We start from the raw sequence: 121,896 nt of genomic DNA, 5'->3' as shown, positions 1-121,896 counted from the left end.
TAAAAATAAATGTGCAACAACAAAATAAATTGTTATGACACACAAAAAATTTTTAATAAAAAGAAGAATAGTTAAATGAAATTTTCTCGATTGTTTTCAATGTTGTTTGGTATAAAGGCTCTAAATCGTAGCTTCAAAATAATCTAATTTCGTATATTTTAAATTTACGTTATTTGTGGTGAGTAACCACATATAACGTTCAGGTGTATTCAATCAATAAATGGAAAATATTAAGAGAGCAATACAAATTTCTACTTGAATTTTAGTTTAATTTCTTCTTAACGTAGTTTATAATCTAAGCCATATTTAACTGATATTATTGGAATATTACTTAATGTAAAATTTGAGGTTTAATTTAATATAATTGACAATTTATTGCTAAGCATTTGGACTACCATACATCCAATATTATTCAAGATTCTTGGATATAATAAAGATATATCTACAAATGGAAAATTACAATTATGGAACTGGATAAATTATATAGAAAATAACTTTGAAATCGAATAAAATTTTTGTAAGGATTGTATACTTCGTTCACAATTACATTTAACAGCAGCTTGAAATAAAAGATTTACAACGTTCATAATACATTATTTTAATTCAAGAGCAAAATAGTTCTATCTACATTCAAAATATATTTCGCATAAGTTAATAGTTATTAAAATTGTAAATCATTTTAGCAAATTCGGACCTAGAACCACATAAAATTAAAATTATTTTTCCACAAGAATGCGTATTTGATTTATAAGAACTGGAAATTATTTTGCAACGGCAAATCAAATTATAATATTGCTGGCATAACAATTACAATCGCAAGCATCATAATAATTTCTAATATTTATCAGAATATCATAATTATAAAATCTTCAATAATATGGGCGAGAAATAACATAATATGAACGTATTTATTTAGTGTTGGTATACACTTAGTATTATTTTGTATTCTATATTACTCTCATCCTTATACATACAATAATGAGCCTATTAACCATTTTTTATCACTGATAATCCACTTGTTTCAATATTCCTCTTAGGAATCCTCTCAAAAAAAATTTTTTTTTTCATTTATTCTTTTTTATTTTTCTTATACTGATATTTACACAGAAAAAAAAAAACGAAATATGTAGTTGAAAAACAAAGACAGCAGAAAAAGAAAAAAAGGCAGCACATGCAAAAACATTAGAAAAATATTAAAAAAAAAAGGATATTTAAAAGGATATTGGATATATATATATATATATATATATATATATATATCAATGTATCGTATTTATGATAATGTGATGGCAGCTTCTGATATTATCATCGAAGCTGTCATTTGATAATATTATTATTATGTTGTAATGTGATGAAAACGAAAAGGAATACAAAAGAAGTCCTTTTTAAAAATAAAAAAAAAAAAATAATTCAACAAAAGAAAGAAGACAATATGAGAACAGCAGAATACAAAACGCACAATAAAAAAAAAAAAAAAAAAAACAACAATGATAATAAGAGTAAAGTGACATAATATTGAAGTGTAATGGAATGAATACTGTAGAAGTAAAGTCGGTTGTGGAGAAAATATGTTAAAAAATTCGCAAAAAAATTGAGAAATCGCAAGAAAATGGATTAGGAGGAGAGGATGAGGGAGAGGGAAAAAAGAATCATATAAAATTTAATGTTTAATGTCGCTCGCTTCTCTTTATTGTTTTTCTTATTTTCTTTTTTTTTTTTTTTTATTCAGTATGTGTGAGCAATTTTAGCTTTAGTCAATTTTAGTGTTATTCTTAAAAGATATTTAGATTTAAGCTTTGTAAATCCAGTCTTTCTCTCTCATCTGTTATTGTTTTCATTCTTCTTTATTTCATTTATGTATTTGCTCTTTATTTTTTTTTCTTTCCTCTCTAAGAACTTAAAATATTCTTGTATTGAGTTATCAAAATATAATCACTATGACTTTGTTAAGTTTTTACTATAGTATATACAAAAGTTACAAAGGCAAACATAAGAAAAAGAAAAAGAAGAAAAGGAATAAAACAAATAATGTAACAAGGACATTTTTTTTTTTCAAAAAAAAAAAAATAACAGATTAGTTGAGTATATTTACTTAAACAAATACTGAAATAATAATATCATTATATACATATATGTAAATGTATACTATTGAAATATGTGTGTATATATATGTAATGTTTAAGAAAGAAAACAGCGAAGAATTATAATAGAATTAAAAAGAAAACAAAATATTGACATTAATAGCGTTAGCACGAATAGACAATCCTGTTCTGACAATATTTAGTCAGAGTTATTTTTCTATTCAAACAGAATTTAGATAATATAATAATAAATGTATAATTTGAAAATAATAGCTAATTTGAAATGAGATAGAGGAAGACAGAGAAAGAATGACTGAAAAAGAAAAGAAGTAGAGAGAGAGAGAGAGAGAGAGAGAAAGAAGAAAAAGGATGTTTTTCTTGATATGAAATTTTTTTTTTCCTGTAAAATTTATGGAAGTTAGCTAATTTAAAAGAATTTAAATATTTTCAATATTTTAGAGGGTTTTTGTTCCTTTTATTAAAGAATTTAATAATTTTGTATTATAAATTTGAAAGAACTTAATTTTTTTTTATGAAAAACCTTGAAATTAGCTGTTCCTTCGTGGAATATTGTAAAGATAGTGGATATTGTATTGTAAACTAACCCATATAAATATGTTAAAAATAAATTAATAAATTTAAAACTGTTATACATTTGAAATGAAAATTAAGAGTCTTATAGTTTCTTTAAAAGGAAGACAGTATTTACATTTAAAATAAAGAATCTTTGCTGTCAATATGGATAAGATTTAGAGCTTTATCCGGTAGAGATTTTTATCCTTAACAAGTTCTGATTTAAGTAAATCATTTACTATGGTTTGCATCGTGTTTTAAATGTTACACCTATTTTATATTGTCTGTTTATTTGGACTAGCCAACAAATTTTCAAGTTTTTAAATTCATTTACGCTTGTTAAATTCATTTTTAGACAATATTATACTGCCTATAGTTTAAGAATCTGAAAATTTAACTGCTATATTTTTGTAATTCACAAAATAAAGAAATAATATGCTTTTTCTAACACAATTTTAATTTCAATATTAATAAAAAAATTTCTAATGTGACTATTTTCTGTGTTCCTTTATTCTTCGAACAGTCCTTTATCAATTATTTTTATTCTATGTTATAATTGCAACCTATTATAATTTTGAATAATTTTGATAATGAACTTGAACACTTAATGTTAATAAAATCTTATGTGTTATCAATTTTTTTTTATATCAAAATGTAATGTACTCGTATAACGAGAGTCATAATAATTCAATTCAAGAGTCAATTAATTTGTTAGCGAACTGAGTTAGTCAGCAATACAAAGCTATTCAGATAGAACCGTATACAATGACATGAAAAGAAGGAAATTTTTGACAATATTTTCGAATTTTATTTCTTTGTGATCCTTATCCGTTTTTATATTAAATTTGCTATTTAACTGTAAGCTTATACGAAATATTCATTATTCTGTAAATTAATATCGCCGTATTGTTAGTTACTCTTTTAGTTATTATTATTGAATATTTTTTTTGAACAATATTTACTAAGCGGTTCGAATACAATTGATCAAACATCATAGGTTTATTAATTTAATTTTAACTGAAGGCTACATTTAAATAATTCAATTTAGTACCTATACCTTGTGTTCTATTATATGATTATTTAATCTAATTAAAAAAGCTCGAGTTCAGTAATTTGTGAAGCTTTATAATTGCATTATCAGTATATTACAAATTCGCCTAATTAAAACTGGTCCAATTTATGACTGTTTTTTTTTCAGTAGGGATGACAGAGGCCATTAGGCCCTTATTACGTCAATCCATAGTATTTTTTGTGATTAATTTATGGCTTAATTTTTTAAATATTTAAAGGATAGTTGTAAAAATCATGCAAGTGAGTGCTTCACAAAGATTGGTGGTGTGTTGCTGTAGAAACTATAAAATAAAAGCAACTTTTATTTTAAATATTCTGCTGAATGCTTAAAGACAATATTGCTAATTTTTGCAAAAACACTTTCAAAAGTTTAATTTTTTTTTTTGGTTTTCAGTTTTTTTTCTATTTTAAATTTTAAATCTAATGCAATTAATTTTTATTATTTAATATAATTAATATCTAAAATGGTTTCAGTTATTTAGTAAATTTTACACATGAATTACCAATTTATTATTGCAAACTTAAATTTCATATAAAAATTTTTGTAATTTAAAATGACAGAAATTGTTAAATGAAAGCAGTATTAAAATACACAATTACAATTTATAATAAAAGTGATATTAAATTTTATAAAAATTTATTCGATTTGTGAATTTGAGTTTTATGTTTTTAGCCTAATGAATATTTTGTAATACAAATCAAATTTTATAGCTACCACATCAATTATCATAGCTGTATTAATTGAGGAGCAAGGATAAAGGTCTATAAGTATTCTATTATTGTAACCTAAAATTCGCTAAAATTTATTATAATATTAAATTTAAGATAAAAACACCAATTAGTATTATTATTATTTAAAAAATTATTTTAAATTTTTGACATTGTTATGCCCATAGGACACAATTGAATATTCATGCCAATATTAAGGCGATTTTTGTAGAATATAAGAAATTCAAAATAAGTTACTCATTAATTCCAACTCATAAATTTTGTACTGTAATATTACAAGTGGTCATTGAGAATAGGAGCTTCAAAACTCTAAGGTATATTATAATAAAAAGAAAGATTCTCTCTATATCCAGTTTATTAAAATGAACAGAATTATTGACAGTAAAACCAAAAGTTCCACTCAAACGAATATTAACAAAATAAGAGAATATCAAAAATATTCATATTATTAATGTTTTCCCCTGATACCCAGTACCATTTAATTTTCTTTTAGAATTAATTAAGGGGTAAACGAAATGGATAAAATTGAGTAATATCAAAAATAAATTCTTACAACAATTTATAAAAATTGCTCTATTAATACTGGTAAACTGAAAGAAAATGAGTGAATTTAAAATTACAAAATCGAATTGAAATTTAAATATGTACATAGGCCCGTTATATACATGTCTTATTTGTACATACAAATGTATAAATGTAGAAATTGCCCAAATTTTTACTATGTGTAGCCTAGCGAATATTTAAAGTACCTTTTAATATTTAATTTTTTTTCCATCAGTTTCTCGGTTTTTTCTTTTTTTGATTTCAAATAAAATGAATAATGCGCTTAAAATAGTAACAAATTTTTCAATTACGTTAATTGGGTATTTTAACTACTTATAGTTTTCATTCTCTATTATTTAATTTTTTTTTTCATTTCATTGTTTTTGGAATTTTTAAAAGCTTTTATTAATTAATTTTTCGACTTTCTTTTTATTTCTGAATTTTGTTAATTTTTTTTGTTTTTTTTTTTTTATTTAAAATCCTCTTACTGGCCCCATAATTAAATAAATAAAAAAAAAAATTTGGAACGTTTTCAATTAATTTAATAAATTTAGAAAAGACAAAAATAAATTTTTTTCAATAAATTTTTGGCAGAAAAAAAAATGAAATTTAAAAATTACTGCAAGCCATCAACAAAAATTTTTTATATTAAATGGACAAAAAATATTAAATTCGCTATAAAATAATATCTGTCACATTTTTTTTTTTATTATTTTTTAGGTATTTGCTTTGTAATTTAATTAAAGTATTTTATGCCAGTATTTAACCCAGTTTACTTACAGGTTAACTTGGACAAAGTGATTAAAAATAAAGTTGACTAAATTTGTGTGCCTACAATAAATAATTGAGGGGGAAAGGCCCTTTTATGAAATACGAATCGAAAGCTATAAAACTGCGGCTTAAAAAAATTTATAACCGACTAGTACCCAGTACGTGTAATTTACTATTATAAAGGAAACTTGCTTTAAATTTTTCTTGCCAATATTCTTATAATTGAATACAATTTAAAAAATCTGATATTGTCAGAATATGACCAGGCGAAATATGTATTGTCTAAAAAATTACTTGTTTATATTTCTTTCAAATTTCGAAGATGTTAGTCAATTATTTCCGGTTACAAACAGAACTGTAGTCAGTTACTTCCGGAAACCAACCGAACTGAAATATTAAACTTTAATAAATTTCGCCAAATAGTTTCTTAAATATGGTCAACGTAATGTAAAATTGAACTCTAACGCAAATTCTGTTTTCGAGATCTAAGATATCCAAAAAAAAATAGTGAATTCGTGACATTGCTTAAGTAAGCTCACATAATAAAATTTCTTTAAAATCGACAGAGTAACATCTTGCTAAAAATAATTTATTTACGCCATCTTACGACGGAGAAGGACGTCCATACCGTGCGAAATTGGGAAATTCGACGTGAAAAATTGGGAAATTTTAAAAATATTCTTAAAATTAATTAAGAAAAAAAAAAATTTTTAATGAAATATTTGCGAATATTAATTTGGTACATGAAAATTCAAAAGTTTCAAAATATTTATTGGGATTAATAACAACAAGTTTTTATTGAAGAAAAAAATTCCGATAAATTTTTCCCATTAATTCTTTAATAATAAAATGAAAAAAAAAAAACGTTTAGCAAAAAAATCAGCTCCTGGCCTAAATGTGTTTTTAATTTTAATTTATTTAACATTCTTTTTTAGCACTTTTCCAAAAATTTTTTTGAAAAAAGTGCTTATTAGTTTCACTCTGTCCGTCCGTCCGTCCGTCCGTCCGTCCGTCCGTCCGTCCGTCCGTCCGTCCGTGGACACTTTTTTTGTTTACAAAACTTCTACACCTTTGAAGATAGAAAGCTGAAATTTAACTCGTACATAGATCTTCACTAGAAACTTATTTCCGTAGAACAAAATTTTTACCTATCTCCCCCCCTCTAGAAGTTATACCCCCCCAAAACCCTAGAAATGGCCCTTTTTAAATATTTGTTGCAATGAAACCATAAGCATTTTTGAAATTTTGCAAACGCAGAAAGGCAGTTGCTTGCTTCCCCTTGCGCGGTGTGCTATAGTTAAACTTTAGAAAAACAAAATGGCCGTTCAAATTTACCGTTATCTAAAGTCCTTTTTTTCCAAATTTTTGATGTCGTTTTTCTTCTAGACCCCAGACTGCAGAAGCTTGAAATTTTAGGAGCTTTTAGATATTAACAAATAGTTCATTTTGTTAGAAGAAAATTTTTTTCCATCTCCACCCCCTCTCAAATTATCACCTCTTGAAATTCGTAAAATTTGAATTTTTGACACCTTATATTTCCGAAACCGCAAGCTTTTCCAAATTTTTATAAACGCAAAAAGCTAACGGTAAATTCCATGAAATTAAAAAATATAATTATTTTTCTTAACTCACACAATTAACCCTTAAAATCGAGCATTGTGTTAACCCCTTTTTATATTAATTTTTGCTTTATTTCAAAGACTGCATATATGCGTCATCCTAAAGAATGAAAATAATTTTAATAGTGTGATAGGTATACATAGACTGTATTTAAAAGCAGCATTTTCTCTTGTTGAAGGGAAAAGTGCTACAATACAAACCATTGGTTTGACCCAACTTTATTTTTTACTTATTTTACATTTTCGGTAAACAAAAATATGAAGAATTTAAATAAAATTAAAATTCAATTTATTTCAAATTTCTCATATTTTTTGTAATTTTTTTTTATGTCTGTTGCTTCTCGATATTGGGAAAAAAACAAATTTTTTGTTGAAAAAATTTTTATTAGACAAAAAAGATTTTCACGTAACATAAAAAAGGATGGAAAATATTTCGATATGTTTTAATGGTAAACAAAATTGCAACGGTAAAAAATATTAGTAAAATTAATACTTGAAAATTAATAATAAAAAAAAAATATTAAAGATAAATTGCCATAAAGAAAAAAAAATTATTTCTGGCTGATTTTTTTTAACCTGCAAATTATCTACTGATTTTCATCAGAATTTTTGTTTTTGAAGCATGGCAGCAAAAATGACGCTATGCCAATTTACCTGCTACCTCGTATAAATGAGTTTAACTAGATTTCATAATTAAAAACTGAAAGTTAAATCCTATGGAAAATTTCCCGTGCAGCATTAAAAATATTTGAGTATCAGAATTTTTTTGTATTTGAAAATGGTCATTTCTTTTAATTTGCTTTAATTAGAAAATTTTATTTCAAAACCTTTGGAAATTTTAGAGAAACTAACAACAAATTGCAAGACATTGCTGAAATAAGTTCTTGAATTTGTTAATTGCAATTATGTAGATTACCTTAATAATTCTAATGTGTTTTTGATTTTTAACAATTTTTTTTTTTTGCATTTTTAAGAACAAAATTTTTGAATTCTTTTCAAGGTTTTGAAATTAAATTTTAGGTTTTGTAATAAATTAATATGAAATGTTGAAATTCCATTTAAATTTGCACTATTTTTAAAACAATTCGGAAATTTCAGTAAGCCATTTAGCATTAGAGAAGTAAAGCAAGCGGGTATTTTTAAGAGAGCATTTCTGATTGTCAACAAATTCAATTCAAAAGTACTAGCAATTTAGATTTTAGCAACTACTATAATAGATTTTTCAATAATTTTAAATATTTTAAGTTGGAATTTTGCATAATTTTCATTAAAATATTATTTAAAATTTTCTTTATTGAAATTGTAGACGTAAAATTAATGAAGTCACGCAAAAAAAATTAATATTACCATTGTCCTTAAAAATAGTTTTACTTCAATTTCCGTTTTATGAAATTCATCACTTACCTGAAAAGAAACAAAAAATAAATATTTTAATTAATATCATATTAGCATTAAGTCACTAATTTTAAATTGAATAATAATTAAACAATTGAAAATCAAATTTTATAGAAAAATTTTTTAAATAATCCAAACATGTGTTTAAATTAATCCCAACCAAAAAGTACTCGAGTTCACAATAATGTTAAAGAAAAATTCTCATTTTTAAATTAAAACTAAACATTATGTGCTATGTGTTTGTATATTCTCAACTTAATCTCCTCAAAACTTTTTTATTTTCTCTTATTTAAATATTAAGAGATTTTCAACATTTCAATTTAATTTGCTTGCAGACAGACAAAAATTATGTTCTTGTCAGTTTTTTTAGTTTTTATTATTTTTTTTTTTTAAATATCTCGGTACAAATTGAATTTAAACATTTTATGGATATTAAATTGAAAAATTTTATTGATAATATTAAATATTTCTGAGAAAAAAAAACCAAAAATCATAATACATGATTATGTTATATAAGTTATACTGATTATGGTATAAGAGATCAAGGACTCTCAATACATGATTTTATGTAGAATATAACAGTCAAGGTGATGTAGTATGAAATTAAACTGAAAATTGAATGAGTTTATACATATACGGATATATGTTTACAAAATCTTCGCATTAACAGATTTTAAATAAAATTTAGAACAGTAAGAGTGGAGTATATACATTAAAATCCTTTCGGGACGATTTTCTACTAGTGTTTTGTAAAAATTTGAGTGAAATAAATTATAATGACATGAATGTATTTAAAAATTTTTAAATAATTTTTTTTAATAAATAATGAATTTCTAAAAACATTTTGGTGAGAGGAATTCTAACCACATATGGTGAATGAGGAAATTTCTCCATTTCCATAAATCCCAACAAAATATATAGTGAATACACAGAGTTGTGATTTATAATATTTCTAAAATCTTGGGTGAAAATAAAAGATGTATACGACGCAATTTTTGGTATACATACAAATTTTTATTTACATCCACATTACACAGTATATGTACAGTGAATGACGACATAAGTGTTATACAGAATATTATACAAAATTTAGGAGTACAGAAAGAACAAATATGTTTCACAAATGAGCCGCTCAGCACATTAGTGGTCTATACAACATTTTTACAAAAATGAGTTATTATGTTCAATAGAGCTGTAATGGTCTGAAAAGTTGTTCTATATTTTCAATTATACTTAGTTTAGTCCTCTTTTTGATCTATTTTGACATAAGTTCATTTTTGCCTTTTAAAAATATTCTTAAAAAATAACTATTTAAATATTTCTATCGCAATTCACTTGAAATGTGATTTTTGAAAGAAAGCCACTAATGTGTTGAACGCCTCAAATGTAGGTAGACATAAAATTAACAATTTAGATATTACAAAACAAAGATGGTCGCATTTGCTACATCTTTAAAATCAAAATTAAGAATTTTCCTTTTATAAATAAAATTCTTAAAAATTTTTCTTCATTTTTTATTATTTTTTTTGCATTTCATGTAATAAATTATATTTTATATACATTTTACTCATATTATATATTTTACTTATGTCATAATGTAATAACTTATGTATCACAAAGATATCAGACGAGAAATTTCATTTAAGTATTTGAAATGTTCAAAAATATCTTGGTACTTTTTAGAATTTAAAAATTTATAATGGCTTTCATACAAGTATATATAATATATAGGTACTTGTGTTATACAAATATATTTCAATCGATATTTATTGTGGGAATGTTTATAATCTTTAGTAGTTTAATAAAAGATCAGTGAAGGAAAAAAAAAATGTATAGAAGCACAAATTTCATAAATGAAGAAAAAATTAATGGAAAAGTTAAGTGCTTTACTGGTTTTTGCTTACATATTTCGTCTTCATTTTCTTGATAAATTTATTCTAATATACAAAATACAGTAATCCTTTGCTTATAATACGGTTTTGAAGGCTGAAAATAATTTACGACTACAAACAAAATGACTCAAAGTGAGGTTTATACATTATGTAACTTTAACGTTATGTAACCTAATTTTTATGTAACAAAAATTTTATTCTAACAAATGTGGCTTGTTTATAAATAAAATAGATTTTTAGCGAGATTTGAAGGCCTCTACATGAAGAAATGATTTCGAGTTTTTTATTTCGATGTTACTTTATCCGAGGGATTACTGTACTGGAACATATAATATTACAATTAACACATTAGGTAGTATAATTTAAGAATATTAAGATTTCCAAACAGAAGAAAATCGTGCTTGGGTACCAGTTCTTATTACCCATAATCTGGGGTCGAAAACTTTAAGTTAATACACTAAGATTTACCGTAATTAAAAAAATATATTTAATTAAGTTTGTATAAGTTGGTCAAAAATTTGAATTTCATAATTGAATGTGCCTCTGTTGTACGCTTTATGTCATATCATTGCCTATGTAAAATAATAATAATTTAATTTTAAGTACGATAATGACTAATTCAAAAAATTCTTCAATGGTTGATAATTTTTTCGAAATATAATTTTTTTTTTAGGTATATGAAAAGAAAACTCCCTTTTTATTCGGAATACTTTCAGAGGTACCGTATTTCATTTTAAGTTCTCTTAAAATTTATTATAAATACTCTCTATAATGAGATCATATCAATCTATTAATGGGATAAAAAATTTTATTTTGGGATAGCTACCTTAAAAAATTGATTTGTAATATAAAATTGCATACTTTTAGGGGTACTATAAATTCAATTTTATTTCGAGTACATAATGTCATTTATACCTGAATATATATATATGTAAGATAAAAATATTGATATATCAATATAATTTCTGACAAGGAGATGAAAACATTAAATTAAAAATGAAATCCTTAATGTATATATGTATGTATATAGAAGAATATTATATAAAAAAAAGCAGAAAAACAAGCCATAATAAAAACACTTTATTCTATTTATATTGGTGTTATAAATGATCTAGGGACTTGGACTATCCTCTTTATTTGTAATACGTATATAAACAAGCACAAATTATCCGTCCTCACATATACATTGGCATATAGAGCAACTATATACTATGAAATATTTTTTAAGGTCTTCATTACGGTGTGAAGTATATTTGAGGTCAAGAATATTATCTAGAAAATTTTTTTTAATTTTTTAAAAAAAAAAATTTGAATTATTTCTTTATTTATATATATAAGTATATTATTATAATTTAAGTGTGAGTATTGTGAATGTAAGAGTAAATTAATAAGAAATTTATTGATTATTTATTATTTGTACATAAAAACACATACAGAGCTTTCAAAAACACATTTCGAACAAGAGACTTCAAAATTAATTTTATTGAATTTAATGTAGATAATTATATGTGTACACTACACATACATGGGTACATGTAACTAACCATATTGTATATGTATGAGATAGGAAAAAATTAATAAAATGTTCAGTAGCGTCCTACTAAATTTTACTCTATAATAGATTTATTATTTCAATATTGTTCTTATTCTTAGAAAATCCTGATAAAACATATAGTAGACTTGTTGGTCTTGCTAATTATTATTATACTTACTTTCGGAAAGTTGATGATATAAAAGAATTACGTTTTTATAATATTAAGCAGTAAATTAAATTTATATTAGAAACCTTGAATTTAAGATTGAAATATTTTAATAAATTTTTTTTAAGCGATTATTCCCGTATATTTTACTTATACGCCTTCTAATTGCGACAAAGATTACATTTAAATAGTATGATTCGTGCTCAATATTTTCTTAAATTAAAACTCTCCTGCGTTTTAATCTTTCATCAGTGGCAAAATTTAATGTCTAATTAATTAATGTTAACTTTGCTTATATTATTGCCCCCATTAATGGGGGGTTTAATTGTGTCTTCTTTAAACAAAACTAATATGAATTAATAACGATTCACAGACGGAGCAATAAAATTTTTTATAGGAATTTGAAGATTTAATTTTGGAATAAATTAAAAATCTTCTCTACAATTTAATTTATTTTTCCTAGATTATATACAAGTATTCTCATATATCCCTTTAATTTTAATAATAATTGAAGTATCCTGTAAAATAAAACTTTTAAAAATTCAGAAATCAAAAATCATTTAGTTTTCATAACGCAATTTCAATAATTTTAAGTACTTTTAAACCGCATCTTTACAAACAAATTACAAATATTTGGAAAAAATTTAGGGTAACCTGTGTATATATACATATACGAGTATGTATGTCTATATGTGGCGTACAAACCTTAAAATATTTTTGAATTTTAAAAAATCTTAAATATGGTAAAAAACATTTCATTCTCATTTATTTGCTATTAATGTTTTTTTTTTTCTCCATTTATTGGTAAATTTTAACATCTTTTCCGAATTTAAATTTGATTTTTGAAATTGACGCAAATTTAATTTTTTAAGAGATTATAGGAATAAGAGTAAAAATAATTTTGAAAAATTTTAAAACTGAGGACAATATAGATTTATTGAAATGTGATCAATTCTTAAAATAGTAAGATTAAGTCGCAATTTAGGTTTTGTTTCCAATTTCTTGTAATAAAGCAAATTTTTATTTAAATTTTCTTATAGTAGAATACCAATATTGAAGATATTCAGCCGAAATTGCACCAATTTTTACATAACTGGCATTATCTCCAATTTTATCTTCTAAAATTCAAATATTTTCATGGCATACCTAAGGAGGATTTGTGGCTTTTAACCATTAGAATTGTTTAGCAATAAAATTTGTTAGGAAAATAGTTTTATTTTGTTAATTTTAAGCTATTTTTTCCAAAAAACTTTAAAAAGAAGGGCTTAATAGTTTCACTCGGTCAGTCCGTTTGCCCGTGGAAATGTTTACAAAAGTTCTATGCCTTTCAAAATAGAAAGCTGAAGTTTCATACGTACATAGATCTTTGATGGAAACTTATTTCTGTTGAAGAAAATGTTTAACTATCTTCCCCCTCCCCTTTCTCTAAAAGTTATAACCCCTCCAAAGTCGTAAAAATGCCATTTTTTAAGTAATTATTTTAACAAAACCTGAAACATTTTTCAAATTTTGCAATAGTAAAAAAATAGTGGCATGTTTCTTCTACCTTGGCATACCATATTTGAACTTTAAAAAATCAAAATTTTAGTTAAAATTTACCGTTACCTAATAAAATACGTTTATTCAAAATTTTTGATATTGTTTTTCTTGTAGACCACTACCTAAAGGAGTCTACAATTTTAGCAACTTTTGGATACTAATAAATTTTGTTGGAAGAAAATTTATTCTACATCCACCCCATCTGAAGTTATCAACTCAAAAAATTTTGTAAAATTCTAATTTTTGGTACTTAATTTTTCTGAAACTGAAAAGTTTTTTTAAATTTCTATAAACGCAGCAAGCTAGCAGGAAATTCAAAATATTTGGAGCATAACCCATTAAATTTAAGCCAATTTCAATGTTTTTTACCTCATCCCAAATGTATGCAATATTTTTGAATTTTTTTTGTATGTGGAAGGAAGTAATTTTAATAGTACATAGCTAGATTGTTTTTAAAAGCAGTATTTTAAATTGTGAAAGAGAAAAGTGCCATATTACAAGCCATTGGTTTGACCCATCTTCATTCCATTTCTTATCATTCTAAAGGATTTTTAACATTATTTACTTTAAAGATCATTTTCCAAGTACAATAAATTAAATTATAAAAAAATTTAAAATTTTGTTTATTTCTTAAATACTTTTAATATAATTTGTATCTATATGGGTAGAGCTAATAGAGGAGTACCGTTTTACATTTAGAAACCGAATAAATAATATGAAAAAGAGAAACTATTAAGTAAATTCCTGACAAAAAAGTGTACTTGTGTAATTTAAATTAGAAGTACTTTAAAGTAATAATAAATCAAAATAATGAGGAAAAGTTAATCCAGTTAAAAAAAGGGTAAACAACGAAAAAAGGATATTTTTGAAAGAAAGAACAAAAAACAGAAAAAATAAAGATGAAAACAAGTTCTGTTTTTACTTAAAAAATTTTTGTAAAGTTAAAAAAAAAGATTTTTTATTAAAACCACTTAAAAAAAATGCTTTTCCCCATTTTCCTTTTTATTTTAGTTTTCTTTCTAAAGTGTATTATAATTTCATTAAAGTAGAGAGAAAATTGAGGTCCTTAAAATTTTTTTTTTTTTTTCGAATAAATCTTTCAAATGTAAGCAAAGTAGATCAGGTTCTGTTTTTCTTTATTTTTTTGATTTTTAGTTCTTAAAAATAATTGTAAAGTACTTGTAAAGGTTTTTATAAGCAATTCTATGAAATAACTGCAAAATAACTGGGTAAATAACTGTTAATTGTTTATGAATTCTAAGAAGGATCCACAAATTATTTATTTTTTTGTTTATCCTTGTTTTTGGTAATTTCATATTTGGCCCAAATTGGAAAATCCTGATTTTTTATTTTTCTAATTTGATTATTTTAGATTTGTTGTTTCCTTTTTGAAAAATAAATTTTTAATGATAGGCATAACAAATTGATTATTACCGTAAAATTTATTGTGTATATTGGGACAAAATGTTATATTATAGGAATATTCAACTCTATATATATAAATCATTCTAATTTTGAAGTAATTTACTGCATTTAATAATTAACATCAATTAAATTAATTATCATAATATTATTATTATTAAATAATTTGTTTTCCATAGCTATACTAAAGCTATACTAAAAATAGCTGATGTTCTAGTAAAATTTTATTGAATTGATTGGAAATATTATAAGTATACTTATTATCGGAAATGTAACTTGTTAAATCAGTTAAAATTGAGGAAATGGCAGCTAAAATTTAGGAAATATTTAAAAAAATTTAAAATTTATTCAGTTGTTAAGATTAAAACGAATCCATATTTCAAAATTTCAGAAGCTTTTCAAATCAAATTGCAAAAGAATGTTCGACTGTGGATATAGAACAGAAATGATTTTGGTTTACAAAGAATTTAAATGTACTTAAGAAGTAACTTCTACTATTCTGATTGAAATTTTGTATAAAATACTTGAATTTTTTTTTTGGAGACCTTGGCGAAATCATAAAACAAACACTTTAAATATTGTTAAATAGTTTACAATTTAGAACAATTCCAGAAAATTTTCAAAATTTTTACTTTGCTCTAGTTTTAGTTAATGAGTCCTTTAAGTATGAAAAAGTTATTTGATTTTTCTAAAAAAAAATTTTACTAAGTTTTTTTTATTAACGCGCATCAGACTGCAAAAATTGCCATTTTTTACTATGCTACTTGAGTTTAAATTCTAAAACTTTTCCTATTTTATTCTCTTAATTTTTACTTCCAAATGAATTTTTCCATATGCAATTAATTGAATTTAGAATAAAATTAACAAATTTTAAATGAATTTTAGAGAGTGAATATTTTAGAAGAATGGTTTTAAATTTAAACTCCAGCACATTTCGAAATTTAAAATTTTTACAAAAATTTCTTCATGTCACTGCAGAACAAATGGATGACATAACCTCATCAAATTGAGCCCGGACCAGTGACTTCCCGCTTTCTAGACGGACGCTCTACCAACTATAGATACATGAAAAAATTACTAGAAAATTTTTCTTCACATTGCTTTATACAGTAATCTACGTGACTATCAAATATTGTTTACATGAGATGGTATATGCAATCTTGCCTATTGCTATAATCAGATTTCTAATTACCAACATAACGTGCATCTTCGAGGTGTTTGAATTCAAATGAAATTTTGTATATGACCCATTACAATCTAATACTGGTTTTGATTTTATACTAGATCCATCTAAAAAATTATTTTGAATTTATTTTTTAAATATTTTATGGGACAAGCTTTAATCCAAAACTTCACTGTTTTCTAAGTGAATTTTAATTTTTTCAAATTTTTATAACCAATGTGGTCAAATATTTTAATATTGGAAATCTTGAAATTTTAAAATTTTCATTGCAATTAATTTGAAAGCAATTTAATAACATTAAAAGTATTTAAGTTATTTAAATGAAATTAAAGATATTAAATTTTAATTATTATAGACAGATTTTTCTTAAATTATTATACATAAGATTTAGAGGATTTTATATTTTCAATAAATTAAATAGTAATTAAATAAATAAGTACCATTTATATTTCAATTGTAATTAATTTCAAAATAATTTAAATAATGAAAATGTAATATGAGACGATAAATTCATTGAATAACAAAATTAAATTTAAGGGTCAAATTTTGTATTAAATGGTCATTAATCTTTTGTTTGTCCTTTTTTTTTCTTTTTTTTTTGGGTAAAACATTAATATGATGTAATTAGCTACTGTTGTTCACAATGATTATAGTAATTAAAATTCTTAAGTATTTATTTGAATCGATTATAATTATTAATAAAAATTGTTTAAAAAGTGAACATTAAGACATCATTTAATAAAATTTATGTTATGCCTTTAAGATCGTATTTAATAATTATTATATAATTTGAATTCATTAAATTTTTTTTTTTAATTTTATTGTTTCTACTACTAAGTGAATTTGATGCTCTTTAATTGGAAAATGTTGGAATTATTGAAATTTAACATAATTTCATATTTGAAATTTGAAAAAAATTTGTTTTGTTTCAGCTTTAATCGCTGTATCAGTTAATATTATATTACAGAATATTCCTATACAGGTTACTACAAAGGAGCCACATATTATACAGATTACCTAGAGAATTGAAAATTGCAAAATTATGTACAAAATAGGCTTTCTGTATGGTTTCAAATTAACTTTTAGCTATAATCTTAAAATTTTAATTTCATCTTCAGTCCTTCGAAGGAAATCCAACAGCAAGAGTCACGCTATAAGGATTTTTATAAAACTTTTTCATAATATTTAAATTTGAAAAGTTTTTTTTATCCAAAAGAACAACGCATTTCTATTGTTGAACAATATTTTGAAAATAAAGAAAGTTTTTCGAACAAAATCATTTTCAGTGATCAAACAAATTTTCATCTTGATGGCTTTATTAATCGAGAAAAATATCGCATTTGGAATTCAGAAATTCTACAAGTGATTTTTGAGATACAAAATGCATCCGAAACGTACCACTTTTTCGTGCAGATTTTATGTTGAATGCATCATCGGACTATTATCCTTCGAAAATGCAGCTGCTCAGACAACGGTTATTTTCCATAACAATCCAGTTTTTTTTTGTGCCAAAATTGCAAGATATGGATGAGGACGGCATGTGGTTTACAAACTATTCCTTTTCTTTATTGTTAATTTAAAATCCCGACACAATATTTTAAATTCCGTTAATGCTTAAGAGTGGGTAACATTCCCGAATAACAATGATTAAAACAATATTAAAATTAAAATCTAAATTAATTTTCATTGTGTAGTTAAGGTCTTCTTTTCTAAAATTTCAATAAAATTTAAATAAATAATACTCATCTTGCATTTAAAATAGAATTTTTTCCAAAAAGCCACAAAATTTATAGAAAAAACTTATCATAACTTAATAAGGATGCGAAAATTTTCTATGAGAGCATTTGTATGAGAATGAAATTTTTTATAATTTTAAGTAGCTATGTGTGTAATTGTACAATTTGTATGTGCAAGTTATAAAAAATATTTTCATTTTTCTATTCGTTTTACCAACTTTTAAATCACAAACTCTTAAATAAAATTTTGAAAAAATTTTTAACATTTAATTTAACCAGGAACTTTTTTCTGTTTGATTTTTTTTTCTTCTTATTTCTTATATTTTAATATCCAATTTTATAAATGAAAAAAAAAGAAATAGGAAAATTCATAATAGTACAATAATTTATAATTTTCATTTTGGTTATAATATTTTAGATCCTTTTCGTTTTTTTTTTTTATAACAGTTCACATATTAAAGTTTTCATTTAATAATTTTTTTGTGTTGCTTCTTCTTCTTCTTCTTATAATATAATAGGAAAAACATTAAGAAAGGAAGAAAAAATTATAATGAAAAAATGAAGAAAATACAATATGGAAAACTTTATCCTTATGCTATTTTTATGCTCAATATAGAAAAGGAAACTTTATTTTTCTTAGTATATTTTTTTTTGCTCCTTTTTCTCTGTATTTTTTTTTTTTAAATAACTCAATCATGGAGAATGGGTGGTCCTTTATCTTAATATGTGTCTTATGGTCGGACATTTATAGCTTGTAAAGTAATAATTTATTTTAATAAAATAGCAAAAAACAAAAAGAAAAAAAATTAAAATATGAACATAAAAGGAAAACTTATAGAAAATTAAGTTTTTCATTTTCTAACACCATTCCATGTAATAACATAAGAGTTATAGTATTTTAAATGTTTTTTTTGTAACAAAAGGATGTATGAATACATACATACACATAATGTACACAAATATAATGTGTACATTTTATGTAATAATTTAATATTTATTAAAAATAATAATAGTAATGGTCTATAATATTAAAAAGAAAAAAAAAAAAAGAAATATGGTTTATTTGATTTCAAAAATTACTGAAAATTTTATAAAGTATAGTTGGTCTTACATACTTTTAGGTATATATTCATAATAACAGTAAAAGAATTAGAGTATATTGAATATAATTCTGAAAAATATTTAAATTATTAATAATATTGTAAATAAATTTCAATTTATATCCTCGGAACATTGTGTTTATAGCTTTAAATTGCAGAGTCATGCTAAATGTATGGAACAATAGTGAATTTGTCATATAATTAAATATATTTGCTAAAAATAATTTTTCAAACCAATATTTTGAGAATCTATTAAAAAAAACCATTTTTGAAATTATTAAAAATATTAAAATTATTTAGTAAGCTATTCTGAATTATTGCATATTTTTAGGGTGAATATTTATTAATTAAATTACAAAATATGAGAGCAGTTTGATAAATACGTAATTGAAGAAAAAACAAGAGCACCATTGTCTTGGAGAAAAACCAAGAGCATCAGATTTTCATTTATTATTCTGTTTTAATTTATAATTACATTATTTCCAGCAACATTAGGGAAATGTTCAGAGAAGTAATTTTTATTTTTATTAAAAATTGGATTAAAACTAAAACGTAGTCAAAAGGAGTTATATAGATTTTCCATTGAATTTGCTCAATTAAATTTACACTATTGTATTTCTACCCATTTTTCATTTCACTCTAAATAGATTTGGTCTGCAAACGAATTTTTTATTTATATTTAAAGAAATTATTTTTGAATTATGAAATCATTAATGTCACAAAGAATTTTCTGCGCAGCCAGCCATGATATATTGTAGTACTCCCATATCGCACTTACATTACTCCGGTTCCAAATAAATTTCTGAATAAAACCCCACCTAAACCCTCTTCAGCCTCCAGAGCAGGATAGTCACACAGAATATGTATCACCGTTTCCTCATCACCCCCAAAAAAACCTACACAAAAGACAGTACGATTTGCCCAGTTTGTATAAGTGATATTTCACCAGGAAAATGTCACACATTACTATTTCGATGAATTACAGAAATCATTGTGTTAACACTTCCAATTCTAAAGAATTCAAATTTTATATTAGAATTTTATCACTTCGTATAAAGAATCTTGTACGAAAGAGAAAATTTTTAAATTTTGATTACAATAACCGCACCACTAATGTACTATTTTAGCCTCATATCCCAATTTTATTATTTGTATTGAATATTTTATTATGTAAATTTTAAAAACATAAGTAAATTAGTTGTTATTTTAGTCGAAAAACTTTTAAAAATAAATTTTTTTATTACCCAAGAAAAAAAACTACTTTTAACTTTTATAACATTATGAAAAAGTTTGACATAAATAAATTCTAATCATTTACTTTTTAATAATAATAGTTTACTTGTACTATATACTTATATAGTTATAAAATTTTCATAAAATTATTTAAATAAAATCTTTAACTTTTAATTTTCTAACATTAAAAATAATGAAAAAATCATAAAATTTAAAAAATTTTATCTCCTTTTTGTCTCTTTTTGTGATTTTGTTGAAAAATGGTAATATGAAAAATTTTTCCAATAAAAATATTATTTTAAAAATATCAAAATAAAAAAACATAATAAAAAATGTTGTTGCTTTGTATAAAAAAAAAATAATATGCAGTCCTGTAAATCACAATCAGGCAGGATATTGGGTAAGATAATTTTTATATTTTCAAAAATAAAAAACAAAATATTTTATTTTTGATAAAAATTTTTAACTTGTCTCTCTCTCTCTCTCTCCCTCTTTCCAGAGATATTTGTATATGTATATATTATATGTGTATGAATTTTTGTATATTTTTTATTATGGTATTGTATGGAAAAAATTATTCATAGCCAATAATAGGAAACAAAATAAAAAGTGTAGGTAGGGCCACATAAAAAACCAAATTTTTTTATTTTCTGTTATTTTGTTACTCTTTTAAGTCAAATTTTATATAAAAACCAATAAATTTTCTGGTTCATAAAATATTGGAAAAATTTATTTGCCAAAAAAATGAAAAGAGAAAAAATTAGGTTTTTGAGGTTTCAATTCTCATTTTCTAAAAAAAAAAAAAAACGTTTTTCTTTCCTATTTTATTTTATTGCCATATTTTTTATTTTATTTTATAATGTTTTACAAATTTACACAAAATATCACAAAAAAAAACAACAACTCAAAGTTTTGGGCAAAAAAAAAAATTTTTTTTTTTCTTATAGAGAAATTAGAAAGGAAATAACTCTCTTATCACATTCTTTTTCATTTTTTTTCTTTTCTGATATTTAAATAATAAAAAAAAAATAAAAAAAAACCAATAAAATTTTTGATATGAAGCAATAAATTATTTAACAATTGATGATTTTTCAAAAAGAAAAAAAAAAAAAAATAGAGTTGACCGTGTCAACTCTATTGTACGAATTTGTGACACCCGTAAGAATTTGTTATCCTATGTGGGAGTAAATATGCCATAGCTCACTATGGGACAGACTATGATTTTAAGTTGTCGTATTATTATATTAATTTATGCAAAATTTCAGTACTGTAATTTCAATATTTTCTAAGATATGACCAAACTACTATTGAAGTTGTATTTCAGCTACCAGAAGGAGTCAAGCAATTTCAACAAATTTTATCAAACACATTGGCTCTACCAATATATTTTGTGTAAAATTTCAATACCATAGCTTTTAAAGTTTCTGAGATAGTTTTGAAGTTGTATGTCATGTATCAGAAACACTGGCCCTACTAACATATTTACTTGTGTGGAATTTCAATACAACATCTTTTATAGTTTTTGAGATATTGAGAAAAAAAAATTTAGGCTATGACAGCTAAACGAATCAGTTGGTCGATCATGCCCAATTTAAATAAGATTCTGGCATTTACTATAATAAATTATTTGTGAAAATTTGGTAAACTTAGCTCAATTAGTTCTTAAGTTATCTTATTAATGGAAAAGACGGACGGATAGACAAAGCTAAATCGACTCAAAATTCGATACTGATCAAAAACATATACTTGAGTCAATATCTCGAACCATTATTTTTTAGCATTACAAACAGTAAGGTAAATTTAGTTGTTATACCCGTACCAACGAACATAAGTTGGTACGGGTATAAATACGTCAATGTCCTTATACATTCCATGTTATGTTAACATACAATATATATTTATGGTAATATTTAAAACTTGGAATGTACGTTTTAAGAATAATGTTATAAAAAAGATTTACAAAAAAAAATTTATTTAATAAAAATTATATTGATAATATTGCTTCAATATTGTTTTTTTTTTTATATATAAATAATATTTTACTTCATATTTTAAAGGAAGAATATCAAAAATTAAATTATTACAATTCTTAATTTGATTCAATAATATCATAGGAATAAATTTAAAATAAACTCTAATAATAATATTGACAATGTTGTATATATGAAAATATTTATAAAATTAAAAGAGAGTGAAAAAGAGTTTTTATATCATATTCATACAAAGACTGTTGAGAATAAGCATGATAGCGTATTCACACAACATGATTACATGATACAAAAACATACTCGTATCTTGAAGAGAGATTCATGTTATAAATATATTATACAAATTGAGTAACAAATTCATAATGAGTGAAAAATATATCTTTGTATATATAAAATAAAAATACGATAGTAATGAGTTATACTAAAACACATCAGATGTATAACAAATAACATAAATTAATGTAAACAAAATAACCTATTCTCCATTGAAGTAATCACAGTATTTTACTTATTCTCATTTTACTGTCATATTTCACTAGAGAATGGTAAATAATATTAGATTTTGAAAATTTTTAATTAAAAATTTCAGTAGAACTTTTACATTTTAAATCGTTCTAATCTATTATAAAAATATTTAAATTTAGAATCATTTTAAAGGTATTATAAGTAAAATTTTAATTGAATTACAATATATTTTAGACATTTACTATAATATTAAGGTTTCCATTGAAATTCAAAGAAAACATTCATTGAAAAATAACTTTTAATTTTCTTATTAAATTATTGTATTTGAAAAATTTAAATGTTAATAACAAATAACAAAATACGTAAACAAATTTATTGTTATTTAAGAGAAAACGTGTGGGTGAAATATTTAAAAATGCGTAGATGTTAATTTTATGGAATTTTCTTTTAATAAAATTATGCTTGTAAATCGTATGCGCGATATTTATCAAATTTTAAAGTAAATTTATTCAATATGTTTATAAAGTTCCTTCATTCGATTTTCTAAAAAAAACTCCGGTTTCAAAATTAAATATTTGCGAAAAATTCTTTCGTTTCGATTTATTATAAGCCAGATTTTCTTTTCATGAAAATTAATATGAAATTTCTACAATATAAATTTTATTAATGTATAAATATTGTACGTATTTTATACATTTCAGATAAATTAATACCAATACGTGGAATTTAAATCTAAATTAATATTTGGAAAATTCAAATAATTGTTATACAAAACCAAAACTATCTAAGATTTAATAACGTACTTTAAATATTTTATATTTATTTTGAAGCAACCACATTTTTAACAGCTAATACTGTAATATTTTAGCTTTACAAAAAAAAGATTTTGCATTTTATTGAAATTAATGTTCGAATTTCAAATAAATTAAAAATTATATTATAATTATTATAAACAATATTATTTTCGTAGAATAATTAATTATTTTTTGGATTTTGCTATTTTGTTATATAAATTTTCTTTATTAAGCCATTTGATAAATCTAAATATTTCTGCATGTAAATATCTCAAATTTGTCTGTTATTTCATGTAAATTTGGCCCAAAAATAACTATTCAATTAAAAAAATAATTTTGTAATTTTAGGATGGATTATGCGTTATGTAAATTATATTGCTGTATATTGCTTTATATTTTCAAATTTATTAAATGTGAATTCGAGGTTAAATAAATTTTCGAATATTCTTATATGTTGAAATCTGATGGAATGACAATTGAGAATAAAATTCATGATTTCAAAGTTATTGCTCTTTATTATATTTCTATACAGGAATTAAATATGAAAATATTGTAGAAATTCAATTTATTTTTAATTAATTCCTCTTAATTATTATCAATTAGAAAAATAATACTTTTATATTAAATTCAGATCAATATTACATACGTCCACTGTTATACTTCTGTGTTGTCACCTATTTTATATAATCAACGATTTGCTCATGACAGTAAAATTGTGTTAAAAACATGTAAGCATAAGTAAGAGTATATTGTTAAAACACAAGTTAAAATAACGCTGACGTAAGAGAAAAACCAGGGTTTAAAGCAAAAGAGAATGGAAGTGAAAAGAGAATTTGAAAACTTTAATTAAAACTTGCATGAATTTTGAAAACTATTGGCATCAACAATAATTCTGAGTTTTTGATTTCTATTTTTGTTTTCTTAAACCTCAAAATAACTAAGATCCTTTCAAAGTTTTACAATTACAATTTGTTTTTTTTTATAAATAATTACACAATATGTATACAATATTTATGTATGTACAAAATAAAAATTATCATTCTCGCACAAAATGTATTTGCAAGGATTGCACTGATATTTTCGCGCTTCTTAGCACTTTTCCAAAAATTTTTTGAAAAAAAGTGCTTATTAGTTTCACTCTGTCCGTCCGTCCGTCCGTCTGCCCGTGTGTCTGTTTACAAAACTTCTACATCCTTGAAGATAGAAAGCTGAAATTTCATAGGTACATAGATCTTTACTAGAAACTTATTTTCGTAGAACAAAATTTTTACCTATCTCCCCCCCCTTTAGAAGTTATATCCCCCCAAAACCCTAAAAATGGCCTTTTTTAACTATTTGTTGCAATAAAACCATAAGCATTTTTGAAATTTTGCAAACGCATAAAGGCAGCAGCTTGCTTCCCCTGGCGCGATATACTATTGTTAAACTTTAGAAAAACAAAATGGCCGTTCAAATATACCGTTATCTAAAGTCCTTTTTTTCCAATTTTTTGATTTCGTTTTGCTTCCAAACCCCAGCTTGTAGAAGCTTGAAATTTTAGGGGTTTTTAGACATTAACAAATAGTTCATTTCGTTAGAAGAAATTTTTTTTCCATCTCCTCCCCCACTCAAGTTATCGCCTCTTGAAATTTGTAAAATTTGAATTTTTGATACCTTATATTTCCGAAACCGCAAGCTTTTTCAAATTTCCACAAACACAAAAAGCTAACGATAAATTCCATGACATTAAAAAATATAATTATTTTTCTTAACTCACACAATTAACTCTAAAATCGAGCATTATGTTAACCCCTCTTTATATTAATTTTTACTTTATTTCAAAGACTGCATGTATGCATCATCCTAAATATATGCAATCCTAGAAATAGCTATATAAATATGTATATGAATGAAAATAATAATAGTGTGATAGCTATACATAGACTGTATTTAAAAGCAGAATTTTCACTTGCTGAAGGGAAAAGTGCTACAATACAAACCATTGGTTTGACCCAACTTTATTTTTAAAACAAACTCAGAAATATTTCAATAATATTTAATAAGTTCGAATGAAATCTTTGATTTTTAGAAAAAGCACTTTCGCTTGAAACATTTTATGTTAATAACAATATTGATTTATCTGACCTGGTGATAAAATAGATTTTATTTAAAATATGATTTGTCTTGTCCGCGGACTAGATCAAAAATTCAGACTAGTACTAACATAAGAATTGAATGAGACACCCAATGATGTCTACAATAAAACATTGTCTCTTAGTTTTTATTATAGAAATTTTTTCCCATAGAGAATTATAGTTGTGATCCTAGACTATGGGATTGAAATATTGTTATTTTGCTGTAACAGATTGAAGAAAACTTTGTGATTTCAACACAATAAGTTCCTGAAGAATCTTACACTTAAGATTTTTAATAAAGCATTTTATATTAACAGGGATTATTGAAGGCTTCTGTTCTACAAAATTATATCTTTCTATTTTAAATGGTGTACAATTCTGATGAATGAACGTACGAATATACTTAAAGAGTAATGAACAAGTTTGTATATTGTTAACATTTTCAGTTCCAAACATTTGCAATATGCAAATGAAAACTTATTTATTTTTGTTGTTCATGTGTGTTTCTGTATGCGATTTACTATTTTTGAACTAAAGTAATATTGACGTTGGAATAATATATGTTATACATTCTTATACACATACACGCAGGTACACATTTTATACATATACGTTAAAATATATGAAGGACACATTTATTTTGTATATGGTATGTTGTGTGTTAGCATAGAAATGATTAAATTGTACTGATAAAATAAAATAAATTTACAATTTTAATTTTTTAATATTTTTTTTTTTTGTTTTTTAATTTTTTGCAATATTAAGATAAAAATTTATATATGTACAGTACGATTTCATCTGAATGACAATTAAAAATATATATATCTTGTTTTTTTTTTTTTGCTTTAAAGAGATATTTATACATAGTCATATGTAAATGCAAAAATAAATTAACATTATTCAAAATATGTATGTAATATTATTATCAACGTATTCTTACATATAACGTGTTTGAAACATTTCTCTACATATTTAATATTGCACTGTGTATGATGCCAACAGTAAATTCCAAATTTCATTATAAAGAATAAATTGTTTGCCTTACAGTTTAGGTAAATAGCTAGATGTAGCTAGATTAATTACAAAAAATTTGAAATGTTTACAAAATATCAGTAACAGATTTTAAATTGTTATGTCGACTTAATAGAAGTTTTAGAAATTTTAATGAAATTATTCGAAAAATAACACTAGAATTAATAATAATTTTAATACAAGCGTAGTCATTTAATTTAGAAAATGTAAACCAGTTGAGTATAATGTGAAAGATTCAAAAGCATGACGTTAAGGCTTGACATTAGGAGCAATTAAGATCAAATCACCAGGAGTAATCAAGATCATCGGATGCGTAATGTTAGCTCTTATACTAGGAGTAATAATATTAAGATTAAATATTTTTGTTAGCAGAATAGACAAGAACTAAAAATAAAATTTTTACAGGAAATTTAAACTGTCTTATTTTCTATTAAATACTCTATTAAATGCTATGTTAAAATTGGCTTTAATGGGGCTTGCCACATACAAAATTAGGTAGAACAAGTGATTCCAAGGTTTAAAAACAAATATTTTATTTTTCTCTTATATTTTTATAACAAAAAAATGTTCGAAGTTGAATAGCATAGTTTTGTTTTGTTTACATCTAAATTTATAAATTTTCCAGTGTAACTCAAATTCATAAGGTCCGGTAAACATAAAATATTTTTCAGCCAAAACTGAAATTCAATTGCTCTTGATTCGTTTTCTGAACTAATTTTTTCCATTATCACTTTGTGAATATATTATGAGAATATCGACTACTAATTGCAATACTCTCTATCACAGATCTGATTACAGTTCAGCCATACTACTTGTGGCAACAAGGCAACGCACACAAAACCGAAATGTTGTAAACCTTACAATTAATTTAAATTTTATGAATAAAATTCTGACAAAATCACAATAAACAAGAGTTGCACTGTATACGAATATTATCGTAATATTTAAAACCATTTTGGAGGGGAAAAAAAAATATTCATAATAATATTGAAAATTTTTTTTTATTCATGTTTCATAAAAAAAAACAAGAAAAAATAATAAAATACAATAATGATAAATAAATAGCATTTTCGCACCATGTACCGGAAAAGTGACAGGAAGTAAAATGGAAACACAAACATAATGCTGGCCATTTCCTATAACATAAATTTTACTGCAAAACCGTATTTACATTTTAGTTAAAAAAATAAAATAAAAAAAGAAAATCAAAAATAAAAGGGACAAAATTCCGTTATTCGACCGACCAATTTTATTTTTCATTCTTGTTTTTTTTCTCTCTCTCTCTCTCTACCCGCTACTGTCCCCTCTTATACTCATACAATTATTATTATCTACTTTTACATACACAGTAATGTTTGGCCATAACGCCTTAATAACAGCCTTATCTGATCACTTATTTTATGAATGCATTTTGTTGTACAGTAACAGTGAATATTGTCAAGGTAGTTGTTGTTGAAAGTTAGTTATTGTTGTAGTTGTAAAATTTTTCGTGTACAAGAATATTTTTATACTTGTTGTTGTAATTTTTCTGTTTTGGGTATGTTTGGTGTTATGATTTTAGTCTTTTTTGTCAATGTTGTAATATTTTTTTTTGATTCATAGGTAATGAAAATTAATTTAAGAATAAAAGTTGAAAGAAAAGAAGAAAGAGGGTTAATGTGGTGGAGTACAAAGTAAATGCAAGAGAGATAAAGAAATAAACGACATTTTGCAGTTGTTATTTGCGTTTTTTGTTTCTTTTTTTGTGCACCCTTTTCCTATTTTTGCCTTAATTTCATATTCATTTTTTGGTCATCATTGCGTGTAAATCAACATAACGAGTGAAATTTATGGGTGAATAAAAAAAAAATGGAAATGAACATTTGCATTTTTGTAAAATAATTTTTGTTTTTTATAGATTACATGTTTAATAATTTCATAAAAAAAAAATATTGGAAATAAAAGGAAGAAAAAACATTCTTCAGTGAAATTTCTTCCTTAAAATAATTTTTTATTGTAAGGCAAGTAAAGGAAGTTTATGACGATTTTAAAGAACAACTTTGCTATCTGAAAGTGTTCTATGAGCTATTTCAATTCTATTCCTGAATTATATGCAATCTGCATGCTACAGTTAACTGGTTTACTGATTGCAAAAGAAATGCATATGTGTGTTATTTCAAAATTTATGAAGGAATTCAAAAGGAATGAATAAATATAAAAGCTAGTTGGATCTAGTTTAACATTGATTTAAGTTTGATTTTCTTAGTTGTTTTCTAAATTAAATTGATAATTTCCAGAATTAATTAATCCTATAAAGAGTGTAGTTCTAAATACGAAAACAGTTTAAATTTAATGATATTGAAGTTTACAAGATAAGAGTGAGTAATGCAAAATAAAAATTTAAGAAATGGAATTTTTACTTTCCAATTTTTTTAATCTCAGTTGATCTCCAAATCTGATCTATAAATGTAAACGCTTTTAGTGTGCCTAAATATTATAATTTCGAGCAATATTTCATAATAATGAAACAAAATTTTCACTAAGTAAGTTAAAAGTAGGTAATGTTACACAAAAGTATCAGAAAATTTCTATTGTTCAAGGATTTTGGGATAACATTACTAGGAACCTTAAAACGGAATTTTTAAAAGCATGAAATTTTAGCATGGAAAAATATTTTAGCAAATTGTTTAAAATCTATATGTTTTTTTCTTGAATTTTTAACAGTTCACTGTATAATATTTGATTATTCCTTTATGTATAACACGATGTAAATTTTTCTACTTACTTTTGCTCCTGTTAAATGATATTTAAAAGAGTTTTTTAAAAAACAAGCAAAATTGAGGTAGGAATATTTTGAATCTGCCATATTGTTGAAACAGCATTATCAAAAATGATTATTTTTAAAGTTATTCCAAATTCATTTTAATACACATAGTAAAAAATGCAATAGGAAATCAAGAGAATTATCAAATTTCAAATATATTACACGTTTTAATAAAAATAAATTTTAACTAAATCTAAATTCAATGAAGTTTACTCTTAAATTTTTTTAAGAAATTACGCGTTCATTCAGGCTTGAGACTCCTCAATATTCTAATATTCATTGTTCTCACAATATTCGTTCTAAATAGCTATGTAAATTATAATTTCAATTCCAAACTTGAATCCTGGTACTGAAAATTGTTCCGGATATTTATATGATACATAAATTTTATATATTTAACATCTTAATTTGACACACTAAACTGAATTGTTTTACAATTTTTATGCTCTCCTCTAAAATTTAAACTGTTTATATAACATGCCCATGAAGTATCTAATATGAATTCATACAATTATAACAAATTACGAGTACAAGTGAATTTCGAAATAGCAGAAAATTTTTGTATTATCTCTTAAAATTCTCTTGATTTAATTTTAAAAAAATAGAGAATTTCAAGAACATTTTTACTCGAGAGCATTGTAATGTTCTCATTATATTTTATCAACAAGAAATTATATGAGAGAATCGGAAATATTTTAACTGCTTTATTAAAGTAAATCAAACATTGTATCAAAAACACTGTTGTAATTCTTGTTTTTCATTTTATTTATAATCAAATTTATTATTCAATCTGCATAATTGCATCACGTTCTATTGTTGTACTTCCTTTTTTTATATTTTTGCTTTAACATTATATTCCTTTTTGATCCTTTTTGTTTTCCCGAAAGGAATAAATACAAATTTTTAGTTTTTTTTTTTTTTAATTTTTGTTGTTGTTATTTCGCTTGTTTCTAAGCTACAGAATACTTATACAGAGGTATAATTTTATTTTTAAACGGTTTACCTATTTGCCTGCTTCAAATTTACTATGGGAAATTTTATGTAGCTATAGAGAATGAATGATGTGTTAGATTTGATAGTTATTGTAGAGTGTAGTCTAAAATTTCTAAATACTTTATTTTTCTTTTCTTTTTGGTTTCTGATTTATTTTTGTTGTATTTTCAATCGAAGTGTGGCAGTAACATGAAATATGCAAATGTAAAAATTTTGCAGTAAAATTGTTATATTTTTTTTTCTTATTATTTTTTTTTTTTGCATTTTTTTGAGGGTTTTCTTTCAAAGTAGTGAATCTCTGTACATTGAATATTTTGTATGTTTTTCAACAATTTAGATGATATGTTGTAATTGCTTTTTCATTAATAAGATGAAAAATCCAAATGAAAATTTGACTTTAAGTTTCAATTGGAGCTTTCCTTTTTCGATAATTTTTGTTTATTAAAGATTACTTTTTCATTTGCATATTTCCAGGATTATTCATTCTTGGATATTTTTTTTTCCCTGTTGGGGGCCTTAGGCACTTCTCACGTCAGCCCACAGGATCTTTTGTGATAAAATTAAAAAATTATTTCTCCAATTAAAAAAATTCACAAAACTCACTGAAATTGCAGATAAATTCATTTCCTTGGATCTGAATGTTTGGCTTGAACTTTAAACGAACATTGAGTTTAATGGGCAATATAACAATTGTAATACTGACCAAGTCAGAACGTGTTCATGTAAGAATACCTAAAAAGTGAGATAGAAGCCAAATTTTCAAATAATATTCAGAGTTTTCGTTTGTATCTTATGGTAGGGTCCCAATCATTTTCTACTTTTTCTCTTTCGTTTAATTTCATTTTATGGAAATTTATTCCAACATTTAATATTGAATTTTGCAGAATTTTCTATTTATTTTCTTTTTTTATTTTTCTTCATTTTTCCTTTATATTTTTTTTTGGTTTTTAATTATTTAGGAGTTTTTTGACATTTTCAGGTTTTATATTTCCAGTTTTTTTTTTTTTTTGTATGTCGACTTCTCTATTTTAATTCATACAGTTTAGAAGTGAAACTAATTTGAATTTTTAATATATACAAGGAAGAATTAAATAGAGTAGTTTAATTAGAAAATTTTTCAATTTAGAGATTATTTTAATTTATTAAATAAATTTAGAAAAATATTTGTATTCGGTTTTTATGGGTTTTAAAGTAAACTTAAAGTGGTGTCACATAGATAAAAATGGTGGAAAACGTTAGATCTTTACGAAATTAAAATGGATAATTGATATTTTTAAATATAATTGTAAGATTAAATATGTTTGTGTATTTCTTTTACGGTATTGTCATAAGTTTAAAGCAAATATGAGGAAAACTATTAAGATAAAACAATTGAATTCTAGATAAACAAAATTTTGTTTGGAATTATCAGCGTTATCTTCCATTAATATTTAATTTAAAAGTTTTGCACTATTGCGCTTAACAGATTTGCTGTTATGTATTCTAACTATATTCAAATAAATATTATTTGATGAAATTGCTTTACAAAAGGCATAGAGGTTGGAAAACGAAAAAAATTTAAAATGTAAACAAACTTTTAATGAGCTACTTAGTCTTATTCTATAATATGGTCTCTCGGAATTCAAAAATTTTTAATGAAATACAACAAAATCCATTGTACTTTGATACTAGTACGATCATAACAATGAAAATTTTTCATATCGAATCGCTCTCCCTAATTCATAATTTTCGAAAAGTGCAAGAAGCACAGTGACATTTAAATTGGAGCTCAATGATTTATTGACACATAAAATTAGCAAATTGAGGAAATTTAGATGACATAAGAGATATAAAACAATTCATCAGCAATTTACTCAAATACTATAGTGATGGTGATAATTTTCCAATGGAACTTTATTCATAAAAATCTGAACCGGATATTGCAAATTTCAATTCTTGAAAAAAAAATTAATTTTTAATAATAATATTATTCTTATTTCTTAACTTTTGCTATTTTTTGTATCGAAATTTTGAAAATTTTATAAATTTTTGAGGATTGAGAAAAATTATAAAATTTTGTCATAATTTTCTAAGAAAAATCAATATTTTCCTTTAGATTTTTTGAAATATTAAGTAAGAAATTTTTTTCCAGAATTTTAACTTGTTCAAAGAAAAAGGGAACCGTTCCACAAATGTTTAAAAATTTATTTTATATTTCACTGTAACTCAATTTTCTTAGAATTTTCGAGAAAAAATAAACATTTTCCATTTTGCAAAAAATTGGAATTTTCGCAAATTTCAAAAGTAAAATAAGAAATTTCAATTTAAAAATCAAAATATATCGAAGATCTCAACATAGACTTATCAAATTATTTATAATAATATAACAAAATCATTTTTAATTGTTGTTACACCCTTGGAAATTTTATTAAAATGCTTTCACTGTTACAACAGTTAAAAGTGCGTTCGAGCAATTATTTACAAAATAATATCAACTTTTATAAGAATATGGCGATATTATTACAGAATTCTTTTATTTTAAATGTTTTCGTTCCTCGTAATTTAATAATTTTTAAATAAATTATGAGGGTATTTATTGTGAAACTAATTAGAGATCAATGATTTGTTCTTTAGCGGATACATAATGATAAAAAATTAAAGGTAATATAATTTTGTTTCTCATTTTCGTTGTGTAAAAATCATTGATATATATTGACCTTTTTTAAACTGAAAGCAAAAATCTGCAAAGAATGCAATAATATTTCAAGAAACAAAATTTTACACTGAAGCAAAAATTTCCTTATCAAAATTTCCTTTAGCACATAAACAATGTGCTTTAATATTTTTTAAATTTTTAGACTGAATTGAAAATTTTTTTCACTAATCTACAAAATTCAAAACCAAACCTAATGTGAAACTTTAATATTTTTATATTTCAATTTAAATGCTTTGTTTTTTTAAATTTTCTCTTAAATACACAAAAAAATAACAGAAAACTTTTATAATTTTAAAAATAAATCTGATCCTTATTCTATGGTGGTATACGGTTCCTTCTTTTCTGAATATTATACATGATATAAGTAAATTGAAATAAATAAATGAAATTATGATGCGTTACGGTACTTAACGATGCATTGTTAAAAACATTTTTAAAAACTTTTCTCCATTTTTACTTTTTTCTTGTATTTTATTTGTTTCCTTGTTACATCGTTTAATTTTTTTTTTTTTTAAATGCGGGATTTCCAAAATATTGTCATTTCAAATTTTTGTGTGTGTACGTACCTACTTGCTATAATCAACTATTTATATACGTATTATTAAGTATACATACGAATATTACAATTGTATATATAACTTATTATAATAACGGGAAGATTTAGGTGAGATTACAGGATACAATAATAAATTGTTGTAAAATGAAAGGAACAGGGAATATTCCGTATATAATATGTGCTCGTATATTTTTGTATGTATTCAAACATATTGTTTTTCTTTTTATTTTTCTTTTATTATGAAAATACAAAAAAAAAAATGAATATTTAAGGATGAAAATCCACTTAAGTTGACAGATTACTGAAATCTAGCTCTGGCATTTATAAGTATATTGTAATACGTATGTGATATTTTTAGTCTACAAAAAAAAAAAATTATAAATTCTTTTTATTTTTCTGGATGAAGAAAGAAAATTGATGATGTTGGATTCTTTTTTGGAAGTGAAATATTTTCTTATTTATTTTTTTTTTTTTTGTTGTTTTCTTGTTTTTCTGTGGAACAAAATGATTTAACAATGAAATGGAAAAAAAAAACTTAAATAAAGAGAATGTTTAAGTATAAGAATTTTCTCTTATGACGGTATATACTGTTGAAATTGAAGAAATTATATTTGGGGAGTGGAAGAGTGATAATATGGGTATATGTGTACTATATAATTAATGAAAGTTTTTTTTTTAAATGAAAAGTTTAAGTAGCCTGTTAAGCTATTATTTTAGTCGTTAAAGATTTATTGAGAATTAAAATTTTCATCAGCTTACAAAAATGTAATTCATATATTGAGGATAGGTATTTGAATACTGTGTGGATGCTGAATGTTTCAGATTTTAAATTATTAACTGAATTTGTTTCATTCTAACATCACCTTTCTATAGATTTCGTTAACAGAAAATATGCTGACAAAATGTTAGTTAATCAAATGGTTAAGGACAGAATTAAAAAAAAAAATTATTTAACGAACAATGTGTTCTAATAATATTTTTATTATCAAAATCAAATCAAAAATTCTCATAAATTATAAAACATGTGATGTGTATTGCATCAATATGATTAAATTGAAGAAAAATATGAAAAATAGAACAATAATAAAATATTAAGAATTAAGAATGACACTTGACTATATTTTGCAGAGAAATATTCCCATTATAAAAGAGAGAGAGAGAGAGAATTTCAATCAAACCATGTTGAAAACGAAGCTGTTATTCTAGTAATAACGTAATTATTATTTAAAAATAAATATTTCAATTGTATAACATTAGTTAACAAGAGATTGAGATATTCCCTCTTTTCTTTTTAAAAAAAGAGAATTATTAATCTAGCATCAGGTACTCATTCTCTTTAAAACGAAATTTTTATCCTATTCAATAATTATAGTGTAAATTAATTTTAATATTTAACAGATTAATGATCTTTGACCGTAATATTATACAGGAAACTTTGTTTACAATATGGTAAAGAATCAATAAAATTTAACAGAATTTCTTACCTTTTAAAAAATATACTTGAATATCAAATCGTTATTTTCTTATAAATGTATATATAATTCATTTACGGATGGCGGAATATTTCTTTCATTAATATTATGAATATATGCTATGCATGTTATTTTTGAATCCATTTGTGTATTTTTTTCAATTTTTTAAAAGTGAATTGATTGTGTATACTCAAATCTTAAAATTAATTCTGTGTGCAAACAATATTGCTATAAATTGAATAAAGATTTAAATTATATAATAAAATAGTGTGTGAGCATAATAAATTGTAATTTATATTATATTATATATTATATTAAATTATATACGTAACGTATAAGAAATTTTATGGTATATTTTATGATATAGATAATATATGCATATGTGCTAGTAAGGATTGTGTTTAAACAAATTAACTTATATACTATGTATGTATAGTTAAAAATGATACCACTAGGTAAACATTATATTCATGCATACGAATCTATATTTTATTAACGTGCTTTATTTGCACATCCATTTTACAGTGATTCTCAAGTATAATCAATTACTTATCTAAAGAGTACCATGCTGGATAATGTTATTAGTTACTAACGCAAAATAATTACTTTTAATTAATAATATTTTTGTAATGCACCGTTTCACAGATCGTTTCAATGTTTCATGCAAGTTTTATGAGAATACGAGCATTGTAGGGTATTTAAAGAATCTCATCATTCTAATTAGTCCAAATTTTTCCCCCTTTTGTATGTAGGAATAGGTAGTAAAACTCTTTGAGAAACAAATCTTAATCTTATATAAAATATTATCAAATTATGCATTATGTATTTTAACAAAATGAATATTTTCAAAAGAAAACCAGCAATAAAAATTGATTGTTTTTACAGATAAAATAACAGAATAATATTTACTTTAAATCACTTCTTGCTTTGCCTCTATATTTTATTTCTTTTACATCAGTACAAGTATTTAATACACACATACAATTTTATAGTTTATAATCTAGAAGATTTTATGCTCAAAATACATTTATGTACACATTAATGTTAATTAAATGAATTCATATTCTTATATAAGTATATACATACAATAAATTGTATAATGTAGAACACACTTTATTATTTTAATATCTCGTTTATTATTATTACTATTTCTCATGTATACATACTATATTTAAATATTTTTGGGAATTATTTTTATAATGCATATATATGTTGATATATTTGTGTATAATTACTTTAAATCTATGAAAGTTGGTATTAAAGTGTCCTCTAAAATATCTATAATATACACATATTTTGTTGTAGGTAAAAATATCAAATTATAGGTAAAATATTATATAAGAATAAAATATTTGGAGCATATAAATTTTAATCAAGAACTATTACATAATTATTTTACATTGTAAATAACAGTTTAGGTATGCATGTATGTATATATATATATATATAAAGGAAGATATAATAAATTCAAATAATAATTTTCTTTAATGTTCAAAGGATATTTACTTTAAAATACAAGACAAGTGGCTATATGTGATTTTAGCAATTTTCCGGAAAATTTGAAAAATTTCACTCAAATAATAAGACAAAAAAAAAATAAAAATTTAAATTTTATTTTAATTTTGTCAATTTAATTTTTATTTGTTTTAAGAAAATTTTTTAAGAATTAAGATCAAATAAAGATATTGCAAGTTTAATTTATAATAAAATATACTATAATAGTTTTAGAATATAAAAAATATCTCTTTAGAATTTGAAGAAATTTTAATTTTATTAATGTATGAATCCGTGAAATTAATTTGAGAATCTGACAATTTTGTTCTAATATTCTCGGTATATTAAAGATAGACCCCTGCTTTAATGCGTTCGACATAAAAAGAATATAGAAATGTTTTCAGATTTTTTTTAAAAATACTTTAATGGGGGTTTTGCGTCAGCAAGATTCTAAAAATATTATATAATTTTAAATATTACAGCGCAAAATATAAAACGTTCCAAAAATTTTCTTATTTTCTTTTTTATTTCATAAAATATTCTCTTATTAAATAAGGAACATTGTTAACGCCAATACAATTTCAAGATAAATTTCCAATTGAGAGATTGATTCCTTGTGAAAAAAATAGCTATTAAGAAACACCTTTTTAATCAAAATATTAACAGAAATGCTATCTAAACTAGTTTTTTTCTAATTTAGAAAAGAATTGGAAATTGTGTTTTTATTCAAAAACTTCCTTAAAAGAATGTAATAATAAATAACTTTTTTGGTAATGAATATTAAGAAAATTTTGAATTTTAAATTAAAAACCCCCCAATCTGATTTCAATATTTCAAGACAATTTAATTTAATTTAATGTATTTAAATAAATATGATAAATTGTTATATACGAAACAACAAATAATTAGTTAATAAAAATTAATTTATATAGAGATATTTACACTCTTATCTATAAATTTTTCAAAATTTTTGTAGAAAATGTGCTCGCGATTTTATATCTTTACCTTTAACAAATAAAATTTAAGAATTACCTTATTTTACAATTCTAAATGTTATGAACTTCAATTCCTATATATACAAGAATAATAATGAAAACATTTTATTTGCTGTTTAAATTTTAATTAAATAATATATATATATATAAATAATATCATTAATATTATTTCAGTTGTAAATATAAATACATACATACATACATAATATATAAATATAATAATTCAATTATCATAAAGATGCTAAAAGAACAACAATAACTTAAACGCATTCAACAGCAAAAATAATATTCACAAGATAGAAATGCATAATATTTTAAAATTTTCTTTAAAATAATTTCATTTACATTTTATTTATAAAATAACGTAAATATATATATAAATATATATATATATATAATATATTTATTTAAATATTTAAAAATTAAGATTTAAAAATAAGGAATTTTGTTAATTAAATTTTTCTCTGTTTTATCAAATATGCACTTGTTATGTGTATATGTATACAGTTATCCTTTCAAAATTTTAATAAAGATTATAAAACAAAAGGAAAGCATACAAAAAAAAAATAAATTAAGATTATCGTTTTGAATTTTTCACTCTACACTCAATATTTTTCTATGGAATTATAAAAATTGCAGTTTCAAAACAATATTGGATTTGTTTTGAGTATAGCTATGAATGAAAATTATTTTGTTTTTGCCATTTTTAAGCATTATTCTAGTGTACCAAGTGAAAACTTTAAACTGGAAATTACTACATATAATATTTGAACAAATTCTTCTCCTTCACGGGCGTGTCAGCAGTATTAAAACGCGCATACAGTAGCTATTCAAGCATCATTTTGACGCTATTTTACTTATTCACTCATTAAATGTGTTTTTGTCTATACCAAATTTTTATGACTTTATTTCAAATCGGCAAATGTTTTTTATTGCTAGTATGGATGGGTTCTAGAAAGGAATGAGTGTCTGAATTGTGAACATTTTTTTATTTCGTTTCTTTAGTAGCATTAAGACAAGAAAATTTTATGAGAACGCCTTGTGATATGCATTTTTTCATTAATTTATAATACTTAAAATAATGTAATTTTTCAAGAATAACACTATTTTAAAACGCCTTACAATATGCAATTTAATACGTTTGAAATTTTACTGAAATTTGTTTCAAATATCTTTGTAATTCAAAAAATTTTTCTAAATACCCGACAACACAGTGAATGCTAGATATTCACAGACAAAAATATTAAAAATTTTAGGTAATTGAAATTCCACTGGAACATCTCAAAAAATAATGGAATAAAAAAAAAAACAAAAATGACGAAATTTTTTCATAATTTTATTACAATGTAAATATTTAGAGATAAAAACTTAAAGAAAAGCTTAAAGTAAACAAAAACGAGATAATATGTAAGATAAAAAGATTATAATAAAAATAAAAAATTCATAATACACAAAATAAATAGAACAAGAAAAGAAAGAATCCTTTTTTTTTTCATTTCTTCCGTTTTCTTAGTTGCAATTTTATACCAGAAAGGTAATTTGTATTTAAACATGATTTTTATACTTAGATAAATTTAAATTGAAGGAAAAGATAAATTTTATAAAAAAATTTATCTTAGATATTTTTTTTTTAAAGAAAAAAAAAATTTTGTGCTGAGATTTAGAGAATACCTACATAAAATTTTAAAAATAAACATGACTAGCGCCATTGGTATTTTGTGAGTTGATTAAAATAAAATATTTGAGTTTTCAAAAATAATTCAAGAGTTTCCATTTTATTTTACTATTATTATATTTTTTATTTGTCCTCTAAATAAATTAAATAAAATTAAAATTGCTAGAATTTTTACTACAAAATGCATTTTCATAAATAACGGAGTTAAATTAAATTATCAGAGGCATTTTCGACTAGCGGAATTCCTTAAAATGCACAAAAATATTTTTAAATTTTAATTTTTTACAAAATTTTAATAATTTTTTCATACAATTTTATTCAATATTTCTTAATTTTTGAATTAATTGTAGTTTTAAGCAGTTTAAATAGCATTTTTTAAAAAATTTACTCCGGAAAGTATGCAATTTTTTATCTAATTTACTTGTTCGTAAATTTTAAATTTTAACAATAGCATTATATTATTTTCGGGATTAAAAGATTCTATATAGAAATCGCTTTTATGTTAACCATCTGTTATGTGATTTATTTAACATTTAACGATATTCAGAGTAAAAAAAAATGAAAACGATACCCGCTTTATTTTAAATTATTAAAATTTAATATAAGGGAAAAACAATTATTTTTATTTAAATAATTTTTGTATTGTTTGCACTCTTACAATTTTATTTAAAGAGCTTTGTGCAGGGGTTAAAATAATTATGAGAAACCACTTGAGCCTATCACATTCTACGTACATGTATGTAGATACCCTGCTTATATTAAATATATATACATACTTCTTATTGTTTAAATATTTTCAAGTAAATGAAGTGGTGGTTTGTGGTGCTGTTCATAACTGTATTACAATCATTGTTTTTTAAAAACATGAAAAAAACAACCGCGATTGTTAAAAAAACCTCTTTAAACGTAACCAAAAACATGTTATCAAAATATTATAAGAGTACATGAATACAATTTTTTGTACTCTTATAATATTTTGAATGAAAGTGTTTTGTTTTTTTTTTTGTGTTAATTGAAATAGGGTAGAAATGTGTAATTATTTTTGTTATTTTGTAAATTGAAAAGAAAATCTTAATGAAGAAGGTGGTAAATTTTTATATGATGAAATTTTTATGCGAAATTACAATATTTAATTTTGTTTTTGTTCTAGTGCTAACGGAAGGACATAGGAGTTGCATGAACCTATCCATAATGAATATATACGTTAATGACCATTGAATTAATGCGAAATTATATTTGCAAACATTAAAAAAAAAACACAAAAATTTTCCTTAATATCACGAGGATATGTATATATATATTTAATTCTTAACTTTGTAGAAGTAGAGGGAACACTTAGGTGAGAAGTCACAATTCTCTAAACACAAAGATTCTTTTATTACTGGTGGATTACTTTTACAATATTGGTGGAAAATATTCACAGTACTAGCGGAAGTTCTTTCAGCTATTTGTCTCCAAGAACTCTTTCGATTAATACTGTCTGAACGAGAATCACCTACTTTAATAATTATAAGTCAATCACTAGCATCACAATAATATTTTTGCTCAAGAATTTAACGCCGCAGCAACAGAAAACTTAAAGAACTTTAAAATAATAAGATTTATTTTGGGTCGTAAAGTTACTGTATCAAGTAATCAACAAAATTAATACGCAAGTAATTCACAATTAGTACACCATTCTTAATAAATCTTTTAACAATTTATTTTTTATTAATCCGCCATTACTTTCAATCTCTTGATTTTAAATGTGGGATTGGTGATCGTTTTTTTAAATCAAGCCATCAATAATATTTTGCTATAGTTCAACTCACTTGTATTAAGCCGATAAAATTTTAATCTTCCATTTAACTTAAAAAATTAAGCTACTCTAATAGAAATTGTGCTTAATTTTTAATATGCTTTTAAGATTTTTTATATCCTTATGCTAAAAAATAAACATTTCCTTCTTTCTCTTCCACTTTAACAAAATCATAAGATTTTTTTTTATTTTTAAATGAATGACTTATTATTTAACTGTCTCAAGCATAATATTCTTTACATGTATATGAGATCCTTTAAATTCCTTCCAGGTAAAAATCCTTAACATATTTCTTTTTCAGATATTTTTATATTTATTATTATATTTTTATTATATACATATATATGCTATGGTTTTTTACTGTTAAATACATTGAAAAAATTTTTAATATGTCGGTATGCATGTTTATGTAATGTGAATATGGGGGAAAAAATACGGTTTGTTTCTGTTATTATGTTTGTTAACTTGCGGCAAAATGCTAACTTTGTTTTTTTTTTTTTGTTACTAGTATTTTCTAGTACTATAATTTCCTGATACAAGTGAAGTTGGTCTTTCTGTATATGTATGTTATTTTCTAAGAAAAAAAAAAAATGTTTGCTATTTTTCCTTGTTTTGTAAAAGTAGAACGGAAGAGGTTTTTGGGGATAGAAAATGTTAAATATATCAGAAAATACAACCATAATAATATTATATTAAAGAATACTTAAGTAAAGAATATAGTTGTAAGTTATTATAGAGTTGAAAATTAATGTTATTGTTGATTTTTTTGTGTTTCAATGAAAATATAGGAAAACGTAAATTTTAAGCTTCATAAATTTTACGCATTAAGTCCTATATGTGTATACCTTATATTTCATATATATTAGTCAATTGTATCAATTATTAGAGACTGTTTAATATTGTCCTATAAAAATATTGATTGGAATTGGTAACATTGTTGTATTTAAGTAGAATGTAGAAATATTTGTACTCGTTTTTATAGAATATCCAAGATTGGTGTATGTAATGAAATGTATTGTAAAAAATAATTGCCATGAAGGCATTTAAAAGTTGCGTGTTCTTAAATTTATATATTATAAGAAATGTTGATATTTTATTAGGTGTTGAAAATAGTTTTTATAAAATGAAATATTGAATAAAAGCGGACTTCCATGTTGGATATGCCTTTATATTTATGCCATTTAATAAAAAATTAAAAATTGTTTGGCAACAAAATCAATTTGAAAAAATTAATATTAATCATAATTCAGAAGGTATTTAAAGAAGTTGTTACAATAATATGTTTAAGACTTCTGTTCGGCAAAGAAAAAATTAAATTAAAAATTTTTCTTTACGATATTAGGCATCCTTGAATAAATTTGGAATATTTTCTTTATTATCCTTGAAACAATATGCTAATTTACTACAAGAAACTTAAGTTTATTTAGGATATAAGGGCTTTTCCTCCAGCTATTCTGGCACAAATATGAAAATAATGCAAAAATATGTTTAATAATATGTCAACTTTCGTAATAAATTATTTAATATGCTCAAATTTATAAAAATTTTTTCGAAAACTGCCAAAATAATATAATATAATATTCCAATTCCAAGAATCAAAATTTTAATAATTCTTATACGTACTCATCCAACTTACACAACTATTATTGGTCATTTATACGGGTACGACTCAGCTTAAGTCAACTCCCAATTAAAATCCATATCAATTTTGCGAATATTCGTATATATCAATATTCAAATAATCAGAAATTAAAATTCATTTTCATATAAGTAACTTTAATATTTCTATACCGAATTCTTTAAAAATTTAAATTTCAATCATACTAATATTACAATACAGTTATACATAATATTATATTTCACCTTTAACTATTATAAATATAAATTTAGAATAAATAATAATATGAACAATAAGGTTAAATTCATGACAATTATCCGCAATATTACCAAATCAAATTCAAAATATAAAACTGTTTGATTATACAATCAAAATGAAATCTATATAAAATTTAAATGAAACTATTTATACATAAAATTGAATATAAAATTCAAAGAATTTCAAAATATATCATGACTTTATATACGTATATACTAATAATCAATTTCGTATATCACTTAATTTTATATCACACTTCAAATTTATAATATTGAGGTGAAAATCATGAGAAGAAATTTTAAGTATTAAAGTGAAATCATTAAGATAAATTCATATGATTATAATTATGTATTGTCTTCTTAAGAATAATACGAGTAGTATATATATATATATGCCATTTATTGTAAACAATACATACATACATTCATTTATATATCAACGATATTTTTAATAATAATAATGCGAAAACCGAATATACAATTGTACAAATAATTTCAAAATATCTAATAAAATTTATCTAAAGGGGATGTTATTCGCGGTAATTACTTTCTTTTACGTTATACATATACATATAAACATGAACAATATAATAATATAATTCTGCAGTGTTATATATGTGTATATAAAAACAATTATTATATATGAATGCACTTTTTCGAGCAATATATATGTGTATATAATACTTAAGGCGAAACTATTAATTTTGATATAACAAAGAAATAAATGGGTTTTGTATAAAGAAATTATTTTATATTATTAAAACGGAATCTTTGACATGAAATCTTTTTATATAGCTAATTTATTATAATAAAGATTATTTTAAGGTTCATATTGTTAAATTTACAATGGTTAAATGAATAAATAATAAAGTTCAATAAAATTAAATATTTATTTTAGTTTGATGGTGTCCAGTAATTTTATATATGCATATACTAAAATATTTGCTTATTTAACTAAAATGTAAAATTAGTGTACGTTGAACAATATTGTTGCATATTAATACTATAACAATCAGGCACGGTTCTGATTTGCTTTTCGCCCTACTCGATTCCCAAAATAGCGCCCTGTTAACATAAAGCAATAATCATAGCAAATTGCATATAATAATCGCGTTCTTGTAACATTGTAATGCAGAATACAGGAATAGTTATAAAATTGAACCCTGGAATTGAATTTTAAACCTTTTATTTTGCAATGTTTGTATATACATAGATATATGTCACTAAGATAATTTCGCTGTAAATAGCAAAAGAAAATTATTTTTGAAAAACACGTAATGAAAAAAATTGGAAAAAATTTTTGTAACTTAAAATTTCACTTCTTTTTTGTAAGCCCCTGCTTTTCGGCGTTCATTGTACATGCTTACTTTGCATACATGATGGATCCGGCGCTGATAACGATATCACTTTAATATAATTATTATTAACTACAAAACAGAGAGTTGACGATCGTATTTATTTTTTTGTTTTGAAAATGTGCTCTAATTTTCATCGGTTATCTCATCTTTCTCATTTTTATTAAAATTACGAACTTGTAAAAAGAGAGAAAAATTTAATTTTATTGGAGTATAGTAATAAAGATGAGATGAAATAAATCGATGCTTCTCTTTATTTTTAGAACAATCCGAATTTTATAAAATATGGCAGCTATTTGAAATTTGTTAAAGAATAAATTCAAGATTTGTTTTTGCTTTGTTAAATAATTATTGGACTGTGTAATTTTTCACTCTCATTAACCTTTCATGAATATTTAAATTTCTTCAATTGTTGTAGTAATTTTACATAATATGAAATCGTTTTTTCCAGTGTATATTGGCACTACCGAAATTTTAATTCTTTAATTTTTAATTGTTTCTAAATCCTAGTTGTATAGTTTCCACTCATAAGAAGGTAAAAGGAACTCCCTAATTTGTTGCATATTAAAGAAATCTAATCATGGTCATTTCCTTTCTTGTTTGCGCTGTAATGCTATTTACAAAATCATTGTAAACCACAATATTTTATTATAAAATTTTTATAGTATTAGTAACACAATTTTCCTTATAATCTTAAAAATTTTAAAAGAACCTACTAAATTTGTTTACTGTTAAAAATATAACTTTTAGTTTATAGTTTTATATTAATTAATATTATTTGCAATAGCGGTAACACAAAATATATAAATTATGCAGTTATGTGAACTATTAATACCAAACTTGTCTAAAATTATATGACATAAAATTTATTACATATTATTATAGTTGTTTTATTTTATGAGTTATAACCACCATTTAATTAGAATTATGGTATATAAAATAATAAGTAAATCAATTTTATAATAATACCACATTATTAGTGGAGCTTAAATTATACCAATATGTGACATTATTATGTAATAAGGTTATTTAAATATTATCTTAGCATATAATATTAATAATATATGTATATGTACATTAGTTTTTAATCTTCATTATAATTTCTGTGTACTTTATTAAATATGAGATAATTATGATAAAATTATTTTAATTATTTTTAAGATTATATTGTAGTTTGTGTAGTTTTGAAAATTTAAGTGCATATTATGATAAAATATTATATTTTTTTGCTTAAAGCAATAAAATTATTTGAATTTATGTTCAATATATTTCGTGATATTATTATAATGCTAACAAATTATATTTAGTTTCATTATTATTAATATTAGCAAAATTTTAAAATTTATATAAATTCGAACAGTTGGCATTGATGATCGAATGTATTCATAACGTAATTATATGAAAATTTTTGAAATAAATATTAATCTTTAAAAATTCTGATTAAATTAAATTCAATAATAAAATAGCCATTTTGGTTTTTAAAAGATTAATTATCATAATTAAAGTTTTTCGCTCCCATCTTTAATTTAAAATCGGATTTTTCATTGAGAATCACTTAATCTTATTTTACATTCTTTATCGTACTTTTCAGTCAATTATCATTTCGAATAAGATTATAATGATTTCAGGCTTAAATTTTCTTGCCCAATCAAATTAAGATTTATGTCATAAATGTAAACTGTAGAGGAATAAGTACTGCACAAGCATAATCTACAAATAATTAAAATCCAATGTTTAACATGCATTTTAGCACAAATTAATTTTAATAATATGAGTTTCATCCTTATTGTATTAATTACATTTATAGCTACAACGTCTACAGTTATAAATTGAAAACAGTACAATAATATGTACCATATAAATACAATTTGTACTACATAATACAATAATATGTTTCATATAATTATAATTTTCATAATTTTTATTAAGATACAAAAAGGACATTTATTTTTTTCTTAATATGAAATTATAAATTTAAATTTATTGATATTAAATTATTGTTATAGTTTGTCTCTGATGTATTTCTAGACCGTGGTGAAATGCGATTATAATATCATTAAAATTTTATAATATATACAATTTGTGCATATTATATTATAAATTATATAATTATAATATATTATATTTTACGATAATATATATTTCAGTTTATTATAATATGCTAATAATATTTACGATATTTTATATATGACATTAAATGCACACATTTATGAAAATTTATTTTTATTATTATGCAAAATATGATTGATAATTATAATTATATATAACTATGTAATAATAATAATAATAATAATCATAATTATTATAATAATAAATAATTATTACTATAATTGAAATCCTATTTATAATAAATTATTCACATATTATAGAGAAAATATTTTTTAATAAATTTTAAAATATTTGAGAAAAATATTTTTTAAAATAAAGATTCCCAAAATGGTACTTTATCATTTATTTTATAATACTCCTTGTATAATTCTGATACACGATTATATTATATAGAAAAATATGTATTTTACGAGGGTCACTATTTATATTTCGGGTCTAGCAATAAAAAACAAACATTTATCATTGGAAATGGTTTTATTGTTTTTCAAAATATTCCCCATGAAGATCAATACACTTTTGCATGCGCTGAAACCAATTTTCGTAGCACTTTTTCCACTCCGATTGAGACACCTCCAAAACATGGTTTTTGAACGCATCGACTGCTTCTTCAGGTGTTGAAAATCGTTGTCCACGCATTTTTTTTTTGATGTGAGGGAATAAGAAGAAGTCTTTGGGTGCTAAATCAGGACTGTACGGCGGATGACCCATCAATTCGACATTTTGAGTGCTCAAATAGTCCATTGTTTCAGCTGATTTGTGAGAGCTTGCATTGTCAAATTTTTTGGGATCCATCGACAACACACCTTTTTCACGGCAAGATGTTCATGCAATATCTTATGTACGCTGGTGGAACTAATGCCCAAGGATGCCTCAATCTCACAGTATGTCACATGCCGGTCCATCATTATCATTCGCGCACAGCATCGATGGTTTCCGGCAAAACGACCGAAATTGGCCGACCTTCACGAAATTCATCCTGGAGCGAACGGCGTCCGAAACCAAACTCTTGGTACCAGCGATTTACAGTGGTTTTTGATGGTGCTTCATCACCAAAAGTCGAAACAAGTTGATCGAGACACTCTTGTCTCGATAATCCGCGCCGAAAATCGTAAAAAATCATCGCACGAAAATTTTCACGGGACAATTCCATTTTTTGACCGAGATGAATTTTTCAAGTCACTGTAAACAAAACAATTCGCGCTCGAATGACAAAACGTTCTGAGTGAAGTTGTCCTAAAAAATGTCAAACTTTCCAATGGAAGTGTCAGATTGCACCTGGCAGCACTAGTATTGCCAGGACCCGAAATATAAATAGTGACCCTCGTACTTCTATAAAAATTATATTTAAATTAATTACACAAATGTTACCTTTTATTGCTATTTTAATAGAAACGTATACATATAAAAAAACCTGTACATATTTAATAGTTTACAATTAATTAATATTTTTTCCTTTTGTTTTTATTTCAAAATTGAATATAATTATTAAATTTTAATATGAAATTGTGGTTTTTTAATTGACCGATTATATTTAATTATTTTTTATACAGGAATTGTTGTAATATTGAAATTTGGTTTCAAAAACATTCATTTTGTCTAGTATAACTTTATCTAATATAAATTTAATAAAGTTATAAAAATAAAGTTCAAGTATTATAAAATATTAATTGTTTTTTTTTCTGTTTCTAACCTCAAATTATTTACTTGAAGAATGGTCGATAAATTAAGGAGTTATTTAAATTTTATGTCTAAATATAAGAATATTTTTTTGAAAATTCGTTTCCGATACTAACATTTTACGGGAACAAAATGGCAATATTTCGTATATATAACAGTTGAAACTTAATATCATTTGTTTGTCATAAAAATAATGCTCCAGAAATAAAATTGTTCAAAAAATAATGTTTTCAGAAAAATTTATTTTGCATATTTTTAGGGGTAATTAATTTTGAAAGTTGAATTGGAGAAAGTTTTATTGAAATAAATTAATTTAGCGTTCTATTGGTAAAGTAGAAATTGATTCGGTATATAGCAATGAATAAATAACAATTTAACAATTAACAATTTTGTTTCTAAAATGATAGAAAAGTTTTCAGTTTTCCATAATTATATAGCTGAAAATTAAGTTTTACGTAAGAGCGTATATTAGACTGCTATTTTAAGTACAGAAGAAAAAAAATATAATCTCCCTTCTGTAAATATTTGTACATTAACAAATGATTACTTTTATTTTGAAAATCTATACTCGTATTTTTATTAACGAAAATAGTATAAATATTAAGGGCACTTTATATAGACAAAAATAGTAAACTCAAATAATATAAAATAAATTAATAGTTAATTTCTTCAATAAATAAAATGGAAATTTTTTTTTTTATAGTAATCTACAATCGGAAAACCATCTACCCAAAAATTACCTATATATAAAAAAAATTAAAGGAAATATTAAAGGAAGTATAAATATTAAGAGTAAAATGAATTAAAATGAAATTCATGTTTACAAAAACGGAAGTACATATTTCACCTGCCTACGTAAAATCCAATATTATACAAAAATTACAATTTAATGTGGTCAACCACAAAAATATGTGTACATTTATTGTTCATTTTTATAAGGATATTTTTAACACTAATCTCTAAAATAAGATATTATATAAATATACTTTAACTTGCTATATTTTTACAATCTTTGAAAAAAAAAAATGAAAATCAGTAAAAATAAAGAAGAAATAAAAATATTTTTACCTTTTCTAATACAATATATTGCTGTTATGTATTTAGTTAAGTATTATATAAAATTAGATGAATATTCGTATAAATATCCTTAAAATTAATACAATTACATAATAGTAAATAACATTTCAATATTATTTCCATTGAAATTCGACCATATTTTTTAATAAAATTTCATTATTTTTAATGTTATAAGGATTACCAAAAAAAAAAATATATATATGTATATTTAGAATTATTTTGAAATAAAACAAAGAAAAACAGAACTATTTATTAAGGATATAAAAGGAATTTTTCATTATTGTTTGCTGAATAAAATATTATACATTGTCTAAATTTAGTAACAAATGAATTTAGTTTGATTAAAATTAGAATTTACGAGTATTTTTATTGTATAATTAACTTAGGCTTAGATATTAGAAATCTGCACTCGTTTTTATAAATAGTTTCGATGAAATTATTACAAAATTAAGTAATAGGAATTCAGAATTACCAATTTTATTAAAAATCTTAAAATAAACGTATTACGCATCTTTTTGTTTTCGTATATGTATAAAGTAAGTAATACAATTTGTTAAGATATGCTCATAGTTTATAATTCATATAAAATAAGCTCTAAAAGCCATATAGCTACAATAATATTTATTGGACGATCCTTACTATTTGTATCAATAATAAATACCTAAAATTTCGGTTAATTTATGTGGAAATGTAACGAAGTTTGGTTGGACAAATCAGTAAGCAAATTTTGTTATAATTATGTGAGATAACAACTGAAATTTCATTCCATTGAAAATTTCTAATATAGGAAATTTCTGATAATAAAATAATAGGCGTAAAGGTTAACATTTTAATTTACAGATTAATTGTACAACAGTATAACAATATTATAAATGCAACTAATATGAAAAGATACTTTTGAAAATTAAAAGTAATGGAAAAGTAAAAATATTAATTATAAGTACACAACAGAAACAGTAGCATAATTTTAAGTAAAACTGTTATAATTATTTACTATATGTGTAGCTATAAATTTCGCAGAGTATGGGCCCTTACAATGTACTAAAAATTGTTTGGAACATAAACATTATATTAATAACACTTGAAGGTTAATAATAATTAAAAAACTAACAGGTTTTTTAACAGGAACTTATAATATTGTGAAAAATTATCGAGTTAAATATTAAATAAATTAAAATCAAATGACTCATTTTTTAAAAACTACTTGTAAAACACTTCTCTCTTTCAATTTCAATTTACATACATTATCTACCTCAAAACTTGCACATTTAAAAAAAATTTTTTTACTACACTATAACATATTCTACTAAAGTTTATTTGCTTTCTTATTTTTAAAAAAATTCATTTTAAATTTGAATTGGACATATGTAGAACTCGTTTGGTAAAATCACATGGTTAATTACATTTTTAGTAAATACGTGTATACTCATACGTTATGTTCATATAAGTTCTATTTAACAAAAATTTGTAAGCCTAAATTGTACTAGTAAATAATATTATGTATATGGCATAATGGTTTTCAAATTTCAATAGACAAATATTCTATGGATATTCAAGAGGTAAATTATTCAAAATTCTTTGGAATTTTTCTGTAAATTTTCAGAAATTTCTATTTAATAATTATAATACTTTCGATTGTGTCAATAATTACTTGTAGAAATTTTTTTCTAATTTCAAAATGTCAATTAATTTTTTCAAAGAATTTTAATATTGGATTTTTTGACAGAAAAAAAATAGCTATTGTAAAAATAGTTTGCTTTTAGGAGCGATATTATATTTTTATTATCCCGCTAGTATCATGGCATTGCATATTTTTAGGATGAAATTATAAATTACTGACTGGTGGCTGGCTAATTCGATATTTATACAGCGTGTCAAAATAATTTACGATTTGGAAACAATCAGTTCTGAAATAATGCAAATATTTAGGACGTCAATATAGGTCATAAATTTTATAGACGGAGAAAGAAAAGATGAAATCTCCGAGTAGTTAAAAAGTTTTTTCACAAATATTGGAATAAAAATATTGCAGTTTTCTGTCAGGAAGAGTATCTTATAACGTATTATTTTAGGTCCGAGAAATTAACAAAAATTTCTTTAATATAACAGATTATTTTACGAAAAAAAAGAAACTATATAGAACTAATTTTAAATTTAAAAATTTTCAACAACATGAGATCATTTTTATTTTCTCACTTCCTCTCTATTCCTCTCTGTTTGTTAAATGAATAATTAAAGATGATGACGCATAATAATGTTTCACATTTCAGTGCTAAAAATTTTCTCATTACAATTTCAAGTTCTACATAATTCATTTCCAATCTAAATTACAATGCAAAACCATTAATACGAGTATTAGAATATTATTCCTATAAATGTTTCATATTATATGTACGTATATGCAGGATAATATTATTGTGGTAATAAAAATGAACATAAATTTTATTGTTGTCTATAAAACGAGTTACTCTAATAACTACCATTCACATATTCATCGTATACGATGTTAATTTTTTGATATATCAAATTGTACATGTAAAAATTTCAAATGATATCAAATGACAAATTTAATCTCTCTAATGTCCTTTGTATAGTGTAATAAAAATTTTGGAAAAACTAAAATAAAAAAATTGAAATGTGATTGTGGGAACTATTGAAATTATATTTTATTTTATCTATATACATTTGTAATAATTTCAATGAAGTTAATATTTTGATATATGACCGTAGTTATAGTGAAACGCATGGAAAAAATTACTAAGTATGTCTTTTTAACTCAATATAATTTTTTTTCTGTACTAGATTTAAATCAGAAAACTTTAAAGGAGGACTTTTAAATTTTACAGAGTAAATTTTTGTAGAATTTTTGTAGAAAATAACTGTACTTATTGAATTTCTACAAAAACTTACATATATGAGAGAAATTTAATGGGCTCAAAAATACCCTGAAAGATGTTTGAAAGATTTGATTCGAACTTGTTTGATAAAGGGTCGATTTAAATTAAATTTTTGAAACATTGAAGTCTTGTGAAATACTTACAACTTTAGCGAGATTTAGTCAAATTTTAATAAACTCAACTCGGTGCTAGCACAAAAATATAAAGAGTGCTGGCGTCACAAAGATGATTCTTAATTACCACTGAAATCAGATTCCCTATCAGTTGTCCTTATTAGATGCATTCATTTATATAACATTTTTTTTCTTTAAACTTTCCAACACCATCAATTTAAAAACACTCAAACAAACAGGACTTTGAATTTTATACAAACATTCATACAATATTTCTTTTTGGGATGCTGTGTTTAATTACTTTGTAAACCTATTTATGAGCTTATATGTATGCTATAACCATATTTTATTTTCATTATAATTTTAGGATAATATGTGTAACACATGTAGCAATTGTGTTGGTGTACACTTAATGAATTACAAATATTGTGGGATAATAAGTAACATATGCATATATTCTAACACACCCATAATGCAAAAATATGCATTAAAAAATTTAGTATCAAGACTCAGTGTTGTATAATATTTTCAGCGTAACGATTTGATTGATCTATATCCATATACAAAGCAATCAGTGCCAATTATAAGATTTACCAGTATCGTCAATTTCATTATCTATTGAATAATGTTATTCTTGATTGCATATTTTAAGTTTTTAACAAAATTTTAAAGAAACTGTAATAGTTAAGTAAGTAATTTTATAACGTTTTATGATAATAAAATAATTTATTCTTGAAGCAATGTTTGAGTATATGGGAAATGTGAAAATACAATTCCTTTAATTTAAAAATTGGGATTTTAAAATTGTGATAATAAAGCATTCAATATAGCATAATTTTGGGTTCGTAGATAAATGGTACAAGCTTTTTATTAAACAATAAATGCAGGTTTTTATAATACCGACAAGTCCATTAATTATTTCAAAATTTCAATTTTCATATTTTTAAAAATTTTAAATTAAAGTACTTACGTTATAATGTAATGTATAAGTCTTGAGTAAAAAATTTTTAAAAAACTTACCTGAAAAGAAAAAGAAGAAAATTAAATTTAAATATTTCAAATATTTTAATTTTTCAAATATAATGAAAACAATACTATTAAAAATTATAAAAATTTAATATCAATTTATACGAATTTAGAGAATTTCCTGGGATATAGTGGAGCAAATAAACCATAAATGCAGCTGGCAAACCTTTGTTAATATATGATATTGCATACACAATTTCATATACGCATAAAAGCATCTCATAAGCTCATGAAACTAAATAAAATAATTCAAAAATTTCTTATTATTACCCATTAGATTATTTATTAATCTTTACTTAAAGGCCTTTATTAAATATGAGATTTTAAATGCAAATAAAACCGAACTATATCAGTTGAACAACTTAAAAGTTCTCATTTTATATCATCTCTTCAATTTCCTAAGCGATACGACAGTGAAAATGTTATCAACACAATTCAATGAGCTTGATAAGAAATTTTTATAGGAGAGAGAGAAAGAAACAGAGAGGCAGTATAAAAAAAAAAAGTATAAATATGTGTAAAAATTCATTTCAACATGCGAATGACTTAAAATATTGGAGAATTTTTAAAGCAATGCTGTAATGTCATAAAATAAGACTGTGATATACTTGCGTTTTTTTTTATAAAAATCTGGGAATTCTCGTTATTTAATTTACAACAGCAATAAAATGTTTAGCACATTACTAGAATGTCTTAATTTTTTCTAAAAAATGATAACATAATTTCAGTTATTTTCGTCATACTAATATTATATTTTTCTCCTGCGTTCTCCATATAATATTTTAAGGACTAAATTTTAATAGCAAGTATTGTCATTCAATTCATTTTATTTTTTCCTATATGTGTATGCAAATAAATCGTTTATTTTATTAAATATCTTCCTTACAACATTATTATTGTTATAAATATTTTCATTTTATGTATCCTTCCCCCCTCTATGATAATATTATAATGTTTATATATGGATATACGGGTATTTGTTAATAAAATAATAAAAAAATAATAAATATCCTTTTATTATCCTTTTAATAACAAAGTTATATCATCATGTTATTATTATTTTTGTTTTTAATTACATACGCTAAAAGTGCGTAAAATAACATAAGTTGTACAAGTATGTTAAACGATTATGTAAATATAGGGTAAAAAATTCCTGTAAACATTTTTGTAAATTTAACGTATTTATTTACATTATGTAAAATTCGTCATCATAATAATAATAAATGCTTCTCTCAAGGCTCTCAGAAACACAAAAAAAAATATTAAGTTAATAATAAATGGTTTCAATTGTTTACATTTAAAGAGCAAAATGTTTAATTAACAGAAGTTAAAATATTGCCATTTAAGTTGCATGTAGTATGCTGGAGTTGAATATGTATAGATGTTTGTGAAATGAAATAAATAATAGATATGAAATAAATTGGAAATCAGTGGATTTATAAAAAATTTAAAATTTTAAGATAACAATGTTCAACTAAACTATTGCTACTTTTTACCTTAAATTTTCATATTTAATTCTTTTAGTGTGATTTTAGGAAATTTCTGTGTGTTGTGAAAACATATGATTTTTGCTTGAATTTAACTACACTATTATCTATGAAAAGCAAGTTAAGTCAATGTCATGGCAGAAGAATAACAAAATTAAAATCAGGATTCGAAAATCAAAATCATAGTAACAATACCACTGTACATATAGTAATGCTATCACAAAAACCTAGTAATGGTATCACTGTATAATTTCGTTATAGATATAATTTACTATTCATGTAAAATTTCTTTACATTATTTATATGCACTTAAAACGTTTCTCCAACTTTTAAAGAATTTCGGTTTTACATAATTTTGTCAAAAGTGCTTACAAAGAAATTTCATATTTCATATCTTAAATATACGATGAAGATCAAAAATTTTAAGGGCATATTCTTCAAAAAATTTTAGAAAAAATCTTTGATAGGTAATTAAGTAAAATTATTATGTAATTTGCATTTGTTGCCTTGTACATATTTTAATGAAATTACTACGATTTACATAAAATTACAAAATTTGCAAATACAAGTACATATTATTAATTTTATTTGCCTTACTTTACTATTTATAATGATGAAGATATATTATAAGATAGCTAGTAAGTTTTTTAATATTTTCCACAAAATTACAATACTACATTTCATTCCTATTATTCTATATTACTTACAATATTGTATTTTATGTATAGGAAGAAGGTTTATTTACTTCACTTATGACAATTCACTTATGAACAAAAAAGTTTTTTATATTGATGCAAAACTCTTATTAGACTGAGTATCATATTATAATTATGTCGAATATTATAATAACATCTTCTACTCATGATAAAATTTTCTGTAGGATGCAAAAAAAAAAAAAAAACAAAAAACCATGACAGTATTTACGAGTGAACACAAAAAAACTGAAACAAACTATATACAAGAGAAAATATAGGTAAAATTGCTATATAACAAAAAAAAAATTCATTTGACATTTTATGTTTATCTCATATAAATAGAGAAAAAAATTATTCTTGAGGGATAGGAACAGTAGAATTACCTCCTCCTCCTACATACAATTATGTAATTGTGCAATTTTATAACAAAAAAAAAACTGAAATTTGCTTGAGTTACGATCACATGGTTAAAATATAGAATCTGAGAATCTCTTAGAATTTCTCTTATATTATTCTCTTATACTCTTCGTATAATATTGTAATTTTGTGAAATTGCTTTAGGTTGATAATGTAAACAAAAACAAAAATGTAGGTCTTCTCAATTTTTTTTTTCTTCTGTTAATATCGTAATTCTTATATGTGTACAGGTAATTATAAAATCAACATGAGAGTATCGTAATTTTTTTTTTCAAAAATGTACCTAGAGCTGCGATCCTACTACCTACTTTTTATAATTTTTAAATTGAGGAAATTTTATATATATATATATATATATTTTATTTTTAACATATTTAAGATGGCATCCATTTGTTTTTTTTAAATATAGTTAATGTGCTATATGCTAGGGGGTACACGTTATACTATATAATAATACGATGATGATGATATGCCTTTAGAGATGATGCCTTCATTATTATAATAAAACGTAAACTAAAGGAAAAATTTTAGTAAAAAGAGGGTAAAAAAAAAATAAGGTAAAAAAGAATATTCTTTGTCCTTTTTTTTTTTAGTATATTTTTCCCTTTTTTCAAAATGTTTATAAGAGTTGTAAATCTAAGTAAATTGAAGGAAAAGGAACTTATGTACATGGATTAAATTAAAAAATGTTATTACTTAATTAAAATGATAACGTATATTATTGTGTATAAATGTAATTTATTATGTGAATATTTGAAAATTTAAAAAAAAAAATGTAGAAAACGGAATTAATCTTTCTTTAAAAAAAAAAATATTTTTTTCTTAAATATATTTTTTATGTTTTATATTGGTTCACATATTTTCCTTGACATAAAAATATTTTAATTTTTACTGTCATTAAAAGTAATTTTTAAGAAATAATTAAAATTTTTCAAATAACATAATTATTTTCTGTAAATAATTACATTTTATGAAATTCTATTTTACAATAAACATTTTCATTAACATGAAATTTTAATAAAAATTGTTACACTTCCTTTAATTTTCAAAAGAAATCCAATGAAATCGTAAATATTTTTTCTTTACATTTTATTAAAGAGATTCCCGCAATAATTAAGTAACTGACCGAGCAAAATTATTTACCTTAATTAAGTATGTAACTGTTATTGAAAATTATCATAATATAATAGATTTCAGTAAGGGTTTAATTAAGTTTAATTAGCAAGGTCTTATCCTAATATCGGAAATCTTAATTTTGCATAAAATTTTAAAAAAAAATCAATGTATTTTAGTGTAAAGAAATGCAGACTTTTCATTGTTCAAAATTATTTAATTTTGTTATACATTTTTGAATATTACATTTTTAGTAGTGTATTAGAGTTTTATTTTACGATAAGGAACTATTAGAAGGATATGCAACTGGAAAAATCCACCCAATTAAGCATAAGCACCAATTCTAATCAGATTTTCTCTTAACATTTTCGAATACTTGGCTAAACATTTTCAAAGATTTTAACAGTTTTGTTCTCATACATTAATTTTATGTAATCATCTGAATGTCTCAACATTTTTAATAATTATCTCTTTAAATATTAAGCCTGATACTTTTTTTAAATTGTTTGAATTTTGTCTCCTTTTTATCTTAAAAAGAGATTTTTTTCTTAAATATTTTAATTTGAAATTTATTTTGTAAATGGAATGGAAAAAAAAAATAATGCACGTATATTTTTACTCTTCTTATACCAATAAAATGGTACAATTTTATATGAGATTTATGGTTTTCAGTAGAGAAACAAAATTTTTTCTTTACCTTACACTTACAACCATTTATGCCATTTTGAACTTTTTATAGACATTTTCCTCTTACACATTTAAATCGTCAATTGATATCCATTAATGAGGTAAAGCTTCGTTAACTAGAAATTTCATTATGCAAATTTTTTACGTGATATTTTTGTTCTGTTTTTCGAATAACATTTTTCGGAGACAAGAGAGACCGGTTTGAAGAGATTTTTACCGACCGTATTGTGTAAACAATAGGTAGGTTATGTGATGGCAACAAATTTTGCATATCGAGTTTTCGGTGGGAACGTACTTCTCCATAGTAGGGAAGTGTAAATAAACTATTTTTAGCAACCTGTCGGTCTGTCGGTCTGTCGGTCTGTCCGTCTGTCGGTCTGTCGGTCTGTCGGTCTGTCGGTCTGTGTGTGCACGCGTGTATCTCAAGTTCGGCTGAACCGATTTTGATGAAATTTTATATGTAAGTTTGTTTCCACCATGGCACGAATCGATCAACTTTTGGTATATATCAGGCCTCGGGAACTGCACTTTTTAGCGGGCCTGTTTTACATTTTTGAACATTTTGAAGAAAATATTCAACCGATTTACTTGAAATTTTATATATAAGCTCAGCTCCACCGTCCGCAAAAACTCGTATGTTTTGGAAGAAATCAGGCATCGGCAACTAGACGTTTACTACGGGCCAAACATACACTTTTGTGTATATAAAGAGAAATAATCAACCGATTTCATTGAAATTTCAAATATGAATTCCTCATATTAAAGCAATGAACATATAACTTTTTTGGAAAGATCAGGGCTCGAGAACTGATTTGCGGGCCGATTTTACATTTTTCACCATATCCACAGAACAAATTGATGGAATTTCTTGAAATTTGATATTTGAGTTCTGGTTGTTACCGAAACTAACTGGCGAGCATTTCAGGGAATTCTGGTAGCACAAAGCGAAACTCTACTAAGAGCCAAATTTACATTTTTCTAAGTATGTTAACTATAAGCTTACTAATGTTCTAAAAATTGGAAAGAAGTATTTAACAGACATTTTTATAATATTCTGTAACACTTTCATTTAACTAGATAATACACAATGCGGTCGGTTATGTGCTGACCACATCAGATTTTTTTTTTTTGAATGACCACTTTATGTGTTTTATTTATACTCGTATTTTGTTTTCTGCCTGGATTTTATTTAAATTAAGGATTCTTTTATATTTGTTTTTGGTTAAGGTAAACTGTCTTGTCATTATTTTTATTATTATTTCAAATATTCGATATTGTTCATTATCTTACACGGTGTAATAATGTTAGAACAGTGTTGTGTTAGAAGTAATATTCTTCAACTAAATATTGGTACAAAGAAATTAGTAAAAAGTATGCGAGTGTTATGTCGCTAATATTACGGAAATTTTTGCAGCAAAAAGGGATATAAACAGATCAACAATAGAAGAGAAGTCTATAATATAAATTAACTCATATTTTGTAATAAATTATTTACTGATTAAAATTATTATGGTAGTATTAAAATAATATGTCATTCTTTCGAAATGGTTTTCTGCGTGTTTGGTGTTTACACATTTTTAAAGGAAATTGCTTAATTGTATCTACGTACGTGACCCAAATTTTTCAAATTTTGTACGAAAATTACGTATATACACAAATTAATGTGAGAATTTTAGCCATACTCTTTGGACTCACATACATAGTACTTTGAAAATCGAGTTCTGCCTTTTTTTTTTTAAATTGTTGTAACACTGCTTATTAAATGACCTGAACAGGATTAAAACAAAAAAATTAAATAAAATAAAAAAACGTGGTATACATTAAATAAGTAACATTGCTAGTACTTAAAAAGCAAAAACAAAAATAAAACAAAAAATAAGATAATGAGAGAGCGTAATGACAAATTGTTATTATTGTCATGAGAAGAACTCTCTGCATAGTCTTCTTCATTTTCTGTTGCTGTTGCTATTGCTATTGCTCTTACAAAAAAAAAAACTTTTTTGTTTTTTATTGATTTCAATTTGTATATTTCAAATTGAGAGAAAAAAAATCAAATGTACTCGTTAAAGCAAAGTTTATTATAAAAAAAAACGAAAAAGAGAAAAATATAAAAAAAATCTGAAAACAACTGAAAAATTTTTCGATATTCTCACAAAAACACGAAACAGAAAATAAAAAAAAACAAAGAGAATAACATTTGAATAAATTTATCGTAAGTTTTTTTTTATTTGCCTCTATTCTCCATTTTTTATTTACATCGAAGGGAACTTATAAAGGACGAAGTTTTGTTTTTTTTTTTATATACGATTAAGTATTGTAAGTATTTATAGGCAGAATATAAATTTTGCCTCCATTTTTTCATTTTTCTAAAAATCTCCTCGATTTTGCTCGATATTCAATGCTTTAATATAATAATGTGTATATAGATGGGAATTCTAGAGAAAAACCATTAATTAATGGTTTGTAATCCAGTATAATAATGCATAAATTATATTGGGATCATTGACATTCGTAGTATTTATTATTTTATTTCATTTATTTTTTATTTTTGGTTTTCTTGGTATTTTTGGTATTTTTGGTGTATCTTATTCTTTGGCATTGAAAATATCATTTATTCAATTCGATTCGATTGCGATTCTATTATTGATATTTTAAGGGAACAAAATATATTATAGGAATCACAAAAGAATTGTGATTAAGATAAAAAAAAAAAGAAGAGAAAAAATAAATAAATCAAATGGAAATCGATTCCAATTTAAAGAGGCGAAAACAAAATGTAAAAAAAAAATCTAAAATCAATTTAATGTTTTGTTCTCCTTCCAACTTCAAATTTCAACTTAAAAACTGTTATAAAAATTAATTTAAAATAAAATTGTGTTAACAATTTGAATTTAAAAGGAACAAAAAAATTTTTTTTAAATAATTTGTGCGTGTGAATAATGGTAATTTTTCATCTGGGTCATGTTAACAAATAATTATTTACATAAAATGGTAATAAATTGAATTGTAATTTTGGTAAGGGGTTTTAGTAGAAGAGAAGACAAAACGATTTTTTTATATAAAAGCTTCCTCACAAAATTTTATGAGAGAAAATAGATTCTAATTACAAATAAGAAAAACAATATTAACTTAAAAATTTTAAGAATATTGAAAAATCTGAAGAACAAAAGTTTTGAAACGAAATGGAGGAAATAATAGTTACTTTAATTTTAAATATTACATAGTCATACCATGGACATAAGGCCCAAGTAACATAACAAACACATTAATCAATTAAATTAATAGGTAGGACTCTAAAAATCATGTAATTTTGTCTAAAAATTTTTTAAATTTAAAATCATTTAAAAAAAAATTTTAGAAATCTTATTTTTTATGCTATTTAAATTTTCACATTCAAATCAGATTTTTGATAACGATAGCGCATTTTACATATTTTCTAAATACAAAAGCCCTTGCAACATAGAAATTCATTTTTAATATTTGTGGAATCGCATTTTTTGCTCTTTATTTTTTTTTATTCATTTCAAACCATTTATTAATAAATTTGTTATATTGAAACTTCAAAGTACAAAAAAAAGAATATCACAATTAAATAAATAAAAAAATTTTAATAAATTTTAAAATTCACTTTGGTAATAAATTTTATTTAGTACAAGTCCTGCCGGCAAAAAAAAAATGAAAACAGGACACAAAATGAATGAAAAAAAGTAATAAAATTTATTAAAATTTATTATCCAAAAATATTGAATATAATATTTTTGACAGTGAAATTACTTTGTATGTACATTATGTAAGCAATAAATCAGAATAACAAAAAAAAATCGAAATTTACAATAATGTTGATGTCAGCAAATCTTTTCAAAATTTTGCGTTAATGCACAATAAAAGTAATATATGAAGAGAGAAACAAAAAATATTCTTTATATATGCTCATACAGTTTCACCATAACAACCGTCACCCACCATAAAATTCATTATTCAAGAGAATTATCCAGTATAGAACAGGATTGTGGTGTGATTTAAAATTTAAATGAAATGTTCAGCAAAGGTATGGGGCCAAAATATTACAAATAACTAGAAACATGTAAAATATAATAAAAATTTTATTAATATGAGTGGCATATAGTTAGATGAACGTATTTTCAATGAAAATTTTTAATTATAAACACTTTATATCTTTAGGTCCTAACAAAATTTTTCTCCACATTCGGTTTTTTGAATTTTTCAAAAGCAAAAATTATTATTATTTGAATCACTTTACAATTCATATTCCAAAATCATTGTATTATATTCTATTTAATTATGATTTTAATATTTTCAAAATAAATTCTTGTTATTGTTATACTGCACTATTATATAAAATAAATCATATATTCCTTTTATAAAATATAATGAACAATAATATTCATAGTACATTTATATTGATTTATTAAATTAATTTATTCATTGCAATACTGCAATAGACACAATATAATATGCATATATTACAATTATTATGTATATAGTTATACATACTCATATAACAGAAAGGACATTAAAATTAAAATTGAATTTTTTTTTTCCAATCTTTTGTTTCATTTATTTTGTATATGAACATTTTATCTGTATATGTGTATGTATAAATGAATTCACACAATATTCCCTATTATTATTAGTTTTGAAATTCAAAATGAATTCGCAATTTAAAATAGAAAAAATAAAATCATAAACAGTCATATACAATAAATTTTAATCGATATATACTCTCATATGTACTCAAAATATTAATGCGACACTATCATATAAATATGATCTGTCATTATTTTTTTTTCGACTATATTTTTATAATTATTATAGAATCTCTCTAGAGAGATTTTATATGGGCAAATGGACGTGGACATAATATTGATATATGTATAGAGAAAATATTAATGTCGTAATATAACAATCTATATTATTTAAATGAAGTGCAGAATTTGAAAAAAAAATAAATGCAATATGAAAAAATTAATTGCAATAGATCATTTGTAAATGCATAAATATTTTAACATTGGGCTAAGAAATATTTGGGAAATTAATGAAGATTGTTTTAGAGAGAACTCATTGTTACATGGAGTTGAACTTTTAAAATTTTTTATTGTGCTTTAATTTGAACTTGGAATTGCTAAAGTCAGATTAATAAAATGTATTAAAATATTTTTTATTGCAATTAACTTAATGAGATTGTTCTCTGCACTGAGAAAGATATTGAAATGAGAATTTCAATTGGAAAATTTGAAAATTTTCCAATGCAAGTTACAAAGATGCTTTGCAAAAACTATTATAATTCCAATCTTATTCAAGTTTCAAGTTTAATAAACAAAAATTTTTCAAATGTCTATTACTGACTTCACAATAAAAATAGAATTTCGCACCCATACAGCATTTCCAATTGTAAATTTTAAGGTTTTCGCTCTCCGAAGTTTTTAATCAGTTTTTATAAAATCAGTTTTTATAAAATCAGTTTTTGAGAACCATTCTGTCGAATACTTAAATTGTTTTCAATATAATTTTATTCAGAAAAAAAATATATTTTTGAGTCTCAGAAAAAATCTCTTCTTGAATTGAGCTACACATAAAATAATAATACGAGTATCAATAACGAACTAGTAAAACGCGTAGCTACAAAGGATAGAAAATATGCAAATAAAAAAATTTTTTAATTATAATTTAAAAACAAATTTACCAGAATATCATATCCTAAATCTCAATTTAATATATTAGAAAAATGTTGCCAAACATTATGCCCTATAACATTTTCTTAAAGTTCAAGGCACACAAATAAATTAAACACATTTATACCCTATACCTAAATATTATTACTCTATAATAATGTAATTACTATACTCTTTATTATATTTAAATTTTATATAATAATAAAAAAAAAAATGTTTAAATATTACATTAAAGGATTTAATTTTTGATTATCTTTAAGGAATAATTTTTTTTTTGAATTAACTTATTCTACATTCTAACGTCATCAACTTTTTGCGGAACAAAATTAATGATAATAAAGAACATATCCTTGTGTATGTTTATAATAAAATGTAAAAAAATATGTAAAATATTAAAAAATAACACAAACGACGGATAAAAAAGAAAGTAAATTAGCGAAAGAACAAGAGAAATAGCAAAAAAAATTAAAGAAGAGAAAAATTTATATAATTTTATTATGCTACACACACATCCTTTACATTTTACTTAATTGTATATTTTTTCCTTCATATTATTGTTAGTAGATTTTCACATTAGCTAATTGGTTATCTTTCAAAGTTTTGTACTATGATCCATTTATTATTTATTCAAATTTATTATACTATGAGTTTTAATTTAATTTTTATTCATTCATATTTTATATACTAAAGTTTCTGTTTTATAAATATTTGCATCTAGATTCAGTCTTCTGTGGTTTCTCAACTAAACCAATTTATCATGGAGATTTTGAAATCAATTTTTTTCCCTTTGTTACAAATAGTATCAATGTAACATAATAACGTAAGTATTTTAGTATTATATAGTATTATAAAGTTTACAAAAAATATTGCATAAATTTAGGGGTTGACAATTTTATTTTCAATTCAGTTTTTTCCAAGATAATATTTATTTTCGGGATTATTATTACACCGTCAAGACCATCGTTCTTATCCTAGGTGTGGTATGTTTATATGTGTTACTATTTTCAACAATTTATTATACATAGGTATTGGTTTTGTTTGAAAATTGCGTTAATTATAGCGAGAATCCGAATAACTTTTAATATTTTCAACACTTAATCATGTGATTAGTCATATTTGACCCATTGTTCTGGATTGTAGTATGTGTGAGACCATTGCAAAAATATTCTGCTACGCAGAAGTAAATACTCTGTAAATTTTAAAGATTGTGTATGTACGTAAGAACGGTCCTCAAAAGCCCTTTTGTTATAATTTTAGTCAATTCAAAATTTTGCGTATAGTAAATTGATCATATTTTGGTTTTGAAAAACTTTGCGAATATGAAAATTGTCTTAGCAAATATAGAATATTCAGGTTTAAAATTAGATATCAAAATTCGCAAAATAATTTTCAATACTTAAAATTAAAATTTTCGTAAGCGTTATGACCTACATTCTGATCATTTCAATTCCATTACAACAGTACTAAATTTGTACGAACTTAATTTTGAAAAACTAATTTTAAATTTATATTTCTTTAATGATTAAAAAAGGCTTAATTAAGAAATGTTTAAAAAAAAAAATTAATTATAAAATTTTTATCACGCTAAAATCTTCGTTTCCCTATCATTTTTTTGTGAAATAAAAGATAAAATTAAAAATAATCATAATAATTACTAATTATGAACCAATAAACACTGACAGAGAATAAAAACGGATAATTCCTTATATTATAATTTTGTTAAAATATAATATTTTTTTTTCTTTATTTTCTTCCGACAAAAATAAAAATAATAAAGGATTTTTCATATCCTTTCTTTCATCATTATAATGTGAAAATTGTACCCCATTTTTACGTTTCTTATACAAAATTTAAAAGTGATGAATTTTATCCAACTCTCAACTCAAAAATATCCACCTCTATATTTAATTTGAACAGTTTGTATATGGGAGAACGGTTAACCAACCTTTCTTTTATCATTTATGACAGGCACAAAAAAAAGGGGTAAAAAAATAAAAGTAACAAAATGGTAGATCTTATGATGAAATGATGATAGAAATGAATTGTTAATGCTACAAAATAAAAAATGAAAATGGGAGATGAAATTTTTGTTTAACATGGCCAGAATTTTTCTATTTCTTTTTAAATTCTAATGTTGATGACACTAAAATAACTCTTTTTAAGGCTCTTTAAGGCTATTTTCATTAGGATTTTGAATAAAAAGGAAAAAAGCGAAAGGGCAAAAAAGAAATTTTTTTGAAATTTAACTCTCATTTTTAACATTAACAATAAAAATATAATAATAATAGCTTTTAATTTTCTCCCTAATGATATTAATTTGACCGGATAAGAAAATAGGGTCAGAAATATTATATAGAAAAAGACGGTGGCAAAGAAAAGCAAAAAAAAAATAAAATAAATATAAAAGTATTAAAAATAATAATTTAAAATAATTTAAAGGATCCGAGAAATTAAAATATAAAGATTATAAAAATGTTTAATTCTAATGAAGAATGAGACACAGGAAAGAAAAGAATAAATGAATTATTCAACGAGGCTCCAATTTACTTATATATCCCTAAATCACTGAACTTTAAACCCACGTTACTAGTCTCATCTATTAATATACAAAAAATTTGAAGAGAATCACGTATTAGAGAATTAATCGTGAGGTTAATGCTACAACTAGATAACTCGAAAATTTTATATTTTTAGATAATTAACCTAGACATCATAAAATCGAATGCTCTTTCATCTGTGACCAGTATCTAAGCTTAAAAGTGTTCTTAAATATCTAAAAATAATAATGCCAAAATTAGATATCTTCATGATAAATTAATTACTAAATTTTGTATCTTTAAAAGTCAATATGTCTAAACCAACAATTGCGAGTTATCTATAGTTGTTGCTTAACCTCACGATTGTTTCTAAAATTTTTTCACTAGAATAAATTATTGTAAGTTGCATAAATTTTATATGTTTTTAAAATGTTATTTTCTATAGAATTATTCAAATGTTACAATCTCTTGTGGTTTCAGTAATAATCCAATTTTTTGTCAGACTTTAATACGTAAAGTCTACTAACTAATGGCTAATAAAGTCTACTAACTAAGTAATTGGCCTCTTGTTGTTACCAACCGCATTGTATACAACAAGGGATGTTATTGTGTTTATGTTTTCATGATGGATTCGAAAATTACTGAATTGAAATTCAAGTGGAATTCTAAATGGCATTCAGTTTGTCTTAGAAGGGGTTTGCAATAAGAAAAAAACTCCCGAAATCCCGAATTTAACCATGAAAATTGTTATAGAATGTAAGGTTTGAAAAAGGTTTGAACAACTTCATATACGTTTATGCATAAAAAATTTAAAAATATCCGAGGAAAACTGCGACATCATTAAGTGCTTTCTCCATAAATGTGCAGTGACAAGAAATCCCTATCAATTTTAAATAAAAAAAAAATGATTTGACTACAGTTCCCACGTTTTCTCAAAACTTTAAAATTCGTTTCAATTCATACTACAAGACAAAAAAGATTATACTTAAATTTTAAATTTGATTAATTCAAAATGAGGTTTTGTAACATACAAGAGATGATTTCTGGTGAACATTTAATTTTTGTTTAATTAAATTGACAATCTGCAGTCGTGTTTTATTCAATTGTAATTCTTTTTGCAACAAACTCCTCCTCGTAATAAATATTTTATGTTTTATGCTCCTTCTACAATCCTATAATACTTAATAGAAATTTATATATGATTTGTGAATTTTTACACACTCATAATTATTATGAAAGTAACAATGACAACACTAAACCTCATGTCACATGTGAACTATCACTTAGTTAAACTTCCGTTGTTACATTAAAACTCTCCTTTTTTTTCTCTTTTTTTTTTTTTGTGTTTAACAAAAAACCTGTATAAAATTATATTTGCATTATTATTGCGGTTGTATCTAACAGTTGACTTTATAATTATTTGCTTTTCATTTAATTTGAATTAGCATGAGTGACCCCATGTCTTTAGATAACTAATTTTATTTTTAATATAATTGTATTTTAGTGCATAATAATAATTTAAGGATTCAAATGACATTAAGAATATTTCTTGCATACTGTGAACAGAATAAAGAGGATTTTTTCTTTTTAGAATTTTAATTATTATCCTTAATTCCTGTGAAAATTGCAATGCTTTTCATATAGTTAGTGGTGACAAATAATTTTTATTTTGTATATAAGTGTACAAATGTATAAAAAATTGTTTGTTTTGTATTTAAGCGGAAAATATTTTTATAATTTAGTTGGTGTTGTCGTAGTTACGTATGTGGTTGGTGTCCATTTCTGAATAGAATTAGATTATAATTCAACTTTAATAGTTATTATGGTTGGTTTTTAAAAATACAATTTAAGTATTTAATTGGGAGTCTGAAATTAAAACAAACAATGGATGTGATAGAGATAAAATGTGGAGGAGAATATTCATTTTCGTTCTCTTAATATCTACGTATATAGTTCTACTTTATTAAGTGGCGTTCTTATCTCTCATTTAACTCAAAATTCATATAACGTACAATATGAACGATATGATTTTAAAGCAATACACTTGTATAATGTGGAATACATAACAAAAAGCAATTAAATTTGATGAACAATTTAAAAATGAATAGAAATTGCTAATATTAAGCATTTGTGTTCGTAAATGACTACAGTGAAGGCAGTAAAATCTATATGATTAATTACAATTAAAAATTAAATATTATGCTTATTGTGGACTATAAAAATGCTAACTATTTCTTTGAATTGTTCAGTGGGTCACAGTTGTCATAGTTTATTCAATTCACATTTGAAATCCTCAAAATTACAAAAACATATAAAGGATTTGACAGAGATATAAAAATTTCGCGATAAATTGCATTGCTGCACAGATGTAAATCGTATAACTTTAAAATGCATAGTATAAAGCAAAGGACTTAAATTAAAATTTAAAATTCATGAATTGTACATGGTTGTGGTAGAGTTGCACATTAATAACCGTATTGTAGATTAATTCAGGTAATAAAAATTTTATGTTAGAACAAAATAATTTTGTAACAATAGTACCAGCGAAAAATTCGTTATAACAAAACTGTTTTACTGCTATATGAAAATCATACTTTTGACAATATAAAGTGGTATTCATCTGATTAGTTTAAATCGTGAATTGTTCACTTCCATGTTATTTGGGACTCATTTTTTTTATAATTTTATAAAAAATATTACGATTGACATTTCCATATCACTTACATGCCCCCTAAAACATTTCTATATAACATTCCAAAAAGATGATTTCCTTTATATTCTTTCAATTCCTACTTAAATATGCAGACAAGTACGTTACATTTTATAATATGCGTTTATAATTTAAAACAGTATTTTTTATGCCTATAAGTAACATACGATATTAACATTATATAAAAATGTATACAATATGTATAACAGAACTATGTCAAAAAGATTTAATCAGCATAGACATCAACCATCAAAATGTCAAATCATATTTTATATTTTGAATTAAAGTGAGGAGAAATAATATTAGCATTAGTAATATTCTACTAAACATAATGTGATTGTACGCACACCCCTTCTTTTATAGTGTGTGTTTGTATAATTTTGTGTTATATTATGTCTTAATATAACGTATATTAAATTTACATAGATCTTTGTATGATAAAAATTAAATCCTCACATATCCTCATTTATGTTTACTCAAAAAAAAAAAAATAAAAAAAATATGCAAGCCATATAATTGAATTAATTTAAAAGGAAAAATGGTTTTTTTTTTTTGGGTTCATTGGTACATATTTGAAATTTCGAAAGCAACATTTGATCCAATTGACCGTGGAACAAAATTTTGTCGGTAAAATTCAAATATTTTAGTCAAATATTCCTAAATGACAGTAATTATGATATTCATTTCAGTAAATAAAAAATGGAATTCGATCTTAATTGTTTACAGGAAAAGAATTGGAAGAGTCGTAATAAAAATCATATACAATTGAGAGAACAAAAGTGCAAGACTGATTAAGAAAAGAAAATTAGAAAATTTATTTGATTTTGGAATAAATAGACTGAAACAAAAGATTATTTGACATTGTTACTATAATTGACATAATTACCAAATTTTATTTATGTAAGGAATTTTAGGTGCTGCGCTTTCCACATTAAAATGGCCCGTGTATTGTATAAATTTGTCAATTAGAATCCGATTTCAAATTAACTTTACAAAAATAACTTCTACACTATAAAAGTTCAGATCAATTTTTAAATTGATTTTCAACCTCATAACATGCTGACTAACATGCTGACATGCTGACTGTAAAACTTATTTTTCACAATAAAAATTTTTCATAGTTTTCTTAGGTTTGATAACAACTCATTTTTAATAAGCTCATTTTAGTCATATTTGTGAAATTAATCTGCATTTAATTTTAAATAACAGTTATAAAATAGTCATTTGTTCCAGGTTTCAAGTCTCTATATAGGCTCTCCAAACGAGACGAAAAAATATTCTAAAAATCAAATTCGATATTTTCAATTTTAAGATTTCAAACATGACCCTAACTTTTAATTTTTCTCCCCCTTTCTTCATTTTTTTTTTATTCACAATATATTCAACTCTTAAAAAGTACATTGTATACAGAATGTTATAGTATACATAATTCTACATACATTGTTTACATTATGTGTACATTACATGTTCTTGATAATAATAAATGTTGCAATTGCTCTCTTCCTTATATTTAATTTTTCTCTTCTTATTTTTGTTTTTTTATTATTTTGTTGCTGTAATTGATGACGACGATGATTGAAATGATACTAGCGATGATGATGATGATGATAAACGTAAAATGATATAAAAAATGATGATGATAAAATCATGTAAATTTACCATCATATGTGTATATATGTAATTTGACAGGTTATGTGATTAAATTAAGGATAACCTAAGATGTAGGATAATAATGCTTATTACATACACTCAAAATTTAACATAAAAGCAAAAATATAACGAAACGAAAAAAAAATATGAAAATAAGGAAAACAATAAAATTTAAATAAAAGTGTACATTAAAAGGATCTGAAAACGTTTCAATATCAGGCTCTTAAATTATTCACAAATCGATGGTTTCGGAAATTTCATCACTTTATTTTTTTTTCCTTCCAGCCTCAAAACAATAATGATTCTGTATAGGTGCGTACTAAAATTATACTTGTGTAGGCATTTGTGAAAACAAAATGTTTATGGCATGAAAAATGTAAAATGACGAGTACATGGTGGAATATTTTTGTATAATGTGGAGGATTATTATTGAAAATTAGATTTTGAGCTTGATAGAATGTTTATAATTGGGGAATTTTGTTTTTTTTTTTTTTTTTTTGTTACTCTTCGGGTATAAATCAAAATTTTTCTAGATGGGTGTTATTACTCGTATTAAGGAAGTTAAATTACAAATATTAGTGTATTTGTGCCTATAGTAATTATATGCATAGCCGAAATTATCTTAAATTGAAAATTTGTCTGCATATGTTCACACAATGAGTATAAAAAATTATATAGATTTAAGGCTTTAAATGGAGAATTTTTTTTTTATTAATAATTTAAAGTGATTATTAAAAAATCTTTTTTTAAGTTCTGTAAATTTTACATTTTCGTAAACAGGAATATAAAAATTTTTAAAATAATTTAAAAATAATAATATTTATTCGAGAAATTTATGAAACTACCTAGTTTTCATATAGAACTTATAAATGGACTATTAGAATATTGCAGTCTTTTAAGGATTAGTACAGGCATCAAACATGTTTCATTGATTCTGTTTGATAAGAATTTGAAAGAGTTTGTCGTCTGATGAAACAGGATTTGCAGATTATTTTTAAAATCAAAAAATTTAAGAACAAAGTTTGATATAAATTAAACTTCACTTAATTTTCATATTTTAAAGTCAGTTAATATTATTCCTACTAATTCTGATAGTATAAATTAATAATAATGCCTCCAACAGCGTGCACAATGCGTTGATTATAACTATTTATTCGCCAATTTTTTCATTGAAAAAAGGAAGTAAGCATGACAGGTACTATCCTTTTTCCTGTACCTTGATACTATTCCGATCGAGCATCCACGAAAATAAACCACCAAATTGCTTTAATTGAAATTCAGAGAAAATTCAACACTTCCACAATTTTGTGAATCTTATTTAAATTTCAAACGGGAAGGAAAAATCTCGTAAAAATTAATATACTTTAGTTTTCGTTGAAATAGAAATATTTTTTTCAATTTTTTTAATTTTCTTAATAAATTTCTATTTTGTAATCCAATTATTAACCAATGCCTTCCATTTCCTATATATATATTTAAAATAATTTATTAAGACACGTATCTGAGTGAAATCTTGAAAAATACTATACATATTTAACAAATATACTCGTAACATTGATTATTATATAATTCAATATATCCGCAATATTATTATTAATCCTTTTAAATAATTAAATTAACATATCGGAAACGCATATTAAAATATTTCTGTATAATATTCTATAATGATTTATCTATTTTAATAATGATTATTATTATTATTATTATAATGTGTAATGAAATTCTCTAAATTGGATTTGCTATTACATAACACGCATTATATACATTTGAATTTTAAATTAGTAAATAATAATAATGACATACCATGAAAATATTATAATATTTATCTATATAAAATTGTATACGAATAATAGTGATTTTATCCTAGATATTAAAATACATACAAAACAAAAAAATAAATGATTTATTGCAATAACTGATAATAATTACATATAATTATGTATTATAGAAAATATAATTTCACCAAATTTTTATTATAATTATATTGCATAAAATATATATATTTATATATTATATAGAGTCTTAAAATAGATTAACGCCTTTTACAATTATATTAGAATTTAGGATAGACATCAAATTATCTATAAATGAAATAAAATTTAATGTACGAGATGTAATACAAGTTGGCCTATATTATAATGATCGTAAATTATTTTATATAGCCTTAAGAAAATATTAAATCCCTTAGGTTTTAGATCTATGTATAATATATAACTACATAATAATCTATTAATATTCCTAAATAAAATAAATTTTGATTAATATTTTCAACTTAAAACTGAATATAAAATATTTATAATGAATAGGTGTTAGAATATGTAATTATAAATGTATTTCAAATCCCACGAACATATTATAATATTATGCATAATGCGTTTAATGTGTCTATGTGTTGAGTGATTGCATATGAGAGCGTAAATTTTTATTAATACATTTTATATAGAAATAAATTATTGTATCCTGTGATTTTTATTGATAATACGAGTATTATGTTAGGTAATCATTTTCATATTTATTTTATTTGCCGGAATTTTCATGTATTTTATGAATATAAATAATTAAATTTTTTTTTGGTTAATTTTTCCGGTATTTTATTTAACATAAATTAGGTTATATATAAAATCAAATGGATTAACCTAATTTCCGGTTTATTTTTAAATTTTTTTTTTTTAGTATAAAATTATGTCTTATATTTTAATTAGAAGTATTTTTAATGTTATATATAATTGCATTTATTTAAATTATTTAAACAGATTAAATATATATCGTAAAATATTATTAAGTGTTTTTTTATACAGTATAATATTCGTGAAAATTTTAATTAAATTTAATTTAATTAAAATTTCCACGAATATTAAATAATGGATTATAAATATTATTTTGCTGCCTTTTGATGATGTGATGACGTAGTACGAAAAATGATGGTGAGTTATCGTAATTCGTCAATATTAATTACGCAATTCCATTGATTTGATCTACGCAATCGACCCCTGTTAATTTGAAAGCTGGATTTAAAATATGAATTTTCCAATTTTAGGACATTTTACCTCTCAAACAAAATTTATACGGTATGATATAGGATCTAATACATTAAGATCACTAAGATGGAAACACTTCAATTTTGATTTTTTATGTTTGTTATTGTACGAGTATAGCTTTTTTGTTATAACATTATATTTGTAATAAGTATATTAACAGAACTGTTTTTAATTGACGCAAACGCATTTTTACAGCAAATGCATTCCTAGTTTTCTAAAATTTCAGATTTTCAACTGAACTTGTTTAAATATTAAACGTGTTCTTCGAATATCATAATAAATTTTTAAAGGCAATAATCTACAACTTTTATTTAATAAATCAAAATAATTACAAAAATTTTTTAAATAAATTGGGAATTTCCAGACATTTTCATGGTATTCATAAAATTTAAAATGGGATATAGGAATTTGAATTAAAAAAATAAAATTATTAACACATTAAGTAAGTATAATGAGGGCTACAAAAAATAGATTTCCTTTGGCGAATTAAAATGTGTTGATTTTATAATTGGAAAAGGGAAAATATTTTTGTTCTATATTTTTATTTATACACTAAAATGATTAACTTTTATTTTTTCAAATGAAAAGTTAAAGACGTGCTAAAATAGCTTGTCAGTCATTTAACTTCAATATCTACCACTCTATTGTTATACTTCTATAATAAAGAACTAAGTGAGAATACAACATTATAAACTAGTACCTATTTTATACAATAAACTTTTCTAAAGATACATATAATAGGCTGCATTTGAAAAAATAACAACTGATGGGGCGCGAAAAGTATTTTGAATAAAAAAATATAGGAGGTAAAATTTTTATTCACAGTTAAGTTTCGGGTATAGTTGTTTGTTATTATTTTCCTGATTTTTTTTTTGTTAAAAAAAAAATAAAAGAAAAACCTAAAATTTTTATATTTTTGTACTCGTTTTGTATTGTATAGTTGCAATTTTAAATGGTGTGAAAAGTTTTTGTTAAAGTTAAAAAAAAATAACATGCTTTAATTTATTTTTGTGTTCGACAGCCGTTTCTGAAAAGTACAAAACTCAAACAAATTGAATGTATCCAAATTCAATTGGCTAAAAATCAGAAAACACAAATATGTAGGCTAAACGTGTTTTATAGTTTTCAAAAACTAAAAAAATACAAGAGAAAACATCTGTTGTCTATACATGAAAGTTTTAACAAAAACGTACATATGTATGTTTCAATTGAAAGTATACATTTTATGTGTACGTGCATGTTAAAGCAATGCTGTATGCTATTATTTCGCAAGTCATAAAATACTACTCATCATAACGTTTTCCGTTATATTTTTTTCTCAACTCAACATTATTCTCTTTATTATTAAATTATGTTTTTTGTTGTTGTTATCGTACTTTAAAGTTTGTCTCAATTTTAAATTATTTTTCATCTCTCTTTCCACTGTTACTAATCTCAAATTCTTAAATAATTTAGAAGAGATTTTTTTTTCAAAATATGGAGAAAATTTTCGTATTAAAATAAATAACGAGGATAATAGAAAATAAACCGGGAGTCGAAAGGATTTTCATAATACCCAAAAGAATTTTTTCAAATTTTTTTTTTATTTTTATTTTGTATATTTTATAAAGGACTTTAGTTCGTCTTTTGTTATACAATAGTAGTGTTATTATAAAAATTATATTGTATAGTTTTGTTTGGTTTAGTAAGGATTTTGGGGGTATCTTTTTTTTTTGTGTATTTGATATTTCAATTTCTGAAGGAGCTGAAACGACTTAAATTATAAAAGATATTTTCAAAGAATAAAGATGATTTTTATTTTATGTGCTACTAAACTAAGCCATAAATTGTATCCAATATAAAAATTATTTATTTTTGCAAAAAATTGTTTTGTTTTATTGAAGAAGATTATTTATCTTTTTATGTGGCTGAACTTGAAATTTTGAAAAATCAGAAAGATCTAAAGGTATTCAAATTAGTTTTGAAATAATTTGATTTATTTTTTTTCCCCCAATTCAATGACTTTTTATAATTATGTAATTAGTATGCTAGACGTCTTAGATCGCCTCTATATATTATAATTATTTTAAGCACAGTGAAATGGTAAACGTTATCTAACTATATTTTTAAATGTAACCTACACATTTTAACCAAAATTCACGTATATTTTATCATAAACTACAGAATTTCATATTTAATTTTTATGATTAAAAAGAATTTTACTTTTTAGAAAGGAGTCCTGGGGACTTATGTAATTTAATTTTGGTATTTTTTGCAGAAATGGAAAAGTAGTACCATGCAAATTGGTTGGTACTACCTTGCTATTTTTCCAAATTCGAAAATCGTTTCACGAAATTCGAATTACATAGTAAGGCTTCTTGTATAACAGTTTTAAGTTTGTATAACAGTTTGTATAACAGTTTGTATAACAGTTTGCTTTATTACGAGTTTTTGTTTAAATTTGAACAAAATTATTTATAGTGTAATTATAGTCAGATAAGATTATATTGAAGTTTACATAAAAATTATAAAAATAAAACCAAACCTTTGTCCAATTTACAATCATAATTTCAAAAATTAATGAAAAAATTGTATAACTAAAAATTTCCCTCTAATAATTTTGTAAATATTAAAATTTCTACAATATAAAGTTGTTCCTAGTTGGTAAATTCAAAAATATTCCGAAAAACTATTGGTATTTTTTTTATACTAAAAGATTAATCTAAAAAAATATTTTAATTCATTCACTTTTATAATTTAAAAAAAAAAATCTTACAAAAGGTACAAAAAAAATTCTGATTATTTGAAAAGAGAAAAAAAAAAAAGGTTGAAATTCGAATACAAAATTTTTATACACCATTGTTCACCTGTTATCCTTTATATCCTTTTCTTTTTTCTTCGTAATTTTAGTAAAATAAAGTTTGTATACAGAATAATGCAATTCACCGTAAAATGAAAAATAGTTGAAAACATTTTTCCTCATTTTTTCTTCTTTTTCTTAAAAAATATTTTCCATAAAAAATTTTTTGTTTTTTTTTTTTGTTTTTTTAGGAATAAATGGAATAAATAGTGCGAAAAAGGGCAAAACTACATATAGAAAATGAAACAAGAAGAAAAACTAGAAAAATTTAAAGAAAAAATTGAAAAAAAAAAAAACAAATTTTTGTAAATAGAAAACGGAGACAAAGTAAGACAACAAATAAAATAAAATCCTTACAATTTAAAGTTGAAAAATTGTGTAAAAAGTTATGATGCTGCTGATCAAAAGACAATAACAGTCAATAGCACATTTTATCTATTTTCAATCGTTTATTGAAAAGTATTCATTTTTCCTCTTTTTTTTTGTATTCTTATTCCTTTTGAATTATAAAAATAGTTAGTTATTATTTATGATATAGTTTACATACTCGTACATACGAGTATATACAATCATTTCATTCAATAATAGTTATTTAGTAGAATGAATTTGAATTGATTATTATTGGTATTTTGTAATCAATAGAATTTTCTATTTTTGGTATGATCTCTTTGGTACAGCAACTATAAACATATTTCATACCTTTATTAAAAAATTTATCCAAAGTCTTTTGAAAATAACTATACTCAAATAAGTTTGATGAAAATAAAAAATGATGAATAAGAATAATAGTACAGCCAATATAAAAGCAATGAAGTAGTTGTAATTACATAGTGAAAGAAAAACGGAAAAAAATTTCTCTTTTATTAAATTGAATGAATATAGAACCGATAAGTAATTAGTTAAGTAATTGATTCCTTAAAATTTTAGAAATCATTTAAATTTTTCAATAATGTGTTACGTATATATATAGATATTTAAGTTTAAGAAATCAAAATTTATTGGTTTAAATGAATTAAAATTTCAATTTGAATATTATAAGCTTTTATAAACTAAGCGTTCTTCCATATACATATTTTATAGGGAAATAAATTCCCTCAAATTCGCTTAAAGTTTCGTCAAATGTGCTTTAAAAGATGAGCGTGATGGTAGTTGTTTTATTATTTTTGTACCTGCTCTACTCCCTTTGGGAGCATAAGACTCCAAGAAACTGTTTTAGGGACCATTCATTTTACTTCTGCCGTTATCATGTTGACCGTGGCTATTTGTTTCCTTATTGTTCTTTGTCATAACAATTACTTGCCTTGCAACTTTTTAAGGTGACCATTTCAATATGTGGCCTATCCTTACCTACATTTTCTTTCTTATTATTTTTGCAGTACCTTCTTGGTATGTGTTATAGTTATTCGTCTGAGCCAGAATATTCAGCAGATGACTCTTCTATTAGTGAATACTAGTATTTTATTGCTATTTTCACTTTTTCCTAGCCATGCTTGAATATCTGCCTATAATCTGCCAAATACCACCTTGGCAAGCTATAACCTATTTTCTATGTCTTCCATTGTTTGTCGATATAATACTGCCGAGACTAATTAATTTGTTCAACATCTTATATTTAGCTGGTATTTATGACGAAGTGGGGAGGGTTTGCTGTGTTCATTTGAAAGTGAATTTTTGTATATATTGATATTATATTCAAGCAGCTTTACTAAATGTATTTTTTTCTGTTATCAAGCCTATACAATTACTAAATTTTACCACATTTTAAGATAATTCATCAAAAATCTAATTAATTTTCTACAGAATTACGAAATAATTACTTAATTTAATGACACTGAATATTAACATTTAAATTTTATCACATAATTTTCAATATTCTCTCCCGAAAATTAAATTACTATTTAATAACATGAAAATTGTAAAATATTAAATAAAATTCATTTCAACATAATTTTTCTCATTAAATTATTAAAAGTTGAAGGTGTTATTTAAGAAGAAAAAAGGACTCGTTTATAAAATATTAAATTCCAGTAACTTTTTGTTCTTTAAATAAATGCAAGACTATTTCTAGGGAAAATTGTGAAACATTAAAATGTTAAAATATTATTTATTAAAAAAAAATATATATAAAATAAACCATGTGAAAATTACAAAAGGTTAAAAGTCATTCGTAATGATCATCAGTTTTACAATCTGGTATACACTTTTAATTTTTTTTTTTAGTTTTTCCCTTTAATAAATTATAAAAAAAAAAATATAAAAAAAACTCATAATTTTCTAAAATAACTTTCTCTTATGCATTTATGGAAAAAAAAGTAGAAATTAAAAGTTTTTCAACTTTTAGCTAATATAAGTTTTATCTTGTAATCTTGCGCTTCTTCTTTTTTTTTATATAGCACCGTAAAAAGAACGTGGTAATTTATTATTACAACCACATACATTTCGCATAATATATAAGAAATATAATATCCTTGAATTACATTGGGTTTTGTAAATATACAAGGTCTTTCGTTTTCGAGACATGAAGCTTGCTATATACAAAGAGGTAAATATTAAATGAATTGGTAATTTTAAAATCAAATACAGACAATAGAATTTGACCAAGACGAAGATGTTAGTCACATAATTCTGACTTTATAATTGTTTATAACCTATTATTATGATTTCTGATAACATACTCGTATTTATATATTAACTTATTCTACTAATAACTTATTCTTAATAACACAATTTCAAATAGAGAGAGTTCAATTAATGTATTTTTAGTATAACCAGGGTCTCAGTGTTGCAGTGTTGCTCGGGTCCAATTACCTCAAGTATATATCCGAGTATTTACTTGGGATGGAGGTAGTGTGAAATAGTGGAAAGGCTATAATAAGTCACGGCTGGCTGCAGTGGTTGGGTCTTCAATAATCTACAATATACTAATATAACCAAAGCAGTGACCAATGCATTAAATATATATATAAAAGAATGGACACAAAGTTTTGAAGTTCAAAATGATAAAATGTTGAATTTCATAAAATTTTTATACTCATTGTTGAAAACATCATAATTTTTGTCTTAGTTTAATATTGAAAGAAATTATTAATATTTTTCATTATTATTATCAAGGTTTATTGGCAATATTTTATAGCACATTTAAAAACATCTAATGATAAATTTAAATAATTTTCACCAGCAAAAAAAATTTTATATTAGTATAAGAGATTTCTCGAGATTGTATAAGCAATATACTTAATTGTACAGGTGCCTTTAATATTGTATATTTCAAGTTTATACAGTTAAGTTTTTATAACGCATCCTTAAAATATGAATACTGTAAAAGCCACATAAAAATCGCGTTTCCATTTTAAAAATCCAAGATGGTAATATTTTGATTTAAAATTTACAACGAAATTTCTTCTTCTTGTTTTTAATTTTGTTAAATAAATATAGTGCAAAATATGAGTTCAAGGATACACAAGGATAAATGCAACAATTTTACTTAATATATGAACAAATATTATATACAATTATTATATTGTAAGTATATATGTATGTAGTATTTCTTGGTTATGTTCACATATCTGTAAATTTAACCAAAAAAAAAAAAATTTTTTTGGAAAATAAAAAACAAATGGAGAAACTTAAAAATTGTTTTTAAAACCTCAGAGAAAAATATGGGGAAGAGAAAGCACAAAAAAAAAAAAAAATCGCCAAAAAAGATAGAAAAGAAAATGTTACAAAAATTTTTTTTTTGTTTTGGTGGAAATTATTATAAAAAAGAAAAACATAACAAAATTAAAATAAAACAAGAAAAAATGAGTGAAAAAAAACTAGGGAGAGCTTCGCTTTATCAGTTTATTGTACGTATAAGTGCAGCAGTTAAAGAATTTTTTTTTATATATTAAAATTGCACACTTTTGTTTTGTACATGTGTTAATTAAAATTTTATACAAGAACAAATCTGGTAAATGAGTTTTCTTTTTTTTTTTGGTACAATAAAAAAAAAGTAATAAGAGTAGAGAATTTTTAGTTTGTTTCCTTTTGTTTTTATAATGTTCTTTAATTTTTAAACCAACGAAACGATAGTAATTAAAGACATATGCTTGGTTTTTCTCTTATTCTATTGTGTATTTTTAAATATATATATGCACATTTATACAATGATCTTTTGATATCAGAGCTCAGTTTATTGCAAGTGTAAAAAATAAAATTATATTATATATACGTATATATTATAGTCAGCGAATTATGTGTTATACATGAATAAATTTTCGAAAATTTTGAATATATTAGAATGAGACTATATGTATAATAGTATTGTGGTGTTTTCTTTAATTCAGTTTAAGTTATAAATATTATGTAAACTTGATTCTTAATAGTAATTATCTTTCAAATAGAAGAATATCTATGAATCAGTATTTTTCCTATTAAAATATGTGAAATGTAAAATTACCTATAAAATGTTGTAGGTACTTATTAAAAATTTATTAAAAATTTCTAGGAATTTTTTTAATTTTAAATTGAAAGTGAATTTTTTATGGAATATATTGCGCTATTGTGATCAGTGTTGCTAGCATAATATGAAGTATAACATGGATTTATTTAATGTACGACGATAGTAATGTGGTGTAATATGTTATATCTTGTATGTTAGCTATTATAACATGATTGACAATATTAAAAAAAATTTACATTTTAATGTTAATTTTATTGGAATATCTAAATTGTATAACAGTAATAATAAAATATAATAAATTTGTTAACAACGATCATTTATATATTTAAGTAGAACAATTATCAATTGCATTAATATACAGAAATGAAAAAAAAACTTTTATAACATCAATAGTTTAAAATAAATATTTTAAAATTTTATTTTATTATAACAGAATTCTTTAATTACGATTTATAAAACACGTTTGCACTGAAATATTCCTAAATCTCTCTAAATCTCTCATAATAATTCTCTCATTTAAAGTTCTCTTATAACATTATTCACTTACTTGCAATATTACAATAAATTACAAAATTACAACAAATATTTTTCGTAATGAGTGACACGAAAATAGAATTAAAAATATTGTAGAGCGGAGACAGCGTTCAATTAATCAACACCTAATTCTTAGAGCATATAACATAATACATATAGGATATTTTCTTCGATGCTCGTGCAAAATCAAGATGCAAATCAATAAAATAATGTTCAATTAAATTCACTGAATCAGAAGAAAAATGAAAGAAAAAATTATATGAAGTATTAAGCACGAGACATGTCGTAAAAGTTATTGGAAAATTAAACCAAAAAAAATCCATTTCAAAAAACTTTTGGGAATAATTAATTGATTTACAAATCCCATAAACGAATATTAATTATAACCAATATTTTTTTTTATAAACAAAAAACTTTTTTGGCTTAGAAGTTTTATGAATTTCGTTGTGAGCGATTCCATTGTAAAATCCAAGTGATAGCATATAGCCAAATTTTTCTTAAACTTTTCCACTGCTCACTTCTCTAAATAAGGTTATAGAATATATAATTCTTGCCCGTAGTGTCATAATTTAATTTGTAGACATTAAATTATGATTTCACATTAAAATTTAAGTAAAGTTTATTATCATCAGAAACACGTGTACAACAAATACTTAAATACCAAAATAGTAAAGGTATTATACGTACAATTCGTATTTAAAAAGCAAAATATGGACCCGGGTGTCTAATCAAATATGAGAGATAGTACAGGGGCATAGTAATGAAATAAAACTTTTGCTTTTCATTTGTTTTTCTTTTACCTTTCTGTTATACCTTTCTGTTAATATTTTTATGTACGTATACATAGGTAAGTAATATCCAACTTTCTTGAAGGAATTACAAAATATTAATGAAAAATGAATTCTAAGAAATATATTATAAGTTTTATAAATTTTATGTTAATCATATTAAATTAGAAAAGCGTGCAAGGAAAAATGCACATGGTATCAAAATGAATTGCAAATATTTCATTAAAACATTTTCAGTTTTTTTGAATACATAATGAAATCCATGTGTTTTCGGTCGAAAACCGAGGGTTGTATTTTCCTGTAATTTTTCCTATCTGTAAATTAAAACAAAGGCGAATTTAAGTTCTGTACGATTTTTTATTATTGCGATATGCTCAAACTGCCTTTTCTTAGAAGATACAATTTTCACCAAAAATATTCTCATCTTTTTCATATTTCAAATATTTATTCTAAAATTTTTATTTTATTCAATGACAATGTAAACTCAAATCGAGTACAGCTATGGTGAAGTATTAAACGTGTCTCAAATCTATAACTAGACATTTTACATAAATTGCAATATAAATATTAAATCGCATAAATCCCATTAGCAGGTTAATGACTCATATAGTCTTGTTTTTTTTCTTATAAAATATTTTCAGTGCAAATTATTTTAAAATTTACAAAAGTATTTTTTTTTTTTTTTGTTGAATAATTATTTAAAAGATTAATGAGAACAACAACAAAATCTCATAATAAATTTTTATTTTACTTCATCTCTAGAATAATTTAAATCGATATAGAAAGAACTTTTAAAATAGTTTATAATATTCATATTTGTGTGGGAGCAACAAAGTTTATTAAAGAAAAGAGAGATAGATTGCATGAAAATCCAATAATATCATAATTATTATCAGAAGCAGTAAGAAAACTTTCTTAATTTCATATACATATATTCATAAGAAATTATAAAGTTATGGTAGATTTAATCGTTGTTTAAAAATTTTTGCCATACAATATTATACAACATTGCTTCGGTTCTTATAACAGAACAGGGAAATAAATGCCACCATAAAAGTAGTAAATATATTTCTTAGTAAATTAATTATGGTAGAAATAAAATGCACATTCATGATTTAAAAAAGAGTATGTATAACAGCAACACTATTTTTTATACTCAATTATTTTTATATTATATCTTAATTTCATTTACTCGAATACAATTCCTTCCCTCCTATAAAATATTATTTGGTTTTCTGAGAGAAATAAAACGTACGATATATAACTACTGAATGGAATAAAGAATAATTACATGAGTTCTGTAAACTTTAACGTATAGAAGACATGCTTTATGTATACAAGAGAGTGTGGTGTATTTTTAGTACATCATTGTATTATTATTGTGTAAGCAAGAGTATATGCATTATAATTATATTAATTGAATTTTCTCTTATAAGAGAAGAAAACTTTTTTATAATAATTCTAGTTTTTAAAACATTTTATTTTCCCCAAAAAATTCTCTCTCTCTTCCATTTATATTTCAATTAAATTTACTCTACAATTAAGTGTTTCATTAAAATATCGATCATTATAATGTTAAGATTATAATCGTTTAAAATAATATTGTGAAGTTCTGAGTTGAGTACAGTTAAACTTAAGGAAAACTTTTATTATTTTATTTTTTTTTTGTTTTTTTTTTTTCGAAAAATTATTAATATAAAATGTGTTATAAAGTAAAGTTGAAAATTTCTTCAAAAAAATAAAATTAATAATGTAAAGAGGAGGTATATTAAGAGTTGGTCCAAGCAATATTGAGATAATAAATTTTGAATATAAATTTCAGTCACTTTAATATTCGACTTGATTAATTTTATCGGGGATTTTTTTTTAATAATAATAATTTGTGATATGTTTTTAGTAATTGCACTAGCATTTACCGAATATAGTGTACTATGTGACATAATATTATGACAGTAAACAAAATTCTGTGAATAAACAATTAATATTGTTGCCATGGGCTCATTTTTTTATAGCATTTTTATGTTAAATTAATTGTGAACAAAAAACAAATAAGAAATTTAAGAGCAATTATTTTTTAATGCCCAAAATTTAGTCTTAACTTTTAAAGTAGTAATTAAAAGTTTTAATTCATGCTAGAGAAGCACAATATACGTTATTTAATGAGATCAAATTATGAGCTTAGGCGCGCTTATTATAGCATATCTGATCATACTTCATTATTTGAATTGACTACATTACTAGAAAATTGACTACGTTTTATGAAATTTTTATTAAAAATTTTACAAAACGTATATTAAAAGTGGAAAACCAATTTAATTACTATACTACTTTTAATTATAAATAAAAAAAAAAATATCTCTTTCTCTTTCGTGTAATAAAAAGATTATTATTTAATCAAAATGAAGAATTTTTTTGGAAAGTACACAAACTTTTAGATATTAAAAAGTTTTTTAAGAAAGTTTTTTACTCAAATTTTATTATTGGTAATTTTCTTTAATAGCGGATTTTGGAAAGTATGATTTCCTTTATTTTTTAAGAATTTTTTCTCTTAAAAAATTTTCCTTTTACTCTTACTTTGTAACATATTTTATATTTTCATCTTTTTACAATATAATATTAATGTTGAGTCAAAAGTATTAAATATTATTTTCGATTTATTACAAAGATATTCACAAGTTTAAAATTACTTAAATTCAATTTAGTTTTTGTGATAATCTTAAAATTTTTTAATAGTTTTACAAAACAAAATTATTTATTTATTTATATACAGTACAGTAAATTTTTCTTAGATAATCTTAAATAGTTTAGTAAAAAGTTTAATATTTTTTAATAAGAAATTTAATGGTTTCATTAATGTGATAAAACCTTTTGATTTTCTTTCTCAATTTTAATGGCACTGCTCAGGAATTGCTGTTCGCTGTTCGAAAACGGTGCTAATTTTAATATTATAGAATTTCTCTTGTATTAACAAAGTAAAAATATTTAATATTTTGTTAAAATTATTTTGAAAGAAAATTTAAAACTATTTTAAAATAAATTGTCATAAAATAATTGCCATAAAAGCATAGCTACAGTTTATTTTTTAAATCTCTTCCACTTGAGTCATATTTAATTAATATTTATTTTTCATAATTAAAAAAAAATTTTTATAATTTCTATATTTTCATTTCAAAAATGTTTATTCATTATGGAAAATTAAAATGCATTTAAAAAGGACAATAATTTATTGTGACAGAATAATAAAAACTAAAAATTTTTTTCTTTAAAATTTTTGTAATTCAAATTGCCATTTTTTATACAGTTTAGATTTTATGAATGTTTGATAGCAATTTTTTTGTTTTTAGTTATGAAGTATTTAATTTTTAATTAGAATAACATTGCTTTTTTAAATAATTTACTTGGTATTCAATTGAAAACAATAATAATTTAGAGATAAATTTTTAGCTTATATGTAGTTATCCCAGAATGACAATAAAAATGTTAATAGCTTGGTATAATATTTTATAGCAGGACTGTTAACTCTAGAAATAATCTAAACCAGGAGATATATTATATTTGGTATACACAAACATATTGTAATGTGACCAAATCAGAATCCCACTTACATTTAAGATATTTAAAACCGCCTCGACAGAAACAAGCTAAATTTCGTTTAAGCACAATATTTACCTTATAAATTTTATAGAAAGGCAACTTATCAATGATAAATATGGCAGAATATTTTCATTTTCATTAAGTTTCAAATTTTTAAATATCAATGTATTACAATTATCTATTCTTTATATGACCCAATAATCCACTAATTTTATTCTATACATGCCAATATTATACATACTTATTTCTATATTCTATTCTTCCTATATTTGTACATACGTAATATTCCTGTTTCGGTCTAATATTAAGCGAAAATTTTAATTTATAACATTCTTAAAACATATATCTTACAATATCCGCCGCATAAGTTATATATGGTATTGTAGTTACAAATTTTTCAAATCCAAATTAATGAAAATAAATTGAAATTTTGAAATGATAAATTGAAAAATATTCAATAAAAAATTTTTTTTTTTGTTTTTATATAGTATTCTGGTATATATAAATATAGAAGCGAAGAGAATAGAAAGAATTATGGTGGATTCATATATTATACATATAAATTTTTCCTGTCAGTGTTGTGTTTTTGAATGGAAATATTACGACTGCTTCATTAACTTATTAGAAATCAATTTTAAATAGCATATTATTACACTGAGCTCATTAAGTTGACTAAATGCTGAATATAAAATTAGTCTAAGAAACGCATCGAATGAAATTCGTTGACTCTTTCTTTCACGATTCCGCCTTATAAAATGCCTTTCTTTATTATAAAAATATCAAGTATTCTGTTAAAATTTACAAGCTATACTTGATCCTCTCATTAGATTAATTTGAAAGAGAGTTAGATGAGCAAATTAGAGAGTTAGATGAGCAAACATGACAAGCTGTTGAAAGGTGAAATAGTTTTTTTTATTTTTCTGTTATGAGTTTGCAGTTTTAGTATATTTCTGTTATAAATCTATAGTTACAGCTTCGCTTGAAAGAACTGTGATCAATTGTACTGTACCTACAACATTGCTATGACTTTTATATAAAAAATCGAGAAAGTTACTCAATTTCGTCACATCCTTTTTAATTAAATTTCAATAATTAAAAAAACAAAAGTAAAAAAGGAAATGAATGAGAACAAATTTATCATGGTGTATGCAGAAGAGAACCACATTTTAATTAAATTTACATACATGGTTATCTCTTTTGCTCAATTTAACGTTTTCTCATTTCACATTCACTTAATAATTTATTTTTACATATTATTTATCTTTCTTTATCTCTTTTTTCTCTTTTTGGCTTTTATTACCATTAATAGAAGCTGCTATATATTTTCTTTCAGGATTTCAGAAATCCGCATAAAGAAAAATTTCAAAAAAACAAAAATTTAAATAATTAAACACAAATACGATTTTAAGTTTTCTACAGCTTTTTTTTTTATTTTTGTAGTAGGGGCAAAAAAAATTAAATAAAAGTGTAATTTTTAGAAGAGAAAAAATTTTTAAGAGAAATTGACTTGCAATGAAAATTCTCCTTTTTTCTTTTTATTCCCAAAATAGGTAATTAATTATTCTGAATAAAGGAAAAAAAAAATTTTTTTCAATGAAAACAAGGAAGAATTAAAAAATTGGAAAAAAATGTTAATCACATGTATTTAAAAAAAAAAAATTTATAAGGATAATACTAGAAAAAAAAAATATTGATAGCTGTGAACAAAGAAAATTAAAAATAAAATTGAAAAATAAACGACTAAAATCTCTCAAACAGACACAAAAAAAAATTAACGACCGAAAAATTATATGCGGTTTTTTGTTTTTTTTTTTTTTTTTAAATAACACACTATGATTATTTAAAATTACAAAAAAAAAATTTGCATGATCGTTTTCGAATACGTATAAAAAAAATTTAGTACTATCTGTATTCGAATTAAATTCCCAAATTAACATTGAAATAAAAGTGAAAATTGCACATTATTGGCGTTAAGGTTATTCCCGGCTTTAACCAGTAGATTATTTCAATAATATTATCGTCTCTTAATCTTAATAATAACCTTATAAAGGGTATCGTCATACGTTGTTTTCATAATATTCCCGTAAGTTTCCATCAGATGGTTTGTCAGACAGTTCATAAAAATCTTGTTTGCAAATTGCAATATTATGAATTTCTTAATAGAACGCTCCTGTTTCGTAACGCATCATTAGCATTTAGATTAGTAAATTACATTCAGAGATCCGTGCAGATTCTACAGATTTGCACCGGTCCAATTTATTTGAATTTTTTTTTTTCAGCTTTGAGGAACCATTATCTATTTACTTAAAGGTTGTCTTTAAATTCTTGCTAAGAACAGGCTTTTTGTAAGGAATATATATACGTAAGACAGCTTTAAAAAGCCACTAAGAAAAATAGAACCATTTCCTCGCTCTTAATTACCTATTTTAAAGTGATCATATCAGTCAATTTTACAATTTTATAATTTTCATGGGGCACTTACTGTTCTTAAATACTCGATAATATATTCTTTTGAGTACGAATTTAAATTGTTTTATACAACAATTAATATATATAAAAAAAAATCTGCAAAATTTACTAATCCTGATTAATTCATGGTTAAATAAAAATGAGAAAAAAAAACAGAAAAAAAATAAGGATGAAAAACCGCAATTTTTATCGATTTTTTTGTTCTTTTATTCGGATTTTAAAAATAAAATCAATTTATATTACATAATACAACATTTATATTTGCATATATACATATGTATAGGTATATAAAAGAGTTAATATTAAATCCATTAAAATTAATTCAATAAACTAAAAATGCGGTAAAGCTATTATTGAGGGATTTTAAATTTTTCTTGTTTTTGTTTTCGTTTTTATTATTATTAAATTTTATATTAATTATAAGTAATTTTGGGGAATTATTGTTATACATATGCAATTATTATTTAAATTGAATTAATAATAAAAAAAAAAAAATAAATTCAATATAAATGATATTAAATGACATTTATCCGGATAATAGCGTCCTTTTATTTTTATTCAACATAAAAGCCTGTACAAAGTTCTCTTATACTTGTATAAGAGAAGTTGAAATTAATGATTATTTACAGTGGTAAAATTATTTTGACAAAAATTATTCAACATTATTATTGCATTCTTATTGTTTTTTTAATAAATCAATGCACGATTAATTAATAAAAATTGAAAATACTGCAATTTACGCAAATTGAAATAATTTTGATTTTAATAGGATTGAGGTGAGACTAAAGTATATACTTCAAATAAAAACCAAAAGACAATTGATTTTAAAATATTTTAATGAATTTAAAAAAAGGATATACAAGACCTTATTTTTAGAAATAAAAAAGTTGATGAAGATTAAAGTAATTTAATTTACAATTTTACAATTTCGACATTGAAATATTTGAATAAACAAATTTTTGATTTGAATAAAAGGATAGCAGAAAAAATTTATCATACCAGAGTAATTTGAGGAAATAGCAGTATATAATTAAAAAAGTTCTATTTAAAATAAGTAAAATATCCTTTCTTAATTGAACAAAATTGGAGTGAACAAAATTTAAGTGAATATTCAGAATAAAATATTTGAAAAATTAAAAGTTTTTAAGTGCAAATTTTATTACAGTTTCATTGAAAAAAATTTAAGTATCCGGCCATAATTTTATTGAAACAAAAATCTTATACATAATAAATTCAGTGTTGTCTCAGAAAAGTTCATATCATAATGTTCATATAGCCTACTATAACATCTAATATTAACATTAAATCTAAATTTTACTGCAATAATTCATTAATTTTATAGGCAATGCCTTAAATTTCAAAATTCACAGAAATCCCTAATTTTGGACAACTGTAACTTGTCTTACCATTTACAATGCTTATGTTTGACTAAGAAAATTTTTAATAATTCGAACTACTTCCCTGCCCAACCAGTATTTTATCTATTTTCAAATACAAAATTTTCATTTATAATACAAATTTACTAATGTAGTTTTTTTGAATAAACAATAAAATATAAATTTTTTAAGTAATTACAATTTAATTTCATTTTCAGCAAAAAAAAAATATTATTGTTGTCTTTAAATTTTTCATATTTTAAAGACATTTTAATTTTCTTATAATATTGTTTTTATTAACTATTTCATTCTGTTTAACATTTTTTATAACAACTTTTTATACATATACAACTTTAATTTTCTCTAATAACAACTTCATATTTTATATAAAGGACATTTTGTGTGGTTTGTGTTAAAAATGAAAAATTCTCTACAATATTAATTTTTAATAATGTCTCTTTTCTCTTATATAATAAACACTTAATCTATAGTATGTACATGTATTCAGTAATAATATTAGAGAAATATAAAAATTTTTTACAAGATTTTCAAATTATTATTGTTTAAACATAATAAATTTATTTCGGTATGTTTTTTTATGTTCCTTTTGAGTTATATAACAAAGTAACGAATTTTCACACAATTTTCTTTATATATACAATATGGTGTGAGTGTCTTGTATATTTAAATTATGTACATATAAAAAATATTATAAGAAATGAACATTGTTGAAAAAAAAAAAAACTATTATTATCTGAATTGAAAAAAGAAAATAAGAGCTCAGCAATATTACAGAATAACAGTAACACTACATTACAACAGCATAAAGAGAGAAAACAAAAAATATTCATAATAAAAGAGATGGGCTCTTAAAAAATCATTTAGTATGGAAAGAAAAGCATGCATTGCCATGTTTTTGATCCTCTCTTTATATTTTTATACCCCTACGAACGTATGTTCGAAGGGTATACTAAATTTGCCTTACCGTTTGTAACGCTAAGAAATAACGGTCTTAGATATAGACTCAAGTGTATGTTTTTGATCAGCGTCAAATTCTGAGTTGATTTAGCTTTGTCTGTCCGTCCGTCCGTCCGTCCGTCCGTCCGTCCGTCCGAACGATAATTCAAAAACTAATTGAGCTAAGTTCACCAAATTTTCACAAATGATTTATTGTACTAAGTGCCAGAACCCTATTTAAATTGGACAAGATCGGGGTATCGGTTCGGGTAGCTGCCATACAACTTCAAAATTTATTTGGATATATCTCAGAAACTATAAAAGCTATGGTATTGAAATTTCACACAAATGAATATATTAATAGGGCCAATGTGTCTGATAAAAGTCGTTGAAATTACTTGGCTCCTTCTGGTACCTGCCATACAACTTCAAAAGTTATTTGTCTATATCTCAGGAACTATAAAAGTTATGGTATTGAACTTTCACACAAACAAATATATTAGTAGGGCCAATGTGTCTGATAAAAGTCGTTGAAATTACGTGGCTCCTTCTGGTACCTGCCATACAACTGCAAAAGTTATTTGGCTATATCTCAGAAACTATAAAAGCTACGGTATTGAAATTTCACACAAGCGAATATATTAGTAGGGCCAATATGTCTGATAAAAGTCGTTGAAATTTCTTGGCTCTTTCTGGTAGCTGCCATACAACTTCAACAGTATTTTGGCACAGACAGTATTTTGAAAAACACATTGTACTGAAATTTTGCATAAATTAATATACGGCAACTCCATAGTCAGTTATGGCATCTTTATTCGCACATAGGATAACAAATTCGTACGGGTATCACAGAGTTGACAAGGTCAACTCTATTTTTTTCTCGTATTTTTGTTGCTGTTGCTTTTTACATAGTAAAATACATTTATGAACAAAAAAAAAAATATGAGAAATTATTTTATATGAATATTGCTTTGTTGTTATGTAATTTTTTTTGTTTGTGCAAACGTTGCTTTCATTTTTCTTTAAAATTTATACACCTGAGAATCTCATATATACTTCAAATCTGATTACTTCATCATGTCTCATCTTCATTTTACTTTTACTTTTTTTTTTATTTTTTTTCGATTTTTTGAAAATTTTATAATATTTGTACGTAGGTATAAGTTACTCATATAATATTAGATATAAAAGATAAAGTTTTTTTTTATTCATTTCACTTACTTGAACTTTTGTTATATAAAAAGAATATGTTGCCTTATAATGTTAAATATTAAGACAAAAGAATAAGTGTAAAATAGTTGCCATAATAGTTTTATTTTTTCGGGTTCCTGATATTCGATTAGATTGAGGAAGGGATATTGTGTTAAAAATATTTACAACAATAAAATTCTATTAGCTCTTAAACACTGTACAATAACATAACGTAAGGTTGAGTAAGATTAATTTTATTGAGCAACACAATGTTCTAGTTACATAATTCACCCTCATAAGAAGATGATTTTCAAAAAATAATCATAATTTCCGAACAACACTGTTGCTCAAATAATTATTAAACCATATTGATAAAAGGCGAAAATAATTATGGGTTACAGTAATTTACAATGATTTACTTTTATTCCCTTCTTCGCATTAAGGACTGAAATCTAATAGATTCTTACATTTTAGGTGACATTAATTAAAATTTGTCAACGAATGTTATGCAATAGTTCTAGTTTTAATTTCCGAATGAATTGAAAAAGCATAAAAATTATTATTAGAAAAATTTGAAAACGTTCATTTATCTTCTATGGCAACACTTTTATATTGAAATTTTATATGCTTTCTTTTTTTTATATATCATTCAGATCATCATAAAATATATAAACTAAAGATTTATATAAAATAAAAGCAAAACAAAAAATAATATGTAAATTATTGTTATGTAAGTAAAATTTGATACTTTGTTTACTCTTTTGTTGCTTTTAAAATGCAATTTTACTTCTTTTCAATAGAACTTGTTACTATCTAAGTGATTTTTGTTTTTTTCGTTTTTTTTTTTGTTATGTTACATTGTCTCGATGAGTGTTTCTATATCTTCTATATCTTCTATATCATATAATGAACATACGATGTAGAAAATACATCAAAAGATGTTCAAAATTTCTCTTTTTTAAAGATTTTTTTAAAAAAAAAGTTGTGTAAATTATTTTTAAGGGTCTTTGTATATTTATACTTTTAGGGGACTTTAAAAGTCTTTAATATTTTCAATATTATACGAAAACAACTTGAATTTACATAAATCAAGGACATATCTTGAAAAATTTCCCTTTTTCCAATGTATTAGAGGAAAATTTCGTTTTTTTCCGATAAAGAATATTAAAATTGATTACAAAATCACTTAAAATACTTAATATACTACTTAAAGATTTTTGTTTAAAAAAAAATATTGTTTTCATTATAATAAGATTGTCATGCAATTGAAAATCAAATTATGTAAATATTTTTATATTACTTGAATAATTCAAAATAATAACTATTATGTTATACAAGAATAGCGTATAACTTCAAAATACTATATCAACTTGGGAATATTTGTAATTTTTAAATGATTTTATTTGAATTTTTTTATTTTTATAAAATTTTACAATTTAGAATATAATAAAAAATTACTTACTTTCATATATTGTTAAAGTCGCCTCTGATGATACAGCATCACCAACACCATTTTCAGCAACACATTCATATGGTGCATCATCACGTCCAGCTCTAACTGGTTCAATTCTTAATATTGATATACCACCTGATTCAATCACAGTATATCGACTTTGGGAAACTGTAATTCAAGTATATTAAATATATATTACATATATATATACAAATTAAGTATAAGTCTATTATTTAAAATTATGAGATATTCAATGTTGAGTTTAATAATGTAGCTACTAATAAAAAAATATTGTTATATAGTTTGCTGAATGTTGAATATTACAACATAGTTAAATTGAAATTTAGGAAAAATTACTGTGAAAAAAATCAGCGTCACATTTGAAGTTTTCGTTGTATATCTAAGTCTTTTAAGATTTCAAAATATTATTACAATAAAAATTAATAGCAAAAACAGAAAAATTCAAAAATAATATTAAATTAAAAAATTCAATTATTTTATGATCGAACAACAATCTTAAATAGACAATAAAATATATGTAGATAGTAATTGCTGTGACGATCAATATTACTTAATTTTCTTGCGCTCAAAAATTTAACAACAAATTCTCTCGATCAAACAAATTATTTTTATAATTTAAGAATTAAATAAAAAAAAAACAGTCCATTTCATTTTCTCTTGTTTGCATTACAGATCTGCTCAAATTTGTTTAAACTCTCTGGGAAAATATTAATAAGAGCAATATTTTACATGATTTAAATTTAACAGGTCTATTATAACAACTGTAATATTAAAAATTACAAGCACATGTAACTTTAGTGTCTCATTTTAAAATAAACCAAATAAAATTTAACAATATTTTTTTATAATATAAAATTTTCTCTCATAATAAATATTTCTCTCAGATTATACTTTAAATTTTTTTTTAATTTAAATTAAAATTTTACCTGAAACTTTCTTTCCATTTTTACGCCAAACTATTGATGGTGGTGGATCACCTCTAGCTGCACAAAAGAAACTAGCAACACCACCAACTTTAACTCCTTGATTTTGTGGTTTTTTAATAATTTCCGGTGGATCTATAAATAAAAGAGATAAAGAAAAATATAAATTAGTATTTTTTTTTTCTTCAACTCTCTTATAATTTTTAATAAGTCGGTAAAATACAAAAGAAGAAAAAACTAATAGAAAGATGAATTTAAAATTTTTAGCGCAAATAGCTTTAATTTTAAATTTTCATTTCAAAACTGGAAGAAAATTATCAAAGAATTTCAATAATCTTCTTTCAGTTCTCTCTTATTTAAATAAATTTGCACAGTAATCGATCAAATAACGAAAAATTTCAACGATGAGATCAACAGGAATAACAAAATCACTTCATATTGAATAAAATTTGAATTCGAAGTTTTCATTTTTATTTCCTTAAAATATTTTTTTTTCTTTGCAATTTGGATAAATAAGCGAAAAAGGATGAAAATAATGTGGGAGAGAACAATGCTCTTAAGTTTTTAAAAAAAAAAAAATAACCAAAAATTTTTGGTTTTTTTTTATTCTTCACACTTATATTCTAGATTTTTCTTTAAAGGTTTTTCCTTTATTTTTATCTTAGTTGGTTTCTGAATCAAAATAAATTTTCTTATTTTTCATTTTTGCTACTCTATCTTTAGTTTTTTTAAAGTAAAAGTTGAATATTTCTTTTGTGTTGTTTTTTCTTATATAATTTTTATCCTTGAAATTTTGATACTACCAAAAAAAATTTAAGAAAAACAAACCAGAGAGAAAAAAAAAACACACACAAAATACCCGAAATAATTTTTCCGTTTTCATTCATTTTTTGTTTTCATTTATTTTGCCACAGGATCACAGAGGATATTCCGCTATTCCGTTTTTTTTTCTTAATTTTTTTTTCCCGTTTTACTTCTTATTTTTATTTTCTTAACTATGTTTCGCTTGTTATGATAAAAATCTATCGGAAAATCCTTATTTAATTTCGACTTTAGAAAATAAATCCTTTTTATTAAACAATTTATTTGTTCTGCTAAACACCAAAATAACAAAAATGAGAACAGAAAAAAAATAAACACAGAAAAATACCAAAATAAAAAAAAAAACTAACAAATTTCAATAGAAAAAATATAGAAAGGATCAAGTTTGGAAATTGTGTAAAGACCTAAAATTTATAAGGAAAAAAGATAATTTTTGTTTTTCTTATATTTCTTTTAACAAAATTTAGATATAGAAAGGATATCAGTCAGCTACAATATGTATATATAGTTAACAAGAATATAATGGGAAATGAAGAAAAAAAAAGAAAAAATTTAGAAATACGAGTTGAAATAAATTTGTTAGAAGTAGATAAATTGGCTATATTTGAAGTAGGATATATGAGGTTATCAAAATGTAAGATTTAAAAAAAAAAAAAACACCAGGATAGTGAAAATTTAAACACTTGAAATCAAAAGTTTCAAACAAGAATCGTAACTAATACCATAGTAAGAGGGTCACTACGGGATATTATTAAGATATTCTTAAGGATATGTTGTTAAAATTCATTCTTTAAGAATGAAATAAAATTTAAAATTTCATTTAAATTAAAATATAAATTTGATACACAAAGTTTTACTGCAAGAGAAGTTTTAAATTTATTCTAATTTAATGAAGATTTTGTACATAATATGAGCAACAAATATATTATTATTTAAATTTTAATTTGTGCTTAAATTTCTAGTATGATTTTGATTTAATTGATTATACCTGGAATATGGTACACAATCCTATAAATTTTGCTCATTTTCCGTTAAATATGTTTTTTGTAAAAGCCATTAATAATATCAACGCACACTGTCAAAGGTAATTCAAAGGTACTTAAATTTATATTTAACACGTTCCCTGTCCGCTGAGCACTGATACGTTCCTGAACCATATGTGCGTCAGGGGGTATATAAAACTTCTAAAGCAAATTATTCGACTGGACGTAACGGAACTGTACAGTTTCTGCACTGGACTTGCTGGTACGATAATAAAGTAAACAAAAACGCCGGGACATACAAAAAAAAATATTTTTTAAATTTTGCATTTTTGTATTGAGACAGGGGGAACGTATTAACAATTGTTTTTTGGAACAAATAAGTCAAAAATCTTAAAAGAATTTGAAACATGGCTTAAATGTTATATCTATAACTTTCTAATGATATTAATATTAAGCACAATATTTTTAAGTATCTACATCTTTATTTAATTACCAAAAACCAAATGTATTACAAATTCAGTAAAATTAATTACCAAAACAATTTTTACATTGCACAAATGAAAGAAAATATATCGAAATTTTCTTTTCTATTTTATTTTTTTATTTTAGTTACGAGTATACGCGATCTTACCCCTAATGGACTACTTTAAATTATGGGCTTTAATGATTTTCACTTAACAAAATATCAAATTAATTTCATTTTAATTTTAACTCAATTAAGAAATATCAAAAATTAAATTTTTAAGAAATTTAATAAATAGTTTTTGAAAATTAATTTATTAAACAGAATAATTACTTTAAATGACACTGCAATCGGGAAAATTGTACAAAATAGTTAATATTTTTCATTTGAAATGGTATTCAAAAATTAAATTAAATTTGAATTCAAATAGTTTTCTTTTTATACTAATAAATAATAATATGATTTGGATATTTTTAATAAAAAAAAAAAAGAAAATAAAAAATAAAATAGTTTTTTTTTTCAAATATTTTATTAAATCAAAAAATCATTTCCCATATTGCAAAATATGAGATTCTAAACACGAAAATATTCAAATTTTCTTTTACAATATTCCTATATTTAATTCATTTCCTTTCTTTACAGGACCGGTGAATATAAAAGAAAACCAAAGATTTTATTATTATTATTTTTTTTTTTTTTGTTTTTCTTTATAATATTTAAAATTTCCTATTAAAATTCAAAGATGTCATAAACTTTTAATATTAAAACAAAATAGTAGAAAAAAATTTTTTTTTTCTGTTATAGAGAAAACGTAAACTTTTTTTTTTCTTTATAAAAAAATATCACGTACAATATAAAAGAATTAATAATAAACAAGAAGAAGAAGAAGAATAAGGAAAATATTAAAAAAACACAACAACAATAAAATAATTCTTTTTTTTTCTAATAAAACTATAAGAAAATGTTTTTGATTTTTTTCTTATATTTTTTAAATTTTTCTTTTGTTTTCATTTAAATTTCCATTAATTCTATGAGGCTCACAAATTTTTTTTTTCGTATCATTTTTTTTTTTTTTGCATATACACAAAATAATATCATCCCTTATATTCAATGTTTATGTAATATTGATGGAGGGAAATAAAATCCAAAAATAAAAGCGGTCTACTGCTCGAAACAGATTCGAAAATTTATTAAGGATTTTTGACTCTTCCATAAAAACAATTAAATTTAAGATTTAGATATTTTTGAAATTTTTATCTGTTTTATATTATTTTCGGTTTTATTAAAGCCCAAAATCATCTTGTAATTATTCACCTTTTTTAAAAAACTCTTAATTTTTTTCAGATTTTTAATAAACTCTTAATAATTTCAGAACTCTTAATTTAACAATAATATCTGCATTAATAAACGAAAGAATAAAATTGTCGACAAAATTTATACAGGAAAATTAAGTCAAAATTTCTTAAATTATTGACTTTAGGTCAAAATCGAATTATAAAAATATAAATTTTTTTAATAATAATTTTTCTTTAATAATAAACATCAACTGTATGAGTTTTGTTAAATTTGCCTTTCTCTCTTTAGTAGTGCGTTTCAATGAGCTTTTTCTGGAGAGTTAATCATCAAAAACTTTATCTTTTAAATTAATTTAAATTTAGCATTTAGGTAGAAAAATAATACCCATAGATTTAAAACTTGTCTATAATTCTCATTTAAAATTACAAAAAAAAAAACAAAAATAAATTCAACACTCAACAGTCTCTTATTGAGAAAATCAAAGATGGAAAAAGAATAAGAGATTCAATTTAAATTTTATATTCAATTAGAGAAAGTAAAAAATTTAAATGAGAAAGAGAAATACGAATTTCTTTCTGTAGACAAATCTCTATTAAATTCTAAAGTTTTAAATTCTTTCTCTTTTAAATTTTGAATTTATATTCTTGCTTGTTGTCCTCTTGCATTTAAATGGTGTAAATTCCTGTAAAATTATTTACAGACATCTCTCATTTAAAATTCGTTGCTCTAAATTTTTTTTTTTATTCGTCGTTTACATTCTTCTCGTCTATGTTATTTCTCTCTTAGTATCCGTGTTATTTTAAAACAATGAATTAAAATTCAGATCACAAATCAATCAAACCTAATATGAATTTTGCTTTTTTTACATTTTTTTGAATATTTTTCTTTTTCTCTTTTTTTTCTTTTGGTTATGTTATATTTTAACTTTTGAATTTAAAATTCTATGTATATGTATTTAAATTTATAACTAACTATACCTATGTATAGCAAAACCTCGTAGTTGTATAACATGTAAAATAATAAGGATCATATTTCTTATCGTATAATAACAATAATACAGAAAAAAAAATTGAAACGAATAAATAAATAAATTCTGACATAAAAAAAAAATATATGGAAATTTTAAAATAATACTGGACATAATTGTAATAGTATGTATATAGTAGCATTTCGTCGTTATCGTTACAAATACAATAAAATGTTGAAAGTCCAATGCGAAAAAAAAATTTTTGGAATAGAGATATGGAAATGACACGCACACTGTGTACTCGTATTGAATTACATTATTTGAATGTATAACAGATTTTTATATTATAGAATAAAAAAATATTCAAATAAATTCTGAAATTTTTATGTATAAATATTATGTTCAAATTATAAGTAAAATTTTATAGCAGGAAATAGATAGATAGAAGATATTTTACTTTAACTTCTTTTTTTGATGAAATTATTGAATGTAGTGGAGAGTATAGAGAATATGAGGTTAAAATGTATAAGTTATCGTAAGGAACACATTCTACTAAGGTTTGGTTTTAAATTAAATAGAAGAAATTTTCAAAATTTTAAAGAAATTTGATAATACAAAACAAGAAATTTATTGAAAACGAGAAAAAAAATAGAGTTGACCCTGTCAACTCTGTGATACCCGTACGAATTTGTTATCCTATGTGCAAATAAAGATGCCATAACTGACTAAGGGACACATTAATTTATGCAAAATTTCAATACTGTCTGTTTTTCAAAATACTGTGTGTGCCAAACTACTATTTAAGTTGTATGGCAGCTACCAGAAAAAGCTAAGAAATTTTAACAAATTTTATCAAAAACATTGGCCCTAGTAATATATTCGCTTGTGTGAAATTTCAATACCATAGCTTATATAGTTTTTGAGATATAGCCAAATAACTTTTGAAGTTGTATGGCAGGTACCAGAAGGAGCCAAGTAATTTCAACGACTTTTATCATACACATTGGCCCTACTAATATATTCGTTTGTGTGAAATTTCAATACCACAACTTTTATAGTTTCTGAGATATAGCCAAATAAATTTTGAAGTTGTATGGCAGCTACTCGAACCGGTACCCCGATCATGTCCAATTTAAATAGGGTTCTGGCACTTACTACAATAAATCATTTGTGAAAATTTGGTGAACTTAGCTCAATTAGTTTTTGAGTTATCGTTGGGACGGACGGACGGACGGACGGACGGACAGACAAAGCTAAATCAACTCAGAATTTGACGCTGATCAAAAACATACACTTGAGTCTATATCTAAGACCGTTATTTCTTAGCGTTACAAACGGTAAGGCAAATTTAGTATACCCTTCGAACATACGTTCGTACGGGTATAAAGAAGTGGGGATATTTATTTTTCCTAATTTTGAAGAGATTATTAAATTATTTATTATATAAATTGGTGAATGAAATAGCAAAAATTATTATTTAACGAATTCAATTTTCTATAATTAGTGAATGATCAAATATTTTGGAATTAGTTATTAATGAAAAGGTAATCGTTGTTTAATTCTAAGGATCATGTACGAATCAAACTCACAAGTATTACATAATGTTCTTAATAAGATTTCATAAGTAATATAATAAATAAAATCGCTTTATTAATAACACTATTACATTTAAACAACATTTAATATTTTAAAATTTCGAATTACTTAGTTTACAATAATTCGAAATTTTTATTAATAAATTTTTTACATATTCTTAGAATTTTTCAATAAATTACTTTGTTCTAGAAACCAATAATTGTTAGTATAGAACCCAAATAATTTTTTATTAATTCATTTTATAAATTATTTTTTAAATTTTAATTATTTTTACAATTTAAAATTTTAAAATTTTCACATTTATTTTGCTTATTTTCGTAGCAATTAATTGAAACTTACGTGTTAAATATTGTATATATGGAAAATCTGAGAAATTTCCATCTGCAACAATGTACATATTTATAACATATAACATAACAGATAACAGCAACATTATGTATATTAATTTTTCATTCATATTTTTTATTATTTTTAAATTAATAAAAATTTTGATTTATATTGTTAATTAAATTTATTTTTTAATTGTTTTTTTGAATATTGTTTTTTTTTTAGTTTTTAGTTTTCATTTATTTTTTTTTTGATTTTTTGTTATATAATTAAAATGTTTTGTAAATCATTATTTTTTGTTGTTTTGTATATATATGAAATTTTAAAATTGATATTATAAATTAAAAATTATTAAGATAATTATGTTTATATTCAAATTAATAATAAAATAAATGATAAATTAACAAAAAAAAAAAGAAACTAATAAAATTATTAAAGAAAAAATAAAATTAAATTTAAAATATTGTATATAAAATTTAATGCATATTTTGCACGTACTAACATTTGCATGATTTCGAATAAAATATTTTGGAGTATAAAATATATGAATGTTAATTTTATTGCTGGACATTCATTGGTTGTAAATCATTATAAATAATTTTTAATATATGTATGTAGTTTGAATTTAATTTATAGCTTTATAATATCTATATCAACAAGTATATAGATAGTTTATTACTAATATTTTGTTATATTTTACATATGTTTAAGTATAGGAATCCATACATTAAATTTCACAAAATATAAAAACAAATAAATTTGTTTTGAATAAAATTTGTAAATTTTAACCTTAATTTATTGATAAATTATAGGTATATACATAATATGTGGGTAAAGAAATATTTCGAAATTCAGTATTTTTTTTTAATAGTTTAATAAGGAAATAAAATGATATACTGGAATGTATTCGACAAACAGTCATAGTCTTTATTTAAATACAAAATCTTAATATAAACTAAAATTGAATTCAAATTTATAAATTATCAAACCTGAATTTTATGTTAACTATGTTTAACACTTACTTTTATTATACATATTTAACACTTATGAAAGTGTTATAACAAAAATTTTACTCTTCATCTCATAATTCTCTTTCTAATTGATTTTTGTTTTAATACAGATTTTAATACATATAGTAGTTAAAAGTATAATATTTTCTGAATTTTCTAATATTTTCTGAATTAGAAATCTCAATTCATGAATTCTCATTGCATACAAAAAATAAATACATAAATTTCTCAGGAAAAACCTTGAAATTCCATTAATTTGATTTATCAAAATATTTTCATTTCTACTCTTAAAATTCCTCATTAAATTTCACATTTAATGAAAAAGTTTTTATAATAAATTTATTTTTTTGCATATTTTCTTCCTTAATTGAAGATCTTTTCTATAAATAATAAACCAATATTAAAATTTTTTTTTTTTTTCCTAAATTGTATGTATAATTAAAATTCAATAAATTTGCTGAAGAAAGAATAAAAATTTTATATTTAAATTTAAATTCAGGTTAATTAAATTTCATTTTCTTTAATAAATTTTCAATTTAATTTTTATTTTTCATTTTTGGGTCATAAATGTATGTGTATACATTATTGTAAATGACATTATATTTTAAATCCTTAAAATTTATCCTTTTTGTACATTTAGATCTGTTATGTCTTAGAGTAATTTTTATCTATACGTAAGTATGTATATTTGGTTTAAATTAATATTATTTTACATTTAGTCATGTGAATAGAGAAAAATCTAGATATTTGTTTTTATTTTCATTTCAGTTTTACTTTAATTAATTCAATAAAATATTAAATTTAAAAAAATAAATTTATACAAAATAATAAAATTTTTATAAAAGAAATATTTATCTTTTAACTTATTCATATAATGTTATTCCTTATATATTTTATTATATACATTAATATATAAATTAAATATAAAATATTCAATGTAAGTACATAAATGAATATGAGTGCATGACTATTTAAATGCAATGAACCCTATCTAAAGAACTGGTTTAATAAATGTTCTTAAAAATGTAAACCTAGAACAAAAAATATTATAAAAAAAAAATTTGTTTTTCCTGTTAAGTTTTTATTGGTTTAAAAAAGAATTATTTTAAATTGAAAGAGAAAAAATATTTGTACACATAGGATAAAAGGTATATGTTAAATATATAGAATAATTTTAAGTAGCATACAAGGACAAACTATTAAGGATACTAATTTACTAATTCCAGTTCATTAAATTTAAATAAGTGATAATATTAAGTATTTTGTGCTTACGTTTAAAGAGTGGGAAGGGTTTGGACTATGTAACTATTAACTTACTTAATTTTAGTACAATTTTAAGAAAATTTTAAAAGTAAATCCTTTTTTAAATGACATGTAATAGAAAACAAAATTTTCCAAAATATCTCGTTTTCAATAGTTTTTCATAGGAATCTAAAAATTAATATAATTTCATTCCTAAAAGACATAATTCGATTTTTCGTTTCGAATGGCATTCTCCAACAATTATTTGACTGCGTTCTTATATAATTATTTTTTTAACTTTAATATTAATTGAAATTATGTGACTGTTTAGTTCTTATTCAAAACTACATTAATTATTGTGGTTGTATAGGAATTTATGGCCTGACTATTGGTACAGTGGTTATATTATCGTTATGGCACAAGTCCTTAAACCGAAGAGTCTCAGTTTTAAATCCCGTTCAGGTCACTACAAAAATTATATTTAATATTATAGCTTAATATATTATAAATACTTATATAAAATAAAAAATTACTGCACAAGTAATTTTCATATATTCATAATATTTAAATTTTTATATAAACAACGAGAAATAAATAATTAAATATTAAAAATACCTCAAATATTTAATATAAAGAAAAAAGACTCCGGTAGACTAGTCATCTACCTAGTTAAAAAACTCTAAAACGCAATGAAACTCGGGCACAGGCTATCTCTAATATCATGTATTAGCCCTATGATCCTCTTAGCAGTAAAGGCAAAAAAAAAATAGGAATTTCTGAAATATGCAAATAAGGGTCGTTGAATTAAAACCAATAGAATTTTAATTCTCTTTAAAATCTTTTTGATAGACGAACTCCAAAAAAACGGTATCGCTCAGATATAATACATAAGTACCTTTGCATATATATATAAAGCAATTTTTTTATTATATCCAAAAATTTATTTCAATTATTCAAAACGTTTATTACAATTTTGTCATTAATTTCTTTTTATATTGTCAAAAAAAATTGTATTCTATATTTCAGTTGATATTTTGACATAGTAATAAAGTTGTTTATAAGCGGTGTCACATCGAAAACAATTATTATTATCCCAGTATATGTAATATACACGCGTCTACATTATTATAGAAGTAAAACTAGAATTAACTTTAGTTTATATAATAAATTTTAGCAAATTCAAGTGACATTTTTTGACATAATGACAAATAATATTGTACACGAATAAGATAAGTTCAAAATATAAATCAAGATACACTAATGCATACGTATGAAAATATGTTCAAAATACAAAAAAAAAAAAAAATCTCAAAATAATAATTGTAAATCTGAAGATCTATATGTCATACAATTTAAAGTTAATAATGATGATGACAATTTGCAGTAACCATATCTTAATTTTCAATAGCTTCTTTCATTGTTTATAAAAATATTTTCGCTCTTTATATTTTGAAACAAGCGATGTCCAAATAGATAATTAATAATAAAAATAAATAATAAAAAAATTGTATTGAAATCATTTATCAAATGTACAAACACAATGCTGTACAAATCACATACGGGCACGTTAATTTTTCAACTTGATCCTTTAAACATAAATGAAAAATTATAATTTTAGTCTCAAGAAATGAATATCTGGTTTCAAAATGAGCAATTATATTGTACTTAGTTTCTGAGTTGACAAGTGTCATTAGCCTGTGTAATAACCTTAGTTATATATGCAATAGAAAATATTTAAGAGCTTAAATAAAATATTTAAAATTCATTCGGTCGATTAATGGTAAGCTTTCATGTAATTCATAATATTTTATGTTAATGTATGTGTGTATATTTATAGGTTTAGGTAAACATAAAAACCTATAATATATGGATAAGTGATTCAAGATTTTGCAATTTTATTTTATGAAAAAATCGGGATATTATAATTCTTATAAGAATCCTTAAAAGAATTCACTCGTTACAATAAAATGTAAAAAATGTATTGTAATTTCAATAATTTTAGTAAATTCTGAGCCGCATGTAATATATATAAAATTTTTCAATTCTTAAAATATTTTAGTCTCATATATCACAATCATTACTCATTTTATCATGTAATTCAATTCTTTAACAAAAAAATGAATAAGGTTAAAGTAAAACGAGAAAAAATAGAGTTGATCGTGTCAACTCTGTGATACCCGTACAAATTTGTTATCCTATATGTGAATAAATATCTCATAGCTGATGGGACAGACTATCACTTTAAGTTGTCATATTACCACACTATTTTTTCAAAATTTCAGTACTGTGTTTTCAATGTTCTAAGATATGATCAAACTACGATTGAAGTTTTATGGCAGCTACCCGAATCAGTTCCCCGATCATATCCAATTTAAATAGGGTTCTGGCATTTACTTTAATAATTAATCATTTATGTAAATTTAGGTAACTTAGCTCAATTAGTTTTTGAGTTATCGTTGGGACGAACGAACAGACAAAGCTAAATCAACTCAGAATTCGATCCTGATCAAAAGCATACATAATTTAAACCATAAATCATTTCAACATCTTTAAAATATACATTTAAAAAAATTATTTTAATTTTGTTTTTAAACAATTTCAGGAATCTAGAAATTGTTTTAATCCCCAATTTCAAAATAATGTGAGTATCAAAATTAAAAAATATTAAAACATAAAACTGTGCAAAGGAATATGCAAAAATTTGTGAGGCGTAGTAAAATTGTGACACCATTATTGCTGGAACACAAAAAATTTTAAGTCAGAAAATAATTTAATTTTTTTTAAATTTTAAGAATTTTGTAAGAATAAGTTGAAAATTTTTAAATTTAAAACTTAAAGTATATAATTTTGTAAATTTTTGGGAGTTTCTATAAGTTTAATGCTTAATTATAATAAAGTTGAATCGGTGTGGGGTACGAAGATGCGAAGTTTAAAATTTTCTAACAGAGAAAATACTATTTGAAATAATTATTTTTTGTGTATGTACAAGATAAGGAATCTCGATACGACAACTCAATAACGATGTTGAAGTTTATATTATATACCTGATTAGCATTAAAAAATGCCTCAGTTCTTTTGGCTGAGAAACTTCATCAAAACTTATAGATTTTCACTAAAACAATATTATTAATAAAATTCTACTTTCAGTTGAGTTTTATTACAATTTCAGTATTTCATATATGAAAAATATTTTTTTCTTGTCTCTTAGTTTCCATCAATCATAATAAAGTTTCAGTTTTCATAAATAAATCAATACTTGAGTTCCAATTTTTTGGATTGAGAACTTTATTTTTAGACAATTCAAAGACCGGAGTTAAAAAATCACGTATTAAAGAAGGAGTCCCATAAATCAGACCTCAAGTCCTATGCTGTTGTACTAACAAAAAATACCAAGAAAATTTATATTTGACTTTGCAAACAAAAGATATTGTCACTGATCAAATACATACTAACCAAAATTATTTACAATTTTAAAAAATACTTTGTTCTCATACATTTTTAACAATAATATTTTACACCGTACTTTTATAATTTTAATTAAATTAAATTGTTTGTGTTAATTTCCTACAGTTGGTTCAGTTAATATAGCAATATATTTTTAAAGATTCTCATACATTTCATCCTTTATCTTTGTCGTCTCTAGTTTATATAAAAATATTTTAGAGAAACAACTTTTCTATTTCCAAGTTTATCTATTAACTTTTTTGCGTATATATTTTGTTTGCTTTTTTCATACATACATATATATTTTATATAATATTTACTATCTATACTATTTATATAATTGTATGTTTTTGTATATCATCTCGTACATCGTACATATTTTATAAAATTACAAGAATATATTTGTCAAATAGGATGTACTCTATAGCATAGAGAGGATCCTCCTATTTTTTTTTTTTAATATTAGATGAAATTTTTGCTCAACATGCAATTCACTATATCCGGGATGTTATATAAAAGGACTCAATATTATATACAAGATTACAAAAACAAAAAGCAAAAATAATAATAACAAAAAATATAAACAGGAAGAAATTCGTTGTGTGTATATGAAGAAACAAAAAAACAGAAAAAACAAGAAAAGGCAAACAGAAAAGAAATTCAATCCATTACAAGCAATATAATTTTTAAGTAGAAACATGTAAAATTTTATATTACTTAAAAAAGGAACTTTAATAATTTTATATGGTGCATGTATAACATCCCTAGAAGACATGATGTATGCATTTTGAAACCAAAAAAAAAAATGTAGATTTACAAAAAATTTAGAAACTTAGTTCTTTAATATACAGCTTGGATTGCATGATTTTCGAATATAACATGCTAAAAGTAATGTACCTTTCAGCAATAAAATTACAGCAATTTTTCGATAATATTCATTGTACTTTAATGAATCACATGTACTTGTGCTATGGCTCAATTTTAATAAGTGAGCCAGTCATTAAATATTGTTGCCCCAATAAGTTAATTAGATTTGCAAATATTTCTTGAATTTTAAAATTCAGCAACAATGCAATTAAATGCAATTCGAATTAGATATTAACTATATTATTATGTATGTTCAATTTCAGTATTAGTACAAGTCAACTAGTCAATTAGCTCAAAAAGTTATTTGGCATATAAAAGAATTTATAATTGAATGCAATATGGAAACATTTTCACGGACTATGAAAAAATTTCTGAGTTTTCATATTAGTTGCAACAGTTTTCGCCTACAGAAGTAGTCATTTTTTGCTCCAATTTACAAATTAATGTGACTAAGACGGGAATTAGTTGAAATTTTAATAAGAATGAGGCTGACGGAGCTTAAATTAAATTCAAAGTGGTTGATTATACCACCATGTTATTTTACTAATAATACGAGTACTTTTATCAATGGTCAATAATTTTTATATTACAAATTTATTTATATTAAAATTAATTATTATAAAATTAATCATTATGTTACAATTACTATATACCTAGTAGTACTTCACACTACACTGTTAACACTAATTAATGAGAAGGAGGAAAAGGAAGCATATTTGCTTTTATTTAGTAAAATCTAGCATTGGTAGCAGTGTATTGGTAGGGATGCTACGATAATCTGATTTTACGATATTATTTTAGTTACAATAATGGACCGCTACAAGTATTTGTTTTTAGCTTTATCAGGAAAGCCACTTCAATTCTTGTTTAAAATATTGGCCAAAAAAAAAAAAAAATCTATTCAAAATCTTAAAATTCTCCTTGTTTTACTCTTCTGGGCTACTATGGCTTACACAAATATAATAATAAACACTGAAATCTTCATACATGTATAAAAAAGATAGAAAATTTATTATGTAACTCTGAAATTTGTTTTACCATAAGGAAAAACAAAATAAAAATCAAAAAGATTGTATTAGGAAAAATAAACAGAAGAGTACATGAAAATAAAACCAGTTGAGAGACAGAAAAAATATTTTTCATATAAAAAAAAATAAAAATAAAGAAAATAAACTGAAGAAAATGTCATCTTAGATGTTTTCATTTTCCATTTATACCGTTTTTCTATTACATAAAATGTCTTTTTCTTCTTCTAATTTAATTTTCTTCTTAAAAAAAAAAAAAGGACTTAACACATAAAAATTTAAAGCTTATAGAACACAAAGTAAGCAAAGGAATCTTTATTTATTCGCTTGATTCTCATAAAATAATATTCTTGAGGAATTTTATGCTTTAAATTCTTAGAGTTTTAAAAAGTGAAAAATTCATGAATTATTTGGTTTTTTTTCTCAAAAATCCAATAAGTTTTCTGTCTGATCTTGATTGATTTATAGTTGAAATAGTTATCGCTTTAAAAATTCGCTTACTTAACTTACAATTCATCGTGGAAATTGTAGCTAATACTTTAACATGAAATTATACAAAATTATATTCCGGAGGCATACTACTCAGTCTGAGAGTTTTAAAATTTTAAGAGGCAACTTTAAATAAACATTTCATATTTGAACGGAATGAACCGGAACATTATGATCTTTGGGAGTAGGATCCATACACTTTTAAGATTACATTAAATTTTCATGATTCCAGAAGTGTTCTATTGTCTTAATCGAAATTACTTTTTTAATCCGTTTTCCAGTTCATATTTCAGATTAAAGATTTTAAATTTTTGATTGAAGCAACTGCCTTTAATGCAATTTAAAGCATAATTTACAAAATTTAGAGTAGACGTCACCGGTTTGAGCTAGTAATATGAAAATACAAATTTGTGCAAAGTAAGATTTCAAGATATTTCCAAAAACTTTAAAAAATTTTTGGAATAAACAATTAAAAATTACTCTTAATCGAATTTTCTACAAATATTTGAATTTTAAGAACTTTCAGAATGTTTTACTTCAGTTGAACTCATCACATCAAATCTTATATATACCATAATCAAAAATTAACCCTTACTCAATCAACTTAATGGAAAAAAGGGTAGCTACATATATGTGAAAAACACTCTTTTTAATTAATTCATAACCTATTTAATACAATACTCAATTCCATATAAGAATTAAGTTACTTAAAGTTTACAAATGATTTCCCTAATTCTCTTGAATATTATGAAAATATCTAAAGAATTTATTCTCAATTTTAGTGTAAAATTTTTGAGAATTCAGTGAAATGAATCGTTTTGAAAAATCTCATAAAATAATTAATTTGTTGCATTTTAAAGGATGCTTTAGATTACACACTTTACTCTTTAATAACATTTCCGTATAATCATATTAACAGATAGAAAATTATAGCACATATTTGGCTCTTGAAAATCTGAGTAGCTTTAATACATAAAATGTAGATTATTTGATACTTAAGTAAAATTATTTCAAAAAAAAAAAAAACAAAATAAAAATTTTTCAAGAAAAGTATAAGAAAACTAAAAATGCAATGCTCGTATGCATTCATATAAGAAAATTACAATTTCCTTCCACCGCTTTCAAGAACACAAACTGAATGTACGTACATATGTAGGTTGTACTTTGTATGGCTACAGAATTTCAAAGATAAATCAATGTTTAGGGTATATGAAAATATTATGCACATTCAAATGCAATATGCATACATTTTCTTACATCATTATTATTATTATTATATAAAAATTATATGTATAACATAATGTTGATGGATGAGAAAATTTTTAACATTTCACATATTTTACATTATATGTGATCTTTTATATGGATTCCATATTTCAATCTCCTTTAAAATAATTTATTTATATAGGAAAAATGTAGAGAAATTTTATGAAATTTTTTTTATTTAAAAAAAAATCTCATCGGAATACGCATATAATAATTTTTATCATATATTACACAAATAATAATTTAATATGCATTTAAATTTAACATAATATAAAATATTTTATAAAAAAAAAAAAATTTTTATTTAAAGGTGTAAAAAAAAAATTGAATTTTTTTTTATGCAATTGAGATTTAAATATTTTTAATATCAAAAAGTTGAAAATAAATGAATAATTTATTATGAGAAAATTCAGAATCAGAAATCTTTGCTGATATTATAAAAATTTAATTTTTAAAAATTTTGTAAGTATATACATAATATTGCTTTAATAGGATTACATTCGCGATACGTTAAATTTAAGGTGTATTACATATTTCCATCCGCAGAATCAATTTTCAAAAATATTATTGGTGATTCTTTGAAATAAAATTTATTATGAGGCTATTTTTCTACTAAAAGAAACAAATTCCAGATTTACTTCTTAGAATAAAGCAAGTTTTAATTACTGCACTAGTTTTCAATTGAAAAAATTTAAACATGCTTAAAATTTAGATTAAATTTACAATAGAATAGAAAATTTACTTGCCAGTGATATAGGATTTCAATTAAATTTTTCTAATCGAAACTAACTTACATGGCTGTATCAATGAAAGGCACCACATGCAATATTCTTCGGGCTCATTAATTTTTGAAAATTTAAGGGAAACTCAATTATTAAGTTGAACATTTGAATAAAAGAAAAGAAACACCATTTTAAACTTTTGTTGTAAATTTTACTAAGTCATTGAAGAAAAAACTTTGGAATAAAATAACATTTGAAATATTCTATTTTTCTCAATAACTTCTAAACCAGATCAAGTAGCATAATGACTCATATATCAAATTTAAGCTCAATTGACAAAGCTGCCAGTTGTGCGAAAATTGAAAATTAAAAATTAAAATTTCAAATTTTTGCAACTATAAAGTCATGTAATTCCAAAATCTGAACATATTGTAAATAGTGTAAACATTAATGAGAAAAACCCTTATTCTGTGTTTTCTAAATCATATTTAAAAAATCGCCGATCTCATACAGGGATGGAGTTATATTTGAAAATATTTTAAATAGTAAAAAAAAATCATTCGAGATTGACTTTAAGCCCCTGTAACTCCGAACCTGTTGAGATTTGAAAATCCTCTCCATACAAAAGTTTTGTAAACTCATGAAGTCCTACAGAATAGTATATAGCAGTGCACTTTGCTACGAGACAATTTGTATAGATTGTAGAATATTTTATTAATTGAGATTTACACTGCGATTGATAATGAATGTACGAATCTCTTAAATTGCAATCGCATTTAAAAAATTTCTAATATAGAAAAAATTACCATTTGTATAATTCTAAAGAATTTTATTTACATAGTTAATTTTTTAAATTCTCCAATATTTTTCTCATTTCCTTAATAATATAGACAAGATAATCTATAAATCAATAAGTTAACAAATCAAATAAAAATGTTAAGGTCTCTAAAAATATTAAAATGACCCTAAAATTATTATTGTCTCTCTTCTAGTTTTTCCGTATATCCTTGTTTTAAATATCTTTATATATGTATATAGTTAAGATTATAGTTATAATTTTTATTAGGATTTCATAAGGCATTATTTTGTATTTTATTTATATGTACAATTCTTTATCATACAAGTATGATGACAGGACATTAGCTAAGCCAATATAGTATATGCTACATCAAAACATACTTAAATATAAATATTATAATATTAAGTATATAATATATTAGGGTATATAAGGATAAATATTATACTAATAATAAAAAGTGACTGTTATATCAATAAACAGAGTAGTACAAGGAGAAGGAAGAATTAAATTAGAATACTGAAAATATAAACCATATTTTTCCTAACCACATATTTAAACAAGTATATAGGCAAGTATGTATGTATGTATAACAATACAAAAATATTATTAATAAAAATGTAATAATAGAAAATGGAATCTATAATAATTTATACACAAAATATAAAAAAATAATAATGGGAATGAGGGTAACGGAAAATGTGAAAACAATACGCCCTAATAACATTAAAAATAAATAAAAATAAGAAAAAAGATAGAAAATAAAATTGAAACCTGTTGGAATTTCATTGACAGCACAAATTATAACGACATTGTCTTTATTTTTATAGTTTTCTTTTTTAAATTTCCCGACTAATGAAAAGCAAATTAATTTAGATAGAAAATTTTTTAATGTAAAAAAATTGTAATTTATTTTCTTACTTCAATTTAATTTAAAGAAACTAAAATAAGGATTGATTTAAAAAAAATATCTGATGTGGTCAGCACATAACCGACCGCATTGTGTATTGTCTAGTTAAATGAAAGTGTTACAGAATATTATAAAAATGTCTGCTAAATACTTCTTTCCAATTTTTAGGACATTAGTAAGCTTATAGTTAACATACTTAGAAAAATGTAAATTGGACTCTTAGTAGAGTTTCGCTTTGTGCTACCCGAATTCCCTGAAATGCTCGCCAGTTAGTTTCGGTAACAACCAGAACTCAAATATCAAATTTCAAGAAATTCCATCAATTTATTCTGTGGATATGGTGAAAAATGTAAAATCGGCCCGCAAATCAGTTCTCGAGTCCTGATCTTTCCAAAAAAGTTATATGTTCATTGCTTTAATATGAGGAATTCATATATTAAATTTCAATGAAATCGGTTGATTATTTCTCTTTATATACACAAAAGTGTATGTTTGGCCCGTAGTAAACGTCTAGTTGCCGATGCCTGATCTTTCCAAAAAAATTTACATGTTCATTATTTTAATACGGGGAATTCATATATTAAATTTCAATGAAATCGGTTGATTATTTCTCTTTATATACACAAAAATGTATATTTGGCCCGTAGTAAACGCCCAGTTGCTGATGTCTGATTTCTTCCAAAAGTTAGGAATTTTTGCGTATGATCGAGCAAAGCTTATATATGAAATTTCAAGTAAATCGGTTGAATACTTTCTTCAAAATGGTGAAAAATGTAAAATCGGCCCGCAAATCCGTTTTCGAGCCCTGATCTTTCCAAAAAATTTATATGTTCATTGTTTTAATACGAGGAGTTCATACATTAAATTTCAATGAAATCGGTTGATTATTTCTCTTTATATACACAAAAATGTATATTTGGCCCGTAGTAAACGTCTAGTTGCCGATGCCTGATTTCTTCCAAAACATACGAATTTTTGCGGACGGTCGAGCTGAGCTTATATATAAAATTTCAAGTAAATCGGTTGAATACTTTCTTCAAAATGTTCAAAAATGTAAAACAGGCCCGCTAAAAAGTGCAGTTCCCGAGGCCTGATATATACCAAAAGTTGATCGATCCGTGCCATGGTGGAAACAAACTTACATATAAAATTTCATCAAAATCGGTTCAGCCGAACTTGAGATACACGCGTGCACACACAGACCGACAGACGGACAGACCGACAGACCGACAGACCGACAGACCGACAGACCGACAGACCGACAGACCGACAGGTTGCTAAAAATAGTTTATTTACACTTCCCCACTATGGAGAAGTACGTTCCCACCGAAAACTCGATATGCAAAATTTGTTGCCATCACATAACCTACCTATTGTTTACACAATACGGTCGGTAAAAATAAGAGAAGTAACTAAATGAAACTAAGGGAATGAACTAAGAGATTATAGGGCTCAGACAGACATACAATTTTTGTTCTGCAACTGTTTGATTAAGCATTTGTGTTCCATAGGTTCATATTCAACTGCGCATACATACGCGACAATATGATCGCATGCTATTAACAAAACAAAAAGTTAATAATTTTTTACAGACTGATCGCAATTTTTAATTAATGCACTTTAATTTATATGCCTGCAACAATTTTACAATCAAGCAATAATTGCAAAATTGCATGTTAAATTAATTGCAAAGAGGCATCATACAGCCGGTGCACAAAGGGAAAGGACGAATCATGTATACATATATTCGATGAAATTCTATTCAAAATTTTCTATCATTTTAAAATTTGACTCAAAAATAATCGAGAAACTTACGTAACATAGTTTCCCCTCTATATAACCATATTTGTTCTGTTAATATTGATGAATGATGATTATGGTGACGATAGTTGATGATTATTAATTCTATTATTATTCTTTATATTTATATTTAATTCCATTTCAGTCATTATGGACGAATCATTGTCTCTATCTATATATACACGCGCATTCTATCTATATATAACGGGGCGCCCTTATTATATCGAATTTCATTGATCCTTTGCCTTCTATTTCTTTTCGGTTTTTTTTTTTTTGGTTTTTATTTTTTTTATAAATGTTGTAATATAATTACGCTATTATACTTTAGTGTCCTCTTATTTTTAATCCTTAATACTCTTAATGTTCATTATGTTATGGTTTTTGTTTTACAAAAATTATTTTTTTTATATATACATTAGGTTTTGATATTGGTGTAGTATAGTTGAAGGACTCTTCCCTTAACAATATTGCATACATATAAGAATTTTTGAAAATGAAGCATAAAGTAAAAGAGAAAATATTTAAGTTAATAATTAGTTGAAATATAAAGTATTCATAACACGCAACAAGGTAATAAAATCAAGTGAAATGAAACAAAAAAAAAAAAATAAAACAGGAGAGGAATAAGAACAAGAATAATATTGTGAAAAAAAACAATAATTTCTTTAGTTCTTTCCTCAATCCTAGTTAATTTTGATAGACAATAAAGTCTGATTTCGAAAATTAATTTTTTTTTCAATGTACCTCTGCATATAGGAAATTAAAATTATTTTTTTCTTTGGGCTTCAGATAAACTCAAATGTTACTTTACAGTTTCTGGAAGTTTATGATGTAAATGGGTGGATTTGTATTTCTTAATCGAAATACAAATTGAAATGCCAGCCAAATTTTATTTAAAATTACTTAATTCAATAAGCAAATTATTTTAGTCAATAATTCTAATATGCTATAAATTATATATGTTTCATTTAAATTATAGCGAAAAGATTCTTAAACAAAAGTAGATCTTCAACCAATATTTTTTTTTAAGGAGCACCTTTCTTCGACTGTTTGTTTATTTGTTATGAGCACAACACCATCTTAACAATATCCAAGACCAGAAACTATTGTCTGTCATCGTATAATAATTTAAAACAAATTTAAATAATTTGTTAGCAATATATGAAAACTCTATATTTAATATGATCCTTAAAAAAGCCCGACAGTTTCGAAACATTCAATTCTTACATTAATAGGCCAAAATACATACATATATATATTATATTTTTAAATATAGAGTAAAATTAATGAAGGTGAAAGTGAATAATATTTAGAAATATAATTATATGGAAAATAAAATATATAAACAAAATAGGAAAAATAGGAAATAAAGCAAATAAAGTTGCTCTTTTATTTTAATGAATATTGAAGAAATCATAAATTGAAATTGATTTTTATTAATAATAATATTTTTTTTGTTTTAATTTTATTTTCATCAAGCAAAATTAATATTTAAGAATTGAAATTTATATATATACAAAAAGTTGAAATAATTTATTAATTTCCTTATGGTTATAAGATTTAAGTGTTGAACTAAATAGTCTCTAATAAAATATAATAATGTGTTTTTGGAAATATGAAAGAAATAAGAATGATTGTTGTTTCAATTAGAAATAATAGGTGAATTCTTGTTCAGAGAAGCGAACCAATAACAGTTATCGTGTTACAGTTACTTTATATAGCAGCTATTATTATTGTTAATTCAAACTAACTAATTTAAAATGATGTTGTCTCTAGAAGGAAATAATTTTTTTGAAATTTTATGATAATTGTTACTTTGGCCACTAGCCTAAACCCAAGCGAATTACCTTTTATACTTAAAAATTAAAATTATTCTATGCATTTAGGTAAACAGCCTATGAACTCAGAATAAATCCCATTTGGAAATTTGTACTCAAATAAGATGGAAATTTTTAATAAGATATAACAACATTATAGTTTACTTTTGAAATTTTTGTATATACAACATATTATGTAATTTTTAACACAATTTATAAATTATTTTTCCAAAGCAAATAAAATTAACAAAATTCGTAAATAAAAGATACTATACTTGGTTATCAAGTAATTTTTTTTTAATTATTAAAAAAATATGAAATTTAATTTAAAAATTTTATGAGTATTTTTAATTTCCTAGTTTCCAAGAAAAATCAAGAATTTCGTCAGAAAATATTAAAAAATTTTCTTCAGAAACAATAGTTCTTCTTAAAATCGTAATATAGAACAATAGGTGTGTAATTAAGGGAATGGTTATGGTGTAATTAAGGGCTACCAGTGTGTTCCCTCATTTACATCCCCGTTAATAAAGTTACCGCGAAATATTTATAAGTCATGTTAACAGAATAATACAGAGCAAAAATACAGATTCTTCTGTAGTAATACAACAAAATTTCAAAGATAAAGTAATATACTTTTAAGGTAAACATAAAAATCATGTTATGTAAGCCTCTGCATAACATGTATACCCGCCACATACAAATGAAATTAAAGAAATTTTAACTATGAGAATTACGTATAAAAGAACTATGAAATAAATAAATCACATACAGAATTTTTTAACAATAAAAATCATGTCATCTCTTTTCTTTCTTCTTCTATTGAATTGATTAAGGTTATATAATTTTTATTTCTCAAAAATAAGAGTGATAAGAAAAATATAAACAAAAAATATAATAAAAATTAAATGTCCTTTTTTTTAATAATAATATTTTTTTTCCCATCACCCTCTTTTGTGTTGTCCTGTTTTTTTTGTTTTTTTTGTGTGTTAATTAAATTCCTTTTCATCTTTTGAATTTTCTTTTTTATTACCTTTCAATAAATACGCATTTTTTTTTATTGTTCTTGTTATATTAATTTCAACCTTTTTTTTTTTATCAATATTGAAATATAAAAGAAAAGGATTAAATTATTTAAGGACTTTTAAAAAAAAGGAGAAAGAAAAGCAAAAACGATATCGCGCATTGTTTTAATTTTTATATATAAAAATAATTATATTTCTTTTATTTAATTTTTCATAAAAAAAAAAATAATAATAATAAAAAATATTAAAAATAAAAAAAAGGACTTAATATGATTAATATTTTTGTATAACTGAAGATATTAAAAGAAAAAACAAAATAAGAGTAAAATAAAATTAAAACGGAAATGATTTTTTCCTTCAGATTTTATTATATAAGCATAATATATGTATATATATACATATTTTTCATGAATCTTTAATACACTATGAATATTTAATAAGAATATTTCAATGTCCTTTTATTATATAAATATAAATGTGTGCATATTACATAATAAACAGCGTATAGACAGAGCGTATCCTTGTATAATGAAATCATATGTTAAATAACATTTTCCATAGTTAAATGCTGAAATAAATAATTATATTACATAATGTACATATGTATGTACAAGTATGTATAATACACAGATATATATACATATTCATATGTGTATTACATATAAATAATTAAATTGAACTTTCAATAACTATTTTTAAGTGTTATACTTAAAAAATATTCATTAAAGAAATTCTCTCCATTGTAATGTATGTATAGACATAGTATGTACATATGCATATACATATGTATATGAAATTATATAGTATACATAATGTATGCATGTGATTGCATATAACAGTTTTAAATGTACTTAAAAATATTATATAAAATCTTTACTGGAAAAATTATTCTGTAAAAAAAAAATTAACATTAAGTAGAGGCCACTATTGAATTTTTATATACGTTATATTTTATTGTATAAAAGTTAAAAAGCGATTTTTTAAAAGATCATAATATGAAATATAAAATTTTTTTTTTAATTTTTAATAAAATTTTGTGATATTATGCAAGTGCTTAACGAAATATACTTAAATAATATTGAATAATTTATAATTTCTTGTGATGACAAAAAAAGTCTCTATGATATTTTTTCCTCAATCTCTAAATAATTAACTTTAATTTTGGAAATTTAATACAATAGGTATTATAAATGGGTTAGCCGGCTTAAGTGTTTTCAAGGCTTCACTCAGAATTTTAATTGTAAGAATGAAATTAATTGAATAATTTTAAAGCAGTGTAATTCGACTAAGTTATTAAGTTTGCAATTTAGTAGGTATGTATATTGATTTATATTGAATTTATGCTATAAAAAATTCATTTGGTATTCACAATAGGCTATAATTCAGGTATTGAAATTTATTGACAATGGATCAAGTATATGTATTATATGTAATAATACAATATGGTTATATGTTCATTCTAATAAAGTAATCATATTTATTAATTCCGCAACTGTGATGTTGCATTAGTAAAATTCATAATTTAATTAGTGCAATAGGCACAATCCTATAAATATATATATGTTCTTGTTATTGTGTGTTTCAATAGTAGATTGTATGTAGCAATCAATGTAAACAAAACAAATACTTAGTAATCATGTGAATTACAGTATAAGCAATGTAGAGAACATTTCGTCGGCAATTTCTTCATGCCTCTGTAGCTCAGTTGGTAGAGGGTCCGCCTAGAAAGCGGTAGGTCACTGGTTCGAGTCCAGTTCGAGGAGAAAAATTTTTTTAATGAATTTTTCTGCCTTTAACTCGTTCCTTTGATTACGTAATCCATCTGTTCTGCAGTTGCATGAAGAAATTTCCATTAAGATAAAATGATACTTAGTTTAATAGCATTGTTATACACTCTTATACATTTTAAATTAAATATTATTTGCTAAAGAATATTTTACATATTAAAATGTAAAATTAATATATGAAAAATTTAATATAAGTACTGGTCTATTCATTCGGTAACTTTATAGAATTTTAACATTCACAATAGAGTTCATATAATATCAAAATTGGAACAAATAATTTCAATCAACTGCAATTATTTTAAGTATAATATTTGAAGTAAGTATGTAACATTTTGTATAATAATAATTGTATATATTTCCGCTGAGAATTCAAGAATAATATTGAAATTTCGTAAAAATTAAAAATATTGATGAATGAATACAACTGATATTGAGTTCTTTAAAATTTTTTACATAAATCAATGATTAAAAACAGATACTGTTATATTAAATTAAATATAAATTAAATAAATTGTTATATTATTATATTTGGCTTACCTTATCTTTAATTAAAATTAATATTATTATGAAAAGCTTAATATGTGCACATGCAGCATGTACAGTAGTATACAATATTATAGGAAACAAATAATTACCACTTCCGTGTGTACTACTTCTACTATAGTATTTACATTTATACTACTCTTGTGACATATTTTTACTTTTTATATTTTTGCATAATTTTACAATTTATTGATGCTGACATTTTATTTTATTAAAATAATAATTGTCAACATTAATAAAACACAAAAAAAAAAAAAAAATTGTTAAATGATCTCTGTGATTATTTTTAATGTTGTATATATGTAGGTGGAATTTAATATTATTGATTTATTCAATTCATTTCATTGAATTTAAAATTAATTAAAAATAGCTATAATAAAACAGAAAAATAAATTAAAATGGTGATTTTTAAAAATTTATTTAAATGTATGTCTGTATGTACCTATATATAGTATTAAATTTGTGATTTATGTTTAATCATTTATAAAAAATGGAATGTGTCTGTTATATTTATTGATAATTTTTTGCCCATTTGATTAAAATATAAATTTCCGTTTAATTTCTTTAAATATTTCAGGCAAAATTTAATGTTATTGGTATTGCTTACATTCATTAAAACTCTATTGTAAAGAACTATTTGAGGATCAGGAATTCATCTGAATCAGAAAAATGAAAAACTGTTATATTTCATACGATTTACTTTATAAGATTTAAGCGAGAAGTTGATAAACAAATAGAGAAAATTTTGACTTAGAAAATATTGAAAATTTATACCGTTTCATTGAAGGATGTATACAAAACATTATCGTGAATAATATAGAAATGATTCAGAAGTCTAGTTAAAGAGAGAGAGAGAGTTAAGAAAATTAAAGAGAATTGAAATATTCTAGAACAATTTTTATATTTTAATTATGGAATTTTGCACAAAACAAGAAATTTTTTTTTAATTTTTTTCCAAGAAAGTTGCACAAACAGAAGATAGCAGAAACGATTTTGATTTGTAGAAATATGTGAAAAATTTTCAATAGTGTTATTAAAGTAGAAAAACTGAACTCTGTATGATATACTTTTAATATTGAATTTCAATAAATTTTTCATTTATGCCAGAGAAAACCATTAATAAAACTGTTTCCATTAATAAAAATTTTTTTGAAGAGCTTTTGCTAGCTTATCAATGTTTACCCGCGACATTTACATAAGGATTTTACGGCAGGGTATAAGAATAAAACCACAAGATTTTTTGTATTGTACTCTTATCATATTAGGTATAATAGGCAAACAAACACAGACTATCCGTAATTCTTATCAATACTTTCATTTCAAAAATTTTATTTTATTTTTAAATAATTTTAAACAACTTTAACTTTTATTAAACTTATCCATACTTTTCAATAATATTTTATCTCTTATATATACTTTTCTGGATCCTTATATACTTTTAATTTTAAAAAATATTATATAAATAAATAAAACTCAAATCTTCTCTGTCTCTCAGAATTTTATATGTATACGTAAGTAGTTGTTTACAATACCTATACTTATACATAAACTTATATAACATATTTTTAATCATTGTATTTCAAGATTTTCTCAAATATCATCCTTACCTCACTTAACTACATACTTTTCGGTCAGTCATTATTTTCAAATTTTTATTCTTTTGTTAAAATCGTTTATAATTTTATATATCTACAAGTGAGTCTACATTAATATATTTTTTTTTATATACATATACGAAAACTACAAGGCCAATGATGACATTTTAAAGATTCTCATTTATTATTTTGAAGGTCTTTTTCTAAACACAGAAAAATAAATCCAAAAAAAAAATAAAAAAAAAAAATAAATAAAAAGTTTTTGGAAATTTTTCTTTTGCGGATGTCAGAACAAATTAAAAGAAAAATAAATTTTCGCAATAAGAAAAGCAAAAACAAAAAAAAAATTACAAAAAAATTCCAAAATTTAGAAAAAAAAACTTTTAAAGATAATTTAAAGGAAAGCAATGAAAAAACAAAATCTGACAATCACGTTAATTGGCTTTTTAATCCTTATATTATCATCAAAAAATGCGGAACGGAAAGCCAATAATAATTTCATAATTTTAAAAATAAATTTAATTAAAAATATTTTAAATTATATTGGTAATGGTAAAAATTGTAAAAAGTGATGTTTTCTAAGAAAAATTATAAAATAAAAAATTTTCCAATTCAAAAATTTTTATAAAAATTAAAATTTCTAATAAACACACAATATTTGCCAAGAAACATAAATTTTAACCTTATTAAATATATAAATCGGAGGTTTTAAATCAAACCATTGTAAGGTGTAAACCTATTCAATTTAAATAAAATTATTTAAAATTTGGCGGAGAATCTTTGAGCAACAAATAATTGGGTAAGAGTTTGAAATTTAGTTTTAATTTTTCTGTATATTAAGCGTATTTAAAATATTTCCATTTCGTCTATTGCATAATTAGATTAAAAATAAATAATCACCGGT

At 23.2% G+C, this 121,896-nt stretch overlaps 1 long non-coding RNA gene across 1 annotated transcript; it reads right to left on the bottom strand.

Annotated features, from left to right (window-relative positions):
• Positions 1-8,760: 8,760 nt before the first annotated feature.
• On the bottom strand, positions 8,761-100,716 carry LOC129606126 (uncharacterized). Its single transcript, XR_008696749.1, has 4 exons — positions 100,670-100,716; positions 94,207-94,338; positions 93,269-93,427; positions 8,761-8,791 (listed from the first exon to the last, which is right to left on the bottom strand). It is a non-coding gene; the product is annotated as an uncharacterized LOC129606126 (long non-coding RNA).
• Between the last annotated feature and the right edge of the window lie 21,180 nt (positions 100,717-121,896).

The sequence above is a fragment of the Condylostylus longicornis genome, unplaced genomic scaffold, assembly GCF_029603195.1.
Source record: "Condylostylus longicornis isolate FDR11 unplaced genomic scaffold, ASM2960319v2 ptg000017l, whole genome shotgun sequence".
In the NCBI taxonomy this organism is placed as follows: Eukaryota; Metazoa; Arthropoda; class Insecta; order Diptera; family Dolichopodidae; genus Condylostylus; species Condylostylus longicornis.
This window is presented reverse-complemented; position numbering and strand designations above follow the sequence as displayed.